The 144179-nt window shown below is 43.3% G+C and overlaps 2 protein-coding genes across 2 annotated transcripts; one reads left to right on the top strand and one right to left on the bottom strand.

The window, feature by feature from the left end:
• Positions 1-36955: 36955 nt before the first annotated feature.
• Positions 36956-37180, bottom strand: LOC113251677 (small nuclear ribonucleoprotein E-like). Its single transcript, XM_026493668.4, has one exon. The coding sequence runs from the start codon at positions 37178-37180 to the stop codon at positions 36956-36958; it is 225 nt and encodes a 74-aa protein (XP_026349453.3).
• An 18554-nt stretch (positions 37181-55734) lies between these two features.
• WDR11 (WD repeat domain 11) lies at positions 55735-118476 on the top strand. The gene is made up of 29 exons (XM_057308609.1): positions 55735-55901; positions 56886-56997; positions 61686-61839; positions 62785-62958; positions 64985-65171; positions 67357-67522; positions 68180-68294; positions 69155-69350; positions 69850-69953; positions 74517-74693; positions 77741-77825; positions 83262-83368; positions 85292-85367; positions 89856-89964; positions 91782-91906; positions 92594-92741; positions 96603-96709; positions 97353-97467; positions 97775-97946; positions 105635-105743; positions 106841-106903; positions 108126-108191; positions 108982-109159; positions 109979-110074; positions 110616-110781; positions 111293-111390; positions 111848-111993; positions 112913-112993; positions 114436-118476. Exons 1-29 carry the CDS (start codon positions 55816-55818, stop codon positions 114590-114592), a joined length of 3675 nt encoding a protein of 1224 aa, XP_057164592.1. The 5' UTR covers positions 55735-55815; the 3' UTR covers positions 114593-118476.
• The last annotated feature ends 25703 nt before the right edge of the window (positions 118477-144179 follow it).

Here is a 144179-nt window from a genome sequence, read left to right as displayed (position 1 = left end):
CAAAAATCAACTCCTTGGGGCTCCTGGGTGGCACAGTCGTTTGGGTGTCCGACTCTTGGTTTCAGCTTTTGTTGTGATCTCTGGGTTGTGGGATGGAGCCCTGCATCAGGCTCCACACTCAGCACAGAGTCTGCTTGAGATTCTCTCTCCCTCTCAGTCTGCCCCTCACTTTCATGGTCTCTCTCTCTCTCTCTCTAAAATAAATAAATTAATTAAAAAAAAAAACCCAACTCCTCTGGAACTTTTTATTATGTTGGGTGGGGGGTGGGGAATAACCCTTACTGGTTAAAGCACAGCTAGCCTGCTTGCAGATCCTCTACTCCCTGCAGTCAGAAGCATCCTGCACGGGTGCCCTCCCATCCCCCCACTCTTGCTCTGAGACTTCCTGCTTCTCACCCTTGTCCTGGTGTGATCTCTGGCACACACAAGTATACTGCCAAGAAAAAAATGGTAACAAGTTGACCTTTTCTCAATTTCCCCAAATGCCATGCTCCTACATGACCTGCCAAGGTACAGGAGGGTCCAGAATCAAATCCTGTTAGGAGCCCACTAAGGAGATGGGCAGAGGAGGGGTATCCTGACCAAGTCAGTGAGGCTTGGGGGCACAGCAGGAAGGAATGGCAGGCACAGACAGGCTGGTGACGCTGTAAAGCTGCTTGGGAAGCTATGCCCGGCTCCTTGGAGGATCTGTAGGGCACCACAGCTGCCCCCTGAACCTCAGCAGGAACCAGGCCAAGAGCTGTGAGCTGCAGCCCCTTTACTACAGAGATGGCCTCTACGTTGTCCGATTGTCTGAACCCTGAGGGATAATCAGCAACAGCTATTCACGGTGGCTGTCGAGAGATGGTGGGAGTGGCTGTGGGGACCAACAAGGCAGCAGGGAGAAAGAAGGAGGTCTGCAGCCTTTTCTTCAATGGATGATGCTCTCCAGGGCCCCACGGAGGCACCGGAGCAGTCTCCATGGAGGACCAACCTAGAAGGTCCTGCCGAGTTGCCAGCTGAGGGGGCCCTGTGGCTCAAATGTCCCCAGCTCTCTATGCTCCTCTCTTGTGATTCTTCCTGACATCTGTGCAATAGGGAAGGAATTTGTTTCCCTGTTTTATTCAGTCCTCACTGTGGAAAGAAGACCGCTTTCTCTCACTGGGAGACGAAGACAGAGTGAAGGCCCCAAATCTGGAGCTTACTCATCTGCAAAAGACCAAGATTCAACCTAGGCTTCAGATGGCAGACAGCAGAGAAAAGATATTTACCCCCCCCGCCCCCCTTTGATCAGCAGGTGGCCACCGGTCAGGTGAATCACCGACTGGCCACTTTTGTCAAGACGTGAGACTCTTCAGAGCGTGACTATCAGAGCAGGATGCTTAATTTGCGCACATCGGCGTGTTTTCTGAAGGGCTCGGAACAGCTGGCAAGCATTTAATAAATTACAACATCTCCAGTTCTTTGAGCTTCAGTGTATCTACACAGCACAAAATGAAGTGGAAATTTGGCGAAAGAGGTCAAGCTGATCACAAATCAGTTGATTTCAATAACTCGTCTACCTGTGTCGCTAATATCAAACCACAGCAAAGTTTCCATGGCGCTGTGCTCCGGTGAGTATCACAGGACTGATGATGACAGTATCCACATTACTGAATGTGCCAGACACTAATAATTGGTGTCATTTATCCACACCCTCTACGGTAGCTACCTACGGTCTGTGTGGGTTTGGACTAGTGTCTTAATCCCTTCAAGGTGGTAAGTGACAAAGCCGGGACTCAAACCTGATCTGACTCCAAGGCCTGGGTTTGAGACCACGAGGTCCTGTTACCAGTGAACCACCGTTGGGAACCCCCCCTTCCCCTACCCATCCCTGTACAGTCCTCCTGACAAGTGACCTTTTATGAAGGTGGCTGATTGATAGACTCCCCATTATTTCCCAGGCATCTTGTGGGGGCAACCACAGACCCATTAAAATTCAGCAAGTTCACGGATGCTGGAGCTCCTGGAAGACCACTGGCGATGATGCAATATCACAGCATCTTCCGAGTGTGGCTCGGCCCCAAGGCCAAGCACCCGCATTCTGCTCACGCCATTCTCCCGCTTTTCCCATGCCAATCAGACTGGAATTATGTTTGCCCAATAAAATGGGCCATTCCTAATTAAATACCCCAACAACATTTTACTGTGTGTGTGTGTGTGTGTGTGTGTGTGTGTGTATTCAGTGACGTTATAGCATGAAATGAGTTACAGAATATAAATTAGAAGAAAGGGCATATCACCATTCTTATGAACACAGCAATTATTTATGGCCATCCCGTTCCTGGGGAGATTTATGCTTTAAGGTCTAATCTATAGCTTATAATTCAATAAAGCCATGTATATTAAGTCTATATCACACAGCTTTTTTTTTTTTTTCCTGACACCAATCCTCATGGCTGGCCATAAATTACAGCAAAATCGAATTCTGGTTAATAGAACACTTCAAATCCAAGTCCAGAAAAAATAATTAAATGCAAGAGTAAAATAATCAATGATGAATACTTTTCATAAGTAAAATGAGGGGTGCCTGGGTGGCTCAGTTGGTTAAGAGTCCAACTCTTTTTTTTTTTTTTGAAGATTTTATTTATTTATTCGACAGAGAGAGAGACAGCCAGCAAGAGAGGGAACACAAGCAGGGGGAGTGGGAGAGGAAGAAGCAGGCTCATAGCGGAGGAGCCTGATGTGGGGCTCGATCCCATAACGCCGGGATCACGCCCTGAGCCGAAGGCAGACGCTTAACCACTGTGCCACCCAGGCGCCCCAAGAGTCCAACTCTTGATTTCAGCTCAGGTCATGCTCTCAGGGTCATGGGATCGAGCCCCACGTCAGGCTCTGTGCTCAGCGCAGAGTCTGCTCGATACTCTCTCTTTCTCCTTCTCCCTCTGCACCTGCACCCCCACTCTCTCTCTCAAAATGCAATACAATACAATACAATGCAATACAATACAATAAAACAAAACAAAATAAAATATTTAAGAAAAATAAAAATAAGCAAAAGGAAATACCCAGAGACCTAATGTGTACCAACTTGGTCTTTGTTAGTGCTGACTTTTCAAGCCAGGAGAAGAATATGAGAGGATCTCCAAAACAACCCTGGGCTCAAACTTAACTTTTCAGGGTTCATAGAGGAGCTGTGTGTGGGGGGGTGTACGCGCTCCTGGCTACTAGTGGGGAGAAAATTTTAAGACAAATGTAATTGGCTTTCATGTACCGCCTCAAAGAACAGAGCCATGTCAATTACACGTTTTGAAGATCCAAGTACTTACCACAAGAGGAGAAAAAAACTTCTAAAAGAGGCCGCAAGAACAAACCTTGGTAACCAGCGATTTGACTAGGAATTTCTATCCCTTCTGTATTTGAACAGCCAGATGCCGATAATGTATTATACAATTTCCTCGGTTGTCGCAATACAGAAGTAGAGAAAGTCTGTTAAAAACATACGTGCAGGGGCACCTGGGTGGCACAGCGGTTGGGCATCTGCCTTCGGCTCAGGGCGTGATCCCAGAGTGATGGGATCGAGCCCCACATCAGGCTCTTCTGCTATGAGCCTGCTTCTTCCTCTCCCACTCCCCCTGCTTGTGTTCCCTCTCTCGCTGGCTGTCTCTATCTCTGTCGAATAAATAAGTAAAATCTTAAAAAAAAAAATACGTGCATACCCTCACATATTTTTTTTAAAAAGTACTTTATTTTGCCTTTCCTTTTGTTTGAATATCAACATGATTTCATTTTGTTTAATTTCAGATAAAAGATATGAAAACGTCACTTACTAAGTGAGGGAATGATCTGCTCTAAATCACTGGTAATTATAAAGACCACACATATCTCATAAGTCAAGACTGACTATAAATTTTGTTTTTAGCCCATCCATTAGTGAGAAATATTGGCCGCATATATTAGCGGCTGTGTTCAACACATGATTTGTATTTAAAAATTTGTTTCCACTTTTCAGAAGCACTTTGGAAGCGATGGTTCTGTTTATGCTGAAGACTGTTGACGGCTTGAGCCTCCCATGGATGCTTTAGACGGCCTCACCGGGGCCCAAGGAGCCATATGTTGTGAGCGCTGAAAGGACTCCAGGCTTTTCCCTATACGGACAATAAAAACCACTGGAACCTCCTTCTGCTCTGTATTAGCAGAAGTAGAGCGGAAAACAGAACTCAACTGCTATGTGCTGATTATATCCTCCCAAAACTCTGTGTTGAAACTCTAAGACTCAGCACCTCATCCCGTGACTGTTTTGAAGACAGGGTCTTTAAAGAGGTAATTCACTTAAAACGAGGCTGGTAGGCTGGGCCCCCATTCAATCCGACTGGTGTTTTTACACGAAGAAGAGATTAGGACACAGATGGGCATGCATGGGAAGGAGCATGTGAAAACACAGGGAGAAGGTGGCCATCTGAAAGCCAAGAACGGCCCCGGGAGAAACCAAACCTGCCAGCACCTCGATCTTGGACTTCCAGCTTTCAGAACTGCGGGAAAATAAATATCTGCGATTTAAGTCACCCAAACTGTGAAACTGTGGCCCCCTTAGCACACCAAGACATCGGTCGATTATCCTTTGGGTGCACATAGATTTAGAGGTAAGCTGATGATTCTCAAAACATGGTAGGCCTTGAAGGTCAATGTCAGCTGTGCTCCCATCCCAGTATTGGAGAGGCATCCTTGGTGAGTAGTGTTTTCACTTTCCTTAGAACTTTCCTGAATATTTTGAGGGATGATATGTGATCCCAGTAGTTATAGCCACTGATCAGGCCTTTGATTAATAACGAAAGCGAGAATCATCACCAGCATTATTGGGAGCATATGATGCCCCAGGCTCGTGCTGCGCAGTCTCTGTGCCGTATGTGAACACCACCATCACAATTGTTAGGCACATCTTATTATTATCCCGGTCTTGCAGATCAGGATTCTTTCATGACTGTGGTTATATAACCAGGAAGCCAGGCTTGGACCCAGGTCCCTCATCTCAGTGGCTTGTACTTTTAACCTCTAAGCCACTGATAAGGTTAGTGCCTTAAATTGCAAGAGTATGAAAATGAAATGACACCCCAATTTTTGTTCCAAATGAATGACTGAGATGATGGAGAAGTCCATTCTCTTCTGAGCAAGTCCTGCTCTCTCCTCTCCACTCCACCTCCCCCAGGAAGCCTTCCGGGCCCACCCCATTGCTAAGGGCTCAGTTGTGCTTCTTTACTCCTGCATTGCTTATTGAGGAAACAGTTCATTTGGCATTTGGTATCAACTGTCTGACATTATTGATTATATTCTCATGAGCATTTGTCGTATTTTACCAACTTCTATTAAGACACGAGTGTTAGACGATAGTACTCCATGGCTTTCCCTTCTTCATGCAAGACAGCATGGGCCAACAAGCCAGGTTATCTGAAAATGACCGCAAGAGCTCACCTGGGGTTACTTAAACAAGGAGCCAGCTGGACCAAGGGCTCCTTGTTTCGCCAGTGGTGTGAAAGGGGATGGGCAGTTTGCAAAGGGCTGGCATTTAAACCCAGACTGCCTGAGGCAAAACCAGTGGGTTTGCCCCTCACTGGCAAGGCGGTCGTCATCCTTGCTCTGTGCAGAGGAACCCACCCTGGGCAGTTGGGCACTTGTCAGTTGGGCAAACCAATTTTCTCACAGGCCAGTGGGATTGGCTGCCTAGAATTCTGCATTGAGAAACTTAGAGGTCCAGTCAGGGATCCACGGAAAAGAGTATCCTGAATCAACCGAAAGCACTTTCTGAGAATAAAAATGCTTAGATCCTCACCCCAGACTGAATCAGAAAATCTAGGGTGATGAGATTGGAACCACTATGTTTTAAAAGCTTCCCAAATGAGTCTATCATACGGACAATAGACAGGTGGCAAAACAGGAGAGAACCACTGCCTCCTCCCGTCCCTCCCCAAGCGGTAACCCTGGGGCGTGAATTGGCTGGCTCCGTGAAGCTGGCTACACGGCGTGTTGCCAGTAGTGTTGTCTCCACCGCCCTTCTTTGTACAGCCCCCTAGTACTCTGCTAGAAGTGTAAGCGGGCTCAGTAAATACTGCTGGTTGATGGATGTGTCAGCAGAGGGAAGAGCTCTGTCCTGAGGGGGCCAATGGAGGACCCTGGGGAGTAGAGTAATCGACAAGTCCTGATCTTCAAACTCAGCTCCAGGAAAACCAGGGTGGTTCTCCCACCACTAGGGGAACAGGTGAGGTTTCTGTAGCACCTGTACCGCCTACCTGGAGCATGAGTTCAGAGTCGGCGGCCTTGAACTTCTCCCTGCAGCCAGCGCTGAAAGGGGGCTGTCCACTCTGCTGAGTGATAGCTTAGCGTGACCTTGAGCATCCACCCAAGGGGAAGATGAGCCACCCCTCGCAGTGGCCGAGTTAGACATGTCAGCACTGCTGCGGTAGGTTACAAGCCCAGGGGAAACCCTGGCACTAGGTCTTAAATACTCAATTTAACTTGCACGTATGACCTGCAAAGACACTGCCTGATTACAGGTGTGTTTCCAATACGGCCATGACGTTTGGTTTTGTTGTTTTGGGGATGAGCTTTTATGGAGGTTGCCCAAACTTTTGACTTCCTACGTGGGAGCACTTGCAGACATGATCAGGTGTTTCCTACCATGGGCAAGAATTTCAAACCAGAATTTGACCAGCTATAAAAGACATTTCTGGGACAATAGGGGGAATTTGAACATAGACAGACTATCAGATGACATTCCTTTTGTTAGGTGTAATCATGGCGATGTATAGGAAAATGCCCTAGAAAAGTACTGAAAAATTTGGGGGTAATATACCATATTTTTTTTAAAGATTTTATTTATTTATTCGACAGAGAGAGAGACAGCCAGCGAGAGAGGGAACACAAGCAGGGGGAGTGGGAGAGGAAGAAGCAGGCTCATAGCGGAAGAGCCTGATGTGGGGCTCGATCCCATAACGCCAGGATCATGCCCTGAGCCGAAGGCAGACGCTTAACCGCTGTGCCACCCAGGCGCCCTGGGGTAATATACCATATTGTCTGTAACTTACTTTATAACAAATCATCAAAAAAATATAAAGGCAAAAATATTCAAAACCCTAGCAATTGGGGCATTGTATGGAGAAGAGGGTCTCCCCATACCAATGTGGTGAAATATGATGATGAAAGTTTGTAATGATAATCATGGATCATAAAGAAATGGCTCAAGCTTGGCCTATAATTTACTATTAGAGAATAGGAAAGTGTGTGGTTTTAATTTTCCAAATCTTTCCTCCAAAAAGTGGTTTAAGCATGAAAGTTTTTACAATTTTTTAAAGCCCAAAGATCTATAAAGCCTGGTCTACTGCACAGAGTACGTCTCGGGGAGCACAGGCTTGGGAGCTGTTGGGGAGCTGGGACCCCAGTGCCATCGTTCACTAGCTGTGACCTTCAGCAGGTCAGAAAACTGCATGGAGACTCAGGCTTCCCCTCTGTGAAATGGGGTTGATAATGTCTTCCTCATAATGCTGTGAAGCAGGGCATCTCCAGTGCTATGGGCAGGGAGGGAGCTTGCCTGGGACACATGAGACAACCAAGAAATGGCGTAGCCTATGGTGGAAGAGGAGGAAGGACATTTGATTTTCTCCCCACAATGTATAGTAAATAAGAAGAGTCCCCCAGAGATACTTGAGTACCAAGTTTAGTACTAACCTTCCATGCTCTCGGATAGATGCATCGACACTTTGGATTGATAGCTGGGGAAGCCCAAAGCTGCCCTGGGATCTATGTGTCATAGGAAATGGCTCTGTGACATTCACCTTATAAAAACGATTTCTAAAGGAAAACCAATACGAGCAGGTTTCCATTTTTAGTTAGCCGAAACTGTATTTATATACAAAGGAAATTAAACCTAATGTAAGTTGGGGTTCATGGTTCTCCTATTTCTAATCCTCAGCCTCATAAAAAGGACTCGGCTTATCAAACGGATACCATAGGCCGAGCATCACTAGATAGCATTGATATTACCTTCGGCACAACCTGATGAAGTCGGTATTATTACTGAATTATCCCCCGCTGAGCGCAAGTGATGGGCGTCAGAGGTGACAAGAGCCACCTCAGGCCTGGAGGTGGCTGCAGGAAAGGCCGCACAGCCTTGCCGAGAAGCAGTGCCAGCTTGCCGGAACCCAGCGTGGTCCCCCTCCCGGTCCCGCTGCCTACAAGCCATAGAAGGGGACAAGGATTTAAGTGCCCGTGGGGCCAGCGTCTTCCCAGGAACGTGAGGGTGATGATAGGAACAAGCCCGTTGGATCTGAGGCGTAAATGAGCTAATACGTGACTATGTGCAAAGTATGTAGGACAGCCTCTGGCACATGGCCGATGTTCATGACACGTTGGCTTGTTCAAGAGGGTTAACCTGGCCAACTGACCCTTTACGCTGTCTCACCATGCATACGTTAGCTGCTGGCCCTTCTCACTGCTCACCAGATGTTACTAGCAAGAGGGGGCTGGGGGCGCCTGGGTGGCTCAGTCGGCTGAGCGTCCGGCTCTTGGTTTCAGCTCAGACCATGATCTCAGGGTCATGAGATCGAGCCCTGCATCAGACTCCACGTTCAGTGTGGAGTCAGCTTGAGATTCTCTCCCATTCCCTGTGCCCTTCCCCCTGCTCTCTCTCAAGTAAAATAAATAAAATCTTTAAAAAAAAAGTGAGAGGGCTGCAGATGGGCTTCAGGCCCCAAAGACCATCTCTCAGTCCCACCAACCCTCTGCGTGGCCTTGTCACAGGCTTCTCCCTGCGCACCAGGGCGGTCAAGACCCGCCATGTCCCTGTGGTTGCTGCTTCCAAGTGCTGTCTATGCATTGACCATAAAGCTGTAAAATCCATGAAACTCATCAAGGCAGGATCTCAAAAACCTGCTTTGGGGATTAATAGTGTTCTGTGACCCAGAGAGCCGACTTTATCACGCATGAAGAGGGAATTTCTGTGGCTGAGAATATGTTGAAAGACAGAATTCAGCTACAAACCCCTGAGGATAAACCAGGTTTGAAATATTACATTGCAGGAGCATAAAGAAACATCCATCCCCTCCCACATACATTGCAGCCGTACCAGGATGGAGGGACTCTGGTTGGCTTAGGGTTGGTGTGATTTTAAAAATCATTTTGTATCTGTGCACTGCACAAGGATTTCAGGCTGGGTTTGGATACAGGTATGAGGGTGGTTGTGCATCGCAATGTCACAAAACACAGAGGAAATATTCAAAGAAACAAAAAGAGAATGATTCCTAAAGTAAAAAGGGGAGTTTCTTCTAACCATAGCCATAAGTTCATTCATTCGTTCGTTCATTCATTCATTCATTCATTCATCCACATGCTCATCTGCTCATTCAGCAAATGTTTACAGACTTCTACATGGTTCCAGGCTCCAGGTATGAGGATGGATGTAAGCAAAGCTGAGTCCCTGCACTTGGACAAGGAAGTGATGGTACAGGTCAGTGATTGTGCTTGACCTTGGGTGGGTGCACCCCCATGACCTTGCTTTCAGCCCCGGGTGGATGGAATTGGGGCTTAACACCATCTTACCCACAGAGCTGGTAGTTTTATGCCCCTTGGAGCTGGCGAGGCCATTTGAGATCTTCCTGAGAGTGGAGACTGTCACCCCGCTTACACCCCAACTCCTGGTGCTCTGCAGTGCTCCTCCTTTCTGAAAAATGCTCGGGGAAATTGCAAGACAGGCCACACCTAGCAATTCACTTTGTTTCTCATTCGTATTCTCTTTCTCCTCCTTCTCTCCCTCTAAAGAATGAATACCCCATAGGCACATATAATTAAAGAAAGAAAATTAAATCTAATGTATCCTCAGCCCATCATGCTCATGTTTATTTACTCTGTGTTCATTGCTTGCTATTAATACTCTTATTGATTATAGCTTATACCATGAAGAGGGCAGAAATATTAGTTGCTGTTGATAAGGAAAAATAAGTACCCTTTTATGTAGCTTGCAGGGCAATCAAGTGACAAGCTTTCGTTGTGTACCTGCTACGTGCCCTGACTCGGTACTATCAAGGACACAGATCAAAGATAGATAGGCATGTGCTCCTGTCCTGTTAGCGGAGGGCCTGGCCAGCAGCCCCAGGCCAGGAACAAACTAGCACGCAACCTGAACAACACTTCCCCCACCCTGAGCTCACCTCATTCACCCTTTCTGTCCTGAATCAGACCCTTTGACCCATCTCACCCTCCACTGTCTTTTTTTTTTTTTTTTGAGATTTTTTAAGATTTTATTTATTTGAGAGAGAGAAAGAGAGCAGGGGGAGGGATGGGGGGGAGGAGAGGAGGACGGAGAGGGAGAGGGAGAAGAAGAGGGAGAGGGGGAGGGAGAAGAGGGGGAGGGAGAGAATCTCAAAGAGACTCCCCACCCAGCACAGAGCTGATGTGAGGCTCGATCCCACAACCCCGAGATCATGACCTGAGCTGAAACATAGATACTCAGCTGACTGAGCCACCCAGGTGCCCCGACCCTCCACCTTCTGACCAGTGCCGGATCCAAAGCAGAGCATCGCAACACAGCTATGTCTATGTGGCTGCTTTGTTTGGGGGGCTGTTTTCTGACATGGTTGCATTAGTGATCCTGTCACAGTGTAAAATTAGTATTAGGCACTCTATTTCCCGGTCCTCATCCCCCTTCATCAGGGGGAACATTTTATTCTTTTTTTCCTCCTCTGTTGTCTAAACTGTTTTAGAAATATGTTCTTAGTGGTGTTTTCTCAAAATCTATTCGAATGGAGTTAATCTCTATGGATATGTTCCCTGCTTTGGAAACGTCACTGTAAAGTAGGTTAATGCTATTAAATGTAATTCACGTGTACTGCTGGGTACTGAGGGAACGACTGGAAATGTATTTGAGGCTTCCCTCCACCACTTGGAGAGGAGGGTAAGGGCTCCTGTTGGCGAGACCAAGGGACAAGAGGCGTGCTGAGACGGGACAAAGGCAGACGCCAGCTGCTTCCGTCTGGCTGGAGGCGTAGATCAGATTGGCTTCTACAGTAATGTCCCCTTATCTGTGGTTTCACTCCCCCGGGCTCCACCACGGTCTGGAAGCAGGTGATCCTCCTTCTGAGAAACCATCAAAAGGTCAGTAGTGGCCTCACGCTACGTCACTCACCTCCCTTCACCTCGTCCCGTAGGCGTTGTCTCATCTCACATAATCTCAAGAAGGTGAGTTCAGTACAATAAGATATTTTGATTTTTAATAACTTTTATTATAGTATGTTGTTATAGCTGTTCTATTTTATTATTAGTTATTGTTAATATTTTACTGTGTAATTTACAAAGTAAGCTCTATCCTAGGTGTGCATGTATGGGGAAAATGTTGTATATATAGGGTTCGGTACTGTCTGTGGGTTCAGGAATCCACTGGGGGGGGGTCTTAGAACATATCCCGCATGGGTTAGGGGGACTACTGTATTTTAGGCATTCCGAACTTGTAGAAATGGCAGACTGCTGGCACTTACGGAGGTGTGGCCTTGACCAAGTCCCTTACCTTCTCAAAGACTTTGTTAAACTCTCATCTATAAAACGGGCTTAACAAAACCTACCGAATTAAGGAGACCTCAGCAGAGAATGAGCACCACGATTTTTTGACCCTTAACGAGAAGAGCCTGAAAAGACATTGGGTTGAACTTGGCTCAGTCTCGCCTCACCTGGGTTAACAAGTGTCTCACCTGGTATCATTTGAAGCTACATGTCTTAAAAATAGAGCATGCGTAGTATAGGAATATTATATGGATCTCTTGGGGAGGCCAGAGGATTGGTCCATATGCCTGAAGGTGGGGTTGGGGTTCCCTCTGTCAGTCATGTTAAAAAGAGGTCGGTCTAGGAAATGAAGACTCAGGAGAAGGGCATTAGAGACAGCTGAAAGAGGGAAGTGAAAATCAACTTTTCATCTCCATCCATCCAGGGAACATCTGGGAGCTTCCTGGTGGTCAGGGGCCTTGGAATGCCCTTGTCCTAGTGTTGGGGTGGGGGTGAAGAGGTGTCAGGGGGCTGGAGAAAGAAGATATCCTGGAGTGACTCTCCCTGGAGGGGTTGCTGTCTGCTTCCATTAGTCTTTTCTGCTGATTTCCCTTATTCTCTAGGCCCCCCTTCAGGGACTGGGTCCTGGAAGTTCTCCGAGGCTCTGGTGGCCCCTTAGATGACTTGATCTGCAGGTGGTGGCCTTGCACCCACTTTCCTCTGATGTTGGGGGTGGGGCCTCCTGGACACGGGCAGTGACCAATCACATCCATCCCTCAGGAGCCGGAATGTCAAGGGAGCAGCATTTGGTCCTTCTCCAGGCTGTCCATCCTGTCATCTCCCCCGGGGCACCCCCTCACCCACTCAGTCTTCAGTGGCGCAGGAGGTCAGCAGCCCAGGGGCTGACTGGGGAATGGCATTAGTTTCCACTTCTGCAGGCAGTCACAGGCTCACCCCTTTAGGGTGCTTCCACTCGGGGGAGCAGAGAGAAGCCAAGTGAGAGCCCCTTTCTCCTTTTCACAGAGAAGTGAGGAGGAGGGAGCTAGTCTGCCTCCCACAGCCTATCTCCTCTGGGAAGCCTTGGAGGGAAGGGGCACTCTGCTGAACAGCCACCTCCAGCAAACCCCACAGGGAGACACACTGCCCACAGCTGGCTCCTTTTGCTTGTTTGTTGTTAATTTCTTTTTTACTGAGATAAAATTCACATTCCATAAAATTCATGATTTTAAAGTACCATTTGGTGGTTTTAGTACATTCACAGGGGTGTGCAACCATTCCCGCTATCTCTTCTAAGACATTTTCATCACCCCAAAAGGAAGACTGGTGCTCATCAGCTGTCGTTGCCCATCCCCCTCTTTAACACCTAGCAAACACTAATCTGCCTTTTGTCTCTGAGTTTGCCTAGTCTGGAGATTTCATATACATCGAATCATACAATTTGTAGCCTTTTGTGATGGCTTCTTTCACCTACTGCGATGTTTTCAAAGTTCATGCATGTCGTCATATCAGTATTCTGTTCCTTTTCAGAGTTGAACAATAGTCCCCTGTATCGATAAACTACATTTTACCTGCCCATTCAATCAGTGGGAGGCCATTTGGGTTGTTTGGCTGGTGTTTGAACTCAGATTGTGGGTCACTTTGGGCCCCTTATTTGGGAAGATCGGCCAAACACCTCTGATACTCATACCACCAACCTATAGGACTTCGGCAAAATATTTGAAGATTGAATAAGAACTAAGTCTTTCACAATTATCATATGGTTTCACTCATTTATGGAACATAAGAAGTAGGAAGATCGGTAGGAGAAGAAAGGGAAGAAGAAAGGGGGGGTAAACAGAAGAGGGAACGAACCATGAGAGACTATGGACTCTGGGAAACAAACTGAGGGTTTCAGAGGGGAGGAGGATAGGGGACTGGGATAGGCCGATGATGGGTATTAAGGAGGGCACACACTGCATGGTGCACTGGGTGTTATATGCAAGTAATGAATCATGGAACTTCACATCAAAAACTAGGGATGTACTGTATGGTGACTAACATAATAAAAAATTATTATAAAAAATTAAATTAGAATAAATATGTTATAATTCTAAAGCAAAGTTGCAGGATACAAGATTGATATAAAGATTATTCTAATTTCTCTATATCTGAAAGATGCAGAATATAAAATTTGAAGTCATACCGTTCAAAGTAGCATGAAAAACTCTAAAAACCTAGGAATAAATCTGAAAACAATATGCAAGACTTTCATAAAGATATTCCAATGAATTGGTATGGACTTACATAGACAACGGATTGAAAGACTTGATAAGAAGATATAATTTGGGAATAATTGGTCTGTAGAATTAATAAAATCCCAATCTTCAAAAAAAAAAAAAAAGAACTAAGTCTTTCAAAAACACTTCCAGGCTTTGAATTCACCCCAATGTTCACTGTGGAAAAACAAGTCTAAATCTTAAGCACAAAGTAGAAGTTCAGGGGCACCTGGGTGGCGCAGTCGTTAGGCGTCTGCCTTCGGCTCAGGGCGTGATCCCCGTGTCATGGGATCGAGCCCCACATCAGGCTCCTCCTCTGCTAGGAGCCTGCTTCTTCCTCTCCCACTCCCCCTGCTTGTGTTCCCTCTCTTGCTGGCTGTCTCTATCTCTGTCAAATAAATAAATAAAATCTTTAAAAAAAAAAAACCAAAGTAGAAGTTCAGATAATAGTAAACACAGAGTATAATCATCTTTATAATAATGACTGTTATTTGGATTTCCACATTTTTCTGACTCTGTACAGGAAAATATTAATTCAGTCTAGCTATCTGAAAATAAGGTTGGACACATTGGTGATGGAAAAGAGGGTAGGTATATAAGGCCATTTAACTGCTAAAGATTGTTTAATTTGAAGGCGCCTATTGTTTACAGTGAAATACTTGCTTTGCTCTTCATTCGCTGTCTTTTCTCGCGGTTCTCACGAGAAGTGCTTCAGTGAGTATCACCAAACAGCTCTTAGCAGATCCTCCGAGATGCGGCAGGATGGTGATGTTTGTTCAGAGTTAGAAGCAAACGGTTATAATCTCATTTCATTCAAATGGTGTTATTATTGCAAGATGTAACACCAGCCACCCAAACTGTCTCTGACAGTCTCATATTTCTCCTGTTTAAGGAACAGCTGTCAACAGGATCTGGGGGAGCTGAGCAACTGACAAATTATGGGGAAATTATATTTTTAATCAATCACTTGCCTGAAGTTGTGAAAGCCAATATCTGGGTTATCGTTACCTGGCCATAATACCATTCAGAAACTCCTCCCTCATCACAAGACATCTAGTAATATTCATGGTTTTTCTTCTTAGGCTACGATCAAAAAAAAAAAAAAAAGGTCTAAGAAAGATGCACTTTAAATCTAAAGACCTGGATAAGCTGAAAGAAAAAGGATGGAAAAATATATAAAAAGCAAAGCTGGAGCCTAAGGAAGCTGAAGTGGCTTTATAGTAGCAGTTAAAATTAAATTTCAAGGAAGAACCATAGAGCAGCGATAAAGAGGAACATTTTATGGTGATAAAGGGTCAATTCATCAGGATATATAAAAATACAAGATGTATTTGGTCTTCAAAATTAACACAAAATATTCAGAGAAATTTGAAATCCGCTAAGAAAAAAAATAACAGTGTTAAAGAGAGAGAGAGATACGGTTGGAGATTTCAACACCCCCACTAAGTAACTGACAGAAAAAGTAGGACCAAAAAAATCAACGAGGTTACGGAAGATCTGAGTAACACAATTCACAAACTTAATTGGAGTTTACTGAACAAGGTGGGGGACACATTCCCTTTTTGAGAACACATGGAACACTGACTAAGAGAAACCATATGCTAGGCCATAAAGCATGTCTCAATCAATTTCAAACTATTGAAATCTTGAAAGGTGTATTTCTGAATCACAGCAATGTTAAATGTGATATTAATAACACTAAGATATATGGAAAGCCTCCAGATGCTTGGGGATGAAACAGCACACTTCTGAATGCACAGGTCAAAGATGAACTGTCAGCAATAAGAAAACAGGTGCACTGAAAAATAATAATAAAAACACAGCGCATCAAAAATTCAAAGACTCCACTAAAGCACTCACTTAAGAGAAATGTATAGCTTTACTTGTCAGATCACTGATTTGAAATCTTTCTTCTTTTTGAAGATGAGTTTCCACATGACGAAACTCGAAAGGTGTGGGAGAAAGCCAAAAATAGAAAGGGAAAAATAAATAAATAGAAGATAAATAATAGAATTAACAAAGACAAGAGCCGATTCTTTGAAGGAATTGGTAACATTGATCATCCCTTAGCAAGACTGAATTTATTAGTTGAGGGTTAATCAGAAACTCTAAGCCGGGGAGGAGCGTAGAATATAGGGTACGGGAATTTGACTTGATGTGACTAGGGCAGCCGTTAAAGTCTACGTGGAGCAATTGCTTCAGTATCTGAAGCCTACAGGGCTTTCCGTGGGGAATGAAAAGGGGACACAAAGTACGAGGAAGTAGGGCAAACAAGGAGGACCCGCTGGGGTGCAGGACTGCAACCAGAGCCTGCATTTGCCTTTCACCTCTGCTAAGCATCCAGCTTCAATGTCTTGAGTGACCAGCTGGTGCACTTACCATGGAGCTGCACAGGCACCTGGACCAGGATTCTGAGAAGCTGAAGGAGAGCCAGCAGGAGCTGGAAGACCTGCAGGTAGGCTGCTGCCCCTCCCCCCCATAAAGTGAGCCCATAAACAGATGATAAGGTGGGGTGCCTGGGTGGCTCAGGCAGTGAAGTGTCTGACTCTTGGTTCTGGCTCAGGTCACGATATCAGGGTCCTGGGATCAAGCCCCATGTCCAGCTCTGAGCTCGGTCAGGAGTCTGCCTGAGAATTCTCTCTCCCTCTGCCACTCTTCCTGTTCATGTAAGCACTAAATAAATAAAATCTAAAAAAAAAAAAAAGAAAATGACATCGAATTATACATCCTTCTCATTTCCTCACCCAGTTGAATATTTCAGTGCATTAAAGCAAAAGCTTACACACTCGGTCAATCAGAGCATCAGGATTTACTTTGCAGAAGAATTCTTCAGGCAGCAGAACATGGATCATGGAAGATCATTATCTCATTGACAAGCCCAAGGGCAAGAACAATGAAAGTTAAAAATCATTAGCCACTGCACATTAAAGATGGGTGAGAAATGGGAATAACACTTCTGAAATGAAAATTAATATGCCCATAATATGTTCAAGCAGAATTGCACACAACCTTAAGACCCATTTACTACCCAAAGTGGGCATCTTTGTACACGCTCCAGCTGCTTTGCTTCCCTCTAATACAGGTTCTTTGCCTTTTATAGTCAGGATTATACGACATGACATTCTTTTCTATGCAGAGTTTTTCTGAGAGTAGCGATCACAAGAAAGGAGCTCGCAGTTCGGTTTCTGCTTTCTCTGCCTGTACAGAGAGCACAGAGTCTGCAGAGAAGGGCCTTCCCAGAAGTATAGCAGAGCCCCACTGAAACATTGTCACACAACCTAGCACTTGCTGGAAGGCATAACGAGAAGGACAAAGACTTGATCAAGGTCTTACCACTCAAAACTCCCATCTGCCTCTATCTCTGCTGCCAGTGAGGAAGGGCATCAGATTAATTCACACTGGGATCTGGGGGTACCTTCCCGGAGTTTGCATCTTTAAAAAAAAAAAAAAACAACCTAGAGAAATCAGCTGCAGTAGGAATGAGTAATGGAGAGATTTCAGCCTCTAAGGGAGCTGGGTTGGGAGAGATTTGGGGACTATGGGGAGAATTTTCAGTCTCTGCTCAAATCCTTACCCTCCCCTCCAGATTTTCTTCACTGTTTAGTGAGCCTGTTGACTACCAACTAGCCCATTGGCAGGTAGGTTCATCTTTGCCCTGACTAGAAGCTTGATATCATTACCTCCCCGGCTGGCAGTTTGTTCTTCCATCATTTCCAACAAAGCCATTGTGTCTGATCCCACATACACCTGGGATGCTAGTTACCTGCCCGATCGTGTCCCCTGTCACTTTTCATGTCTTTCAGCAGAATGTAGGGCGTGGCATTGTTCAAACAGACAGTGCTAAAAACATCTCCAGAGGGAAGAACTTCTCTGCAGCCACAGAGTCCTAAAGTCATCATCCAGAGAAGATACTTTGTGATGGATCAGAAGGCATCCGAGAGCACCCTGAAGGGAGGAAGAGTTGAGGGAGACAGGTGGTTGCGCACACACTACCAAGAATGCCCCGAGAGGGATCGGATGAGCCTTCTCTTCCTCCTAGACTTCATTACAACTTTAAATCCTGCCAGCTTGATTGTATAATGCAACTTTCTTCAATTAAATCTGCATTTTTTGGGAGTCTTGCTTCATGTCATCTCAGTAATTGCTTTCAGGATCTACTCGTGCCAGTTGCTGCCACTACACTGTGTAAAAAAAAAAAAAAAAAAGCTGTGCTACTAGAAAAGAATGAAAAACACAAATGTATCCTCTCTCATATTGCTTTCTTGTTTCTGGGGGGGATGGATGCCAGAAGGGAGGAGGAAAGAATTCGCAAAATCCAGCGATGCCAAGTTGGAATTACATTTCAGCAGTGCACTGGAGAGCGTGATCAAGCCAGGCTGCTTCTGGGGCCCTGCGTTTGTTCCTTTGCAGCCAGTGTATGTGGCTCAACATGCATGTGCCAGACTCCATTTCAGACACTTCAAATTCCAAGCAGGATCATCTGAGCATCCACAAGAGCGGCCCCCAGCTTCCCAAAGATGGCAGAACCCTTGTTCACACTCGAACTCTACTTCCGGTGGCTCTTTCCCAGTTAAAATCATGGCAGTGTCAAGTGGACAATTCTCTCTGGCTGTTCTTTCAATCAATGCTGGTAGCTACTGTATTACCATTTCCTCCACAACCTTCTATTTTGAAAACAATGGTAAGTCAGGGAAAAGCATCAGGAACAAAATAAAGTAAAACTGTTCTCTTATTAGATATCATTAAGAGACTCTTTGAGTTAAGAACAGGGACTCTGTTATATTCAGGTGGCTCTAAACACCTAGTTGGCAGGGAAGTGTCTCTAATCTCTTCTCATCTACTGGTGCTAGAAGGGCTTGCAAGGGTGCTGTGTGCAAATGAGTGCCAAGAAGGCTATTAAAACAAGAAAGGGATATGAAAGGATTATGTCCACTGGTGGTCCACCTGGATTCCAGGAGTCATAGAAGTTCAACAGGATGCCTCCAGGCATCTAGAAAGAGCTGTACAGGGTGGTTCAGGGGATGGACAGACTTCAGAGCTCCTGTTCTTCACCCCACCTTACACCATGAGGGCTTCCCCCTCCCCCGCCTTACAGATCAGTGCCCCCCCCGGGAAGTTCTATGTATAGAAAGGGCTCTATCACTGTGAAAGTCATTGAATACCACTAGCCTACGTCCCACTCCAGCATGCTAGAGAGCCTTACTGATGAAGCATTGTCTTTGGAATGAAAATGGTTTGAAGTAGCAAATATTTTGATGAATGACTAAGTCAGAGCTGGGCTGTGTTAATTTGTCCTAGCATCTGGCACCCCTTCTCAGTCCTGCAGCGTTGTACAGAGGGAAAGCACTCCAGCAAGAGGAGAAGGGCATTCTGTCCTCGCCTGTGGTTTCTCGCTCTCTCCCACCTAGCGCCCTGTGCCGGGGAAGCTGAACCGGCATAACATAGCCCTGAGATAGTTTGAGACACTCAACTCCACCCTCCATGCAGGTCTGCATAATGTAAGCGGAGCTTAGCTTACTTAAAAATAGACATGCCCATGGTCGGGTAACACGCGGCTTTTATTGCTGCCATAAACCAGGATTCAGCGAAGGGAGCCCCTGACCATTATTCTTCTTGTTCACTCTTTTTCTTAATCCATGAAACAGTAAAGGATGGTTTCAGGGAAAAGTTAATAAGAATACGCATCTTATGGGTATTGTGAAATGTTTGTTTTATTGTAATGGATAAAGCCATTTAGAAGCAGGCTCTAAATAGCCGCAATTCCTGGGTACTATCAGGATGGAGTCACGCATAGAATCTACAAATGAGGCAACCCAGCTTTCCAGCAGAAACATGGGGACTCTACGGAAGTTAGAAACAAAGCTGCCAGGGACTGAATGTTGAGCATTGGTCGGGGTTTCTGTAAATGGCGCTCTTGGATGCTCAAAATAACTTACATGCAAAGCATTCGCATTTTACAGATAGGATGAGGCTCGGCGGAGTTAAAAGTTCAAGCCACGGAGCTTGAGCTTTCAAATCCAGATCTGCCTGACCTGTTCTCTTCCTGTTTCCCACACTTCAACCCTGTTTGGGTACTTCCAGGGATAGGGAGGGTGCTGTTTCCCCGGCCACACAGCTGAGTGCAGGACAGAGTGGACAAGTAACAAGCATTTTGTGTTGAACTCTTTTGTCCTCCCTTTCCTGTTTATGTCGAGCCTTACCTCCTTTCTACCTATCATAAATGATTGTTTCCTTCCAAATGATGTAAATGAAGATTGGTAGAACGATCGCATGTGCAGAGTAATCAGGTGAATGTGTATCAAACACATGTATTCTATAACCGAAGATGTTGACCTTGGTTTGTTTTCTTTGTTCCTAGTTCCAAGACCTCTAGAAGGAATCTTACTAGGAGAAAACACGTTCTGTAGTTAAGATGGATGAAACTCTTGTCTGTATTGACTTTGGTAAGATAGCCAGTTAAGAACACCTTTAATTACCTGGTCCCAGGGGTTATGTTTGAATTAACTAGATTTTGGTTTCTCTCTCTTCTGGGATACATTCTCAATTGATTTCTACTGATGACTTGTACAAGAATCAATAGATAAATATGCTTCTAAGTAAGTAATAATTTTTCCTTGGTTTAGAGGATTCAATAATTTAAGAGAATAAAATATTTTTGCTGCTTCTATCATTGACAACATTGGTTCTCTACTAAGAATGACTTTGCCCTGGGAGTATTTGACCATGCCTGGAGACATCTTTGGTTGTCACAACTGGGGAGATGGGGTGCTGTTGGCACCTCGTAGGTAGAGGCCAGGGGTGTTGCAAAACATCCTCCACTGCTCAAAACAGGCCCTCCACTGAGAAGGATCTGCCTCCGTGTGTCAGTACTACCATGGTTGAGAAACCGCAATCTACAACAATACCAAAAGAATACAAATACCAGGGGCTATAGATTTCACAATACAGATAATCATTTATAGTAATAACATCGGTGCCCTCCATAATATTAAGAATCAATTGGAATGAAGTGTAATGGGCCATAATTGAAAGACCACAACTTCAAGAGAGTTATCAGTATCTAATAGAAGCATCCTTCACCCTCCTTTCTATAGAAATTGTTGAACAACGACTAATCATACCATGTTTCTGGCATGCAACATAGCTTAATTCTCAGATTTCCTTCTTTTTTTAAAATTTATTTGAGAGAGAGAGAGATCAGGAGCAGAGGGGAGGGGCAGAGGGAGAAGCAGACTCCCCGCTGAGCAGGGAGCCCCATGTGGGACTCGATCTCAGGACCCTAGGATCATGATCTGAGCTGAGGGCAGATGCTTAACCGACTGAGCCACCCAGGCACCCAATTCTCAGATTTCTTGAAGACAAATGGACAAATAAATTCAGGATAACATGGACCATGCAGTGTTGGCTTTCACGTAACAATGATGGCAGGAGTGTCAACTAAAATCTGAGGACACACAAAGAAACCACTACTACAATTGAGTTTGGGGCTGGTCATTTAAACCTCACGCTTTGATGTCTTCAACCTTAAAATGAAAATAAAGGGGGTCACCCAGGTGGCTCAGTCGGTTAAGCATCTGCCTTCAGCTCAAGTCATGATCCTGGGGTCCTGGGATCAAGCCCCATGTCTGGTTCCCTGCTCAGTGGGGAGTCTGCTTCTCCCTCTCCCTCGTTGTTCTCTCTCTCATTCTCTCTTAAATAAATAAATAAAATCTTAAAAAAAATAAAATAAAGGAAAAATATCTGACACATTAAGGTGATTATATCAAATAAAATATGCCAGCCCCCTGTTAAGTATAAAATGCTAACCTCACGCGAGTTCTTATAGGGAGATCCATTGTTGTAAGTAAAAACAGACACTTCAAACAGCCATAAGAAATTGCCCAATAATATTTAAATTCTTAATAGCAAGCCCTAAAATTGTTGTGCTCCAGTTGATTCAATCCATGATTTAGTCATTCTTTTCTAATCAAACACAATTACGTGAATTACATGCTCTTAATAATATCCTGAAATTAGATTACGACATTGCACCTGGAGCTTTCTCGATTACCAACGGAATAGCATCTCTTTAGGAAGCAGAAATGGTTGAGTGAGTTCTGAAATGAGACTAGAAAGAATGAAAATAGATGAGGAGAAGAAACATGTATGAAGCAATCTTTCAATTAACTAAAACCAGAGAGAAGAAAAGAGACATATAGATAAAAATCTGGGGTAGAGAACACTCTCCCCTTGTGGTTTTCTGACATTAGACAACTTCAAAAAGACAGCAACATGACTTTACTAAACAGAAGCCTCTATTGAATAATTAGAGTAGATGCAGGAAGACAAACAATTTTTTTTTTTTTTAGAGCGGGATCGGAGGGGGCGGAGCGAGAGGCGGAGAGCCTAGACTTCCGATCCAAATGGCTCATTCACAACTAGATACCTGGTTCTGTGTCAGCCCAGGGGTTGCCCCTCAACCAGCAATTTCTGCCTTTTCAGGCTTTCCAGCAGGCCGAGTACCTGAGCCCTTCTGATCTCTCCATCCACCCTGGGTCTCCCTCCTCCTGCTTTGCTGGTTTGCGGAAGGGCCCTGAGCCCAATGCCCTGGACTCTCCATCCACCTGGGAGGGTTCTAGGCGCATGTAAATTCCCCACTAGATCAACAAAGTTCACACCAACACTTGTGTAGTCACTGCAGCACTCGTGATTCTAAAATTCTTTCATTAGCTTTTTTACTTTGGTAAAATAGATACACAATTTACCATTTTAACGATTTTTAGACGTACAGCGGCAGAAAGCGCATTCACACAACCATCACCACCATTCATCGGCCGAACATTGTCATCATCCAAACTGAAACCCTGTGCCCGTTAAATAATTCCCCGTTCTCCGCTCCTCCCAGCCCCTCGTAACCTCTGCTCTACTTCCTGTCTCTATGAATTTCACCCTTCTGTGTAACTCCTATGGGTGGAAACATACAACACTTTTTAAGGTGACTTATTACACTTAGCATAATGTATTCAAAACACATCCCTGTTGTCACATGTATGAGAATTCCATCCCTTCCTAAGACTGACTAATATTCTATTGTACGTGTGAACCACACTTTGTTTACCCATTCATCTGTTGACAGACGTTTGGATTGTTTTCACTTTTCGGCTATTGTAAACACGGCTGCTATGCACACGGATGTGCACCTACTCAATTCTCTGCTTTCAATTCTTATGAGTATATACCTAGAAGTGCAATTGATGGATCGGATGGTAATCCTGTATTTAATTTTTGAAGTACCACCATATTGTTTTCTTCAGCAGCTGTATCCTTTCTCATTCGCATTAGCAAAGCACAAGGGTTCTAACTTCTCTACATCCTAGTCAACACTTATTTTCTGGGTTTTGGTTGTTTTTTTTTTTTTTTTAATGTCATCCTCATGGGTATGCAGCGGTATCTCACTGTGATTTTGCTTTGCATTTGAAATGCACCCACTTTGGTACCATGTAGATCCATGGTACAGAGTGCCTATTTCTCCACATTTTCATCAACACTTGGTATAAGCAGGCTTATTAATTGTCCTAAACTGATGTGTGGGATGGTAGCTCATTGCTGTTTCATTTCAAAATTTGCATAGTTATGTGAGAGGTTGAGAATATTGTAATCTATGTATAGGTTTCCTCCGCTGGAAATTATTCATATTATTTTCCCCATCTTTCTATTAGGTTTATCTTTTTAAGTAGGAATTCTATGTATAGTCTCGTTACTGATGTCTCGTCAATTACATGCACTGTGAAAGCTGTTCTTTTCATGTTCTTTCTTGCCTCTTGGTATGAGAATTTATATTTTTAATTAGACAACTATCAAACTTGTTATTTATGGCCTACAGTTTTTCTACCATTAAAAAGAATCTGTCCCTACTCTACTGCCATAATGATATTTGCCTATGCTTTTTTTTTTTTGAGAAGTTTTATAGTTTTTTTTGACATTTGTGGCTTTTACACAACGGAAATTATTTTTTAATATGGTCAGAGATAATGCTATCTTTTTCTGAAATGAAGACATCTCATTATCCTGGAATCACTAGTTGTTTGGTCCATTCTTTTCCATACTGATTTTAAAGCCACTTCTGTCACGTACCAAGCTCGCACACGTATGTGGTCCTGGTTTCAGGCTTCCTGAGGTGTTCCACTGGCCTTCGTATAGATCCCCAGGCCGACGCACCCCTGTTTTATTTACCAAGCCTGTATGGTAGACCTTGTTATCTAGCAAGACAAGTTTTGTTCCCTATTCCAAGTTTCTTCCTTCCCATACATTTGGCCACCTTCTTCAAATTTGTCTTAGCATTTCTTCACCTTTGTCAGATTGTATGAAAAACTTCCCGAAGACTTTCATTACACCATCATTAAAATGGTAAAGTGATATGTCTTCTTTATGATATCAAATCTTCCTGCCTATGAACTAGTATTTCGATCTCATATATCTTACAGTAAAGTTTTTTGTTCAAAGTTTTTTTCTGCGAATGTCTGTTACGAATATACAATTTCAGGTTTTTTAAAATTACACTTTCTACTTAATAGTCCCTGGATATAAGTATGCTATGGATTTTTCATATCGATCTTCTGTCCAGCAACAATATAGAACGGTCTTATTTGTTCTAGTAGCTTTTCTGTAGATTGGCTTAGAATTTTATGTCAACAGAAATTTTGTCTGCAAATAATGGTAATTTTGCTTCTGCCTTTGTAATTCTTATGCATTTTATTTCTTTTTCTTATCTTACTGCACGGACCTAAAATCTTTTATGTGATGTTGAATAGAAGAAGTGATTGAGCAATGCAGGTGCTATTCCCGACTTCAAAGGAAATATGTGTAAGGTCCCACTCTTTCGGTATATTTATGCCTATATTAGGAAGACTCTCTATCAAGTAAAAATATTTTCTCCTATTCCTAGAGTTCTACTTTTTTTAAATAAAAGAATGTCGAACTTTTAATTTTTTCTTTCTTTTTTTAAAAAGATTTTATTTATTTATTTGAGAGAGAAAGAGAGCATGAGTGGCAGATAGGGGGAGGGGCAGAGGGAGAGAGAGAAGCAGACTCCCCACCAAACAGGGAGCCTGATGTGGGGCTTGATCCCAGGACCCTGGGATCAGGACCTGAGCTGAAGGCAGATGCCTGACCGACTGAGCCACCCAGGTGCCCCTTTTCTTTCTTTTTTATTTGACATTTGAGAAGCAGTGCAGTAGCCTACTTGGAGAACGGACCCTGGAGTCAGTTCCTGGAACATAATGAATGTTGGAGGACACATTGTTTTGAGGGGCACATTTGTTCTCAAACTTGTTGGTGTCAGCACCCTCTTACTCTCTTAAAAAAAAATTAAAGACCGCAAAGAGCTTTTGTTTTTGTGGGTTGTGTATCTATCAATATTTATCATGTTAGAAATGAAAACTGAGAAATGTAAAAAGTAGTTATCAACTCATTTTAAAACAATAAGCCCAATCCATGTTAAGATAAGTAATGTAATTTTTTAACAAAAAATAACATAGTCTCCAAAACAAAACCAAGGAGTGTGTGTATCTACTATACTTATTCAACTTATCCCAGAGTATTTTCAAATATTATTCGATTACTCACCTGTTCTGTAGAAACATACATACAGCACCTCCCAGCCTCTAAGGTTGAGTTCAGAGACGACTTTGCTTCTGGTTCTCTAATCACACTCTACAAGGCACTAAATGCCCCAGTTTTTCCATCGATAAAATAGGTTTGTTGGTTACCACAGACCAATCCTGGTGTTTTAATTAAAACCAGGGAGATTGTCTTTTAGGACTGAGCTATTTGTAATGTGGACAGTGACATAAATTTCTGGGTAATGGAGGAAAAATCTATTTTGGGCAAAGAATTTGGAATCCCTAAAAATCATACTCTTTACCTAATAGTTGCTTAAGAATAGTGTTATCAATAGACCGTAAACAAGAAAATATGCTTCTTTAATCAATTGTGCCTCACCTAAATTATTATTTATCTCTGGTCTTATGAAAGGAGAATGTTTATTTAACAAGAGCAGTTGCTATCATTTGTCAAAATCACATTTTTTTTCTGAAATTATTTCTCTGCTCACATTTTTTACATACCCATGGTAGCAGCGTTTATGAAATGAGTTTAGTTTTATTTCTCTGTTAGCTGGATCAGTGATCAGAAAGCTTGCTTTGAGGGGATTACTTCAAGATCATGTCAAATAACACAGGGAGCCTGTGGGAGGCATTTGCACGAGCTTCTTGAAAACTACCTTGTAACCAGAAGCAGCCGCTGATCCAACGGCGGCTGGGAGAGCCTTCTCTACCCACTCCAATGAGTTGTCTCCTGGAAGTTCAGTTCTCCTTGTTTTCACTGAGATCTGTCCTGTACCTCAGCCACACTGCAAAATAGATGTGTTCCAAGCATGATTTAAATATAACCTTCTAAACATACTATGGTCATTATCTTCAATTTAGGAGAGAACTGAAGTTGTTCTCACTCTTCTGAAGTGGTAGCAACCTGAAAACATGGCAGCCATTAGAACCACCAGATGCCAAGCTTCCTGGGCATGATGGCTCACTCTCAACAGGTGAGGATTTCCTACCCATAGAGAAGGGGGCCCTGAGGTGTAAGTGCTCCCACAGGCCCTCTTCTCTGCACCCAGCATCTGGGACAGCTGCTCTACCTTAGCCTGCCCTCAGACTCTTCCTTTCCAAGAGAGACTCCTCCCACCTTACTCCAGCTTCATCTCCTCCTTCCTCTGCCCACACCAGTCCAAGCACATCCCTCCGGGCACTTCTCTTTTCCATTTCCATCAACACTTGGTGACTATCTGCTTTGTGTCAAGAGATAAGCACCGTTCATCCAGTGAACCTAGGAGTACCCAGATTGATCCACCACCAGCCAACCTTTCCTTTAAGATTCCTGATAAATATATACAGCCGACAATACAAGCATTGGACACTCGTTGTTACTATTTCAGCATTGTCAGCATGGTCATTTCAGCATGATCACTAGGGTGACAACTGTTCTGGTTGGCTTTGGACTGAAGAAGTTTCTGGCACATGGAACTTTCAGCTTTAAAACCAGGGCAGTCTAGGTAAACTGAAGCAAATTGGTCATTGTGATGGATTCAGTTGCGTCCTCCCAAAATGCTGAAGCCCTAACTCCCAGTACCCCAGAAGGTGACTTCATTTGGAAATAGGGCCATTGGAGTTGTAATTAGTTCATTAGTAACTAGATGACATCATCCTGGAGTATGTTGAACCCCTAATCCAATATGACCGGTGTCCTTATGAAAAGGGGAAGTTTGGAGACAGGAATGCACACATGGAAAGCATCATGTGAAAAGAAGGCAGAGATCGGGGTGATGCAGCAGAAGCCAAGAAGATAAGATCACCAGCAACCCACCAGAGGCTAGGAGAGAGTCCTGGAAGATTCTCCCTCCTAGCCCTCAGAAGGAACCAACCCTGCCAACACATTGCTTTTTGACAAAAATCTGGGCTCACTGAGCAATCGTGCTGGATGGTTGCAGACAAGGGAAGGGATGGATGAAATTTAAGCATTTGGGGGATGGTGAAGCCACAGGGAGGGAAAAAATTCACTTAGAGCTTCCCTGGGCTCTAAGAGGAGCTGGGGGCTTTTGAGGATTGCATGGGTAAGAGGAACGCAAGTCCTGTTCCCAGGCTACAGACTGGGACTGGGGCTGTGGGTGGGGCTTTGGCAGAACTTCCCATAGGAACAAGTCAGGAATGAACTTCCCCACGCCAGCAAAGATCTCCATGCAAAACCTGACAAGGAAGCTACCAATGTCAAGGGCATCCCAGTGCACTCTTTGAATAAGGAATATGAGCCACAGGCCAGCAGAGCGTTTGATGAATGATCTGGACACTGCCATATCTTCAAGGCCTGGGTACAACTCAGAGGAGGGGAAGGAGGGCTCCTATTCCATAACCAAGACAGAATTTCCTGCCAATCTGGTTGGTGGGAGCTCGGAGTTGATTGAAGTTGATTTAGAAAAATGAAAACACTGTGACATTTCATATGTGCACGGATGCAGGGTAATATTCATACGCACTGCACATTCATTGTGCTGGTGATAGAACGTGCTTTCAATTTCTGCAAGCTGCAGCCTGACTGGCGGGTATCCCAAGGCCCATTTCTTTTCTCAGCTTCCTTGCCTCAGCTGCCCAGCAGGGCCTGTGGAAAGAGACACTTCTCCCCACCAACCCCAAACAGAAGTCAGTGTAGAGGACTCCTGCAGTGCTACAGCTGTGCTCTGAGTTCCAAGGAGAGAGGAGCCTGGGGGAGCGGGGAGAGGAGGTGGTCGCTGTAGGGGAGGGGAGGAGACCAAGGAGCCTGGAGCATGGAAGACAAGAGGAAGAAAACTGACTTGCAAGCCAGCCCTCCAGAGTCCTCCTGGGCCTCTCTAGCACTCCAGGAGGCCACCTCAACTCCCCGGCTTGCGTTTCCGCCCCAGCTATTTCTGGCCTCCCCTCACAGACCAGGGTGCCCATCAGACTGGATTACAGCCCACTGCTCACTGCACTGTCACATTTGCCATCTGCAGACAGAAGGGAGTGTATTTCAACTGCGGAGAGGGAGAACTCGGGGTCTGTGGCAAGGAAGAATGGAAAGCGGTGAAGGAGAAAACTCCATTACCAACTCTCCAAGGAGCCAGGATCATCCATCTTCCTCTTCTGGTTGTCAGAAAGTCACTCTACCTACAGCTTCAGCCATCTTTCTGAAGGAAAAAGAAACACTGCACGCTTATTCCCCTTTTTTAATTGTAGAATTAAAGGGATGAGTGACAAAGCTCCACACCCACCTCAATACCTCATTTTTTTTACTTTATCAGTGTCACGTCTTCCAGACTGGGGGGGGGAGGGAGAGCCCACCTCTTTTTTATTTTTTAATTAGTTATTTTTGTTTTCGGGGAGAGCCCACTTGTTTTCATAAGGCCTCACCCCTAGTCGTAGCCTCTTTACCTTTCATGGGTACGTTCTATCTGCCAGCCCATCTTTCTGTGATTAGTCTAAACACAGCCAGACACCTCAGACTCTCTACTACCAAATTACCCCCTGTTGTCTTCCTAAAACCCATGAGCTTTAGCCAGGGATTTGATTTTGAGTTCGAAAGAGAAGGGAAGAAAAACCATCTGAAGAACGAAACTAGTGACGGTGTCCTATTGTCTCGCTTGCTGTTTGTGTTCATTTCCCCAGAGACTGGGCACGGTGCAGGGGAGCCCCACTCTCACGCAGGGCGCTCGGCACACTGGTGAGTCATGGGCACACTGCGAGATAGACTACAGGCAGCTACAGCTACTAATTAAAGCCTCCAGGTAAATCTCTTTTCTAATAAAAAAGAGAGGATCCAAGGTTATCCTTATTTTTTTTTAAGATTTTATTTATTTATTTGGCAGAGAGAGAGTACAAGCAGGGAGAGTGGCAGGCAGAGGGAGAGGGAGAAGCAGGCTCTCCACTGAGCAGGGAGCCCGACGCGGGGCTCAATCCCAGGACCCTTGAGCCGAAGGCAGACGCTTAACAGACTAAGCCACCCAGGCGCCCCAAAGGTTATCCTTATAATGGAATGACTTTCACTCACATTCTGATACAGTCTCTTGAGAGCAAGAAAAGGGGGAGAAGTGCAGATAGCACACCCAGAATTCTTGGACCGCCTTGGCTCTTCCTCAGCTCAGGACATACCTTTATTGATACCCTGTTAATAATTATGGTGGTTAGATAAGGTCATAGCAAAAACGTTTTTAAGGTTTTTTTCTCGAAGTCTAGCTATACCCATGGGGGTATTTATTTATTTATCTGTAAAGATTCTGTTTATTTATTTGAAAGAGAGAGTATGTGAGCTGGAAGGAGAGGGAGAAAAACCTGAAGCAGACCCTGTGCTGAGCTAAGAGCCTGATGTAAGACTTGGTTCCAGGACAGTGAGATCATGACCTGAGCTAAAACCAAGAGTTGGCCACCCAACCAAGCCAGGCAGGCACCCCCACCACCCCACTGGGTTGTATTTAGAATGTGACACCATCTGACTCCTGTCTTATGACAGACACAGTCACTGGGCTCAAATGACCTAGAAACATGGACTCCAGATCTCCCAACTTGCTTTGTTCCTCAGAGGCACCAGCCTTTCCACATCTCACTATACACCTCTTAAAAATGACCGTAACACATGACCTCGCTCATGGGGTGCTTGCCAAGGTAAAATGAACTACAGGAGATCCTCAACTTTCCAAAGTTTCGATGACCTCTCAGAAATAGCAAGAAAACTGGCTGTAGAGGAAAGGTTTTTCAGCTCTGCCTGATACCAGCAGATGGAGTTAGGTGTCACAAGTGTGGAGGACAGAGGGACCCAAGAACAGCCTTTGGGAATCTAATGTGTCCATAAGCTCTTGAAGGAAAAATGCACCTTGAAGTTCGAAGGATTTGAAGTCATTGCCAAGATTTATATGGCAGCCTTTCATCTTTACCTCTACGCTGGCCTCTGCCATGAGCACATGTTTGCCAGCGAACTCGACAACAGAGGGGTCGTTCATCCAGGTTTATGCTTGTTGTCATGGAGTAATTGTCTCCTCTTGCAGTCAGTGTCTGGTTTGTAGCATAAAATATCTGATCACCCTACCCAGTGGGACCCTGGGGAAGTCATTCGTTTCAGACTCAGCGTCCAGTGGCTGGTACTAAGACAGTACTTTGCATCCTTGGCAAATAACACACTGCATTGGGAGGGAGAAAATGGTGTGATTTTTCTATTTTGACTTGGAATCCAGGGGTAGCTTTGTAACACAGGGATTCTCAGCCTCAGCACTACTGATATCAGGGCTGGATAATTCTTGGTTGTGGGGCTGTTCTGTGTGTTGTAAGATGTTCAGCAGCATCTCCAGCCTTTACCCGATAGATGCTGGTAGCCCCTCTTCCTCTTCCCCACCCCCATTTTTGACAACCAAAAATATCTCCAGACATTGTCAAATGTCCTTTGAGAGGTAGGACTGCCCCTCTTTGGGAAGTGCCAACGTAGTACTTCTTACAGTAAAATTTAGTGTAAAATCTGAGTAGAGTCAGCTTGGGACAGTCGTGGCCCCTGAAATAGCACCTGAATCAGGAGATGAGAAACACTTACCTTCAGGGTCTGGCAGAATATACCGGGGTCATAAGCTCCAGATTTAGAGCCAGACAGATTTGAAGGTGGCTTTGTCACATCCTAACTATGTAGCCTTGTAAGTTACTCAACTGCGTGAGCCTGTTTTCTCATCTGTACATGGATAAAAAATATCTCTATCTCCCAAGGCAGTTAGGAAGATGAAAAGAGACATGATATATAAAGCATTTAATGCATTTGAGGCATGCAATAAACACCAGCAATCGTGTAACAATGATGATGTTACTGTGATTAGGTCTAGGGCAGTCATGTGATGCTTGAATAGGCCGCTATGGTTGGAAAGTACTGAGGGCGAGTCAAGTTTCTTAGGAATGGACCCTTTAAAAGAAAAATAAATATACATTGCCTGTAAATATTTGGAGCTGTCCTGTAGTTCTATTGGAAGCCTGCTTCCTTGGGACCCAACATGATAATCAAGTGGGTACATGCTTATCATATTAAAAGATTGTTGAGACCCATGGCATATGGGGTTTTCAAAATATCATATAGCCTGACCTCTGTGGCATAACCCCATCTGTCCCAAAATCTAACCTAAGCCCCCAACGGGGGACGTAATCACTGCATAGCTCACGAGCCCAAGACTAAAATGTGGCAGCCCTTGGTCAGACATGATGGCCCAAGCTCCAGTTGATGGCCCCTTTGTGTCAAAGTCTTCTCCAGACTGTGACTTGCCATGAGCCAGTCCAGGTCCTGAGATATTCCCCACAACTCAGTCTGGGCTTTGCCTCTACCCCCCACTGCGCTTCTAAGTCTTTACTTAACTCTCTCTGAATGCCAGCGTCCTCACCTGTAAGACAGAAACAAAAATAATACGTACTTCTCAGGCAACTACAAATATTAAAGGAGCTAATTAGAGTGCTGAGCATTGTGCCTGGACACAGGAAAGGCCCGACGCATATTTACGTCCGACCACCTCTCAGATGCTCATAGAATATTGGATGAAGCAATGCTTAGCAGGATACCCGCCAGGTCCCAATAAGCTCATATGTCCCCTTCCACCCCTTCCCTCTTCTGCCAGAATTGGGTCCTTCTTCCTCCAATGACCTCAGTGAGGAGTTTGCTGGGGTCCCAGGGTGCCTGGACTGAGTTTTCTAGGCGTCTCCCCATGAGTGCAGGCGAGTCAGCCCCTGCACTGTTTTCTTGCAGCAAACACAAAAGGGGTGGCAGAAGGAGACCCACCACGGCCCCAGCCTGGATGTATTCTGACACCAAGAAGTCAGTTTGTGAGGGAGGTCTTAGTATTGGGACCCTCTCTTCACTGATGGGAGATCCCACCTCACTTGAATATGCAGCAGGATGAAAAATGTATTAACAGCAGGGCCAACAGTAAGAACCGCAGTACTGGCACCCAGGGCCTGTGATTCTTTTAGGGACCCATAAACAAGTTTTAATTTCTCTTAAAATCAGAATTTTAAAAAATAAATATAACCCAGCTGGAATTATATATTTTTTTATACCAACACAGTCATAAGTATAACTTTTAAAACTTTTTATGGAGGAAGCAGACCGTGAAGGCAAAGCGCATTGGGCCCACCAAAATCATCACGTGGCCCTGCTCTACGGTTAAATGTTGCATTGGTCCTTGGAAGGGAATGGCGTCTGTTAGGAGACAACAGGAATATACTGCTCAGGGAAGGACATGGGACCCTGAGGTCAGGTGTCTGAGCAACAAAATGGTCAGTCAGCTTTTCTTCAAGAAGGTGAATTACTCTTCGGGCTCTGTGGGGAGAGGCAGGGGATGCTGGGAACAGAGGGAGCAGGGGAGAGACAGGGAAAGGAGTGGAGTGTCCCTAGGGAGGGAAATCAGTGGGTGGCGTGGGGCTGCCTGAGTGAAGGGACAACCTGAGGAGTCTCTGAGGTGGGTGTGAGAGCAGGAACGCTTTCTGTTCACTGTGGCCTTGTGTGTAGGGTTACAATATTCCTTCCCTTCTCTCCCCTCACCCAGCTTCTCAGTAAATTTTGTGCAAATGGAGTTTAAGTGGAAACAAAGTCAAATAGGAGCCAAGTTCTGCGTTGACACAGGTGGTTTGGAATCAGCATGGCTGGAAGCAGGAGCCTTGTAATAGGGCCAGCAGTTTGGGGATCCTGAGCCCATGTGTGATTTCCCTTTTTGTGAGAAAGGCTTTGAATTTGGGGATTCCATGACAATCTTATCGAGACCACAGAGGGCAGCAATGTCCCAGTCACCAACAGAGTCACATGGCACAGCCACCCCATCACCCCACATCTGTTGATGTCACTTTCATAGTTGACTCTCTGATTCCTGATTTGTTTATCTGTAACGGAGTCCCCCCTTCCCCACGTGTGAGTGGTGTCCTCCATGGATGTCTTCAGTGATCTTCCTGGAAACCACACTCTCCCAGAGCAGGGATGGAAACAGGGAGATGAAGACCTGAAGCACGAATGAGCGTGATTCTGTTTTAAAGCTGGGGCAACTGGAGCCTGGATGCCGGCCACAAAGGGCAGGTGGGAGCAGGGATGTGGAGTCTGCTAATGAGTTTCTTTGGGGATGACGAAAATTTTCGTATTGGTGGTGATGGTTGTACAACCTTTGCAAAGATTTTTAAAAACAAAACCCTGGATTTAAAAAAAACACAAACACAAACAAAAAACACTGGGACAAGTCCAGTGCAGACCTTGGGAGCGGCTGGACGTAGGGCCGCAGGGACCATCAGGCCCATCTCCCTCCACCTGCGGCTTGGCTTTGCTGGGGGTGGCTCCTGCCTCCAGCCCACCTTCTCCACTTGGTGGCTCCTCCAGCTCCACACCTACAGCCTCCCAGCTGTGAGGAGCTCGAAGGGAAGTTCTCTTTTCTTAATACTGCACAGAAATTTTCAACTTGACTGTCCGTGGTCCTCCCCGAACCAGACATCGCGGCCAGGGGTCTGGGATACACTGATGGGCCTAGACCTGAATCACTCAGGGGGATGGGGGCAGAGGGAGTTGGCAAACCTCAAGCAAACAGCAGGCTTGAGGGTGGGGGATGGGTGGGGTGGGGGTCCCTGAGGAGAAATGGAGTGTCGTTACCAGAAGCAGGAATGGGTATTAACTGGGCAAAAGCAACAGAGGTTGAGTAACTAACTTGGTGACCTTAAGGAAGTCCCTGTGCCTTAGTTTCCTTGTCCGTAAAATGGGAATAGTGGGAATACCTGCTTTCCCAGGTGGTCGTGAGGACTAAATGAGTGAGATGATAGAAACCAGTGAGACAGAACATGGCGGCGAGCGCAGTGTCGTGCGTAACTACCGCTACTATTATGTGCCACATCATCTCTTCTTAGACTTCTGTAATTAGTCTCGGTTATTTACTTCCTCAATACACTGAGAATTCTCTAGTTATCAGCACATTTTGCATAAGCTTTAGCAACACTCAGTCAGCTCTTGTTTTTCTGCCTAAGATAACTATAAAGCTGTTTGCAAATTTCTGCAGAAAATTGAGTAATAACAGTAACAGCTCCCAGTAATTGCAATGCGATTAGGAGGATAGAGCTCTAATCTTGGCCAGCCTTTCTCCTAAACCTCAATTCCAGACATTTTTAGTTTTAAAGCATCCCTACAATCAGAATCCAGAAGCACACGGAAGAGAACGTTCTAGATCAGGAATCTAAGTGCCTTGACAAGGAGACTGTGCCGTCTGGCCATTCCTGCAGTTCCCTGGAGAGTCACACAATCTCTATTAGAAAAGTGGCCACTTGTGATCCTCATTGATACCAGAGCCTCTTTTCCCCCTGGGTGCTCGCGCAAGAGAGAAAAGGCAGGACTTCGGGTCTGTAATGTCACATCATATTAGTGCTTATTTCTGGAGACAAACGGCTCCATTAAACACCAGGAAAGCCTTCTGATACCTGGACAGCCAGCTGAAAACATAGAAATTGAATTCTACACTCATAGCACAAATCCGTCTTTATAATACAGTCCCCAAAAGTACTTCAAATGACTTTGTAGGACGAGTTTCTGAGAGACGATTAGAAGATATGATTGCTTTGGAGGAGGGGAAAATAGGGAGGATGATTTCATTAGCTTTGTCAGCTTTGGCGTGAGGTGATGTTAAAAGGAATTAGCAACCCGGGGACTATTAAGGGAATAAATAAATATTTTAATATAATTTGGAAGACATTGCAATAAGGCCCAGCCTGGATAGTCCACCACTATTGTTATGACGTGCTTGTGGTTGGAAGTCAAACATCTAAAAATTAAAAAAAAATAGTCTTGGTTATTATTAAAAGAGCAAAAATACATGTAACTTTCCAAATTATGATTTGTGTAGGTGCTTCTCGCCTCAAGGCCCACCCAGCAATGTGGTGGGCTCGGGTAGAGACTTCTCAGGCTGATTCCGGGGCTGGGGCAGAAGGTGTCTTCCATATACCTGGGCAAGGAAAGAGGAACCCGAGTGTCTATCCTCTGGCCGGGTGCACTGTCTTTCCTGGTGGGGCAGGTAGGAAGGACAGGGGGCCATAACTGCTAATTTGTAAATATCATCCAGAGAGAAAGTAGGAATCTATCCCAGGGATGGCAGAAGGGAGTATGTTTTCAGCACATCAGAGCTGGGCAGCTTCTCAGTCAGTTACCTCCATTCCCACACCTCACACACAGGGTCCCCGGAGAGGGTCTCTAACCTGGTGTCTGCCAGCAAGCCCCATCCCTTACTCATTAGGAGGTCCTAGGCTAGTTGCCTTAGTTTACTGATCCTCAGCTTCCTTACCTGTAAAATGGGGATGTGTAGGCATAGTGTACCCTGAGGATTCACTGACATGACCCATAGGAAGCACTGAGCATGCTGCTTGGCCCCTGAGAATTGTCCCCAGCCCTCTCCTCCTTTCCAGCATAGACGAAGGAGGGAATTCTCAATTTCTCTTTAAACAGCGCTAACTACCATATGCCACAAAGTCCTGTTTGCTGTGGGTTTATGAGAAGCTGAGAAGTGTGATTCTTTTGAAGAGAACCACACTCAGTTTTTCTTTCCTCTACTTTTCTCTGTGACGTTGAGAAGACTCCTGATCGGTCTGACCCCTGGTTACCTGGACTAAATTGTCCAGGTAACCAGGGACTTGCTGCTCTGTTGTTTGCTGACTCTGCTGTTTGCTGACTCTGATTTTCTGAGGTGGCTGAGGCCCTGTAGAGTGGTGACCCTTTCAGGGATTTTTGACCGAATGCCTTCTTTTTCCAGAAATGTGTCCCCATCTACACAGCTGTACGGGATTTTTTGTTATTACACAGCCTGGCTTCCCTGGGCCTGAGGTGACTCTTACAGGCACCTGACCCAAGTGGGTGAATCAGTGTTCTTCCCCATGAGTTGTTCTGGAACTGGGGAAGGGCAATAAGAAGCAATGAAATATAGCTCGAAATCTGCTGATGGCCAGCTTGCCGGTCATTTGGCAGAAAACAGCTGCAATGAGAGAGAAAAGAGCCAACACAGAGAGAGAAGCAGGGAGAAAAGACACTAGGAGAGTCCAGTCTAGTCAGTCCTTGACTTTCTAATACCAATAGCCTAGATGTCCACCGCATCGCTCTCCTCCCTGCAGTTTGGATATTTCCTTCCTTGGATTCTTTCAGTTAGAGAATTCTCTTTTTGTCACTTGCAACCCAAAATCCCGACTTGGAGCACCTTTTTATTTGACCTAAACACTCCTCATGTTTATTTGGGATGGCACAGTCGTCTTTATTTTATTTTGTTTTATTATGGTAAGAACATTTAACACGAGATCTATTTTCTTAAAAAATCTCTACAGCATTGTTAACGGTAAGCACAGCGTTGTACGGTAGATCTTTTGAACTAATTCATCTTGTACAACCAAAGTGTATGCCCATTGATTGGCAACTCCCCATTTCCTCCTACTCCCAGTCCCTGGCAATCACCATTTTAGTCTTTGATTCTATGAGTTTGACTATTTTTTTAAAAATAAAAACAATCCCACAGCATTATCATCCGGCAATAACATTAAAATAGTCAAAACAATACAAACAAAAGTTTTAGAACTACTTTCTCAGCAAAGGACATCTAGAAAAACAAACTGCATGCCCTTCTCAAGAATTTCTCACTTTGTTGATTATTTCTAATTGGAGACACTTTAGAGGAAGGTAATATTATCTCCTTTTAGCATGATCCGACCCAGTTGTTTTCTTGACTTTGTTTTAGAAAGAATCTCTTCAGCATCATTCAATATGAGGCTCACAGACTCATCACAACCAGTGATACAGCCCTGCGTCCGCCTGTTCACTTGCTCATAAAGCCAAACCCGAATCTGAGATCTGTTTTGCAAGTAGCTGAGGGTGAGGCTGATGGGTTGAACCATCACCTTCCGCACTCTTTGGCCCTGGCCACGGGTCACGGTTGTGGAAGCTGACAAAGACCGCCTATGAGTTCGACTATTTTAGATGCCTCATGTAAGTGGAATCGTGCTCTATTCGTCCTTCTGTGAATTCCGTAAAGTTGCAGGATACAAGCACGACATAGAAAAATCAGTTCTGTTTCTGAACAATAACAAGGAGCCACCTGAAAAGGAGATTAGGAAAACATTTCCATTTAAAATAGCACCAAAAAGAATATAACACTCAGGAATAAATTTAGCTGAGGAGATGAAAGATGTGTACATTGCGAACTACAAAACATTGCTGAAAGAAATTAAAGACACAAACAAATGGAACAACATCTGTTCACGGGCTAGAAGAAGAATATTGTTAAAATGTCCATACCACTCAAAGTGATACACCAATTCAGCACAATCTCTATTAAAATCCCCATGGCATTTTTTTCAGAAATAGAAAGAAATTCTGAAATGCATATGGAACCACAAAAGACCCTGAATAGCCAAATCTATCTTGAGAAAGAGGAACAAAGCTGGAGGTACCACACTTCCTGATTTCAAAGTGTATTAGAAATCTACAGTAAATTAAAGAGTACGATATTGACATAAAGACAGACATATATACCAGTGGCACAGAATAGAGAGCCCAGATATAAATCCATGCATATATGATCAACAGATCTCTGCCAACGGTGCTAAGAACACACAATGGGGAAAGGAGTCTTTTTAATAAATGGTGTTGGGAAAACTGGATATTCTCTTGCAAAGAATGAAATTGGACACTTGTCTTACACCATATATAAAAATCAGTTCGAAATTGATTAAAGACTTAAACATAAGGCCTGAAATTATAAACTTCCTAGAAGAAAACAGGGTAAAATCTTTGTGACATTGGTCTTGGCAATGAGTTCATGGATATGACACCAAAATCGTAGGCAACAAAAGCAAAAATAGTCTCACTTGGGACCACATCAGACTGAAAACCTGCACAGCAAATGAAGCAACCAACAGAGTGAAAAGGTCATCTATGGGGTGGGAGGAAATATTTGTAAGCCATATATGTAAGAGGCTAATTCCCAAAATATATGAGGAACTCCTACAACTCAATAACAGGAAAGCTAATAACCCAATATTTAAACTGGGCTGACAGCTTGAATAGACCTTCCTCCAAACGGGACTTACGAACGGCCAACAAGCACATGAAAAGATGCTCAGCGTCACTAATCATCAGGGAAATGCAAATCAGAACCACAACGAGCTATCATTCTCGCACCTGTTAGGATGGCTGTTATCCAAACACAAAAGACAGCGAATGTTGGTGAGGATGTGGAGAAATTGGAACCCTTGTACACTGTTGGTGGGATGTCATGGTATTCAGTATTTTATTAAACCTACCGTTACATTACCCTTGGAATTCAGCTTCTGTTGCAATGTGTTGTTACCCCAGGGGAAAACCGGGAGTCCCTCAGGGATACATAATCCTAATATCTCTGGGCACAAAGACATCCTCTCTGTGAGGGTCTGAAAAGAAAAATCAGAGAGCAAGTCACCACCAGCCCAGCAGGTGGAGAGATCGAACTGTCTGGAATTCCTCAGACTGTGCCTCTTTCAGTTACTGTCGGTAAGAGTGGAATTCATTACAGAGGAGACCTCACTTTCTGAGAAGAGAGTATGAATTTCTCCTTTAGCCAGTTTGAAAACATTTAGGCAGAGTTAAAGTCAACAATGACTCTGGGCCCTGGAGACCCGCGTTCTAGCATGGCCGGGCAGGGTTACCCTGGGTTCTCCAGCTCTTAGATGAAGTTGAGTGTTTTGTGAAGCATCAAAGACCCAACACTTCTCAAAAAATGCCAGGAAGAATCTTGTTTCCCAGGCAACAGCTTTTCTATTGCTGTCCTTCAGCTGGATCCCCACAAATAATCGTGAATATAAATGAAAGTGCTTCTCAAGGTAAGTGACGGGTGCCCTGCTCTGCCTGTTGTGACAGCAGTGGAGAAAGAAAAAAACAGAAGAAGAAACAGAGTGAGGTCTTAAAAAAATCAATGGTGCAGCTCAAAGCTAAGTGTCCAGAGTATGGCTGAGTGGCTGTAACAAGGGTAAAATAGGGTCTGCCAAACTCAGAAGCACATACTACAGAAACATACACTGCCTTCACGGGAGCCTGGTGCTTCCTGATGGCACGCGGGGTGCCCTCTGCATTCGATGCCATCTAGCAGGGAGTGTGGACTGCTCATTCGCTCTTTTCAAAGCATACCTTCAGACGCTGCTCGTACCAGTAGTTTATGCTATGGTTTCACTTTTGAAGTGTGTATTCTTTCCAATGTCAAAACATGTCAACTTCAGTGCTTTAGGTAGCAGTAACAGAAAATCAGCTCAAACTGGATTAAACTAGAAATCCATTGTTTACATAAGAGGAAGTCCAAAGACAGGGTACGCTTTGGGTGAGGTGATGTAACGGGGATCACGATGTAATTGAGACCCAGGCTGTCTCTGTGATTCTGCTCTGTGGTTCAATGTCAACTACATCCTAAAGCTGGTTTTCCTTTTCATCAGCAGGTGGCTTCTGGCAGCAGCCAGGCTGTGTGCTCTCCCTTGTTCATAGCCAACAGCACAAACGGAGAGCTGCTTCTGGAAGCCTTTCAGAAGAGCAGGGAAGAATGTTATTGAAAGTTTCTGGCAAAAAATTTAGCATACTTCATTAACCAGAAGCATATCACATGCCCATTCCAAATTACCTCCTGGTAAAAAGGAAGCGACTTCACTTGGACCGATCAGGCACTTGCCTAGAGCCATGGGTGGTAAAGTCAGCTTCTCCTGAGTTATGTAGATTATTTGGGAAGGGGTAGGTAGCTGAATCAAATCTGAGCACTATTAGAAAAGATACAGGACAAATACATGGCTAGGCAGTCATGTGTTTAGCTACTGTTAACCAGCTGAAAGTTTGAATAACGCACTTTCCTTTCTAGGTTGCAGTTTCAATACAAATACCATTTCTTATTCAATTCTTCAAGGCCTACCCCTGTATCTGTTGTGGATGGAATGTTTGCGTCCTGCCAAAATTCACATGTTGAATTCCTAAGCGCCGGTGTGGTGGTGTTAGGAGGTAGGACCTTCGGGAAGTGTTTAGGTCATGGAGGTAGGGCCCTGATGAATGGAATAGTACCCATGGAAGACACAAGGGGAAGCTTGTCCTGTCTCTCTCTAATTATTTCTAAAGATATTTTTATACAGGTATCAGAAAGCATGGAGAATAATACAATATTCAGATACCAGCATCTAGAACTTTCTAAATATTAGTTCAAATCTTTTCCTTTAATCAAAAAAATATATGATGATGGATAACACAGAGGCTTCCTTTCCCATTCCTTCTTCCCAGACCAAGGACTACTATGAATTTGATGAGTATAATTCCAGTCCATTGTTTAGGATTCATGTATATAGTTTTTTTAAAAATCACCTTTTGAAGACCACTGAAGTTCGTCTTGTTTCCTCAGCCAGTCTCCACGGTCTTTGAGCAGTGGGAAAACCACACTTAGTGAAAGCTTACAACGTGCCAGACACTATCCTACACCCTTTACATACACTATCCCCTCTAATCCTCATAATGGCCCTATTATTTGGGCACTACCATGATTCCAGTTTTACAGATGAGGAAACAGAGGCGCAGACAGGCCCAAGGTCAAGCAGCTGGTCAGTGACTAAGGAAGCCTATGCTCACGCTCACTGTGTGGACTGCCCCCCCCCCCTTGTACTTCCTGCCTGTTCACACAGCTATAACGAAATGCCAGAGACCAGGTGGCTTATAAACAACAAAATGTATTCCTCCAATTCTATAGGTGGGACTCTGAGGTCAGGGCGCCATCTTGGTGAGGTGAGGGCCTTCTGAGTTGTAGATGTCTTGCTATGTGTTCAACATGGCAGAAGGGGTGACTAGCTCTCTGAGGTCTTTTTTATAAGGGCACCATCCCACTGAGGAAGGCTCCACCTTCATGACCAAACCACCTTCCAAAGGACCCACCTACTAATACCATCACATTGGATGTTAGGTTTTCAACATATGAATGAGGGATACGTGCACACACACAAACAGACCATAGCACTGCCCCTCACCCTGAGCCCTTCTACCAATAGCCTGTCATGCTAACCTCAGGCCGTGGTATTATCCCTGCTTATCCTCTGGGCCCAGAGGTCTTGACACACCAGCTTGACTCTTTTATCTCCAGAAGGAATGAACTAAAAAAGAAAATCTGAAGAGGATGCTGGTTACTCAATAGCATTCTTTGTGGAATCTTCCTCATTAACAAGGACCACACAGAGGGAATCCCAAGCTAGGCTTTGAGGGGGAGGGGTACTGGGAACAACGCAGGTCCTCCTGTCTCCTGGAGCCGAACCAGGCTGTCTGTAGCTGTGTGCTTGTATCTATGTGTCAAAAGCATAAGGCAGAATAGATCAATTTTAGGTACATCCCATGAGAGTAACATAAATTAACATGTCATTTTAATAATATTGAAATGATATTATATTATAATTAATATGTACAATACATATGGCTATAGTAATTATAACAGCTAACACTTTTATAGAGCTTACCATGGGCCAGATGTTCTAAGCATGTATTAACTCATTTGGTCTTCACAGCAATCTTACGAGGAAGCTGACCCCCATTTTACAGATGAGAAAATTGAAGCACAGAGCAATTAAAAAATATATGTTTATATTGGGGCATCTGGATGGCTCAGGTGGTTAAGCATCCAACTCTTGGTTTTGGCTCAGATTATGATCTCAGGGTTGTGAGATCGGGTCCCGTGTTGGGCTCTGCATTCAGCATGGAGCCTGCTTGTCTCTCTCCCTCCTCCTCTGCCCCTCCCCCTGTTTGCTCACTTGTGCGCTCCCTCTCTCTCTCTCTCAAATAAATAAATAAATAAATAAATAAATAAATAAATAAATAAAATCTTAAAAAAAAAGAAATACATTTTTATAAAGGTACTCATAATGAATTCAACAAATCATGGGTGCCCACTGAAGACTGAAGATACAAATATGTATATGGCAGGTTTCTGTTCTCAAGGAGCTTACAATGTCATGCATTCATTCATTCATTCATTCATCATTCCACAAAATGTATTGAGCACCTATATACTGTGCCTATCACTGATCTAGTCTTTGAAGGAAATAAGAGATAGATTCCCTTACAACTGAATAATAAAAGATGAACATGTAATGTGGTGTCAGCAGTGATAAGAACTATGGAGGGAAAGTGGCGGGTAAGGGAGAGGAATGTGAAGTGTTCATCTTCTGGGTGCTGGGTGCTGGGTGCTAGGGGCTGGGAGGCCCTTCAGGGGAGGAGAATTTCATAGCAAGTGTGTCTTTTATGTTGTCAAAGTCTGTGGATAAGAGCACACCAGGAACTCAAAATAGGTTCCCCCATCTGCATCAAGGGGAACATTCTCCAGAGGAACAGTGGGGAGTCTTGGTAGGAAGGAGTTGCAAAGGATCTTGCAGGATATGTTTGTGCTGGATCGTTCTAAGGAGGGCTCAAGGAAGCAGGGTCTAGTTCTGGATTGGGGTTGTCAAGAAGTAGGGCAGTTCACAGATCCGGTGTCTCAGCAAGCTCTGTTCAGGATGCTGAGGAATGAAGGCAGGGGAGGGGTGGATGGCACTGATAAAAAGCAGTAATCACCTGGAAGGGGTCCCTAGTCACTTCTGCTGCCCAGGACGGCCTCACATAGAAGCATTGTCTGCGTGGCTTTTCCCTGCCCATGGAAAACCCTGTTTATGTTCTGATGATCAGAGGGCTCATTTTCACTTTCTTAAGGCTCACTGTGCACCAGGCACTATCAGAAACACAGCCAGGGGCGCCTGGGGGGCACAGCGGTTAAGCGTCTGCCTTCGGCTCAGGGCATGATCCCGGCGTTCTGGGATCGAGCCCCACTTCAGGCTCCTCCACTATGAGCCTGCTTTTTCCTCTCCCACTCCCCCTGCTTGTGTTCCCTCTCTCACTGGCTGTCTCTATCTCTGTCAAATAAATAAATAAAGTCTAAAAAAAAATTATTAAAAAAAAAAGAAACACATCCAATCCCTACAACAACACTGTTTAAATAGATACTTTTCTCATATTACAAATTAATCACGTGAGGTTCAAAAAGGTGATGAGATTTGGTAGAGCAGAGTGGTTAAGCCTGGTCTGCCAGGCTTCAAAACCCACATTCTTAACCACTCCACCATAATCCTGCCAACAGCAAAGTATAAAGCAAATTGCGTTAAACCTTATACATTTCATATTCTCTCTCCCTCTCCCCTTCCCCACCCCTTTCCACTCCTTCTCCTACCTAACAGTGGAAGTGTTCGGATATGTCATATGCCCATGCCTTGTTGGTCAGCATTATAAGGGGCCAGAGTGGTTTACTAGGCATAGTCTTTACCTAAAAGATACTGGGAAGTTATCTCTGAGGGACAGAGAGTTGATGTAAATGCAGGTAGAGAGGGGGTTCGATTGTGTCGAATCTTCTGAAAGCTGACCTGGATTTTGAGGGCTGTGCTTACTGTGTACTGTAAATGAGCATGAAGGAGTCAGCAGTCTCCCCAAACCAGACTGGTGGAACAATTCTATCTTGGATTCATCATGCTTGGAAGACTTGAACCAAGAGCAAACTTGGCCGATACCCTCCACCTCACCTCTGTTGAGTATCTCATATTCCAAGTTGTTCTGGGTTATGTGAAGATTGGTAAAGAAATAATTGAATGATAAATATTTGAACAGCTTTGTGTGTGTGCTGCTTGCAGGTTTGGTTGAGGTGTAAGGGTAAAGATCATAGGCATCTCTTTGGTAAGGAAGGCTCTCTTCCAGAAAGAACTAGGGATCATGCTTATAAAACCCTAGCACTGGGGCACCTGGGTGGCTCAGTTGGTTAACTGTCGCCTCAGGTCATGATCTCAAGGTCCTGGGATCGAGCCCCACATTAGGTTCCCTGCTCAGCAGGGAATCTGCTTCTCCCTCTCCTCCTCCCCACCCTGCTCATATTTTTTCTCTCAAACAAATAAATAAAAATCTAAAACAAAAAACCCTCTAGCATAGGGCCCCACCCGTGACTACAATTCAATAAAAACTCTGCGTGCTTCCTCTTCTTCCTAAGCCCCAGGCTCTGCAATTTGCTTTTGTGTTTTGTTATAAGGAACCTCTGAACCTGGGGACAGCCCAGCTCTCATCCTTCTGGGAAGAAACTGTCCTTTCTTAGAGTCCAGCTACTTCTTAAACATCTGTGTCCAGCCCTGGCAGGGGTCTGAGATGTCGGGCAACCTACGGGCCTAGAGCTGAGGTCACTGTTGGGTGTCCAGCACAATTCAACTCCTCCCTCTGCCTCATCCTGCTTCTGCTCGCCCCTTGACACCGCTGTTGATCTCTGGTACACCTGTGGCAGGCCAAACTCCGTCTCAGCATCTGCTTTAGGAAAACCCAACCTGCAACAAACATCAACAGAGGTTTCCTGGAGAAATGTGTCTTTAGGTAAATGCAGGAGGACTGATAGAATTAGGCAGACAAATGAGGGAAGGAGGCCACAGCATGTGATGGTTAATACAAGTTCAATTCTGGCATCACCTGGGGCTCCTCTTGTTCTGAGTCGAAGGCTGCCTTGCTAGCATATGGGAGAAAATGTAGTTCCTTCACTCAGTTAATGAATATTGAGATGGTGTCATAAGACGATTGGGGAGAGATCTATGGGTAGACCTCTATGACTGGACCCAGAATATGAGAGTATTTGTGCCTCAGGAGAGTTATCAAGTTACCCTCTGGGATAGAGGCTCTCGGTGGTAGGAGAGGATAGTGGGGAAAAGGCCTTAAGGACGTCAGCTGACTTCCTTCCTCAGCCAGCCCAGAGCCTGCTCATGAAGCAGAGGCTCTGATGGGCTCAACAATGTGAACTTCCTCTCTCTGGAGGAGATCCTTACACTGCTATTGCTGCCTGCATAATCTGAGAGCAGCAGCAACCAACCCTTAAAACTCAATAGCGTAAAATAAGCTGGCGTAGAATAACGACAGCAGACCCATTCCATCATGGAAGAGCAGAGCTTCTCCCTCACCGGAATAGGCCTCCTTCTGAATCTGGATTTGCTCTTCCTGCCCACCAAGCTTCTGCTGGAACCAACCTCCACGACTTACTGGATGTATCATGGTAGCCCACACAACATCACTCCTGTTCAGGGAACTTCCTTCTTAATGAGAGAAGTGTCCTTGTTAGATATCAGTCTTAGGAGCCATTGTCTCATCTACAACCCAGGGTTCTGCTAGTTTGGAGAAATGGGAGCTGAGCATAATGTCAGTTTGAACCATATGAAAATGATCATATTCATTTTTTGATCAAGAAGAATGGCGGTTTCATATGATTCAGTCCAGAAACTGGCAGGATTTGGATGGACCCTTCTTCTCAGCGTGCACTGTTGCATTTTGAGCTGTAAGAGGGAGTGGACCTGCTTGCCAGGAGCCATTATTTATAAGTGTAAGTAGAGGAAGAAGTGCGCACAGGCACCCAGAGGAACAGGCCGTGGTAGATACGTGCTGTTTTTCACTGTCTAGCAATAGACCCTTTTTTAAAATAAAAAATATGACAGCATAAATATACTGTCATTAAGGCTTGAAACTGGAGATTCTAGAAAGACTTCCCAGAGAAGATACCAGATCTGATTTTTAAGGGAGGAGGAAAAGCTAGTCAATAAAGACCACAGGGTGTCCAAGACAGAAGAAACAGCATAAGCAAAGTCCCGGCAGTGGGAGAAAAGAGGTATTATCCTGGTTGACAGTGAGGTCCACGAAGCCTGCCTCACTGCTGTGTCCCCAGCAGTCACGGATGAGTGGATGGCCTCCAGCTGGACCCACAGCACCAGCCCTAACAGGTGCTCTGTGAACATGTGTGACATTGAATGAGAATGGACGAGGTAGGGCGGGAGGAGAAGGGCAGTAGTCAGGGGAGGGTACCGTTGCCCAGGGGGACAGATTTGATCCAGGAAGGCATTGAGAATGCAATTTGCAGAGCATAAAGGAAATTTTTACGGTACCTGAAACATTGTTTTAGAAGAATAGGTACTGTTCAGGGATGGAGAATTTCCCCAGTTTAAAAATTGATGTTGTGTTATTATCACTTCCTCGAATCGTTAAAGTACATATGAAAGCACCTACTATCTCCTGTTGTAGATTAATGAGCTCTAATGCAAATTCTGTAATACCAATATAACGCCGACATGAACATATTACCATGTAAAGACTGTTCTTATGGGCTAAATAAAGCAGAGAAGCAGTGGATTCCTCAATCATGACACCATAAACGTCTTCCATAATGGCCGCTCTATTCACCCTTTGTGTTTGGGCTCTCGGCAGTAACTCACATCCCCCACTTCCAGGGCCCCCAGAGAGCGCTCAGCCAGGAAAGGCAAGACTTAAAATGAGAATATTTTAATATTGCTGCCATTTGCCAGATGGCAAGTTATGGTAGGAACTAAAACATTTTATATATATATTTTCATATTTGTGATTTTATACATATACATATATATGTAACACATATATAATCAGAAGCACAAATTTCCATTTACTATACTGCTTCTCAATAAATAGCAGTATTTGGCTCATCAGGTTTTATAGAATGCCCCTTTCCACAATTATGTAAGAATCTTAGTGGCTCTCCCTTTTCAAATATCTTAAGTGAAATGTAAACCTGATCCGACAGAGAATTAACTTTTATAACCACTACATTCTGCCATGAGAAGATTAATGACCATTTTCCTTCTCCACTTTCTGTTGAAACCCTTCATGCAAATGAGACAGATGTGAGGAACTTGACATATAGCAAAGTCAGGTCTGACTTCGCCAGTTAATTTGGCTGGAAACCCCTGGGCATTAACTTCACCCTCATGAGAGCATCTTTCAGAGGTAGGAGCCAACTTGTCATTAATCAGCTTGTTTGGAAGCCACCCAGCTAGGTGTGTCTTGAGGCAGATGCGTGGGTCTGGTGGCAGTCTGGCCACCTGAACCAGCCTCCCAGGTGTGGGGCTAAATGACTCACAGGTGAGGTGAAGCTATGAGGCCCAGGATCCCTGCAGGCTCCATGGAGACAGTGGCCTAAGATCCTGGGATACAGCTCCTGCTACACCAATGCCCCCATGGGAACTGGAGCAGGCCAGTGAGGGGAGCAGGGTGAAAGGGGAGGAGCAATGGCACCTCCTACGCCTGCTACCTGGACCATCACCTGAGGACTTCAAAAATGGCTCTTTTTCATTAGCTTCTGTGACTGACACCTGGCCTGGAGTCAGATACGCTCAGAACACTGCGTTGTCAAACGGCAGTGGGGCAGTCAAGCAATGACTGGTTTTTTCCATTAAAAAACATTAAATTCCTGTATTTCAACATTTTTCACAAATAAAGGGCTGATTAAATTAGGAAAATACAAATAAATGACAGTGTCTCGTTACTAAGTGGAATCTATTTACAAATGATTACATCTGATTATTGAGTGGGAAAGAGGAGAGTAAAAATAGTGCTTATGGTATGACCTCAATTTTACAAAAAATAAAACATGTATGCATTTTGAAAGGAAGACAGAGTCACTTAATAGAAGCCAATCTGACCAGTGATCATATGATTGATTTTTTTTTATTTAGGCTTTTCCAAAACTCCCATATTTTCTACATTAAGCACTTATTTATTTTGGGATTTAGAAATGTTTAGTAAAACAAAGATAGTTATACTCGCTCCTATGAATTATTTTAGGGAAATAACCTAATAGAATGAAAACCAACTATAGGCATAAAGATGTTTACTGCGGCTTTATCTTCGTTTTTAAAAAATTGGAAACAAATATCAGGCAATAGCGGAATAGCTAAATAAGCCCACGCTACCAAATATTGTGGAGTCATTCAAATGATAATTATGGTGACTAATAAATATTATAAATATAATTTGGACAGAATGTTCAAAGAAAAAGAGGGACAAGATGTAGGTATATTAGGCAGCTATGTAAAATACATCTTCATTTGAACAACTGGGAGAAAACATGTAAATATGATAATAGATACATTAGCAAGTGAAGATTACAGATACATTTCTAAAGATTCTATTGTTCTTCCTATTTCAAAAGAGTGAAACAAGATAGCTCTGAATAAGCACTTTCAGTCTAGGTCAGGGTGGTAGGAGCCCCCTTTGGTTTTTGCCGTCATCTGAGCCACCTGATTCAGTCCGTCCAAACCCAAGTCTCATTGCAGGGCAGATCTGAATTACAAGTCAGTCAGTCATCTACTGTGAGCAGAAACGCAAGTGTAACACCCAGAGATTCAAAGTTAACAGAGACAAACCAGCATTTATTTTTAATTGCAACAATTAGTGGATCCTGTGAAAGACCAGACAGCATGATAGAGTCCGCAAACCTGTTAGAGCGGCTGACAGTCTATTCCCACCAAAGTCCAAGCTCGGTAAGAGCAAGAAATCAATGGAATCATTTTTTCCCCCCAGAAATCATGATCGTGTACCAGAAACAATCTTGTTAGGTTAATCTAATTTATGAAATGCTATTCTGTGAACACATTGTTAAAGCACTGTTTACTTGGGCTAATAAAATTCTGATGAAGAAATCAAATAAGAAAGTCCTCTAGTTTAGTCTTCCTTTAACAACAGCCAATAACTGGATAAACATGCACGGACAGAATCTAAGTGGCCCCAGGAATGAGAGATGCTGGCAGGTCAATTTCATAGACCGGCTGGAAAGAGATCAAGGGCCAGGGTGAGCTACTAAGAGGCAAAGGGCGACCTGGGTCCTCATCCTTAGTAACCAGAACAGCCATTACATTGGAGAATCTTACATGTGGTATTTTTATCCCCTAAAATCACCCAAAGTCACAGAGCTCGTGTCTGCCTAACTGCAAAGCCTTCCCCATTTCAAGCAACACCCAACTGCCCCTCCTGTGCCACGGGTGTAAGCGAACCACGTCCCTCACACGACCTACTTGGCAGAAATGCATTTCACCATGACTGCTTTTCTCCAAGAACATCCTTTGTCTAATAAACCTCTATTACCATGTCACAAGGTACAGCAACTAATCCATCGTACTGTCATAAGTACTTGCGGCATGTAGACATGAAAGGCCATCAGTAATGACAGTAGCCAAATGATAAATCAGGCTGGTGATCATTCACAAGAAATAAGGGGTGGGCAGAAGGTGTTCAAGGAAAAATCCGAGGAAAGACGAACAGATGCCAAGTCGAGGCTGTCAGCCCAGTACTCCCTCCCATGTGGCCAGTCACCCACTCCCCTTCTGACTTTGCCCAGTAACTGGGTGGGTTTCCTTTAAAATGTTTTGACTGTGCTTAAGTGTGCACTCCCAGCCCCCTTCTCATCCCAAGCTCTCATCCCCTAGGAGAGTTTCACAACTACTCCTATATCTTGGGGGGAGCAGCTCTGTATCCTGGACAAAGCCCCGGCTTTGGGGTGAGAAAACGTGGTGGAGTTTCACCTATACCACCGGCTAGAAATGAGATCTCGGGTAAGTCACTTAACCTGTCTGAGGTTAAGTTCCTTCATCGAGAACATGGAGTTGGTGATACCCACCACTAACGAAACAGGTTTGCTTTGGAATTCAAGAGCTTCTGTTTAAATAATAGAGGACCGATCAGTTTAAAAGACAAATGTATTAAGGAAGGAAATGTCTTGCCACGTATTGATGCCACAGTTGGTGGGGAGCTGAGCAACCAACATCCAGAGAAGTTTTGAGTGAGGACACAGCCTGAGAAGGGAGGCTCAAAGGACCCAGGCCTGGAAGAGACATGATGAGGTAACATCATCCTGAAAGACACTCAGGCTACAGCCCCCCTCCTTTAAAAGCCAATCCCTGCGGCCACCCGAGGTGAGCCCCAGGCAGCATCTGCTATAGTGGTAGGATGTGGTTCTCAGGACAGCCGTCCCTGCTCATGGCTCCTCGCAGAGCATGGGTCGGGGCTTGCCTGACAGCTCTAACAGCCCATGTCTTTGGCTATGGGAGGACAGCCTCACCTTTTAGAAAGTGCTGATTTGGCCCCTCCAGGCCCACTTCAGCATGCTCTGTCCAGAACTGTGATTTCCGAACACTGCCTGTTATGTTCACTGTTGGTGACCCCTTAAGCCTTCGTTTTAAAGCTGGCCACTGTGGTTTTGGTATCCTGATGACTGATAGCAAATTCGATTCCACTTTAACCCAAGTCCATATTACTACTTCTCTTGCAGGCTGCCCCTTAAAGAGGAAGATCTTTCTTCACTTTCAAGGTCTTATAGCTTAGACAGGCCAGTGCTGTCCATGAAAACAGGATGTCTAGATTTATTCCCCAGCTCTGTCCGTAAATGAAAAGGTGCTTAGGAATCTAAGTGCTATGTTACGCTTTTTAAAATATATTGTCTAATGTAAAGCTCTTAATCATCCAAGGATAATTGCTCCCCTCCCTTTAAATAATAGAAGAAAAAAAGGAGGTTTATGGAGGTCAAGTAATCTGTCTGTCCAAGTTTACAACAAATGACCTTCTTTTACTGATGATAACCATCCATGACTCCCCCAGGAGAGGAGGGCCAGGAGAAGAAAATCCAGAGCAAGGATTAAAAAGCATAGCTAACATGGAAAGTCCTTATCTCACTGCCTAACACATGATTAAATCCTCAACAAGTGAGACTTGGTATTAACAATAGAAGGGCATTAAAAAGACCTGTAAAGGATTGCATACAGTGCATGGTTTCCACGGACTCGTGCACACAGAAGAGCTAGACCACATTTGGACAAGTGTGAAGGTCAGAAATTGAGCAGGACTACCAACGGTGTGCCTGAAGTTGTGCACTATCCTGCCATTTCAAGTGAAATAAATTAAAACAAAAACACAAATTAAAGCTGCATAAATAGTAAAATATAAAAATAAAATGAAGGAAATAATAAACAATCCACAGATTTTCTCTTCGATCAATTTCATTATTCCTGGGGGGGGGTACCCTGTTCTTATACACAATGTTTTTGCAGCAGAATTATGTTCCCTTCCTTTTCCACAATTAGGCCAGAAGCAGGTCACCCCTATCTTTCTTAGTTTTGGAAATAAGATCTTGACTGCAGTCCTTAAACTTATTGGCAATATTTGCTCAGCCAAGTGGATCAAAGTCTATGTTGTCACCTCCAGAATGACAGAAAGTTTTTCAAGTCTAATTAGAGACTATGTATCTAGAGTATATAAAGAACTTTTATAACTCAGTAGTAAAAGGACAACCAAACTTGAAAATGAGCAAAGAATCTGAATAGACATTTCTCCAAAGAAGATATATAAACGGCCAATGAGCACATAAAAAGATACTCAACATCATTAGCCATCAGGGAAATACAAATCAAAACCACTTCACCCACACTACAATGACTATAATTAAAAAAAAAAAGACAGCGATGAGTACTGCTGGGATGTGGAGAAATGGGAATTTTTATACTGCTGATGAGAATGTTTCCTCTTTGGAAAACAGTCATGCAGTTCCTCAAAAGTTAAGCATAGAGTTACCATATGAGTCAGCAATTCCATTCCTCAGTATATACCCAAAAGAAATGAAAAAGACATGTTCACACCCACAAAAAGTGTACAGGAATGTTCATAGCAGCATTGTTTGTAACAGCTGGAAAGTAGAAACAACACAAATGTTCATCGATGGGTGAATGGATAAATAAAAGGTGGTATAAAAACTATGAAATGTTACTCAGTAAAAAAAAGGAATAAAGTACTGATGCACGCTTCGATACAAACAAATCTTGAAAACATGAAGCTAAGAGGAAGAAGCCAGGTATAAAGGGCCACATGGGATATGATTCCATTGATATGAAATGTCTAGAAGAGACATGTTTATGGAAATAGGAGATCAGCAGTTGTCTAGGGATGGGGAAGGGGCCAGGGATGGTTGGGGGGGATGGTTGGGGGGAAATGGGGAGTGACTATTAATGGGGACAAGGTTTCCTTACGAAGCGATGAAAACATCGAAAACTGATGGAGGTAATGGTTGCAAAACTGTGAACATGACCAAGTTGTGCATGTTTGGTAGATGAACAGTAGGGTTTATGAATCCTATCTCTATAAATCTGTGTTGTTGTTGCTTAATCCCATGCTTCCAGGCAGCTGGAATTCACTGGGCTGTGGAGTGGGTTGTGGCATGGAGGGCAGCATGGTGTGGCCAGTAGTTAACAGCATGAGTTTTGGAATCAGACTCACCCGAGTTCCAATGCTGGCTCTGCCTTCTGTTGGCTGTATACCTTCAGACAACTTTGTGAGTCTTAATTTTTGTCATCTATGGGACACTTGTGGTCATGGCCTTGTGAATTTGAGTAGATTAAGTGAGATGATGATACAGGTGAAGCGTAGATCATAGTACCTGACACTTCATGAGTGCTCAGCAGCAAGGTACTGACTTCAGCATCTTCGTCTTCAACATCCCCATCCATGTTCAAATCTATTTACCAGTGCTCTTTCTGATGTGACCTTGGAAAGTTTATGAAGTAAGTGATTTGTTCAGTTACCTATTATTTCCATCTTCATCCCTGAGTGGAACAGCAATCAGAAATATCACCACTGGGGCACCGGTGGCTCAGTCGGTTAAGCGTTTGCCTTCAGCTCAGGTCATGATCCCAGGGTCCTGGAATCGAGCCCCATGTTGGGCTCCCCACTCAGTGGGGAGTCTGCTTATCCTTCTCCCTCTGCCTCCCCACACCCCCACTCATGCTCTCTCTCTCTCTCAAATAAATAAAATCTTTTTTTTTTTAAAAAAATATCACCATTATACACTCGACCCTTGAACAATGAGGGGCTTGGAGTGCTGACCCTCCACGCAGTTGAAAGTCTGCGTATAAATTTTGGAACCCCAAAAACTTCACTACTACTAGCCCACTGTTGACTGAAAGCGTTACCAATAACATAAACAGTCGATTGACACATATTTTGTATATTATATGTGTTACGTACTGTAGTCTTACAATAAAGTAAGCTAGAGAAAAGAAAACATTATTAAGAAAAACACAAGGAAGAGAAAATGCATTTACAGTTGTGTATTTACTGAAAAACATCCGCATATAAGTGGAGTCCAAACTCATGTTCTTCAAGGATCATCTGTACTCTTATCTTCAACTTTAAAAGACAGAGAAAAAAAAACAATGTTGTTCTAGTTTAGGGATGCAAGTGATATAGCAGTGGACGGATGCTCTGGGCCCCCATTACCACTCTTTGGAGTTGATGGCTTCTAGTGTGTGCGTGAGGTGAAACGGTAGTTTTTCAGGCATGGAAGAGGAGCATAGGTTCTGTCCTATTAAAGAAATCAATAGTCCAGCATGTCCAATACTCTGTCTCCACACTGGCCAAGACAGATGCTTCAGAGAAGGCCATAAAAATCCATTAACATATTTAATTCACACTCTCGTACCATGGGAGACATATTCTTGTCCCAGTCCCAGCTGGTCATCCATCCTTGCCCTGAATAGCCAACATTCATGTCCTCAAGGTAGCTTACAGATTTAAACTAATTAATCCCTTTTCCTCCAAGAGGGTTACTTGCTGCTCTTCTCCATCTGTGAGTGCCATCACTGACTCCTCATTGTCACCTCAAGCCCTGATTGACCTTATGCTTATGGTCATTTAAAACTCCTGCTCCATTAGTCATTTATTGAGGACCAACTGCATGCCAGGAAGAGTGGTTGGCATTGGGGACAAAGAAAGATTTGGATTTGGTTCCTTTCTGAAAGGAGTTCTAAGTTTAGTATTTTTTCTCCTATATTACAGTTGCCTAAAAATTTGTTAGTCTCCCCTGCTAGACAGACATATATGCAGTTAAAAATCATGTGGGATATGAATATTGAAATAACAGTACAGCACAGAAGAGTGATTTCTCAGAAGTCACTATACAATATTTCCACTTACATCACATTGGCCAGAATTAAGTATTGTGGCTTGATCTAGTTGTAAGAGAAGCTGGGATATGTATTCATTTCATGGAATGACAATGTGCTCAGATACAAATTGTGCTTCTGTTCCTATAAAAGAAGGGGAAAATGAATTTGGGGGCCAATTAGCAATCTCTGTCACAGGAAGCATCAAAGATTTTTAATAAGGGAGTGATAAATTTAGACCTGTGGTTATTGGCATCTCTGGTTTCCCCAAAAGCATCAGTAGGGAAGGATGTGGGGCAAGCAGGGAAAGGGAAGCAGCAACAGTTGCCAGAGAACAACTAAGAGACAAAAATGCGTTCATTGGCTTTAACAATTAAGATGGTATTGGAGGTGATCTTTGAGAAAACTGGTTTCTCAGAGTGAGCAGGTGGACACAAAAACCTGAAATGACAAAATTACCAATTATTTTGTCCCTGTTGTTGAACACATTGGAGAAGAAACAGACATCTGCCAAAATTATTGCTGGAGAGAAGTCATGCCAAGTGTTATAGTAAAGGGTATTGTGAAAAGAGTGAAAACGAAGTAAGGATTGTTAAGACAGTCACTCTAAACAGAGTGGAGAGGACGCAGAAGTAGTAGGACCTCTGCCCCTCTCCTGTTTCAATCCTCGGAACACCAGGAACTTCTGAATTTTGTCAATTCCAACCCCACCACCTCCTGGAATACATCCTTCTGTTTTGAACCGAAATAAAGATAATGTAACACCTGTTCGCTAACTAGCTAAACATATATCAGATGGTCACTGTAAATTCTGCCAGCACCCATCTTAATTCTTTCCAAACAAGTATGTAACCTTGCGGTTTTTGCCTTTTTAAGACTGAGCTTCTGCTCCCTGGCAATTCAGAGCATATTTTTGATTTCAGAGGACTCTGTGCCCCATGGATTATAATCCCTAAACCCCCAAATAAATGCTTTAGTTGCTTTACACACTCTTATTGATCAACAGTATAGATGATTGTGCTGAGCACAGAGGAGGGAGAGGTAGAGTCTGATTTGAAGGAGAGCAACAGAGGAGAAACTGCAAAATGACAGCTGCCCTGACAAGCAGGCAAACTGACAGCTGGCCTCAGGAGTGATGTATTTTTTCAAGTATTTTCAAGACCATATGTGGAGTGATCTCCATATTTAGCAATTGTTAATATCAGAGCCATTCATCTCATTCATTCTATCCATTTCATCCAGGCATATTTCTGTATTTGTTCTATAAACTTCTCGAGAGCGGAGGCCGTGTTTCTTCTTCGCTACACGCCTGATGCCTACGACAGTGCCTGGCATTTGGTCGTTGTCCTGAGCTAACAGATCAAAGTCAGGAAGGCTAATTGGGACTTTCAGCTCTTGCTTTTCATGATTTCCGGCAGGGTACAGAGGTCTACGCAGTCCCATCTTGAAGAAAACAGACCCAATGGAAAGCAGCCCCGCCGCTCCCAAAGCACAGCCCCGCCCTCCTCGGACTGGCCGCCACCTGGGCGGCGGGACCCTGAGGCAGGCAGAACGTCGGGGGCCGGAACCTGAAGAAGGAGGAATCCAAGGTGGTGGAAACTTCCGTCCGACGGAACCAAACGGCGGCGCTCACGGAGCCACCCGGACTCTGTTGGGAACGGAAGCGCAGTGGCGGCCGCTTCCTGGTTGCCGGTGGGCGCTGAGGGCCGGGTCGAGCCGAGGCGATGTTGCCCTTCACTGTGAACTTCAAGGTGTCGGCGCGCACCCTCACCGGGGCCCTCAATGCTCACAACAAGGCGGCGGTGGACTGGTGAGGGCGCCGGGCTTCGAGGCCGTCCGGCTCGGCCATGAGTGTGTAGGGGAAGGGGAACAAGAGATTTCACCCCCTGGTTCATTTGGCCTCGCTAAGCCTGGGTGCTGCCCTCGCGCTAGAGGTTTTCTTTAAATGCTGGGTTTTGTTGTTACTATGAAAAGAGTAAATGCCCCATATGTGAACCTTCCCTGTGCAAACGTAGTGGCCCTGTTTCTTCCAAACGTGTTTCTCTTTGCTCTTTTCCCAAACCTTCCTTCCCATCCCATTCGCCTGTCTTTACCTCTCCTCCCAACTCCAGGCTTCTATGCCTCCACCGTCAGTTCCCCTGCCCGTCTCTTCCCCGGTTTGTCTTTTTCTTCTCTTGCTTTCATATCCCTGTTTCTTCCTTTTAGTCATTCCACAACTTGCCAGACCCAATGCTAGGCGCCCGTGCATTCACCTGTCATCTCACCTTGACCTTTTCACTGTAAACTAACACTGCAACTCTGAAGATTGATGCTTAGATATAAAGCGAAATTCTGTAGCTGGGGCTGCTGGGAATGTTGGCAGGAGGGATGAAACCTCCTGTCCAGTGTTTGTCTTTTTTTCTGGTTGGGAGGACCAGGACTAGTCACAGATGCTTAGGGAACATGATCTCAGGCACTTTTTTGTGAGTGCTCAGGATTCGAAGTTGAGTAAGACAAGGTACATGCCCTTAAAGACAAATAGACGACAGGGGTTGCTTTGTACATATTCAGGCCTGTATATGCATGTCTCTTAGAACCTTTTTTATCCACGTGAAAAATGAATGTCAACATTTTTAGGTTAGCTAGACGTTTTATTTAAATGGGATAAGGTAAAAACACTGGCCTTTATGCTTCAATAATAATTTTGTTAATGGTAGTACATACTAGATTTGTGATTTATTTTAGCATGCCTCTTGGCAAGAGAGAAGTTAAGTCTTTGTTTTGTACTTAAATTTTAATATCACTGTTTTGTTAGGGGCTGGCAAGGTTTAATTGCTTATGGATGTCACTCACTTGTGGTAGTGATCGATTCCAATACTGCCCAAACTCTTCAAGTTTTAGAAAAACATAAAGCTGATGTGGTCAAGGTAAGTCAAATCCCACTTTCACCCTATAATATATTGCCTATTCTGAAGTTTTAAATATCACTAGATTCTCATTAAGTCGTATGTGTAAATGTTGAATAGCTTTTAAACATAATAATTCATTTGGGGTAGCCTCGCATTTCCATATATATGCTTTAATGGCAATCCAGGATGAGCTATTAAATACTAGCTCTTAGATGATTTTAAAGATGATGAATAACACCAGTTCTTCCATTTACCAGAACACTCATTCATTCATTAGTTTTGAGCACTTAGCATATGCTAAAGATGTGAGATGAAAGCCCTCAAGCAATTCATTGTCTAATGAGGAACAATGAAAACACACAATTACAGTATGATAAGTGAATGCTTAGGGACAAAGGAAGCTACTTAACACCTAGTTGTAGGGATCGGGGAGGGTCACAGAAGTATTTCCAGTTTAGGGACTGGTAAACAGTAGTTAACCAAGTGAAGAATAGGGGAAGGAGCACCACAGGTAAAAAGAAGACTATACATAATGGTAAGTAGTGGGGTATAGAGATGGCTAAATGGTGATATATGGCTAAAGGGTGATGGACGAGGAGGCAGCCAGAGAAATTCATCTGTCCTGAAAGTGTTAGAAGGTTCTGAAGAAATTTTTAAGTAGGCAGTTGATAAGGCTGTATTTGTATTCTAGAAAAACTTACTCTCGCAGCAGTGGAGGATTTCTTGGAGAAAGGCAAGATGAGGCAGTGAGATCATTTAGGAGACTTTTAGAGAAATTTTGGCAGGAAGCTCTAAGGGCCTAAAATAAAACTGAGGCAGGAAAGAGTCGTATTCAGGAGCTGCTGAAGAAGTAAACTTGATAGGCTTTATAGTAATCAGTTTAAGGAGAGTCAGGGACTAGAATGATTCCAAGTTCTGTTTGAATAACTGAATGACAGTGTTGCTATGACAAGGGGAGTAAGTGTGAAATCAGTGAGTTTAAGCTTTCAACATGCAAAGTCTGAGGAGCCCGGTACAATTGCATTATAGTGATCTGAAATCTTAGGATTAGAGATTGAGATTTGGGGGTTTTGGTTTGTATTTGATAACAGCTTTATTGAGATATTCATTTGCCAGTTTATAGTGTACAACTCCATGGTTTTTAATATATTCATAGAATTGTGTAGCCAGCAGTGCAATTTCATCACTCTGAGAAGAAACTCTCTACCTATTAGTAGCTGCCCTCCCATCCCCTCATTCCCTTCATCCTTAGGTATCCAGTAAAATACTTTCTGTCTCTGTAGATTTGTCTATTCTAAACATTTCATATAAATGAAATCAAACAATATGTGGCCTTTTGTGCCTAGCTTCTTTCCTCTTCTTTTACTCAAGGTTCATCCGTGTTTTAGCATGTGTCAGTACTCTGTTCCTTTTTATTGCTGAATAATATTCCACTCTATGAATATACCACATTCATGCATTGATGGACATTTGGGTATTTCCCACTTTTTAGGCATTATGAATAATGTTGCTAATGTACATTTATGTAAAGTTTTTGTGCAAACGTGTGTTTTCATTTCTCTTGGGTATATACTGAGGAGTGGAACTGATGACTCATATGGTAATTCCGTGTTTAACTTTTTGAGAAACTTCCAGACTATTTCCAAAGAGGCTATACCATTTTACATTCTTATTATTAGCTGTATATGAGGATTCCAGTTTCTCCACATCCTCACCAACATTTGTTATTATCTGTCCTTTTGATTTTAGCCATCTTATTGGATGTGAAGAGGTTCTCATTGTGGTTTTTGTTTGCATTTCCCTGGTGGCTAATGATGTTGGGCATCTTTTCATGTGTTAATTGGCCATTTGTATATCTTCTTTGAAAGTGTCTATTCAGTCCTTGGCCCATTTTAAAATTGTCTTTTAATTATTGAGTTATTAGAATTATGTATTCTATATAGAAGTCTGTTATGAGATATATGGTTGGTAAATATTTTCTCTCATTTGTAAGTTGTCTTACACTTTCTTGATGGTGTCTAATGAAACACTAAAGTTTATAATTTTGATGTCCAGTTTATCTATTTTTCTTATGTTTCTTCCATTGTTAAGATTTACACCTTTGTTTTCTTCTAAGAATTTTAAAGTTATAGCTCTTATATTTAGGTGCTTGATAGACTTTGAGTTAATTTTTATATATAATGTGAAGTAGGGAAAAATGCAGCTGATTTTTGTATATTGACCTGTATCCTGTGGTCTTGCTAAACTCATTAGACCTAGTAACTTTGAGGGGATATTTTACATAGACAATCATGTTATTCACAGATAATGACAGTTTCATTTTTTCATTGATAATCTGTGTCTTCTTTTTTTTTTTTTTTTCTTGTCATAGTGCATTGGCTGGGACCGCCACTATAATGAATAGGAGTAGTGAGACGATACTCTTGTCTTGTTCCTGAGCCTGGGAGGACTGCATTCAGTCTTCCACCATTAAGTCTGGTGTTAGGTTTTATTTTGGAAAAATGTGTTCTCCCTCCCACCTATTTCCCTGAACTTCTTGGCATTTCTGGAATTCTCATTTCTTTGTGTGGATCCAAGTTTCAGTCTGGTATTATATTCCCTTTGCCTGAAGAATTTCCTTAAAGTTCTTGAGGTGTGTATCTAATGTAGGTTGATTCTCTTGGTTTTTATTTGTCCGTGAAGATATTTCATCCATTTTTTTCTCTTGTAATACTTGAAAGATATTCCACTATCTTCCAGCTTGCATAATTTCTAGGAGAAATTCTTGTGTTTATTTCTCTACATGCACTGTATGTTTTCTTATGTAACTGCCTTCAAGATTTTCTCTTTATCCTTGGTTTTCAGCAGTTTGATTATGATATATCTTGGTGATTAAAGAAATACACACACACACTCTGCTTGGGGTTTACATAAATTGAATTCAAGCACTTACATAGATACATGCAATCAATTCTTATCCATGATAGTTTTATTCTGTAAAGTTGCTGCAAACACTGAAATTAGTGAATACTGAAATGTTGATTGCTTAGTTGATTGAATTGTTGATTACAGGGGAAATACAGGTTAGGTTTCTGTGAGCCTCTTGTCACAACATTTTCATCAACTGATCAATATATAACCTTGTTTTATATGTGTGTTTTGTTGATTGATTGACATTGAACTCACAGCCAACAGCACTAAAACTCATGCCTGAGCAGAGCTTATCTCACATGTTTTTTCCACAAGGCACATCACAACTTCTTGTGCTTGGGGCCTCTAGGCAGCACTGCAACACTGTGCTTGGGGACCATCTTGAATTTGAACAGTGAAATCATCAATAAAAAGCACAAAAATGCAAAAAAGAAGTGGTGCTGAATAAACCATGAAAAAGACACTCATTTGCATTATGAGAGCTGAAATAAGAGCATTTTGTTTCACCTGGGGATACACATGTATGTTGGGTGACTCAAAATTTTCACCACTCTGCATGTGTCTGAATGACTGTGAAAGCACTGCGAGTATTCATTTTTTAAATAAAATCACAAATTTCAGTGAGTGGGCAAACACATCTGCAAATAATGCAGATTGACTGTATATACACACACTGAATATAAATACACACATAAACATATATTCAAACATGTACATATATGCATATACCTACACTCTTACATATACATTTTATGTAAAAAAGTTCTGGCCTGAGGAAAAGATGTATTACAACTGAATCTTAAGGCTTATCAACACTGAAGTTCAGAAAACTTTTTGTTTCCATTTTTTTTGTGAATACTTTAGGAATACTGTAGGAAAGGCCCACTTCCCTGCCTTGGCATTAGGTAGACGTGTGTGTTTATGATATGTACACACACGTCTCTGTAGACATATGTTTATATATGTCTATATTTGAAGATTCTGTGGTGTTTGAGTTCATTTATTAAGCACATACTTGTTGAGCACTAGCTTTGATGCTGTGTTAAGGTCTGGGAATAGAAATGTGAATAAGGCCTGCATGATCCCACCCAGTGGAGCTTATAGTTCACGGGTTGGTGATGGGTCAGAACGGGGTAAATAAAGCGATTACAAATTGTTGTTTATTAAATGCTTTGAAGCAGGCAAACTGGATGCTGAGCTAGAACGAAGGGGAGGTTGTAGCCATGGAAGGCCATGGCTTAGGGTGAGATGAAGACATGTGTTTTATTTATGACTCTGTCAGTATTTAATGCTCAGGATTAACCTGATTTGTGCGAGAATCTTGTGGTGTTTATTGTAAAAACTCCATTCTTACGATGTTGCTAGAGGTATGAAGCATATTTTTTTAAGAAAAAAATTAACGTCTTTTTTCCAGTTTTATGGAAAGGACAGCTGGAGGGGTTTTTGTTTGCTTTTGTTTTTTTTCTATTTTTTCCTCTGAAAGGCTTTGGTAGTTCTAAGTTGTCTCCTTTTGATTAGGAGAGTAGAGTACAGAAAACCATTCTACTTAGTAATTTAGGATTTTAGATGTTTTGTCACGATTAGATTTTATGATTGTATTGCAACTTTAAAAAAATATCACAAATAATAAAAGTCTGACTTTCGAGATGGAAAATAGTTTCCTGTTTATTCTTTCTAAATATTTTTGTAACATAAGTGTAGAATGTAGTTTGGGTTCTGGTTGATGTTTTATGAAAATTGTGTTTAGTTTCATCCAGTACAAGTATTTACTTGATTTGATTTCTTCTTGATACTAGGTTAAATGGGCCAGGGAAAATTATCACCATAACATTGGCTCACCATATTCCTTGCGCTTAGCTTCTGCTGATGTCAATGGAAAGATCATCGTTTGGGATGTAGCAGCGGGAGTAGCTCAGTGTGAGATCCAAGAGCATGCCAAACCTATTCAGGGTGAGGAAAGTCTGTGCTCTGCTAAGTGTTTATATCAATACACTTATTCTTAGAGTGGTTTTTTCCCTTTTAATTTCATCACTTCCCAGTTAATTCTTGATTGTGTTTAGCGTGTTTTATTGATCTGAATCTAGCTTTCTTGTCTTTATCAGTATGTTTCTGTGCATATTTCCTCAAATCTCTGCTGATTCGTGCTTTAGTAAATTGCATTAATTTTAGCATTGGCCTCAATCAAGCATGATGAGAAAAATTAAGCTGCTATAAAAGTCTTATAATCTAAGCTACAGTAAAGTAAACTTGGCTGAATTGCTATTTTGAATTAGCTCTCAGTGCTTATTTCCATTAATGGAGATGATCCAGATTTTATTTTCATTTTCATATAGATCATTTGTTTAAGTTACTGACTTAAAACCAATACAGCATTCTTTAAACTTAAGGCTTTGACTGAGTGGCTGTCTTGATTGAGTGAATTTTTTAAATGACTATTTAAAAAATATTTTTTGAGTACTTTGTACTAGGTACTGAACGAGATATTTATTCTCTTTATTATCGGGTAAAAAACATTAAACTCTGCAAAGTCCCGTTAAGTAATCCCACAAAGATGTTAGGAGAGTCTGACATTGATCATGGCTAGGACAGTCTTTGACGCAAAGTTCTAAGTAACGATTTGTGAAAATTATCTTGTATTTTCTTTGAAGTAATTTATTAGAAAATGTTGATCTTGAGATTCTAATGTCCAGACAGCTCATTTTAATATAAAACTGCACTTTTCCTGTGCAGTCCTGACCTGTATACACATATATGCTATGTAATATAGGGAGAGGGGAAGTTAGGATTTTAAGGATTATGGGGGAAAAAAAAAACAACAATACCCTGAATGTCAAGGATACATTAACCAAGTGTTTGAAGTGATTTCTGAATTTTGCCTTTATCTGGTCTTTACAGATGTTCAGTGGTTGTGGAATCAAGATGCTTCCCGAGATTTACTACTTGCTATCCATCCACCAAATTATATTGTGCTCTGGAACGCAGATACTGGCACCAAACTGTGGAAGAAGAGCTATGCAGATAACATTCTTTCTTTTTCTTTTGACCCTTTTGATCCCTCACATTTAACTTGTGAGTAATAGTTTCTTGTGGAAAATGAGTTCTTTATAATATAGTTAGTGCTCTCTATATAATATACACACCACCCACATCACATCTAATATGTTAAAACAGCTGAGCGAAGTGGAGAAGTCCATGTATCTGCAGCATCTACTACAGATACTAAATCATAATTCCGTATCATTTGCAAGTATTTTGATGGCTAGAAATTTAAATCAGGAAGCTGTACCTTCACTGTGTTGTATTTGTAAATAGAATTCGATTAGCTGGGGAGAGAGAGTTGCTGTGCTATTCTAATTCGGGCTTAATTAAATTTGTTTTTCTAAGAACATTTAAGGAACCTGAGTCAAAGGTTTCATTTAGTATGTGGCCAAATTCAGTTCATCCTTTTTAGGAAATCGTTTAAATTCATGCATGTGTCTCGAGTCCCATGGCACAGAATAAGCCCCAGGGAATTTTTTCTTGCAGAGGTTGTTTTTGTCATGTGCTTTTGGTGTTTTCACTGAGCTGCTGATCTAAAAAATTTGATTTGTTTTTAGACACATATTTTTGTGACCAAATGATTTAGGAAATACTCTTCATTCAATTATGCAGTGGGTATTTCTTGAGCTATTACTATATGCCAGGTATAATGGGAATGAAGGGGAATGGGGGGGATGGGAATGGGCAGGTTGTTGTATTAGATAAAGTGGTCAGAGTAGGCTTCCTTTTGATATTTGATCAAAAACTGGAAAGAGGTGAGGGAATTAGCTGCAGGAAAGAATGTTTCCCCTGAATTTGAATGATTCAGAATTCTAACTTTTATCTACCAGCATTTGTTATTACTGAGTGTATATTTGTGTGCTGAAGAAGAAAGAGAAGCGTGTATACGCAGAAAACTAAAATGGGAAACATGGCCGTGCAGTTATAATAGTGTGTGGTGAGGCGTTGCTTGTCTATACACGTATACAGTCTGTGTATACGAACATGTGCATACGTGCACTCCTCAGTGTGCTATGAAATGCGGTGCTGAGGGAACACAGAGGAAGGCTGCTTTAGCTGATCCACTGACTGAGGGAGGGCATCACAAAAGAAGAGGAATGAATGAGGCCTTGGAAGGTGAGTTCTGTCATCTGAAAAGGAGAGAAGGCCTCAGGCTAACTTACTGCATCTCTGTAATTTGGTTGATGAAAGCACAATATATTTCAAAGCATCAGTTCCCCTAACATCTCTGATTTACTTGTATTGAATGTGCTGGGGCTGTCATAACTCTTGAATACTTCTTTGCTCCCTGTGCTTAAAGCAGCCTCACTAACTGCAGGGAGCCAGGAGAGATGAGGTTTCTCTGTTGAGATACCCTTGTATTAGCCCCAGTTTTGAGGGAGATTCTTTTTCAGTCATAAAAAGGCAAAATTTGTATTGCTAACTGTGGTGCTGCCTTCTCGAATGCTTCTGTTTCCTGTACACGTAGTAAGCCATCATTGGCACTCTATTTTTACTCTAGATATAAAGAGAAAAAGAACACTGTTTTATACTTTCTGAGGTTCAATCTGATGCTCCAAAAGAAAAAGGAAATATATTTAGACTGAGTAGCTCATGATAATCATAAAAAATTAGTATCACATCAAATATTTGAACTTAGCTAAGTGTAATATGCAAAGCCTCATATATGGCAATTTTTTTTCTTCTGTGAATTTTATATTCTGAAAAGTCTTTGGATTTTGAAGTTATGGGATATAATGAGGAAAGGTTTTTAATGAAAGTCTGCTCTGAATTTATTTGGAAGAACAAACATTTGTTCTTCCTGCCAGTAACCTACTGATATCTTTTTAATATAAAACATTAATTTAGAATGCTGAGCTTGGAGGCCTCTGATGAATTGTAATGGACCACCTGTTTCACTTCAACTTGGAGAACATTCCAGTTTTGTTATGACTACATTACACTGCCAGTTCTATATTATTAAAATTATCATTACCTTGCTTTCAAAATTGTATTGGAATAAAACTGTGCTAAACTTGATTAAACTTTAATCAGAGTTTTGCTTCTCTCAATATAGTACTCACCAGCGAGGGTATTGTATTCATCTCAGACTTTTCTCCATCCAAGCCTCCCTCGGGCCCTGGCAAAAAAGTTTACATATCCAGCCCACACTCTAGCCCAGCTCATAACAAGCTGGCTGCTGCCACAGGGGCTAAGAAGGCTCTTAATAAAGTAAAGATCTTAATCACTCAAGAGAAACCTAGGTAAGTTACAAGTATAAAACTAACCACGTTCATCTATTTATTTATCATCCATTCATGGGATGTCATTTTTGAAGATGTACTAATACTGATTTTCTTCTTTACCTCACTCTTTCTCATTTCTAGTTTTGAATTCATATGAAGGAGGAGAATGTTCTGTCTCTTCCCCAAAGAGGAGATTCCACATTTCACATGGCTCCTTTGTTTCCACTCATTGTGCTAACCTCCCCCCACCCCCCACTGATTTTTACAGATCACAGTTTTTGACTTCTGATTTTTAAATCTAAAAATATAAGATGAAGATTCCACAGCTGGCAGTTGAATACATTAAAAAGTTGGGGACAAAAGCTGGGTTTTCATTTTAAGGACATTTTCCTGACTTAAGTGCTGTGCACTCTCATTAGCTAGTAAAATATGGGTGCTTTTCTTATGTGTGTAAAGATGTTTCTCATACTGGTTAAGGGCCAGGATTCTAGGGGAAATTATAGCCATGTGACTCAGAAAATTCCTTAATCTTGCTCAAATTTCACTCTCCCAATCTCTAAAACAAAGTTTTGTAGGATTTTATATGGTTGTTGTAGGGATTAATATACAGTAGCTTAAGTACTTAAGGTAGTGGCTGATATTTAGTAAGCATTTATTTGGTAAATGCTACCTATTGCTTATTTCAGAAATTGCAACTGAATAAAATTTTATTTTAAGTAACTAATTTTATGCATTGGAAATAGATTTCAATTTTTTTTTTCCCTAGAGAGCTATGATTGTTCTTATATTTTTATTGCTGTGGCAGTTTTTGGCATTTGTTTTAAAAAAGACTCTTATTTTTAATATGCTAAGATTATTCTGTCTGGATTTTGTGGGTAATTACCTGAAAAATATATGGTAAAATACATATTGCTCTACAAATATATTCTGAATTTATATATAAATATCATTTTTATGTATTAAACCATAGGTGGTTACGTTCACTAATTTATCCCCTACCCTGTACCGAAATGATTTGATTGCTCCTTACATATTTTAAGAGAATTTTCTATTTATTTTTCATTGATTCTGTGTTATAGATAAATCTTTTAAAGCCTGAACTGTTTTATATTACAATTTGTATGCATTATATCTTCTCATGTGAGTCATACGTTCATTTCGAGTTTGGGGAAATGAATTATTAATTCCTTCAAATAGAACTGCTCCGGGTGCTTTTACGTACATTATTACATGTGATCCTGCTGCAGTTCCGGGCAATAATACTGCACCTATTTTATAAGTGAGGAAATTGAGCTCCACATTGTTTTAAATATGTTCCTCAAGCTTACCCAACTAGGAAATGGCAGAGCCAAGATTTTAATGCAATCCATGTCCCTCTTTTTAGTCTTCTAATCTAACTTTATTTTATTTTATTTTATTTTTCGTACAAAAAGGTGGTTTTATTAAAGCATGGGCATAGGACCCGTGGGCAGAAAAGAGCTGCCTAACTTTATTTTAAATTTAAAACTTTGTAATCATTATGTAAAAAGAAAGTAGTATATAATTATATGTTTATTCCTATTGAAATATGTTTAATATAAGAAGGCTGTGATTGAATATTTGCAAGTCACAAATTGCTAAAATAATTCTTGAGACTCTTGAACTGTCTACAATCTTTATAAAATTTTATTTACACAGAAGAGAATGCTGTGATAAGTGAATAAAATACCCAACTTTGTTTCAAAAAAGATTTTAAGACAGCTTAAAAGTGAACGAAGGCAGAGGGTAGGAAGTGACTTGCCCAAGGCCATGCAGTTAATTCGTTGACTCCTGGTCCACGGGCCCTAATTCCCCAGATTGTTTTATTTTGATGCTGAGTCTTGATTTCAGCAATCTGTTTGGTACTTCTAATTGCAAAATAAAAATAAAACTACTAGTTTTGTCACTTACCATCTTATAGGATTACTACTTAAATTTGTCAAAAATTTAGAAATGTATCTCTATCCAACCTATGCAGTACTGCTGTCTTAATTTGGGTTTTGGCACATAGTAGAGATCTTAGTTTTAGATGCTAGTCCCTGTTGGTCATTTCAGGAAACAGTTGTACCTTCTCATTGACAGTTGTGGAGAAAGGACAAAATTCAGTCCTTTATTAGCTTTTTCTGATATGAATAAAGTCTTTGACTCATTTCTTGATGCCTAAAGTATGTTTACTTTTTTTCAGTGCTGAATTTATAACTCTCAATGATTGCCTTCAGTTGGCATATCTGCCTTCCAAAAGAAACCACATGTTGTTACTCTATCCTCGAGAGATTTTAATTCTTGACCTTGAGGTGAATCAGACAGTGGGTGTGATTGCAATAGAACGAACAGGAGTTCCATTTCTGCAGGTATCTATGATTTAAAAATTACATCCTTCCAAGTTGATTACGAATGTTCTAGAGAGAAAAAACATAATCTTGCAGGAGTTCTTAGTTCCACTTTCTCTTTTATATTTATTTAAAAACTAACAATGTTACTGTATATTCCTGTTTTTCTGCATTTTTTGTTGGTTTGATTTACCCTAGAAATTCTTCTGACCTAGAGATATTTATTGAACTATTTAAGTTACCTGGATAAAGACAATTTTTTTATGATTATAAACGGACGGTTTTTGTTTTTTAGAGATTTATTTATTAGAGAGGGAGCATGCGCATACACATGTGCAGGAGTGCAAGCAAGCGGGGGCAGGGGTGGGGGCGTGCAGAGGGAGAGAGAATCCTGAAACAGATTCCCTGCAGAGCCTGATGGCAGGGCTCAGTCCCAGGACCCTGAGATCGTGACCTCAGCGGAAATCAAGAGTTGACTGCTCAACCAGCTGAGCCCCCCAGATACCCCATAAATGGAGTTTTTGAATAATTCATTTACTTTTAAAACTTGGGGATTATGTATATATTTTTGTTTTTGTTTTTTCTGCCCATATTCTCTAAATATGAGTTTATGAGCTTCCCAGCATATACTTTTTAATCTATTGTGTTTTTTAAAATGAATATATTATCTATTTAAAGGTAATACCCTGCTTTCAACGTGACGGCTTATTTTGCCTACACGAAAATGGTTGTATAACTTTACGTGTTCGAAGATCTTATAATAGTATTTTTACCACTTCAAATGAGGAACCAGGTGAGTTTCTATCTCAGAATAACGTTAATATATTTTTCTTCAGAATTTCATAAACCTTCATGTGGCAAATACCAGACAAAGCATAGAGTTAATGGTAATCCTGGCCTTGGGAAAGTAGAATATGATTGTAAAATGGGGCATAAAAAAGCACAACAAGCCCAAGGTTAATTTCTTGGTGTTATAATAGTGCTCCTCCTATCTGCAGCAAAGAAAGTAATATTTTGTAATTCCTTAATTGTATCCATGAACCAAGCAGATATTATCTTTGTGAATTTTTCTTCAGCACAAGTAGAACCTTGTAAAATACCTTTATTATTACACCCCTGACTTCTCTGCTTTAGGAACTTCCACTGTAAAATGACATAGGTTAGTAAGTCTCCAGGGTATTCAGTTGTCAGTTTCAGTCTCATCCTGGAGAATAAAAGCACTGTTTTGTAAACTGTTGTACTACCTAAAAGCAAAGCGACTTTCACATCTTTTGTAGAGTACCATTATTTTCAGGCTCACTGTAGGCCACTATAAATTATGATGACCTCTAGTGTACTGTACAGTATTTAGTCATATTACTGTTGATCCTTTTTCAAAGTTATTTTCTTTGTTTTAAAAATATTAAAAAACCAAACTATATTGATTTTTTTATTTTGGAAACTAAACTTGGTGTAGACAGCCGTTAAATGAATTATATTTATATTCTGAAGAAATTAATAATACTTGTAAAAGGAGAAGGCATTTTTGACAAACTTTGTGCTAGTGAAGGAATGATGTTCTTTTTAGCTGAGATTTTATTTAAATTAAAGCAAATAGTAGTGATATTACTGTGTTGCTTTTGGATATTTAAAAGAAAACATTACTATGTTAAGATCCAGATCCCGTCCAGGAGCTTACCTATGATTTACGAAGCCAGTGCGATGCAATCAGGGTGACAAAAACTGTCCGTCCCTTCAGTATGGTGTGTTGTCCTGTCAATGAGAATGCAGCTGCCCTCATTGTGAGTGATGGCAGGGTCATGATATGGGAACTGAAGTCCGCCGTTTGTAACCGAAATTCACGGAGCAGGTAAGTGAATCAGTAGGATTGTTTTCTGGTTGGCTTTGTTTCCTCTTTTTAAAAAATTAGTAGAATCAGGAACACCTGGGTGGCCCAGTCGGTGAGGCGTCTGCCTTCAGCTCGGGTCATGATCTCAGGGTCCGGGGATCAAGCCCCATGTCAGGCACCCTGCTCAGCGGGGAGCCTGCTTCTCCCTCTCCCTCTGCTCCTCTCCCCAGCGTGTGCGCGCTCTCTCTCTCTCTCAAATAAATAAATAAATCTTTAAAAACATATTACCAGAATTATATGAAAATAGCAGGGACTTTAAAAAAATTTTTTTTAAGTGAGAATGTAGACTTTAGATTATTAGGGAATTACGTAAACCTGCTAGATATATTTCACTATGGATAAGATTAATAAATACTATAAAAATGAATAGAATGCCATGTCTGAAATTCGTAATTTGGGTTACTAAAATGTGACATAGGTTTTAAATATGTAAAAACATGTAATTATTATGTCTTTGCAGTAGTTCTGGTGTGTCACCTTTATATTCACCCGTGTCTTTCTGTGGAATTCCTGTAGGAGTGCTACAGAGTAAACTCCCAGACCTCTCCTTAGATAACATGATTGGTAAGCGATTTTTTTCCTCTAACGTTTATGTTAGGGATTCTTCTTGAAGGGCAAAGTTAATAGAGTCACTGATGTGCAATTATTATAAAGTCAAAGTTAATACTTGAGAAAACTAAAATGTGGGATCAGTTTTTCCTTAATAAATCAGAGGGTATAAAATATTTAAGCATAAAAGCATAGATTGGCATTACAGTTACTGGAATTAGAAAATGTTCATTCATGAGAGACTCTTTAATTAAATGAAGGAGATGACATTAGGCATTTGAATACTAGATCTGTCCTGTGTTGAGCTGTCCCCTGCTCCTCAGGGCCTTTATGCGGTCTGGTCCCTTGGCTCGGTCTGGTCCCTTGGCTCGGAACTGAATCCATACTTCCTCTCCCTCCCTTTCTGCTACTCCTAATTTAAAATTCAACTCAAGTGTCCCTTTCTTCAGTCTCCCTGGCTCGACTTAAATGTTCTTCATTTGCAGTCCCTAATAGTTATCAGTTGATTGTAATTGTGATTTTATGTCCTCCAATAAATTATAAACTCCATAAGTGTGGGACAGTGTTCAATTCCACTTTGTATCCCCAGGACTCAGCAAAGAGCCTTGTACATTCACGATGTGCCGTAAACATTTATTGAAGGAATAAAGTAACTGAGCAGTATTCGAAAAAGTTATTTTAACATCTTAATGTACATTTTAAAACTTTTATTTTGGGGATTCTTTCAACAAATATTTATTTACAGATAAAATATTGCTTTAGAGTTGTTTAATTGTTATAGGGTCAGTATATATTAAAGGAAGAATGAGGATTTGTGATTTCAAATATTGTACAACTGGAAGTTGTAAATTTGCCAAGCAATTTTGATGTCTTAGTTCTTTTTTTTTAATTTTAATGTTTTTTTATTATATTATGTTAGTCACCATACAGTACATCCCTGGTTTCTTATGTAAAGTTCGATGATTCATTAGTTGCGTATAACACCCAGTGCACCATGCAATACGTGCCTTCCTTACTACCCATCACCAGTCTATCCCATTCCCCCACACCCTCCCCTCTGAAGCGCTCAGTTTGTTTCTCAGAGTCCATAGTCTCTCATGCTTCATTCCCCCTTCTGATTACCTCCCCCCTTTCTTTATCACTTTCTTCCCTTACCGATCTTCCTAGTTCTTATGTTCCATAGATGAGAGAAATCATATGATAATTGTCTTTCTCTGCTTGACTTATTTCACTTAGCATTATCTCTTCCAGTGCCGTCCAATGTTGAGAACTCATTCTTTCTGATAGCTGAGTAATATTCCATTGTATATATGGACCACAACTTCTTAATCCAGTCATCTGTTGAACGGCATCTTGGTTCCTTCCACGATTTAGCTATTGTGGACAGTGCTGCTATGAACATTGGGGTGCATATGGCCCTTCTCTTCACTACGTCTGTATCTTTGGGGTAAATACCCAGTAGTGCAATGGCTGGGTCATAGGGTAGCTCAATTTTTAACTTTTTAAGGGACCTCCACACTGTTTTCCAGAGTGGCTGTACCAGCTTGCATTCCCACCAAGAATGTAGGAGGGATCCCCTTTCTCCACATCCTCTCCAGCAATTGTTGTTTCTTGCCTTGTCTATTTTGGCCATTCTAACTGGCATAAGGTGGTATCTCAGTGTGGTTTTGATTTAAATTTCCCTGATGGCTAATGAACATTTTTTCATGTGTCTGTTAGCCGTTTGTATGTCATCATTGGAAAAGTGTCTGTTCATATCTTCTGCCCATTTTATGATTTGTTTATTTGTTTCTCGTGTATTGAGTTTGAGAAGTTCTTTGTAGATCTTGGATACCAGTCTTTTATATGTAGCATCATTTACAAATATATTCTCCCATTCCGTGGGCTGCCTCTTAGTTTTTTTGACTGTTTCCTTGACTGTGCAGAAGCTTTTTATCTTGATGAAGTCCCACAAGTTCATTTTATCTTTTGTTTCTCTTGCCTTTGGAGATGTGTCATGAAAAAGGTTGCTTTGGCCAATGTCATAGAGGTTGCTGCCTATGTTCTCCTCTAGGATTTTGATGGATTCCTGTCTCACATCGAGGTCTTTCATCCATTTGGAGTTTATCTTTGTGTATGGTGTGAGAGAGTGGTCAAGTTTCATTCTTTTGCATGTAGCTGTCCAATTTTCCCAGCACCATTTATTGAAGAGACTTTTTTCCACTGGATGTTTTTTCCTGCTTTATCAAAGATTAGTTGCCCAAAGAGCCGAGGGTCCATTTCTGGGTTCTCTATTCTGTTCCATTGGTCTATGTGTCTGTTTTTGTGCCAGTATCATGCTGTCTTTGTGATCACAGCTTTGATGTCTTAGTTCTTTTAAAATTGTGACTGTGACTGATTAGGATTTTCTTTGTCATTATTTGTTCTTTCATAATGTAGTTGAAAATCAGTATTATTTAGTAGGATTTTTTGTTTAAATGCTAGATAGATGATAATACTAGGAAGAGCATTACCTTATTAATCTTAATCAGAAATGACATTTATTGGGTGCTTAGTACTGTGTTAAGTACTGTGCTAAATGCCCTATGTATTACCTTAATAACCCTGCAAAGTAGGTAATATTATTTCTGTTTTATAAAAGTGGGAACTGAGACCCAGAGAGATTTAAAAAAAACTTGCCCCATACCACACAGCCAATAAATGGAAGAGCCAAAATGTGAGCCCCGTCACCCCAATCTCGAGCCTCCTTGACCATGGCCTCTAGTCCTGGCTGCTCCATCGTGATCTTAGGCAATACCTGACCTCTCTAGGGCCTTGGTTTTCTCATGACTCTTGCCAGTTGTAAAATCCTATTCAGTAACACCAACTTGTATATTTAAGTTCTTTTTCTTCACCTTCCAGACATAAATCCATATGAGGAAGTTTAGATACATACTTGTTTTGCAAAATTCATTTTATCACTAACACAGTTTTCTGAGTTAATTGACCTTGTCTCCACTTAATATAAAATATTAAAGTGAAAATAATTATAAACACTCATGCACAGAGCTAATCAGTAATATGGAAGCCCGTAGGAGGTTGAAATTTCATGCTATTTAGGTGTCTAAGTGATATAAATTACATTTTTTTAAAAGACAAAAGGTTACAGATTGTATACAGTTCCTGACAATGTAGTTGATTTGAAAGCATTAAATAAATAAAGCTTTGTTACTTGAAAACATTTTAATTAAAATTTTTAATTAAACTTTTAATTTGATATTCACTGTATCCTTAGTGATAATTGAAAGCAATTCAGTTAAATATAGAGGCCTGATTTTTATTCATTGGGTAAAGCCTGCTGCATTTTAAGGCCTAATCTGCCCTACCTTGTGAATTTCCTCTTATGGAAGAAATTTGAAGAAAAATAAGGCCATTCCCACGAGTCAGCTCCAAGCTGTGGAGTGTTTGTAAACATGGTACCTCTCTGTTGTACTCCACGTTCCTTTAGACTCCATCTTTTGTTAACAAAGGTTGATACCAATCATATGGCTGATCCTAAGAGGTCATTTTATTTGGATTAAATTGATGGCCATTTTTTCTGCAATCTTATGAATTTTAAAATAACATTGTTACTAAATCAACTTTATAGCCTCAGAAGGTTACAGTATTCAGAGTCCCATCACCCACTTATAGTAATGATACACATTTTTCCCTTTCATGGGTGTGTGTTGTATGTACATACACACACACTCCTGTGTCCTTTATTATATGTTTTTGACAACTACATCCCAGTATTCAAGAGTGGTTTATAGTTAGAAAATTTGTATACCCTTTTTAGTGAATGGTCTGGATTTTGTTGTACTCTTCATATTCGCATTTTGTTGGAGTAGTTTTACTGAGTCCTTGTAGTTTGAAACTTCATAACCTAAGTACAAATGCCGTATCTGAAAATAATGCCCATTTAAGATTTAACTATGAACGGTAACAGTTTACATATTCTTTCTATTATGTACTTGTATATTCTTATTTGTATATAGTTTATGTAATTTATGTTATATATGATGTATTGTTTTATATATTTATATATGAAAAATTATAAACCTTAGATATTATAATTACGTTGACACATTGAGAATTCTGATTAGAAATTTAAATGAGTTCTTTGAACCTACAGTTGGTGATCGCCAGTTTTATGTGTACTTAAGAAAGTGCATCAGATTGAAAAGCAACCCTTTAGAAAGGCAGGAGTCAGGTTGGAATGTGCTGCAGTATCCCGTTCCACAGAAGCTGCTCTCTGACCTGGGTCCCCTGACTTGCCTTGTTTGGTGCCTGATACCAGGAACTTTGGCTGAAACAGTGCTTCTTAGATGACAGAAGTCCCTGAATTCTGGACCGCAGTCCTCCGGAGTAACCTGTCCTTTGAGATAGCAGACAGTGCAGTTTCCATCCCAGAGCCACATACGGAGCCGTTGTTCAGCTGCAGCCCCTGGACTGCCACCTGATACCTTGTAGGTCTGAAGAACATTTCTTCTGGACCTGAGGAGTGTTTCCACTGGAAAGTTTCTTTAAATTTCAGCGTACATTGTAATTAATATATTTGTACTTTTGCTCACCAATCAGGACAGAGTGCCATCGCTGGGGAGGAGCATCCTAAAGGCCCCATTCTGCAGGAAGTGCACCTCCGCTTCCTGCTGACAGGACTGCTTTCAGGGCTGCCCTCCCCGCAGTTTGCCATCCGCATGTGCCCGCCACTGACCACCAAAAACATCAAGGTGTATCAGCCACTGCTTGCTGTTGGTGAGTATCGGACCTGTTCTTTTCTTAATCCTTCATGCCTGTTTTACGTTTTATAAAACATTTAAGTTTGGTAGTTATTAGAACATCTTTTCTTTGGGGATAAGGAGGAAGAGGCCCAGTGAAATCACACATATACTCATCTTCAAATACTTTAAATATTTTTCTTCTTTTTGTTTTTCTATCCTTTTAATCCACTCATCTTTTTATTAATTTATTTTTAATCACAGTGTTAACCCATCCTCCTGACACTGGGTGATAGAGACACGATACAGCGGGTACCTTTCTGAAATGTGAGGAGAGTAATCCCTGTGTGATGCTAAATCCAGATTCCTTACCTTTTTTCGGACCACCCAAGGCACATTCTGCGCATGTCATTTTGTATTGGGTTTTTATTATCTAATGATATAGTCGTAGTTAGTAGTTTAATAATAGCAATGTTCTTCATTTGCTAAGAATTGTTTATTAAACGTTGTTTAAAATGGCTATAGTCTCTATATACTAAGATTTGCCTTTTGAGTTGAAATTGCATAGTTTTATATTGTAGATAGAAAATTGGTCTGGGTTTCAACTTGCTGTCACAGTAATTTCATAGTAATGTGAGTAATCTAATCTCCTTCATAGAAAAAAACAAATTTTAATTTGCTATTACATATATAAGGTTAAAATGCATTTCTCGAAAGTAGTATATTTGTTTGAAATTGTCAACATTTTTTCTTAAGATCATTGGCTCCTGGCTTTCACTGTAGGTCTATAACATGATTTGTAATTTTTTTTTTTTCTAAAATGAAAACCTGACCCACATTTATTTTGTTGCTAGTAGGTCTCAGTTAGCTAACAACCTATTCATGAGTACTAAAGGCCAACCTGAGTAATCATATTTGGCAGTATTTTGATTTTCCCAGTTTTTCAATCACTGTCTTCTGAAAGTGGTTTGCGTTTTAATGTTTGGTAGTCTGTGTGTACATGTGTCCATATTTATATAAATGCAGATAAATATTTAGTTTTTGCTTTAGGAACTATTGACTTATATTAAACCTCTTATAGAGATTTTAATTGGAATTTGTCAATGTACATTATATGTACATGTATATACAGTGTCAGTATACCTAAATTGTCAATTAGGATTTTGTCGATTTCTTGGAGAAAATTATTTCTTGCGGCAGCTAGATAATTGGAGCTAAGTCAGGGTCTGAAATTTCTATCGTAGAATAAGCTGTATTTTACCATATGTTGTGATGATTAAGTGTTTTATTGAATTTAGTATAATCACAAAGTAAAAGGAAAAAATATAAAATAAGTGCCTAAACTTTTGAAGTCAGTAGGGAAAAGAGGCAGAGTTCCACTGTGGACTTCTCCCTATGGTGCCCCTAGAGTATTAGATCATAGGTTCAGCATCATTGAAACTTACAGAATGTAGGGGCACCTGGGTGGCTCAGTCAGTTAAGCATCTGACTCTTGATTTTGGCTTAGGTCATGATCTCACTGTCATGGGAATCGAGCCCTGTGTAGGGCTCTGCACTGGGCGTAAAGCCTGCTTAAGATTCTCTCTCCTTTTGGGGCGCCTGGGTGGCACAGCGGTTAAGCGTCTGCCTTCGGCTCAGAGCGTGATCCCAGCGTTGTGGGATCGAGCCCCACATCAGGCTCCTCCAATGGGAGCCTGCTTCTTCCTCTCCCACTCCCCCTGCTTGTGTTCCCTCTCTCGCTGGCTGTCTCTATCTCTATCGAATAAATAAATAAAATCTTTTAAAAAAAAAAAAAGATTCTCTCTCCTTTTCCCTCTGCTCCTGCCCCCCGCAGTTGCCCAAGTGTGCGAGCGTGCATGCATGCTCTCTCTCCAAAAAAAAAACAAAAACCAAAAAAACCCCCAAAAACTTGCAGAATGTTAAAATCATTTTATTATTATGAGGATTTGTTAATTGAAAAGTTTTTAGTAATTCTTTAGATACTGTCTCAGTCCTAGAAGGTATTATCATGGAATAGATAATAAATGTAAAACAAGTATAATATTGTATTTTTCTAGAATAGTTTTGTAAAATATTTAATGAAGCTTTATTCAGCAAGTAACCTAAAATAGGAACTTGCCTACGTTTTTATTTCTATTATTATTTTATCATTTCTACATTCTATTTCTATTCTATTACATTCTGTTATACATTTTATTACTCTGCATGAATCCATTCATTTTTTTAAAGTCATGTGCAGTGAGAAAGTGATTGTCCAACCAGTTATACTGTTCACTTCCTTGCTTAACTTATAAAAACATTTTAAAGACTGAAACATTACTTTTTCAAGTATGGCCATATTTCTTTAAATTATAGACACACACATTACCTGAGGCCATGAAAAGCTTTAGGCATAATAATACTACAACCAAATTACAGCAATAATAGAAATAGTAATAATCTCGTGCCAGGTACTATTCTAAGTGTTTAAAATATGTCTTCTCATTTACTTTCCAGCAAGTAGGTTTTCTGTTATTCCCATGTTAAAGGAATTAAAAAACACAGATTTAGTGTGGGCAAGTAATTTGTACAAGTGTAAGACAGAGCCAGAGCTTGAACTTGGGCTAATTTAACTGCAAAATCCACAGTTAACCGCCATACTTGACCATCTCTATGATTTATGTAATATAAAAGACAAAACAAAAAAATCTTTGTAAAGAAAAATAGAAAAGATCTGGATAATGAGTTCTGTTAGGTTGCCTTTTTGAGGACTGGTTATAGTGAACATTCCAAATCTCAAAAAGATGAGTTCCCATGTGTAAAATAGCAAAGTGCTTCTTCAAATTTTATGTGTATTGAGTTAGATTTTGAAATCTTTCTGTGAAAATCTATCCCTGGGTTTAGGTAAGATCTCAGAGCACATGAGGTTAGGCCCATTTTTGAGAAGAGAGAAGACAGAGAAATTCACTCTTTCTTAATACATAGCTTGAGTCCCTTTTATAAAAGATAAATGTTACAAAATGATTAAAATCTTGAGAAAAGACTTTTTGGAAAGATCTGGAGATCCAGCTAGATTAATACACTTCTCTTACATCATGTCGTTAGGTACAAGTAACGGTTCTGTCCTGGTGTACCATCTCACCAGTGGGCTGCTGCATAAGGAGTTAAGCGTCCACTCTTGTGAAGTCAAGTGAGTATGCATTGTGACATTGAGATCACAAACAGAAAGCATACTGGAAAAAAGTTCCGGGAGAATTTTCTACAGTGAATACTCTGCAGTGGTGATTATTTGCCTGAAAGTTTTGAATAATAAATATTCGTGTTTAAGTAATGGTTATGTTAATCAAGGCTGAACACTAATTGTTTGCTTTGTAAAAGGATATTATGCAGTGGAAAATTTTTTCTAACTTTTATTGCTGCATCTGATTTCTCATAAGGTCTAGGGTATTTTCCCAGTGGCTATCACTGTGTTCCCTTGTTTGGATTTATATAGTTTGTTTTTCATTTCTATAAAGACCCATCAGTAGGACTATTCCTGAAAAATTTGAATGAAGGAGTGTTAATTATTAACTAATCTCATTTGGTTTTTTTTGTTTAAATGCCATGAGAAAAGGACCAAACTGTACAGCATTTCTTCTTTCATTTTGAGACATTATGTGTTTTATGAGTGTGGTTCATTCAGAGTTATCAGAGGGAGGAAGGTTGCTTTGTTTTGAAGTGCATACGTGTCTGCTTCATAGCTTTATTTTGTTGCTGGCATGGCTGCTCTCCTTTTTTCACCCTGGCAATGATGGATTGTGAACTTACACGTGTATAATATACATTTATTGCATTTTCCGTATTTTTTGATGATCTCTTAACAAACATATAAGAAAGGCCATTTTCTGTCCTCCGTACATTATGTAATTACAGGTCTCATGCATATGTTAAAATTCGTAGTTAATCCTTGGTGAATACATTATTCTGAGTAATTGTGTTTTCTGAATGGGAAAAGATTAACCCTTCAGGTATCACAACTTCTGATTGTGATGGAAGTGCCAGAAAAGTTTACGTTGCCTTATTCTTTCAAGTACCTTGTTTATGGTGCAGCCCAGGTGACTGTTGGTTGTCACCTCATGCTGCACCCTCTAGTACCTCCCTGAATACCTTTACCTTGCGTCCTAATGTCTTCAGAATCACTGGGCCGTTAGGTGCAGTGACACAGGTCTGTGTTTGGACCATGTCAGACTGTGTTTATCTTCTTTCTCTTGTTCCAGGAGACCCTCTGTCACTGTTGCAGCCTGCCCTCTCCCTTTCTTTCCTGTCTACATTTCTTCTCTTGTCGTTTCCTTTCATGCTTGGCTTGGTGTACAGTGTTTCCTTTTGTGGCTAACACCCACCAATCAAACTCTCCATTTAATCAGTACTTGTTCTGGGGACGTGTTAAGTATTAATACTTTGCATGACCATTTCTTTGACTCCCCACCACAACTTTATGTTGTAGGCACTATTTTTTTTTCCCAATTTATAGTTGAAACTCGGTATTGTAATCTGTGAAATGTAATCTGGGCCTTTCAGGCTTCAGAACTGACCTTTATACTTACAGTACATGGGCTGCATCTCCACCTAAAAACATGCACATAGGGCACATTTTGGCAATAAGATGAAAATGTTGACTGAGCCAGGATTCATGCTAGAAATTTATACCTGCTTCTGGAAAATCAAGTACATTTTCATTTTTTTCGGAACACTGAAATCTTTAATAAAGACTCAATAGCCAGTTTATCAGCAAACTATTAGTTTTAAATAAGATTTGTTTTCCTGGATCATTCAGATGGTAGATGTCACTAAATACATGACTTACGCATGCTGTGATAATATTTGTCATTGAGTAGTACTTGAAAGGCTAGTGCTGGATATGCTACTCAGGCTGATGTTGTGAATGATCACACAAATGTGCTCCATTTTTTTAATATGAATTTTCCCTCTTAATTGCCATTTTGAAGATAATTCACATTTTATATTCAGAGACGACGCCCAGGAGGATGCTAAAATCCTGCCGTCTTTGTGTTTCAATTAATGTGATTATATTACAATTAAAAGCCATTATGAAAATTTCACAGATGTGTTATAAAAATTGCTGAACTTACTAGCAATAAACCCGACACATTCTAGATATTCATATGCAAATTTAAGGTCAACTTTTAAAAGTTGCTTTTACCTTGTACTAAATTTGTTTTTAAAAATCACTTACATACTTGAATCTTATCATTCACATAGGCAAGGACTGCCTAACTGCAGATAGTTTTTGTCTGTGGGTTGTTTTTAAAATCATGATGTTTTAGCCAGCTATACATTACAAATACATATTGGGCATCTTCTGTATTCCTGTAAACAAAACCTTTGATGCTTATAATCCAGTGGAAGATACCGAGGAGAAATAAATGGTACATGGAGGTTTTCTTAGATTATTAGATTTTTTTAGATTATTAGTTTGTGTCTTTGTCCAGTAGGCTAAATTTACAATAATATAACCCAATACTATTTTCAATGTCAAAACTTATACAACAGCAGTTTATATGGGTATCAGAACATTGACTAACTCAGTATTTCTTTGAGTAAATTGAGTGATTTGTGCAAAGTATAATAATAATCTCCGTTTTGTCTATAAATTTGCAGAGGTTAGTTTCATGGAATTGTAGAGCTTCAATGCCTTCCAGGGGTGGGTGCTCCCGCAGCCCCGCAGGGTGAAGTAGCCTCTGTGGCAGCCCCAGGAGAAGTCAGCAGGCCCAGCCTGGGAACCTGTAGGAGTTAGAACCACAAATACCTGCTGACAGATTCTAAGGTTATAGTTGTTCACTAGTTAAGAATCCAACCAGAACAATCCTAGATCGAGTCAGAAAATGAGCTGCTGTGCTTAGGAGTTTTTGATAGAGCTCAGTGTGTAGTTAAACACAGACAATAGCTTTCTAATCCTGAGAGCAGTGGGTGCTTGCTGTGTTTGACAGGAGTTTTCATTCTTTTCTCTGGAGAGAGAATCCCATCCTTATCTGATCTTCTTTGAAGTCCAACTTGACTTTTATTTTCTTCGGGTTGATCAGTCGGACTCAGATGTGAAAGCTGCTGCTGGAATTTGCTCCAAGGCAGCGTGCTCATAGTGCCGCATTACAGACAAGCAGCCACTGAAGTCTGCTCTGTCCTCCACGTTGGGATGTCTTTGTCTTACAAACAGCGGGGAAAGCAGGCTGAATATGGATGGCGCTAATAATCATGAGGAGGAGTGCTAGGCTTTCGCAGACATCATTCATTGCATCCAGCAGAACTTCCTGAGTGCCTGTCACGTGCCTGGAGAGACATGCTGTGGTACCTCCCTTCAAAGAGAGTACAGTCCAGTGCACTACTTCCTCATGTTGTTCAGGCAACACCTGGACCTACTTGCCCTAGGGGTCTCCGTGGGCCCCTGAGCCCAGATTCAATGTGACTCTTACGAGCTCCTCTTGAACTCTGTACCACTTCTTTTGTAATAGGGAGTCCAGAGCGCACTTGAGTGATGTCTTTTTTCTGCTAGATCATAAGCTCCAGAAGGATAGCAGTGAGCTCATTCACAGTGGTACTCCTAGTGCTGAGCACAGTCGTGGGTATACACTGGCTACTTCACAGATACATTTTTAAAAATAATGAAGAATGGGATTCTTAGTGTCCAGAGATGGTGGCATTACTGTATAGAGCGTAGGTGTTCAGATTGCCAGCAGCAAGCCTTGCAGAGTGTGTCTTAGGTTTCTATGGGTGAACAGATCTGACTGACGCTACCAGACTTACGTAGAGACCACAATAAGTTCAAAATGATTTCTCACTTTTTTTGTTTGCTTGAAGTAGAAGACATAGTGAATATTGTTACATGTTAGGGGAAGGAAAGAGAAAGAAGAGACAAAGGGACTTTTCAGTGAATAATTCATCAAATTTATATTGTGTTCTCTGTAGGTGTGGTTTGAGTTTAGTAAATGAGGAGGCCTCATGACAAAAATAAGGTTCGAGTTAGATCTCGAAATTAGAGTAATAATGGTGATGGTAGTTGCTAATACATGCAGTGCTTACCTACTATGTGCCAGGCTTTCTTCATGTACACAGTGTTGTTATTCCTGCAGTGATAATAGATAAGGAGACTGATGTAGAGAGAACGCAGAGCTCAAAGTGCTGGAGCCGGGATTTAAACTCAAATAGTATTTGAAGAGGGAAGGAGAGAGGTCATTCCAGGCACGGAAATTCTTAAGAGTACTCCGTTTTCAGCAGCCTAATCTGAGTGTTTCAGTACAACTTTACACTTAAAGAGTTATAATCCTTGATAACTACAGCAATTCCCTGTTCTAACAAATATAATTTTCAGCTCCTTTGGAATTATCTTTGCCCCTGAGAAAAGACAAGTAGTTAGATACACAGGGGTAAGCGAGGAAAGTTACTGCGACTATAATAGCAGACAAGGTTCAGAGGATTGAGAGGTCAGTCTGGTTAGGTAGGATGAGGCAAGTGACTGGATGGCCTTCAAAGTCACGTAAGAGTTTGGATCGGATGCAGGAAGCCAGCATATCTTCTTGGGCAAATGAGGGACATGTTCAGGCAGTATTTCATGCTAAATCTGGCAATAGCTTTCAAATTGAAGTAGATGTGGATAAACTAGATCAGGGGTTAGCAAACATTTTCTGTAAAGGACCAAACAGTAAATATTTTAGGCTTTTCAGGCCATAAAATTTCTGTCACAACTACTCAACTCTGCCGTTATTATATCGTGAAAGCAGCCATAGATGATACGTTGTTAAAAATAGTTGTCCTATAAACTCAGATGAGCAGTTGCACTTAGAGCAAAGGTTTGGACGTCCTTCCCACCAGCCTCTATTACGTTGTAAGCAATGCAGGGCAATAGTACAGTGTTTCTCCTTCTTCTCTTGACTCTGATGGTCTGCTTATCCTGTGTCTCCTTCCCTGCCTCACCCCCTTCCTCCTCCTCTGCAAGCCATGGTGGGAACACTCTAGTTAGCGTCAGTGGGAGAAACTGTAGACTCTCTTGCTCTCAGTCCTCACAAAGGAGACTCCCAGGCATCTGGTTGATAGGTTGCTTGCTGTCTTGTCATCATTTCTTTGAGATTTACTTTTGTGCTTTTCTCTAATTAATACACCATTTGGAACTGTCAGCCACTTCCAAATCTAATAAGCCAGTTTGAATTGTTTACTTTAGGAATTTTTTGCCTCCTAACCAAATGGGAAATTTGACAAATTCCTCAGTGTACCCAACTTTAAGCAGTCTGGCTCAGAATATTTTAATACCACTCTTTCTTAAGCAGTGGAATTCTTGAACACTGCTGTGATGTGTGACTCTCTCCTGTGCCAGATTTTGATAGTCATTTTAATGCTGCTATGAATCCTGGTAACTAAACTATCTCACCTGCCGTTACATTTGGAGATGAAGTTTTAATTAGAAATAATTTCATATATATATTGGAAACATACCGTAACTTAGTCTCAAATGAAAGGTCACATTAATATTCTTAATTAACTTGTATAATAGAATTTAGGTCTTAGAAAAAACTTATTTTTCAAGTAAGTTGTTCAAACAAAAAAGGGTATTTGACTAAACTTTAATTTCTCACTTTAGGGGTATCGAATGGACAAGTTTAACTGGTTTTCTTTCCTTTGCTACTTCAACACCAAACAATATGGGATTAGTGAGAAATGAACTTCAGCTGGTTGATCTTCCAACAGGTTTGTGTATTTAGACTATTAAAAGATTGAAAATGGTTTGTCATATTGATCAAAGATGTTGCTATTTATAAAACATATTCCAGAAAACTTTCTTTCAACTTGGAAGGTTTTTTTTATACCTATTTGTATATTCATTTTGTTGTTGTTTTTCTGTAATAATTGCCCTGGAAAGGCTCCTCGTTGTTGTTTGTATGCAAATTGTGTTAACACCAGTGCATGGTAAATGGAGTACCATTAGCTTGAACAGACAGATTCATAAGTACATATAAATGGTATCAGTTCTACTTTAAGCACATTATTATAGATAACCAAAAGTACGGTTTTAAAATAAATCTTTGTAGTAGGCTTTATTAGATTCTCTTCTAAAACATTTGGCCTTTGTTAGGAAAGCCTTTATAAATTTGTAAGTAAGGATTGTCTTTAAGAGCTCAAATTTAAAATTTTTGATAGTCTGTGACTGAATAGGGAAATTTGAGAGCTTAAAGACTTTACAAGAGGGAAGCATTCCAGTAAAGTAACTTATTCAGAATTGTTTAAAAACCTACAACTCAATGAGTTTCAAAATGAAGAATTTGAAGATAGAATAAGGTGAGAGTTTCAAATTATTTTATGACACATGCATGATTTCCAGTAGAATTCTTAACAAAACTGTAGTGAGTTTCTTTAAATGGTATAGCAATAGGAATATATGTAGACAGTTTGGATCCTAAGATACATGTGTGTGTGCACGTGTGTGTAGTAAATCGAGTATTTTCTCAGTATGTATTTCCAAGATATGGTTGTTCTTACTTATCTGAGTATGTTACTAAACCTCAAGGAATTAGCCCCACGGGAATCAGTCCAGTGTTGTTCTGGTCTCATTGGAGGTGACCTGCTCGGTAACCCCTGCCCCTAGATTGGGATCTCTCTGATTACATGGTAGCCCAGGGGTGAATTGCTGTTTTCTAGTAGCATTCACTTTAAAAAAAAAAAAAAAAAAAGCCTATTCATTTTTTTTCCAATCGGCTCAAGACTGTTAGATAACTTAAAATCTTTCTTTTACAGATTTATTTTTGAGCAACAAATTTGTAAGTCATAGTTCCTAACTTGCTTAAGTGGGATATTTGAGTTCAAAGATTATAGACTTTTCTAGCCTGTCTTCTAAGGAGGGTCAGGAAAGGATGTAGGTGTTTGGCAAATAAGAACAGGGGCCCCATTTGACAGCACTGAGGAGCAGGGAGGCATGCAGGCACTCAATTGTCTCTGAATTGAACGTGCTCTCTTTTGTTTAATGTAAATAAAAACGCTGGAAATGTTATTAAAATGTATTTGTTCAGACATGAAGTAGAATTTGCATTTTTTAATTAACGGAAAACCATTTAGCTTCTTTGGCAGTTAACTAATTCTTATCATTCCCCAGTTTCAGTGTTTAGAGACCTTTCGATAGGAACAGGTCAAAAGTATTTCAGTTGCTCAGTTTGTACTGGGACAGGAAATCTTGAATACCTGTTTAAAGAGTGTTTTCCCCCACTGGTTAGTATTCGTGAGCATGGAAGTGTTTATATCACTTTAAATATACCAGTAGTTTTATAGTAGACAGTTCCTTTACCATAGATGCGTTGAAACTTTGGAAGTTGATATTTTTGAATTTCTAAAATATAACTATTTGAAAGAAGCCACCGAAAGTATTCAAGGAAGTCTGTAACAAAGGAAAATATCATTTTATAAGAGATATTTGAGTACAAGTAATATGTTACTGGTCTTCAACATGTAATAATTTTGAGACTATGTTTTGAATTTAGATTACTTGAAGCAGGTTAGGAGCAAGTAGAAGAATGAATGGGAGAGTAGAAGCAGCACTGATCCCATTGGTGTGTATAACTTCTTGTGTCTTAACATGTTTCATCTGATATTTCACATTTCCTTTAATATTTGCAATTAAAGGTAGGAGCATTGCTTTTCGCGGTGAACGAGGCAATGATGAGTCACCCATCGAAATGATTAAAGTATCTCATTTGAAGTAAGTGTGAACCAAAAAAAAAAAAAATCTGTGGTGTTATCACAAGGGAATCTTAAGGATTTTTTTTTTAAATCTTTAAGAAAGTAAGAATATGCTAGAATGCATATAGAACTTCTTAGTGATAGTAAATGGTGCTTTGCAGCCATTTCCAAGAAAATATTTTGATCACAAAATTAAACTGCTATTGCTTTTACTTTCTACTTCTTCAAAAGATGAGATAACTTTTGTATGAATCTTACTATTTCATTAGATTGGTAAAACCAGTAATCCTGTTTTGTTCTACGACAGCTATATTGATGTAAATGCTTGTCACCCACGAAGAAAATGTTATTTGTTACCTAATGAAATTCTCATGCATTTCTAACTCAATATGGGTTTGTGGAGTCAAAGAATATGATTTAGACCTATTTTAATTTCAGTAAGTTTTGAGTTTTTCATTCCAAGGGAAAATACGTGTAAAGCAAGATTATTAAACATAGAGACTGAATGAAAACCAATCAGAAGAAAAAGAAAGGAGGAGTAAGCGCTCTAAAATAGTTTTCAAAATTGCTTTAGCTTTTCTAGGATCTTTGCATTTCCATATAAATTTTAGAATCAGCTTATCAGTTTTACCAAAAAAACTTCCTGGGATTTTGATTGGGTTGCACTGAATCCGTAGACCAACCTGGGAAAGAACTGACATCGTAACCAGTTTTGTGATTCGTGAACAGGATGTATCGCTCCTCTCCCTTGGGGCTTTAATGCCTCTCAGTAATACTTCTTCGTTGTCAGTGTCGAGGTGTTACACATCATTTGCTAATAATTTTTTGTTTTTTCTTCTTCAATGCTATTACACATGTATTTTTTTCTTTTTTAAATTTCAGTTACCAATTATTCATTACTGGTATACTGAAATACTTAATTTTTTGGTATTGACCTTGTGACCATGCTAACTTAATTATTATTTCTGGTAGCATTTTTGTTGATTCGTTAGTGTTTTTTTATAGACATACCATGTTGTTTGCCAGTAAAGACTCTTCTACATCTCTGTTTTCTGGAAAAGAGGACTTTTTTTTTCCTCTTGCTTTGCTGTACTGAGTAGGACCTCCAGTACAATGTTGAATAGAAATGATGAGAACTGACATCTTTGTTCTGTTTCTGGATCCTACAGCAAGAGTGTTCAGTCTTTGAACTTGAAATAGGTTAGCTGCAGATTTTTTGTAGGTGACCTTTATTGCGTTGAGGAAGTTTTCCTAGTTCACTGAAACTTTGTATCTTTGAATAGGTGATGGATTTTGTCAGATGCTTTTTCTGCATTTAGGGACATCCTCATAATGATGGGTTTTTGTTTTAAGTTGGCTAATGGGGTGAATTATGAATTACATAGACTGATTCTTTGTATGTTAAACCAACTTTACATCCCTGGTATAAATTCTTCTTGGTGATAATATGTTACTGGATTTGATTTGCTGATATTTTATTACATCTATGCTCATGAAGCATTTTGATCTGGTTTGCATATGACACCCTTGTCTGGTTTGGAGTCAGGGTAATGTTGACCTTGTAAAATGAGTTGTGATATAGTCCCTCCTTTTCTTTTTTTCTGGATAAGTTTGTGTAGAATTGGTATTATACCTTACTGAAATAGGAATAATTCACCAGGGAACCCACCTGGGCCTAGAACTTCCTTTGTGGAAAAGTTTTTAAATACATATTCAGTTCTTTCATAGACGTAGAACTATTCAGGGTTGGTTGGTTTATTTTATCACTGAGTTTTGGTAGTTAATGTCTTTTAAGTAATCTGTCTATTTCATTGAAATTGTTGAATTTATTGATTAAAAACTTGTTCGTGGTATTCTCTTAATCTTTTAATATCAGTCTTTTCAAAGAAACTCTTTTAGTTGCTCTCATTTTTCTCTGTGGCTTTCTATTTTCTGTTTCATCAAATCCCATAGGTATCTTTTTTTTTTTCTTGCTTCAGGTTTAATATGTTTTTCTTTTTCTAGTTTCTTAAGATAGAACTTTAGATGATCGAATTAAGGCTTTTCTTTAAAATTTAATGTAAACATTTAATGTCACGTAAGCACTACTCTTCCTGTACCCTACATGTTTTTTTGATATGGTGAGTTTTCATTTTGTTTCACTTTATAATATTTTTCAATTTCCATGGGATGTTTATAGATACATTGTTTAATTTCAAAATATTTAGGGGTTTTCTAGATCCCTTTCTGTTAATTTATGGTTTCCATTGGAGTCAGAGAGCATATTTTATATAATTTTCATCCTTTTAAATTTAATGTGATTGTTATATGGCCCAGACTGTGGTCTGTCTTTGTGACTGTTCATATGTACTGGAAAAGATTGTGTATTCTGCTATTATTGATTAGAATATTCCATAAATGTCAGTTCAGATTGGTTGGTAGTTATTCAGGTCTCATTTTCATACTGATTTTCTGCCTGCTTTTCTGTCTATTCCTGAGAGATGAGTGTTGAAATGAACTTTATTCTGGATTTATGTATCTTTTGAAGAGCTCATGTTCTTGCTTTGGGTATTTTAAAGCTCTTTTATTAGATATATACATATTTAGTATTGTTATGTCCTTTTGACTGACTTCTTTATCATTGTGAAATAGCCTCTTTATGTTTGGTACTATTCTTTATTCAGAAGTAAGTCGGATTTGTCTGATTTGTAAAGCCACTCCAGCTTTCTTTTGGGTAGTGTTTGTATAGTATATCTTTTTCTTACCTTTTACTTGTGTCTTATCTATGTCTTTACATTTAAAGTTGATATCTGGTGTAACATAACGTAATAAAAATAAATAAAGTTGATATCTTCTAGAAAGCATATAGTTGGGGCTTGTTTTTCTGTTTGGTAATGTATGTTGCAAATTGCAATGTTTTTAAGTTATTCATATTGAGTGTAATTATCAATGCAGCTTATATTTAAATCTACCATCTTGCTTGTTATTTTCTTTTTAATTTAAAATGCATTAATAAGGATAGTTTTTAATTTATTAGACTTAATTTCTAATATGCAAAATGTCAGTTGTTATGAACCACATAAACAAAAGTTCTTTGGGGGAGATTCTCAATAATTTTTAAAAATGTAAGAGTCCTGAGATTACAGGGTTTGCGAATTGCTCAGTTAAACTGTTTGGACTCCAGTCTCTTCTGTTACCAGCCAGTCTTGACTCTACACAAACCTGCTAAATTACTAGCTGTAGAACAACTGATCACTTTATCCCCCCTCAACTTTAAAACCTTCAGTGATCCACCATTCTCTGCAGAATAAATCTCTATATAACCTAGCATGGCGTATTCAGGTGTTTTAGGTCTTTTATAATGTGATCCAAAATTCACACTTTGATATTCTCTCTCGCGAGGAATGCTCTTGCATGCTCTACATTTCAGGTAGCATGTTCCCCAACTCTGTGTCCTTTCTTGTCTTGGCCATTTGTCACATTTGTAACTCTGCCTAGAATGCCATTGCCCAGTTGTCAAAATAAATCTCCTCTTTCATAGTGAATCTTTGTAGCATTCACCGGATTCTGTCTTACATTAGTTATTTACATATAAGCCATTAGATGCCTTTATGTTACATATAATAAAAATTGTGGGGTGCCTGGATAGCTCAGTCTAAGCGTCTGCCTTCGGCCCAGGGCGTGATCCCAGGGTCCTGGTATCGAGCCCTGCATTGCACTCCCTGCTCCGCTGGGAGCCTGCTGCTTCCTCTCCCACCCCCCCTGCTTGTGTTCCCTCTCTCGCTGGCTGTCTCTATCTCTTTGTCAAATAAATAAATAAAATCTTTAAAAGAAAAATGTAACATATTGCCTTTGTATAATCCTTAATGTGTGTAAAATTCTTTTATGTGTGCTATCCCCTCCCCCCTTTTTTAATTCTTAGGGCGTTTGGTGAAGGAGTAAGACAGATGTTATTAACGACATTATAAAGATAGGTAGAATAAAACTCAAAAAGATTACATGGTTTATCTGAGGCCACATAATTATCAAGTGGCAGACTTTGTCCTGAGCAAGAGAACCTGAGTCATTTGGTACACTGAGTGTAGGGATCTTCCTGCTCGGTCACATTTCCTCAGTGTCAGCATGATAGAAACTTTGTGAAAACCTTTACTTTTTCATTTAATTTTTATCATAACCTGCATACCAATCCATTGGGATAGGTAGTGGTATTCTCATGTCATGTATGAGAAAATGAAGCCGCGGGAGGGTTACCATAAATTGATAAATTGGTAAAATGTGAACTTCTGCCTTTTTTCATTCTTTCTTCTGACCTGGGCTTCTTGCTTAATTATGGCTATGTGGCTCTCAAAGGTCATCTTAGGGCGTTACCTTCTCAATGACTATTAATCATGAGAACTAAATGTTAAGTTATATGGTCTGTGTTTAGAATACATCTTGTGACTTTTCTGATTTACTCAACTTTTTATTTGTATTACTTATGGCGAAAGTTGGCCAAAGGGGGCTTATTTAATAATTTTGTTTATTTCAGGCAGTATTTGGCAGTTGTATTCAAAGATAAACCCCTGGAGTTATGGGATGTTAGGACTTGTACCATTCTTAGAGAAATGTCCAAAAACTTCCCTGCGATAACTGCTTTGGTAAGTCCCAACTGAAGAACTAGTTTATCGAGGCATGTTCTGTGTGTGATGAATATTTTTCTTTAGCTTGAAGTGAAATCATTACTGTCATGTATTTCCTTGCTAAGAATGTTTGTTGAGAGATGAGCTAAGTACATGGAGATAACTCTTATTTTCTTGGACGCGTTAAGCAAATACTGCATTAGTGCAATTCCAATTAAGATTTTACTTCAGTATTTTGAGGAACATGATAAACATATTCACGTTTAAACATGATAAACGTAAAAAGGTTTGTGAAAGAATAAAGGTCATAGTAGCCACCTCAACTTTAAAAAAAGAGGAGGACAGTAGTGGGAACATGGTCTCACTTTATGGAGAAAAATACTGGATCTCTACCTAATGCCATATTCAGAAGTGGGCTCCATGGGATTAAAGACTGAAATGTAAAAATGTAAAGCTATAAAATTAATATAGTCAAAAATAGAAGAATATTTTTCTGTTCTGGGGCAGGAAAGGACATCAGAAGCTCAAACCAAAAGGCAAAAAAAAGAAAAAAAAATGCATTTAATTAGTCAAGATTGATGCTTTTTATTCAATGAAGGACCCCAATGTCAAAGTTAAATAGAGAAGACAAGTTGGAAAAAGAAATTTGCCAATGTCTGAAACCAGCAAAGACTAACTAATTCCTGTAGGGAGTTAGGGTTATGGGAGCTCCTGCACATAAACAGTGAAAAGACAGGAACCCCAGTGGAAAGAGAGCCAAAGTACATGAGCAGTTCACGAATAGTGGAGAAACCTAAAAGGCCAACAAGCATGTGAAGAAGTAGTCAAAATCAGCAGTTTTTAGAGATGGGCAAAATCAAATAACCATGGTGTAACTTTTAGAGTAACAAAAACTGGGAAGCCAGATGGCATCAGCTGTGGGTGTAGTGTAGGCTGCGGGAATCCTTCTGCACCGCGGGCAGGAATGCAGACCGGTGAGGCATCTGCAGAGCAGACTGACAGTGCTTGGGCAAACAGACATCCCCTGGGTGCCAGCTCTTCGGCCCCTGTCACAAAAGAGCTTCTGTGAGGATATTGACTGCGGCGTTGTTTATCAGAGAGTTCGGAGGCAATCAGGGTGTTCTCTGCTGGGAGAACAGACAGACGGAGGGTTGGTGGATGCACTGGTGGAGTATTCGGTAGCATGCAGAAACAACAGAGACGGGACTGACACTGTGCTGAATGAAAAGAGAAACAGGGTGGGGTATGACGAAGTCCTATTAATGTAAGTTACAAATACATGCATGTAAAATAACTACTGTGAAGAATTGATGCCTATGAGAGGATGTTAGATTGAATGCATTAGAATAGGTGGAATATAAAAGAATAAATAAACCACATGAGAGATTTCGAGGTGGATCTGTGGAGGACAGTGAGCCACGGTTGGAGGGACATGGTCATTTTACCCCATGCACCTGTGGGGGTGGGGATGCTAGAGGTAGGGAAGAGAAGATACCATAATTGCATTTATTATTTTCATTTTGTAAAAAAAGAAGGCATCAAAAAGTTAGACCTTTTGGAAGTTTGCTATTAAACTCTTCTACCTTAAGCTCTCATTAAAGATTAGACGTAGAAGGAGGTGGAGGGTAGAGTATTAAAATCTGCCTTAAGCGCTAATTAAAATGCATTCGTTCAGCCTTTCTATAAGTAGATAAAACCTAAGAACAAATTGCGAATTCATGTGCAGTAATAATAAGGGATACCGAGCAGTGGCGAGAATGCCCAGCTGTTCTGGAAAGATTGTTTTGACAGAAGTAAACTGAGCACTTGTAGGTGTGCCTGTCTTTGCTTCTCAGGAGTGGTCCCCATCTCACAACTTGAAGAGCCTGAGAAAGAAACAGTTGGCCACCCGAGAGGCCATGGCCCGCCAGACCGTGGTCTCAGACACAGAGCTGAGCATCGTGGAGTCCTCCGTGATCAGGTGCAGTGTGCCGTTTCCTGCCTATCTCATTTGTGATACCGGTGTCATGGTGGGGAACTTGACAAGTGTCATCCAAAGGCATCTGTAGTACCTTGTTATATTTCAGTGCATACTGGAAGACTGAAGAGTTAATTTTATTATTTCATTGCTTAGTGCAGTCAGTAACACACACAGTAATATCCACATGGCAGCCTCCATTAGTGAGCGTGATCATTCTCACTACCCTTCTGTTCCCTAAGCTTCAGCTTCTGGAATTCAAATGAATGTAGCGGGAACATCCAGATAGATCATATTTTCATTTATATACACCAAAGAAAATGTATAGAGAATGCTAGATTTTTATGGACTGTCCCCGTCTCCATCCCCACCAGTTTTACAAATAAAAAGGCCTCAGAGAGAATGATGGGTCAAGGTAAGGCCTCTCTTTCTGCAGCAGAAACAGTGAGTGAGTTTCTTGGATGAAGTCTAGATGACTACGTTCCTCTCTATGGGGTAAATGACCTATTGGGAGTAATATGTGTTTTCTTATTATCAGCTGGGCAAAGATTAGTGTCAGTGCTTTTTTTCCCCCCTTTGGTAAATAGTTTTGGACTTCCTATTAATGCATCTGTATTTTGGGCAAGTTAATTAATGTGTGTGTCACTAGGGAAAAGAAATGTCTTTATCTTATTCCTCTTTATTCCAAAGCTTGTTGCAGGAGGCAGAAAGTAAATCTGAACTCAGTCAGAACATCTCTGCCCGGGAGCATTTTGTGTTTACCGATAATGATGGCCAAGTTTATCATCTCACGGTGGAAGGAAACTCAGTGAAAGACAGTGCTCGGATTCCACCAGATGTGAGTCTAACTCATGATTACATCTTCATGAAGAGTTCTTATCAAAGGTTTTGTTGATTCCATATCCAGTGAACCCATAGTTAAGTTGTGAAGCTATTTCAGGAAAGTCTAATGTAAATAATAAACTTGACTGTTTCAGGAGATATTATCATTGATTAAACTTGTTCCATGCTGCTAGAGAATAACATTGTAACTACTTAGATTAAATACCTACCAGGTGCTACTTATTTTTTTTATCCCCTTAATAATCCATGAGGAATTCTTTCCATTTTAACTATGACAGAATCAAGGGAGAGTAAGTAACTTTCCCAGTGTGTCCCAGTGTAGTGACATGGAGTTTTACACTGAGGTCTGTCTGTCTGTCTGTCTGATTGCAGTATCTCTTCTCTTTCCACTTCAGGCATTACCTTGGAGGATTTGACTTACAGTCTAGCATCATTTTGGGGTAATAGTAATCAGGTTGTAAGTGCAATAGCATTATTAATAGTTACTAATTTACATATATCCTTCTCGGACCTTGTGCAATCCTCTGACTGAGGTTCTGTAGTTCGCAATTTGTGTCCGCATGCGTCTCATAGGTTGTTTTTAATGGATAGATAAGAAAATGTTTTTGTTGACTAATACCGTTATAATGGTTAAGTGGAGGCATGAGAAGATTTCATAAAATATATCTTTTTATTTAAAAGGGTTGTCTAAAAACATACTGTTTTAGTTGAATGCCAACCCCTATATTTTATGGGTTGTAGTCAGGATGGTGGCTGGGGCAGGAGGCTCCACTTCCAGGATGGCTCACTCACATGGCCGTAGCAAAGGAGTGCTGGCTGTTGATGAGTGGCCTCAGTTCTTCCTCACGGGGACATCTCCATAGGGCTGAGTGTCCTTACCACATGGCAGCTGGCTTCCTCCGGAGTGAGCGTTCCAAGAGCACACAGAAAGCTGCAGTGTCTTTTAGGACCTAGTTTGAGAAATCACACCCCGTCATTTCCTCAGTGTGCTGTTGGTTCACGGGTCAGTCCTGTTCATTTGGGAGGTGACTGCCAAGGGACGTGAATACCACAAGGCAGGATTGGGACAGGGGTGGGGGAGTTGCTAGAGGCTGCTGCCACATCTTCCTTATAAAGAACATGAAAAGAGTTGAGACCATCCAAACCACCTTCTCTACTAAAAATGGAAACTAACATGTGGAAGTTTCATTTTTACTATTTTTTTTTACTATTATATGGAACAAGTCATACCTGAGACTTACTAGTGTCTGTTTTGAACTTTCTCAAATTGTCACTAGTTTGAAAGGGTGGAAGTAGTAATGCAAATATGAAAGGTTGATATTTGGTCATAATAGGAAAAGGAACTTACTTTAAGTGTATAGAAAGGAAAACTGCTAAGGAGAGCAGACCTAAGACTTGCAGTGTTAATGTAGCTGTCCTTTGGAAAATCAGTTTGCTGTCTTAGGAATATAGAGAGTTCCTCCTCCAGAACCGCAGGAAAGGCCCCATCTGATCTCTTCTGTGCCACTCACAGGCAGCTCCGGCTGTGTCTGATTGCTTCACACTTGCGATTAGGATGTAGAAGCAATGCAGTAATTTTTTGCGATGCCAGTTCCTCCTTACCCCAGAAAAAGTTTAAAGCTTTTGGACATTAGACCCCAGTTCTCCTTTTTATAAGAGTTTCTTGCAGGTTGGTAATTGTGCCTCACAGCTTTTAAGATTCTGTCTCTTTTTGTGGAGGTCCAAAGTCAGGGTATAGCAATTCTCTATCTGCTACCGGATCCTTTCACACCGCAGCTAGAAGCAGCTTTCTCAGGCAATGAGCAGCCCAGTGCAGATCCGGCCTCCAGTGAAATTAGTACACATTTTAGAGCAGGTTGGTTTTAGGGAGAGGTATTTGAGCAGCTACTGTATAATATGCGAGAAATTGGTTTTGGTTCGTTATTTTTATTTTCTGTAATTTAAATATTTCTAGAGACTGTCATATAGAGTTTAGGCAGAGGTTTTGTTTGCTCATTTTAATCCAGTATTTATCTTACCCTCCTCCCAAATGTAAAGTATTAAACATTTGCTTTGAGTTGAAATTTTCCCTCTGGATTTTGGCCCCAGAACTATATAGACTATACAAAAATGGTAAAAAGAAGAGGAAAACCTGGCATATTTTAAATTTTGGAGCATCTGTAGTTGACTGCCTTTATTCAGAAAACTGGAACAGTGGGAGAGAATGACCAGCTCTGCTTTGCTGTCAGCCGTCTGATCCTTTGAACATCGTATTTTACATACAGGAACATAACAGTGTCAACTAGTAATACTCTGTTGAGTTTTAATCTTACATTGGTTCTGTCGGGGTTACTTGGAGCACGAAGCAACTTTATGCCACATCGTCTGAGAGCTCCTTGGTATCTGCATGTGGCTTATATCCCATCAGCAAACTCTTAGGGAGAAAGGTCTGGACTGTTTAATTATATAGTTGTATTAATATGTTACTTGTAATTCTAAGCTGATTTCTAAGCTTATTTAAGCTTTAATATTTTGATTTTTGAGGTTAGAAAGTAAGATTATAAAATGTGAACGTTTTCAAGACTAAAACAATAAACTTGAAGGCAAATTCTTAATTAAACATTCTGTTAATATGGCCCAGAAGATGGAAGTAAGATCTTGAAGTGTGGCTTCATATTATATAGAATTCTATTTAACATAACTTTCTAAGTTTTTTATTATTGAATTCCTTAGAATACTCATTTTTAATTCAGTTTTTGTCCTTTATATCTTGACTACCACTAGGATTTATGCAGTATTTGATGCATAGGCCAATCTATTAATAGTCAATTTGGCCAGCCTGCAGCTTTCCCACTATGAACTAAGCATGTGAATTTTTATTTTTATTTTATAAATGCAAAAAACAAGATTTCTTTTAATAAGTAGAGAAGTAATCGAGCAATAATATTATTTAATAGTGAGCGTTTATTGACTACTGTGTAGTAGGCTTGTTTTAAGCCCTTTCCTGTATAAATTTATTAATGCTAATAGGAACTGCTCAGGTTTCATGAGTTTATTAATTAACCTTCTTTATTGATGATAAGTCCAAGATGCAGAAAGATTAGGTAAATGTGCCTCAAGCCCCACAACAAATATACATGATAAAGCCCAGATTCGAGCCCCAGCAGCTGACTCTAGAGCCCAGGCTCTTAAGGTCTTTGTCACACTACCTCTGTGCATTTGTTAGAGAGCTGCAAGCTCCTATCTCCTCCCACCCCTCCCCTCCCCTTGGCATTATTGCAGTAGTGTTTCATTCTTATACTTAAGTTTCCATATGTCTTTGTAAAGCTTTCTGTGAATTCAGATTGTGCAGATGCCTTTAATCTACAGTTTCTCTTCACCGTCATTATTCCAGAAGGTATCAGTGGAGCTCTGGATCCTCTTTGCGGTAGAAAAACTGCTGCACAATTAATTATGAAACAGCTCTGAGTTTCCTCTGGAACAGATTGATTTATCCTTTTGCAGTGAGTGAGAAGTTGGAGACAAGGGCCCTTTGGAAAGGGTTTTCTTTCCTTCTCTTTATTACTTTTAATTTGCTGTCTTTAAGGTGTTTCTTCCTCAAAAAGTACCTCTTCTCTATAAATTTAGTTCAGGTAACTTAATGTCCATCAAACTGAAATCTCCTGTTTCTTTATAGTTGAAATTAATAAGCTAGGTAGCTCTTTTAGTGTTCCAAGTCTGTTAGTGTTTGATGGCATTCATACTGAAGCAAAACCATTTATAATTAAGTTTTATTAAAATATCTTTATTATTTTATCACATTAAGTAAAAACATTTCTCTGCTATGATGGCTTATAAGTAGTGAAAACTGTGTGTATTTGTTGCTTTTGTTTTCTAGGGAAGTATGGGTAGTATTACCTGCATCGCTTGGAAAGGTGACACATTAGTTCTTGGAGATATGGATGGGAATTTAAATTTTTGGGATTTGAAAGGCAGAGTATCCAGGTATGATTCAAGAATGCAGTATTATTTGGGGCACCTGGGTGGCTCGGTTGGTTAAGCATCTGACTCTTGGTTTCAGCTCAGGTCATGATCTCAGGGTCCTGAAATCTAGCCCCTTGTTGGGCTCTGCGCTCAGCGGGGTGTCTGCTTCTCTCCCTCTCCCTCTGCCCCTCCCCCTACTCATGCTCACTCTCCCTCTCACTCTATAAACAAAATAAATAAAATCTAAAAAAGAAAAAAAAGAATGCAATATTATTTGTTTAAAAAAAAAGTAAATTCTTGATATGGTTCCATTAAAGGCTTATGACCTGCTAAGTAGGATCATTAAGCATGACCAAGTATAGCTTGGACCCTTGGGTTTCTTGTCGCTGAACCTGGGAGGAGGAGCCTTGAGCCAAGCTCTGGGTCAATCATAGGAGACACTCAGTCATAGGAGACACTTACCTGCAGGTGGCCCGTGCAGAAGTGTATTATTCCATCTTCATTAAAGGGTAGACCCTTTCTGTCAGTTGGAACCCCTCTCCCACAAAGTAAAGTCACCAGACGTTATCAAAAGCAGGCCTAGAAAGAGTCGTTGGACAGTTTCCAGTGACGAGATATTACCCTACTTCATATTGGTGTTTTGTTTTTGTTTGCTTGTCCTCAGAGGAATACCTACACACCGAAGCTGGGTGAGGAAGATTCGTTTTGCTCCTGGTAAAGGAAACCAAAAATTAATAGCGATGTACAGTGACGGTGCTGAAGTGTGGGACACTAAAGAGGTAGGCCCGCTCCGTGAGCGTGAGGGGCCCTCAAACCAAGCTGCTGGTCACAGGGGCTGTAATGTGTTTCTTCCTTCTGATTTAGAAATGAAGCCTATATGATGGGTTTGTCGAGGTTCTTAAAATGATTTTCTTGCTTTTAATGGTATCACTGTCTTTGGGGTCTTTAAAATGCAGTCTGCATGAGGAAAAGAAATTGCCAAAGACTGTTCAGTTTTAACTTGCACTGGGTCTTTGCCACTGGCACTGTCTGTGATAAACATCTTCCTTTTCTTTCTGAAAATGACCACCAAATTCACTCTTGAAGGTTCAGATGGTGAGCAGTTTAAGAAGTGGAAGAAACGTGACCTTTCGGGTATTGGATGTGGACTGGTGTACGTCAGATAAAGTGATCTTGGCGTCAGATGATGGGTGCATCAGAGTCCTGGAGATGTCTATGAAGTCCACTTGTTTTAGGATGGATGAGCAAGAGTTAACCGGTATGAAACGCCAGTGAAGGGCTCTCCGACACCTTTATTTGGCACAGGCGGCTCTCTTCTGTTTCATTTCCGTCTTACTTTCTAACAGTCTGAGTTTAAGGAAATAGATTAACTTCAAGCTTGAGTGTTTTCACCGCTAAGATGCTGGACTCCGTAACTGCAGATGTGAGTCATTCTCCGACTCCGGGTTGGCAAGTGCCCCTTTTTTGACCCTTTGAGGAGTGCTTTGTCAAAAGATCAGAGATGTTTACATAAAAATGATTCACTTAGAATTTAGAACTCAGGGGCGCCTGGGTGGCTCAGTTGGTTAATAAGCATCTGCCTTCAGCTCAGGTCACGATCCCAGGGTTCTGGATTGAGCCCCATGTTGGGCTCCCTGCTCAGCAGGGAGTCTGCTTCTCCGCCTCCCCTCAGTCCCCCCACCCTTGCAGTTCATGCACACTCTTTCAAATAAATAAAATCTTTAACCAAAAAAAATAAAAGAATTTAGGAGAACTCATCAGAAAACACGAATGTAGTGGTAAGGCTTTTTAATAATGAGCTTTATATCTTTTGCAAGCATATATCACTGGGGGTGCCTGGCTGGCTCAGAAGAGCATGAGACTCTTCATCTCAGGGTTGTGTGTTGGAGCCCCACGTTGGTCGTAGAGATTATTTAAATTAAAAAAAGAAAGAAAAGGGCAAGCATATACCATTGAAAAGTCACTTTGGAAAGTGTTCTGAGTGTCATGAATTTCAAGCCTATCTTAAGACTTGTTAAATGGCCAGTCAAAATAAAATTAGATGATTGCACTATCATACCTTTTTTGTAAGGTTGGGTTGAGATTGTTTTTTACCAGAACAAAGAACATTTCGGTAACTATAACCTCCTATGTGACCTAAAAAAAAAAAAAAAAAAAAAAAGAATGGGATTGTGAATGCACCCATCAGTCAGTTGGAAAGTCCGTTTTGTCTGATGGAATGCAGTGTTCATCCTCGCAAGGTACTTTTGGGTGGACACAGACATTCTGATCCTAATGGGAGCGAAGCAGGAAACTTCCTGCATTAAGTATGCTCCAGGCATCCCTTTGGTGTGCACTCTAGGTTGCTGAAAAATTTCAGAAGAGACTTGTGTAGTCGCTTACTGTGTTTCAGCATAGAGCTGTCTGCTCTGGGAACCATCCGTGCCGCTGTAGGCTCAGTATTTGACACCTTTAGAGGCAGTAATGTTTTGAAAACGTGTGCTTTGATGTTGTGTTCATGCTCGAGGCACTCCCAAGTTGCTGCTGATGCTGCCTGGGCTCCCTTGAAATTGTGTTGGGTGTGCTTTTGTTTTTGTCGCTGCCCCAGCCCTGCTAGTGGCTTCAGCCCCCCCTTCCCCCTGCATGATGCTGACCGCCATCTGCCAAAGCTGGAAGCTGTGCGGTGCTTTCTGTGTCTGTGCCTGAGATGCTCGCCCGCTCTGCGGAAGTGGCAGCATCTCCTCCTTCCTTCTGAAACAAACTTAAAGTTATTAAGGAAATGGAGGGAACTTCAAGGGTGGTTTTCCTTTTAGTTTAGCTACGGGTTCTAGGTTAAAGAGGTGAGCGAATGTAATCAAAATGTTTGAAAAGCTTTTCTATCCCCTTTAATTTAGAATTTGAATCTACTAAAGCCAGGGTAGCTTTTTCTTAAATTAAGTTGACTACAGAATTGGAGCCCATCATTAACACCATACTTGAACATCTGACCTGCAGACCGATTTTAGATTACATTTTCTTTTAAAGTTTTCTCCCCCCACCCAAAAACATCATTCCTATCCAGTTTGTAATGCTGCAGCCTCAGCCAGAAAGGGAGAATTTTTGAAATAGCAACAGGAAAGGTCAATATTGACCTTTAAACTCAGAACAACATTCGATACATGTTAAAGAGTAAAAACTGGTGGTGTGTGTAACTATGGAGTTAGCAAAAAGGTGTCTATGTGTTTATCTCCAGTTACATGCTGACTTAGTCTCAGAAAAATATGTCTGATATGTTTTTATTCTGGGGAATTAGAAATAGAGTTTGGACTTATTGATATGGGATAAAAACCATTTTAGGTCATATGCAGGATATATTTAATAAATTTTCTTTAATTCTCCTTAATAACAAGTAGAGAATATTCTAAAATACCGGTACAAGTCTGCCAGTTTTCTTAGAACAGCTTAGATGGCCCACTTCCTCCCCCTCCGCACCTGTGTTTACATTTGTCACAGCCCTCCCCACCTCAGTAAAGGAGAAGGTCAGACAGGTGTAGAAGATGAAGACCCCTGTTTTTGAGATGGAGAACCCTTCTTGTCTGCTGCCTTATTTATCAGAGTCATGAAACAGCATTAAAAAAATCATAATACTTTTTTTAGCGGCCTCTAGAAGGAGTCCAAGAGGATGAGACTTGTTTAATAGCATTCCAGTTTGGTGAGGTTTCCACACGCTTTACATAGTATCCGCGGGGTGTTAGAGACTGTCCAGTCCAACTTCCTCACTGCTGCTCAGGCCAGTACCGAACAACACGCTTTTCCTAAGGGAGCACGCACAGAAAGAAGCTTTCTGCAATCAGATTTATGCACAGACCTTACGTCTTCGTCTGCCTCTGCTTTCCGCTCATTCCCAGTGGTTTTCATCTGGGCTATTTGGAAATGTGTCAGGATGTGCAGGTGCGTCTGGGGTTACTAAACAGCATGCAGTGCAGGCGACAGCCTGGACAATGAGGAATGGTCTTGCCCAAAATGTCAGTCGTGTCCCTTGTCTCCCTTCTCCCCCCCGCCCCATTCATCACAGTGACGAAATCACGCAGGCAGGGTCCTCTCCCTCCCAGACTGCCTGCTCTCCATGCCATGTGCCACCTGCAGGTGGGGAAGGAGCAGTTTTGCTACTGTGCTTCTTGGCTCTTCAGTTCCTCATTTTCTGCACTGCTGTCACATAGGCAGCCAACAGTCTGGGTGTGTTTCTGTTTAACACCTCCGGTAGCTGTAGCCCAGACTCAGCAGAATGTGTGGGAGAGAAGTAGCAGTGATGCCAACTACCTTTTCATTCTAATTGTAATTTCCGGAAGTGAGTGAGCTCTTGTAGGTGAGTTTCTCCAGCTGGGAGACGATCACCTATTACTTTTTCATGGCTGAGCTTTGCCTTTGAGAAGAAAGATCTAAATTCATTTGAAGGTAGGAGGGAATAGAGTTCACTTCCAGTTTATTCATGCTCATTGGGATGCGATCAGCAGTGCTTTGTTTTGGAGAAATAACACATTTGTTTTTAAAAATTAGACTTTTCCCTCAGTGTATTCTGGCTTGGTCATTGTTGTCTTGCTCACGTTACATGAAAACTCTGGAGTGCTGCTTTCTAAGAACATTCTCTTGTGTCTTTTCACTGTCCATTGATTAAGAAACTACACATAGCATGGAAACTTTCTCTGTTTCCAAGCTTAATTTGTACTATTAAGCTTTTGTCCCCTAACATTGACTTATTTCCAAACATTCTGTAACCTAATGCTAGCAGCCACTACTGTCTGAAAATGACAGGGCCCAGCTTGAGAGCTGGAGAGTTCCGTGGTTGTCATCTAGTAAGGATGAGTAGAGAGAGCATGCTAAGTAAACCCACCTTTATCCTTTCTAGTGCTGGTTTTAATGGTTCTCTAGGTATGTAAGTGAGTCTCATTCTTACCAGGTACATTCTTCCCTTTATAATCTGGATGTAAAAGATAAATTTGATTAGAAAATTCAAAAAAAAACCTTTCATAGCAGCAGAAACTATAAGCAAAGCAAAATATAAATGATAACCTGGGAGGAGGTATTTGCAAGTCTTTAATAGACTGTCCACAGAGAAGAAGAAAATATATACAAGTGGCCCTTAATTATATGAAAAGATGCTCAACTTTATTCATAATAAGAAAAATACAAATTAAAACTACACTAATAAAGTGCTTCTCAACTATCAGATTAACAAAAATTCAAGAGTTTGAAAACATGCTCTTGCAAGTCTGAGGAAACAAGTTTTCTCATGCAGTGCTCATGGAGTAGTTCCTATGGGGAGGGATTTGGCAGTACTTAACAAAGCTGCCTGTATATTTACCTTTATAATCAGCAATTCCACTACTAAGAATTTATCTTAACTTGGCCATCCTTATATGTGACCATAGCAGAATTGGGGAAAGAATAAATTTGGAAACATCTGCACAATGGAATAGTCTGCAGCACTAAAGTAGAATGAGGACTATCTGTGAACTGATGTGCAGTGATAGGGTAGGTACACGTGAAAAATGCAAGTGTAAAAGTGTATAGACTACATGTGTGTTCGCGTATTTTATAAAACAAAACAAAAACCCAGAATAATCCAAGAACTAAAAAAAATGATTATTGATAGAAGGTAGACAGAAAGATTGAAAGAATGGGGATGGGGTGAAACCTCAATGACTATACTAATATAGTTTCAGCTTTTGAGTCATTTAAATGTTGTACATATTCAAAAAATACAGACTTGAACAACATGGGGTTAGAGCCTTTGCCCCTTACACACTTGAAAATCCGAGTATAACTTCACAACCAGAAACTTTCCTAATGGCCTACTTCCTACCGTTGCTGGAAGCCTTACCGATGACATAAATAAGTCAACACATAGTTTGTATATTATATGCATTACATGCTGTATTCTTATAAAGTAAGGTAAAGAAAAGAAAGTTATTAAAATCATAAGAGATTTGTATAAAATCATAATAATGTCAAATTGTAAGAGAAAATACATTTATAGTACAGTGCTGTATTTACTGAAAAAAAATCATCTATAAGTGGATCTGCACAGTTCAAACCCATGTTGTTCAAAGGTCAACTGTATAATGAAAACAAGAAGGATGAAAGAAAAAGCAAACCCTGAAATTAAACAAAGAGACCATTGAACCTAACCGTATAACAAATTGGTAAGAATAGTTCACATAACGGAAATGCAGAGCTCTCCCTGTGCCCCTTAGTGGTTCATATCCTGAGGACAAAGAGCTGTGAGGACTTCAGGTTGAGTAGTTGGCACTAGTCATTCTGAAACAGTTTTGTGCATATTATTGGCTGGAACAAACTAGTAAATGAATTGCAATTTAGGGGAACCGGGTTCCTACTGAGGGAAGAGGAAGATACAGATGTGGAGTGGGGGGTGAGGAGGAAGAACCCTCCCGGGGTGGATCTGAATTGGGAGATACCAGTATAAATTCATGACTTTAAATGTTATTTCCGTATTTCCTGGCTCTGTGTACTGATTTCAGGCATAGAAGCAATGACATTTCAATGGCAGTGAGCAGCACTCTTAGCACCCAGATTTGGTTTGTAAATTCTGTTTCTTGACTAAAAAGAACCAGGGCTCCTTGGACAGTTTATTCCAGGACAGAGGCAAGAAAGCTGCAAGATGAGTCTGGAACATTTTGTGGTGCCAGGAACTAAGGAAGGAATCGAAAAACCAGTGAGGCCTCGTCACAAACATACAGGAACTAGCAGTTAGAGGCTTCCACTGCCAAATTGGAGGCAGTCTGAGCATTGCAAAGAATAACAGTTGTATTGATAACAGTGTTGGACTTTTTTTTTTTAAATCCATTATTCCATAGTAGTATTCACAGAGAAAGAGGAAGGGGCCTGGGCAGGAAGGGAAAGCTCATATTTACAGAAGAATGCCAGTTGATAAATGTAGACAGAGTGATAGAAAATCATCAATTCCAATTCCTAATGGAATAATTAGGATCAAGCCAGGATCATTCGTGAGTGTCAGATCACTGGGTGGAAGGGTGTTAGGGAATAGGAAATTCGGTCTCACGGTATCTCACCATAATTCTAAAGAGGAAAAAGGTGCCCTGACTACAAGAGAGCCCAGGAGTTCACCTTAACTAGATGATCAGATTTAGTGTTACCGGGAGGCCCACTAACATGCTTGCTCTGGTCGGATGCAGTGGGAAGTACGCAACATCTCCTGTGGCGTGGTGTTGCCCAGAATGTTTAGCCTGAGTCTGATGCTCCATAGAGATCATTTCCTAGGACATTGAACAGACCAGGACTTTTCAAAAATGAAAACATTGTGTAAGACCAAACACAAAAAGGGGAGAGGACTGTTCAAGATTAAGGGAGACTCAGGAGACATGAGAAGCCAGTGCAGGCAGAATATAGCTCTCAGGATAGGGAGTAAAGGAGGACCTCTGAATATGGACCTCTGAATATGGACTGCATTGATTTTAATGAATCAATATTAAAACTCTTGGGTGCAAAAAAAAATAGTATTAGAAATATTTCTGACCATTTTCTGACTCTGAAATTGAAAAGTCCACATAAGATATTTTATCTATGATTTAATACTTATCTAACTACATGGAAGGATGTTTTCTAAAGCCGTACCGTCTAACAGAAATGTAATGTGAGCCATATATGTTTACATTTTCTGGTATGAACTATAAAAAAGTAAATAGATGAAATTAATCTTAATAAAAATTTTATTTAACCCAGTATATCCAGGGTTTTATCATTTCAACATATAGTCAGTATTAAAAATTACTAATGAGATATTTCACAGTTTTGAATGCTTGGTTTTCAAAATCCAGGGTGTATTTAACATTAGAACACGGATCATGGGGCACCTGGGTGGCTCAGTCATTAGGCAGGCTGCCTTTGGCTCAGGTCCTGATCCCAGGGTCCTGGAATCGAGCCCCACATTGGGCTCCCTGCTTAGCAGGGAGCCTGCTTCTCCCTCACCCTCTGCCTGCTTCTCCCCCTCCTTGCTCTCTCTCTCTCTCTCTGTGTCAAATAAATCTTTAAAAAAAAAAAGAACATGGATCAATTTAGGGGACACATTTTCAGCAGAAATATTTAAGCCGTGTTTAGATTTTATAAAATTGATAACTGAAAAAGTAGTTATGTATTCCTGAGTAGACTTAAAAGTTATCCAATGACTGAATCAAGTATTAATTTTTAAATTTAAGTTAGTTAAAATTAATTAAGTTTAATTAGGTAAAATTAATTAGTCCTAAAGAACTCTGATCAGGTCGAGTGTCTGACGGGGTGGGGCTATGTAAGGTGGCAACAGCACAGCTGCCTGGGCACTGGGACCTTTGGGTCTTCTGCTTCCTTGCATTAGAACATGTTGAAAAAGAAGCAAATCTTGTTTACTATGTCCTGCGTAAGCCCACTGCTGCATGTAGGGGAGGCTGGAGCCCACAGTCTAGGGAGATAAGAGCTGCCCTTGTGAGTGAGACCTGAGGATGCCTCTGATGGGAGGTGACCTGATCCCTCTAGTGACAAGCTCAGGTTGATGGGCTGTGTTAGTTGAATAGTCTCCGAAAAGCAAAGATAACAAATGGTATAAACAAATGGTATAAGATGATGCAGGTAAATATTTTTAGTATTTTAAAATAATAAGCTTTATTAATATCTGTTGAGTCATTGCATTGAACCTTTTATTAACGTAGGATCAGTGTTTTTATACCATACAGGACACTTAAATTTTAAAGGGGAAGAAAGAGCTATTAATCAGTTTGAAGAGAATCTCTCCACTCTTAGCCTGTTTGTCTTTAAGCAGTGATGACACTGAATATACTCTCTCAGTTGTCACCAGATTAATGCTTTGTTCCTGTTGACTTCCCTGTAAACTGCTATAGCTGACGCTTCACAGTAAAACTATAAAATTCTATTTTATTAAAAGAAAGAACTTACTTAATTTTTTTTATTTTTATCTAGAGCCTGTGTGGTGCCCCTATCTCCTTGTTCCAAGGGCCTCCCTTGCCTTGAAAGCTTTCTTATTACACCAGCCGTGGAACGGACAGTATTCTTTGGACATTTCTCAGGTGTAAGTTTTTGCCATTTTTATTTTCCTTCCTTAATTTGGTTGGGGTTGAAGGGCACCCATGTAACCAGCAGGCGCCTGTACTCTAGGATTTAAAAGGATTGGAACCGTAGGAACAGGCTGAGGCAGAGACAGCAGACGCGCTGAAAGAATCCTTCATCTGTCTGTCTGGGCGTCGGGAGCAGGCGGGCGTGGGGAGCTGGGGTGCGTGAGCTGCTCTTGGCGTCTGTAGTGTGAACACAGGTATGGCACAATGAGTGTGAAGAGGGCCACTTAGGCCCAGAGGAATTCGAGGCCAGGCTTCAAATTCCTTTTAAAAGCAGTAAGAGTGGCGCCTGGGTGGCTTAGTCAGTTAAGGGACCAGCTCTTGATTTCAGCTCAGATCATGATCTCAGGGTCCTGGGATGGAGCCCCGCATCGGGCTCTACGGAGTCCGCTTGTCCCTCTTCCTCTGCTCCTCCTTCAGTGCTCGCTTGCTCTCTCTTTCTCTCTCTTAAATAAATAAAATCTGTTTTAAAAAAGTGGCAGTAATGAGTTTACTGCAGAGATATTTTCTGTTTTATGAATCTCACTGCCTGCCTCATTACAAAAATATATTCGCAGTAACTATTATTAGTGGTTATTAGTTAAACCCACAAGTGTTACTGAACTTCCGCCATGTGGAGTGCACAGAAAGGCATGGGTTAGGGGAATACAAAAAATAATGTGATGAGGTATCTGCTTTCCAAGAAGTATCTACTGGGAGAAATGAATGTCCATTTTGCAGAGCAGAAAGGACAAACCCCTTTAGTCATTGCTAGGTTTCTTATTAACATGAATCTAAGCATGATCGTTTGGAGAACCCACTGATAAGTTTTCTGGTTTCTCGAAAGCCAGAGAGACGTTCTTTACTCATTTCATTGTTTTAACTAAATAAGATAAAAGCAGACATGAAAGGTGGTTGTGGGTTCTTGAGTAGCTGCCGTTTAGTCTGTAACCAGCTTTTTAACCCAGGGACTGCAAAGACATTATTTCTATATTGACACAACTTTTTTCTGGTGAAGAAATGCATGGTTGTTAGTGAAGAGAGAATGAGCTTATTCAAAATCTTTTCTGTACAGTGATTATCCAGAAAATGAAGAAATAAAGAATCTCCTTCAAGAGCAGCTGAATTCATTGTCGAAGTAAGCACCCCAGCTATGTTTTAGTAGAGGATACGACTATGAGAAAGAAAATAGAATCATTTAGGCTTTTGAAGTTAAAGTAAGTTGTGTTTTAGAAAATGTGAGTAGCCCAAGGAGAGACCATTCTATTCACAGAGGCTCGTTTCCTTTGAGAATCTTTGCATTGTAGAAAACGTAGTTATTTAATAGTTACGGTGACAGCATCTGCCTTCACCACGTTCCTCAGTGTTAGATGGCTGTGGTCCCGCGTCAGGGCAGGAGCGAAAGCTGCGGTGCGAGCATCCCTGTGGCTCAGCCTGCCTCTACCACAGACGCCCCCACGAAGCCTCAAGGTAGAGGCCGTGCACAGCGCGGTTCTTCTGGGCAGCTGCCTTTTCTAAAATAAGTTCTCCGTGTCAGGTGCTGTGTGTGCACAATTCTAAGAAATTAATGTGTTTCCTAGAGCCAAGAGCATTTAAAAGTACATATTGGGAATAATATTGCAAAGGAAACAGAAAAATAGGGGTCCACGAGTTCTTGGTAAAACAGAATACATTTTTGCAATCGTAGAATCTGTCACATGTAATCACAATATTTAATAAATTTACCATGTTTTATTGATGCCAGATTCAAAATAATTATTGTTTTCTGTATCCAAAAGTTAACATTTGTGTTTAAGTGGATAAGATTTAAAGAGCATCTTTCCTCCCCTGATTTATGAATATTCTGTATGTGGCTATTTCAGGAATATCAATTTATAAAAACATGCCTTTCTTCCTTAAATATTTTATTTTTTGGAATAGTTTCTGAATCTGTCTCTTCTCAAGTGTATACTGTTTCTGATGAGTAGCAAAATTATTTTACCAACAGTGACATTCTTGTTCCTGTAGTTAGGCAGCTATTCATGTTTTCATAACCATGAGTTGAACTGTTGCAAGAATGGAAGCCAGAGTCAGAGCCTCACCCCCCTGTGGTGGCTGACCGGTACCAGTTCTCTAGGCCTAGACACACTGTAAGCCTTTTGAAAGCGTTTGTCATTTCAGGGTCACAGCAAAGTGACTTCCTTTGTCAGTTCTAAACATACTAACTAGTTCAAAAAGAACACAACATATCAAGAATAGCAAAACTTTAAGTAGATTAACAATTTTGAGTGGATTTCCCCTTTCAAGAGTATATTGGTTTATCTCCTTTCTTGTTTGATTAAAAATTTTTGCCTTGCCTTTGTCTGGATTCCTGTTTGCAGTGACATCAAGAAACTCTTGCTTGATCCAGAATTCACTCTCCTGCAGCGATGTCTGCTTGTGTCAAGGTAACACTCAGTGTTCTATGTAAGAGACAGAATTTCAGATGAACTCAGTTCTCTTCTTAAGGGTTTTTAGTTAAAACCAAAGAAATTCTTTTAGATTTTAGAACAACATACCAGTTCACCCTTTAGATTTGCTTTACAGTTATTTTGAAAGTAGAAATACAAATAGGGGAAAAAATTACATTTTTAATGTGAGATCCAGGCCTTCTCTACTGAAAAGGCTGCCTCCTACAGACAACTTTTTAAAATTTGTGTTTTAAAATATCATCTACAAAGGGTATGTCTTTAATTATACCAATAAGTTATATTTAGAAGCAATAATCTGTACTTCCTCACCAAATGGTAGAGTTGTCACTTACAAAAAAAGACATTTCCATACATTCCCCAGAGAATAAATTGGAGTTGTTTCCAGACCTTATTTAGCCAGTTTTCCTGGAGGAACTTCTTCCTTAATGTGAAGCTGTGGTCCAGATTGAAAGGTGTGTGTGCTGATGACAAGGCGGGTGAATCATTGCCCAGGCCTTGGGACCATCGTGTTGAGGTCAACACAGCACAGAGGGGGTCTGGGTGTGAAGGGGCTGTGCCCTCAGGCGCCTGGGTTGTCTGAGACCTAGTAACAGGGCTGGAGAACGGGCTGCTTCCTCTGTCACCCTGCCAGGCATAGGCCAGTGTCCCAGATGGTCTTTCATACGACAGCGCTGTGCTCCTGGTCCTTGAGGCTTCTGTGGGGAGCCCCTGTCCACGCCACATCTGCTGTGTGCGCTCAGTGGAACTTTGGTGTCACCCTTCCCAGGCTTTACGGCGATGAGTCAGAGCTGCACTTCTGGACCGTTGCTGCCCACTACCTGCACAGCTTGTCCCAAGAAAAGCCAGCGGGCACCCCAGGCTCTAAAGAAACCGTGCCTCGGGGCAAAGTGAACAACCCGCTGGATATATGTTATGATATACTCTGTGAAAATGCCTATTTTCAGGTATTATTTTTCATGTATTAAACTCTTTAAAGCTCCCATCTTGATGACATGTCTTTGTAAGTATCTTAACTTTAGAAAACTTTCCAGCTAGGGGCACCTGGGTGGCTCAGTCGGTTAAGCATCTGCCTTTGGCTCAGGTCATGATCCCATAGTCCTGGGATTGAGCCCCACGTCAGGCTCTCTGCTCATTGGGGAGCCTGCTTCTCCTTCTCCCTCTGCCTGCTGCTCCCCCTGCTTGCGCTCTCTCTCTGTCAAATGAATAAATTTAAAAAAAACAAAAAAACCTTTAGTTAGAAAACTTTCCAGCTAAGTGAAGGTCCACATAATAGAAATGAGTCGGTTGGCACGTCTGCATAAAAAAGGCCTAACTCAGGACTTGAAAAGCTCATAAATGCTTATCAAGTTTTTTAATACACATTAGAATTTTACTATTAAGTCTGTATTTTTTTCTTTGTCTTAAAATTGTTAACTTAGAAGATTCATTTTTATTCTCTCATTTTATTTTCTATAAATAACAAATAATTCTCTCACTTGATTTGAATTTATTCTGTGTATAAAAAGGTACTTTTAGAGTGTTTTCACCTCAGTACTCTAAGGGCCGGCTTCTGTAAACGGGCAAACTCGCACACAAATGAGAATCGTTTCACCATTTTTCTAATCAAATTCTTATTACATTGTTGGATTTCAATGAAGTTGATTATTTAATAACCTCAGAAGTCAAAATAATATTTATAAAAGGATTTTATTAAATATAGTAAAATTTAACTCAAGTCTTAGAATCCAGACTCAATTTTCTCTTTTTTTTTTTTTCTACTCTAGAAATTTCAGCTGGAAAGGGTTAATCTCCAGGAAGTAAAACGGTCAACTTACGATCATACCAGGAAATGTACAGACCAGCTACTTCTCTTGGGTCAAGTACGTCAGTTTTTAACAACTCTTCGTGTTTCGTGGAGTTGCCGGTGGATTAGGATTTTCAGAGCCTCGTGTAGATCACACACACGCACATGTGCACACACACACGCACACGTGCACACGCACACAGGTGGATTGGTAGATCATAGTGCTTCCCTGAAAGTGTACATGTAAATGTAGGCTTTATTTCAAAATAACACTAACAAACCTTGTGAGAAAGCAAAAATCCGTGGTTGACTAGCTTGGAATTCTGGCTACATAAGATCAGATGAGAGCTGACTGGTTTGGTTTGGTGTCTCTGGATTGACTGATGCAGAGCTAGAGGAAGCAGTTTTCTGGAGCGTCTGTGTAAACCAGACTCTGGTTTTACTTGTGTTCCAAAGACGCAGGAGCACACTGTTCACTTTCTGTATGTGTAAACAAAGCATTGACAAGCAAGTTCTGAATTCTCTAAGCTATAACTTCAGTGTTTCAGATTATGAGTGCAGTAAGATTTGTTGGAAGAAAACGGCCTCATAATTAGAAGAACTCTTTCTCTCATTAGACAGACAGAGCTGTGCAGTTGCTATTGGAAACAAGTGCAGATAACCAGCATTATTATTGTGACTCCCTGAAAGCCTGTTTGGTCACCACTGTCACCTCCTCAGGCCCCTCCCAGAGCACCATTAAGCTGGTCGCAACTAACATGATCGCCAACGGCAAGCTGGCAGGTAAGGCGCGCCTTGGGCTGTCCTTGCCGGTCCTCTGGAAAATCAGGCCCGTTCCCAGCAAGGCTTTTGATTATTTAGATAGTTCTTTTCTTTTCTCTATATGCCGGAGAGAAATAGGAGTATTGTGGCTAGCTACTTGCATGGTGACCGCATCATTTAATCATCTGAAGCAGAACCCACGTCATGTGTGAAAGGGGCAGTCGTCCCAGTCACCAAGACAGCAGGCGCGAGTGGGACGAAGCTGGGCCGGGCAGGCTGACGCAGTGAGAGCGCCGCGAGCCCGCACGTTCCCGGTTTGCCGTCGGGACTGGAGCGGTGCTGCTGCCCTCCTGACTTGAGGGGCAACATTGTAAAACTCTCTTGTGTTTTGTGTGACAATTTCAGTCACGAGTGTCTGCGGTGCGTATAAAAGGCACAAAAGCAGATGCAGTCACACAGTGGTTTTCCTTCGTGGTGATTTGGCAGAGAGGGGCCATGGTGTCACCTGCGGGGCTGTCGTTTTGTCTTCCAGAGGGGGTGCAGCTGCTCTGCCTGATAGACAAAGCCGCAGACGCCTGCCGCTACCTGCAGACATACGGCGAGTGGAATCGGGCGGCGTGGCTCGCAAAAGTAGGTGGTTACGTGAGGTGCCTTGAGCGTTTGAGGTAGAGAGTTCAGTCTTGAACTGCGGACTCATGATTTAGAAGCAGTTTTTTGGCTGCACAGCTGCTATGCAAATATTTTCTTGCACGTCTAAGGCTCTGGTTCTTGATGAGTGTAAATTACTTTTCTTCTTATGGAGCAATGGATTGCTTTGGTAGCAATTAAAGGAAAGCAGCTGGCCCCTTGCCCTGCTGGGGTGCTGGGGTGTGAGCCCAGACTCCAGCCCCGAGGTGTTGCCAGGTCCGTAGCTCTGCAGGCTTGGGTTGTCACCACTGCTCTTCATGGTAAGCTGCAAGGTCAGGCGTGCGCTAGCAAAGCCAAGCCTAGCATTGGTTTCACAGGAACAAATCCCATGTTGATTATGTCATAGTTTTCCTTGTATAGTGCAGGATGTCTTTGTTTTTAACGTGGGCGTCTTTCTCAGGTCCGTTTAAGTTCTGAAGAGTGCGCCGATGTTTTAAAGCGGTGGGTTGACCACCTTTGCTCTCCACAAGTCAACCAGAAGTCAAAGGCCCTCCTGGTCCTCCTCTCTCTGGGCTGCTTTTTCAGTGTGGCTGAGACACTTCACAGGTACACCCAGAGCGCTTCGTGCTCTCTGGAGACTCTGCTGAATGAATGGAACACTCACTGTGTGGAGTGAAAGGAGAAGCTTACCTTTTAGGTTTATAAAAAAAAAAAAAAAATTCTACGGGGAAAGGAACAGTCCATAGTCCATGTTTAGTCATCTTCATTTGGTCTAGGAGCTTTATTTTCCTACCAGTATACTCACAAACCTAACAAGTAGCTATTTAAAAAGAACATAAAAGAAGTCTTCAGAGAATTCAGCTTTGACTAGAACAACTAAGATGAAGGCCAGAGAGCAGTAGGAAGGATGACAGAGAGCGTTGCCAGTGTGAGATGTCCCCTTCGAAAATAACACTATCACTTAGGAGAAATTTTATTTATTTAAAAACTAAGGTTGAGGCAAATATGGCAAAAGACTCCTTGTTAAATCTGGACAGTGGGTACATGGATACTTGTCCTATCTCTGTAGATTTGTGTGTATTTCAACTGTGTCACACTTTTTGTAAATATTAATTAGAAAGAGCCTGGGGCTGGGGTGCCGGGGCAGCTCAGTCGGATTAAGCATCCAACTTGTGATTTCTGCTCAGGCCATGGTCTCAGTGTGGTGAGATCGAGCCCCACATCAGGATGGAGTCTGCTTGTCCCTTCTCCTCTGTTTCTCCCCCTGCTCGCTCACTCTCTTTCAAACAAATAAATAAAATCTTAAAAAAAAAAAAAAAAAAGAAGGAGCCTGGGGTTAGGGACATGAGTATTGTCCCTTGCTTTCCTCTATGAGCCGGGGCTTGGAAAAGTCTAGTGTAACTTACTGGCACTCAGGTTTCCAGGGAGAATGGGTACAAGTCTTTATACGGAAATAACCCCTCGGGTGGGTCTGCCCCGCGTGCCGTAAATCACAAAGCCCAACTCACTTTGTTCTCTTGAGCAGCATGAGACACTTCGATAGAGCTGCCTTGTTTGTGGAAGCCTGTCTCAAGTACGGCGCCGTCGGAGTCACCGAGGACACAGATATCCTTTGCTGGGATGATTATGCCAAGGAGGAGGCAGACGGCACGAGTGGGTTCCTCTTAGTCATACTGCCTGGGCAAGAGCTGTATTATATCAGGGACCATCCATACTCAGATTGGCCGAAGTCAGAAAAGAGGGAGAAATGAGAGAGGATCAGGAAGAAGATGGGTGCGTCGCTGGCATCGGCTCTAAGATGATGGGGACGCGGAGGGGCTGTGAAGGGACGGGACTCCAAGTTTTGTGAAGGTGTTTGAACTTAAAGGAAATAATTTAGGACAGGTATGTAGGAGCCTGCTACTTTAAAATAGTACTATTTAGGGGCGCCTGGGTGGCACAGCGGTTAAGCGTCTGCCTTCGGCTCAGGGCGTGATCCCGGCATTGTGGGATCGAGCCCCACATCAGGCTTCACTGCTATGAGCCTGCTTCTTCCTCTCCCACTCTCCCTGCTTGTGTTCCCTCTCTCACTGGTTGTCTCTATCTCTGTCGAATAAATAAATAAAATCTTTTAAAAAAATAAATAAATAAATAAATAAAAATAAAATAGTACTATTTAAAAGAATGCACTCCATAGAATAAAATGTATATATTTATCTGGAATATACATTCTGGAATAAATAAAAAAGACATTGTTATCCAGAGTGCAGTCTAATTGGAACCAGACATGGCACCTCAAAGATACACGTCATGCAGGCGGGTCACAGTGGCCCACTGCCAACACCACTTGAGTCACAGGGTTTTCTTTGAAAGGATTGGGCTTGAGGAGACAGCTCCCAGTTGCTCGTGTTTGCTGAGTCCCGCTTGTTCTCATCACATCTTCTCTTGGACTTACTACATTGTGGCCTCATTTCTACATGTCAGATACTTGGTCTTCCGTGTGTGTATATATATGTTTTGTTTGTTACAGAGAATGAAACTGGACTTGAACTTACTCAGTGTCCTATATCCAGGCACTGGTGAAGTTGCCTCTAGTTGGAAGGGGCCATTTGGAATGTGAGAGCACAAGGAAACAGGGCTGTCTGAAACCCAACACCTCCAGGCAGGCTTTGTAATCAGAGCCTCTCACTAAGCTGTATCTGCCCCAAACCACCACCGCTCAGCCTTTCAGATGCCAGAGGGTATGCACTTGAGTCTTTCTTTTTGTAGTCCTTAGTCGTGTTAGGCTTTGAAATAGTCTAGGAGGATGTTAGCTCGGTCTTCTAGAAGGAGATGCTTTACACTCAGCTCTTGGAAAGTATAGTGGGTGACATCGCAGATTGAGACCTCGCCTCCTCCAACCAGGAATCACCCACCCCCAGGAAAGGTGTCCATGCTCGGTGTTGTTCTCGTCCCCTGCTGCCCTCCCGTGGGCCCCCTTGGCCCTCTGAGTAGCCCCACTGCCTTTGGGAGCATGGTGGATGTAATCACATCTCTTTCTGCCCTTCTTTTCCTTAACTGTGGCTTACAGAAACTCATCTCTGCTATATATGCAGATTATGCCCGAAGTTTGAAGAACCTCGGTTTTAAACAGGGAGCAGTTCTTTTTGCTTCAAAAGCTGGAGCAGCTGGCAGAGATTTACTGAATGAGCTGGAATCCCCCAGGCAAGAACAGACCGAAGAGTGACGGGTCAGTACGTGCCGGGAGCCTGGTCTCGCAAGCGGGATGGGGGCTGGTCTGGCAGTGCGTGCGGTCACGGTCCAGACTGCTGAGGACGCCGATGTCCCAGGGTCCCTGTGAGCTGCTCACCGCTTTTCTAAGGCTGCATGTGCACAGCGGCAAGTGAGCGTTTCCGTAAAGAGCAAGTTCCACGTCCTGTGTTTATCTCAGAAAAAACGGCAAATGCTTCAGATTTTGAAAGGGTATACCATTTTATACTTTTGGAGACAGCTTGAAGAGTCCCTGGAAATACTTTTAATTTTTTTAAAACTTCAAGTGACTGAATCGTTTTTCTCATTGACTAAACGGAAAGATATTTGAAAAATCTAATAGAGAAGTTTGTGAGACTTATTCTCAAATACGTGCTGTGCTTGTGTTTATATACAATCATTCAAGAGACAGAGCAGAGATATTTCAACAGTGAAGATGATTTACCAAAGCATTCCTTATTTCTTACCTTGAGAACATAGAACTTGTGATTCTTTGTTTTAGGCAGTTGCTAAATTTTGTAATTTCAGGCTCATAGGGAAATTTTAAGCTATATGTCTTGTCTAGTATGTGGGGTCTTGGGTATTTTGAATTTTAACTCCTCTGATGTATTATAATAACCTCCTCCTTGAACTCGCTGTGCTTTAATTTTCTGTCTTTGTGTTTGTCTGACAACTGAAGTATATGAGATGTGACTATTATAAATTATTGCTGTCTGTAACTTACCAAAATGATCAATAAAAAGGAAATTCCAGCCAGGCGTTTGTGTTCCCCGAGCTGCTGTGCTGGAGGCCAGGGGCTGTGTTGGCTTCTCAGGAGTCATCCCAGCTGCTTACCCTTCAAAATCCAGGGTGCTTGCTGAGTCCAGAGAAATTGGAGTGTAGGAATTCCAGGCGTGCGGCCCAGGATTGGACCAACACCCCCACCCTACGCACATGTGCCTCAGAGTTCCTGAGGGAGCAGGGCTCTCGGAGGTGAGGTGAGGAAGTGGCATTGCTGTCTCCCCTCCTGCATGTCCAGGGCAGCACATCTCCTCACACCCACCAGGAGCTATGATTTTTAGATGGAGTCATAGCCTCTACCCTTAGGTATCAACGATCCCCTCCAATAAGGAGCTGCGGTCCATGGAGAGGATGGGCTTATCGCAGGTATGCCTGTTCCCAGGCTGACACTTTGGCCAGAGTTCTAGAAGAAATCCAGGGTGCATTCATTAGTCCTATAACTGGCTCACTTTACTTGTCCTTTCTGTGCCTGGGCAGGTTACGTTGGAATTCCTAAAGGCCGTGGGCAAACACAGCCCTCTCTATGCTGCTTATGGTTAAATGATTGCCCACATATATTTTGTTTCTTCAACCATAAGCTACCTAAAGGAAAAAAGAGTGCTGGCCTAGTAAGCAGAGAGGAAAAAAGAAATCTTACTCCGGAGTGGGGCATTTTGAAAATTTGATATGCTTTGGATTGGAGGCCAACAACTAAGTAATGAGGCACTGCTGACTGATGGTGGGAACGGAGGTAGGGACCTGCTGAGTGCCTGAGGCCGAGGGCCTGAAGTCTGTCACAGTCCAGCTGGGTGGGATGGCAGTCATTACTCTTCACGACAAGACAGAGACCCGGTCTGTCAAGATACAACTGAAAGTCCCGTCCGAACAGAACCTGGGAGCCCCTCTCCCTGGTGACTTTGTGGGCCGGACGCTGACTGTCAGCTGTGCTCACCTCTGGTCCGCGTTCAGGGACAGAGGCTGACAGCCTGCTCTTAGGCTTGTCTTTTCATGAAGGATCGTTAGGAACCTCGTGTTACTGCTGCATGAGCAAAGGAGCTTCCCAGGGTGAAACCCACAGCCAGAATTGGGACAAGAGTGACAATGACCTCGAGGCTGCAGGGACCTCCCTGTACCCGTGCCCACAGGAGTGCTGTCAGGGCCCTGGTCCTTCCCTTGGCAGCTGGTCCAGCAGATCTAGAAGACCTGGTCTGGGGGCCCCTGGGTGACCCCCTCCTCCTGGCTGATCTCTGCAGGGCCGTTGCCGGTCACTCACTCTTTTTCCTGCTCTGTTGCTCCTGTTTTGCCAATGACAGTGTGCTTTAGGCCTCCCCGCCGTCTTGCTTTAAGTATTTTTATTGCTTTGAAGGTGGTAGCAGGACATGTTGTTTTGAAAGGGTTCTCAGAGCAGCGTGTGTACAAGCCTCCTATCCCGCGCTGCTGTTCCTGCTGAGATTGTCCACGGAACAGACCCTGGTATAAAAACAGCTCCCCTCCAGCTGTCTACTGCCCGGGGACGTCACCTGGCATGAGGTCAGCGTTCGGTTTCAGTGATCACCCACCGCGTCCCATTCTCCTCAGCAGGGGGATGTGCTGGAAGGGGAGCGTTGAGGCGCAAACTGGGAGGTTGTGCCACAGTAAAGCCTCCAGGCCGAGGCGCCGCCGGGAGTGCGTTCTACCAGCCAGCGGGGCTCTTGTTCTGCTTGGAATTGAGGTGACTGATTCCAAACAGCTTGTGAAAGAAAGCACTCTTTCCATTTCAAATGAAAGGGCATTTTGAATTGATGACACTTTAAGGTGTTGCTGTTTTGCAAGAAGGGAAGGGAGGGAAGAAGCTGGGCTCCAGGCATCACGTCTGAGAACTGCTGGAATCCGAGCAGATGGGCAGGCCAGACGGAACCTGGGGAAGCAGATCGTCCTGCTGTCTTTCCTGTCCTTAAAGGGCCCTTCCATGTGTTGGCTTTTCCAACCGTGCAGGACCCGCTGAAAACCCCCAGAAAGCCTCTCTTTTCTCTCACTCAGGATGTCCAGTGATTCTGAAGCTCTCAGATGAGTCTCTTCAGACGGTTTCAAGCATTTTCCCTCAGCTTTTGGCTCTCTTGCCTAGAAAGGCCAAATAAACACCACCACCACCCCTTACTTTTTGGGGGGCCACTGAGAAATAAGACATAGTCAAGGTAGTAGTAACTGTTCTAAATACCAGAGGAGGAGAGACATTCTGGGTTCCACGGGCAATTTGGGTTGGTCTTTAGCTTTCGCTTTTTCCATATTTACTTACTTGAGAGAGAGAGAACACAAGCAGGGGAAGCAGCAGGCAGCCGGAGAGGGAGAAGCAGGCTCCCCCGCTGGGCAGAGTCTGGCCCACTGAGCCACCCAGGCTCCCCTCGCTTCTCGCATATTCATATTTAGCTCGGCCAAGTGGAAGAGGGTTGTTCCAGACTCTGCGACGTACCGCTTCAGAAAGCCTGGGCTGGAACAGGCAGCTGAGAATTTAAGATCAGATACAAAGACATTCCCCAGTCACTGCCTTAAAAATGTAGCTCGGGTCCATTTTCTCTGCATTTATGGTATTTTTAAGCTGAAGTGAAGTGGGCCGATGTGGAGGCAGAGAGAGGAGGGAGAGCTGCCCAGGAGGGGGCCTCTTCGCCGTGACCGCCCCTTGTCCCTCTAGGTTAAGGGTCTGCAAACTAGCCTGGGGAGCTAATCCCACTCGCTGCCTATTTTGTAAATAAAGTTTTACTGAAACACAATCATGCCCATCTGTTCTTTGTCTGTGGCTGTTTTCATTCAACGGACACGAGTAGATGCAGCAGAGACCATATGTCCTGAAAAGCCTAAAATATTTAAATGTCTGGCTCTTTACAGGAAAGTGTACCCGGTCCTACTCAAGGTCCCACATGCTTGCTTGTGATGAAATTCCAGGTGTCCAGCTGCCCTATCGGGCGCAGATCAGTATGAAGCCCTTTGCGATTTTCCGGTGACAGGTGCACTAGAACCAACCTCTTTGCAGAAAGATGTTTCAGCTTCATCCCATCTCGCTCCTTTACAGGCCCAAGTTCCCATGGGGGTGGGTGACCATTGTATTCCTGACAATTCTGAGATAAAAGGCATCAGTAGATGATAGAAAAATTTAAACCCAAGAGCTGTTTCATATCAACATTTTAAAGCAAATCTGTTTTACTCCAGACACCTCCTAACCTGTTCTGCTGTAGTAAGACCCTCATTGTATTCCAGTCTTTCAGCGTCTGAGCATCATGTGTGAGCCCTACTACCACAGGCAGGCTAGAAGCTGCAGAATCTTTCCGTCCTGAGCCAGTGGTGGGCACCGCCGTTGCTGATGTGAATGCGTAGGGTGCGCACGTGTATGACCACCCTGGCAGAGAATCCTGGGTTCGGGGAGCCGCGATGACTGATGCTAGGGCCTCATATGCTCCATGTGGAGGACCCGGGAAGTGGGACAGACCGGAAGTGAGGAATGGACAAGTCTGCAGTACGATCAAATGGAAGAGCTCGGGAGGAAGCTGGCAAACCGCTGAGTTTGCACAGACACGTTACGGAAGGGAGTGAGGAGGAGGCCTGAGAAACAAGATTCTCAGGCTGATTTGTGGGGAATGACCGAGAGTTTTCTTGATAACTACCTGTCCAATGATAATGTGCAGTTCTATAGATTGTTTGCTTCCTAGTGGTCTTCTAGAATGCATGTCAGTCGGGAATTTGAACGGTGGGCCATTGCTTCTCTTCAGTTGCTGGTCTTCACCAAGAGTAGGCCAAGGAAAAGACACTGTGTCCAGTCAAGCAGCTAGGAAGCTGTCCCGAGAGGAGAGTGTTCTAGCAAGACTCCAAGGCAGGTTAATTCAAGTGGGGGTAAGAGTCCGATCTGTATTTGTGCTTTGGGAAATGCCGATGCACATTGCAAAGGGTCTGCGGGAACCATACTCTGGCCAACAGAATAATTGTACTGATCCTTGGGTTTTGCTTTTTGCCTCTGAACCCACTCAGCGGTGCTTGTGAATACCTGCGCCTGAAATGTGGAGGCAAGGGGAGAGTGGAGCGTGGGACAGCATGTCCCTGCCATCGGGCTGCCTGGCCCCACCTGTAAGAAGGTGACAATGTTGCCGACCTCTCGGGGTGGCTGACAGAAGGATGATGGATGCGGGGGCTTGTCAGTCTAAAGGGTGCTCCAGACCCCGGTCATGATCCAGAACGGGCGCGGTCTATCCACTTCTGCACTCGCTGAGGTGGATGGCGTGGTCGCTTTCGCTCACTATCCAGAGCCCAGCTGCCTGGCACTGCAGGCAGGAGCTGGGATTCGGACGCAAAGAAGGAAAGATGGACTCAATGTCTCTAACCTCACCGCTCTGGCATTGTGGAAAACCCTGGAGCAGAAAGCACTTCCATCGGGAGCCCAGTGGGTTGCCGTCTGTGTCTTGAGACATCTCTAGAAACCTGCTCCAGCAGCTTCCAGCAGTTCTGAAAATCTCCCCATTGTAGCACATCTCCTGCCTGGGCCTCAGATTCCCCTTCCTATGTCCCTGTCTTTGTTGCCGCCGCATCCCCGGCCCTGTCGCTCCCTGTGGGAACCACCGCGCTCCCAGCACCCCAGCACTTCTAGAGACAACACCGAGGCACTTCTGGAAAACGAGGTAGGACTGGGGCTGGAGGGGGCACGGGGTGAAGAGCAACCCTGGGCACAGGGGACTAGGGGAAGCTCACCCTGACCGGTGAAGGGCTAGACAGGACCCGGGGGGGTGATCCGAAAGGGACACTCCGCAACAGACCGGGGACAGACGAGGGACGGTGCGTGGCAGGTGCGGTGGGCTCAGAAATGAGGGGGAGCAGGCTGACACCCCAGAAGCTCCCACGAGGTGGTATCAGCGTGGCCCGGCCTGGTGGGCAGAAAGGGCCAGCAGGCATGAGCCCGGGGTGTCCAGGCAGATGAAACAGCACAGGAAAAGGTGTGGGCATGAGAATGGCCCCGGAACCAGCCCCAGCAGTGGGTTGCGTTTTTCAGGAATGCTGGGGCATGTCCCCCAGGCCAAGTGGGTGGAGCGGGGGGACCAGCCGCTTGGACACCTGCGGGGACCCTGCTGGGGCCCAGTCCTGTGTGCTCAGCTCACCGGAGACGGGCAGCGGCCCCCATCAGGTAAGGGGAGCTGCGTGCTTAGCACAGCCTCGCCGGCCAGGGCGGGACAAACAGACGGGCAGGGAGGAAGGGGCAAGAGCTCCTGACCCTGCTGGGCTCCTCAGGGCCACTGGAGTGGGACCTGGCTGACTGCCCTTGAAAAGGAAGTTCAGGTCTGGAGGCGGGAAACTTGGCAGCCTTGCTGGCTCACCGCTTCACTGTCGGCCCTGCCGTCTGTTCTCAAAGCAGCCCGCGGTGGCCCAGACACACGATTCTCTCACAGGCAGCCCTGGCCACACCTCTCCAGTGGCTCCCACAACCCTCGGAGTAAAATCCAAAGTCCTTACCAGGGCCTGTCTCTAAAAGGCTCTGCATGATCTAGCCCCTGGCCACCTCCCTCTGTCCACATCTCTGTCTGACCTGGAACGTGCCAGTCATGACCCGTGTCCCTCCTCAGCACCTCTGCACCTTTGTGGTTGCTGTGCCCTCTGCCCAGAGCAACGTGGCAGCTGGCCCTCCTAGGTGAGAACAGCCTCAGGAAGCTGCTGGAGGCCACTAGGACACTAAACAAAGAAGCAAGTCCCTACTAATGCAGCACGGCCAGAGCTCACTGCTTCGTTCCCAGAGGTGCAAGGCTGGTCCGGGGGTCCATAAAGACCCAGCTTCTATCTGAAGACACAGGGCAGGAGCAGCTCACTTCTGCCCTTGGAGAACCAGTGGCCAGATGGGGGCCCAGGGAAGACCTCCCTTTGTGAGTCTGGGTCTGGTCCGAGCAAATGCCGCTTTGTTCCTTTGATCATGAGACTGACCTCTCGGTCTAGTGCTGGCCTTGACATCAGTGGTTGTGGCAACTTGATTCTAATACCATGCTTGCGTGGAGGGAAATGGAAGAGCCATGTTTGGTTGGTGAGTGGCCAGTGGCTTTTTACAAAGGAGTCATCATGCTTGGAGAGTCTCAGGGCTGCATGGACAGCCCAGTCCCTGAGCTCCCGGACCTTCGGACTGTGATTGAACCCAATGGCTCCCAGCAGGCAGAGAGCCCATGGCCATCCTTCCACACCCGAGCCACGCACAGAGCCCCCTGGTGGGACCGCTGGCTCTTCTACAGAGATGAAGGATGTCTCCCAAAATTCATGCCCCCCTGGAACCTCAGAACATGCCCTTAATTGGAAATAGGGACTTGGTAGACCTTGGTGATTAGATCATCAATCCATGTCTGGTGTCTTTATGAGAAGAGGAGAGGACACACAGAGAAGGTGGCCATGGGAAGAGAATCGACAGATGCAGCCGCCAGCCGACGAACACCAAGGAGGCCTGGAAGCCTCCAGAAGCCAGGGAGCTTCCAGAACTGCGAGACAATACATTTCTGCTGCGTTCAGCCACCAAGTGTATGCCGATCTGTTACCGTGGTCAAGGACACGAATATGCTGCCACTGACCAAATCTGAGGACCCAGAATTCCTCAGGGACTTCCCGTCGCAGGGACCGCACCCCCTCCTCCCAGAGCAGTAGGAATTCTGACTCCACTCTCCTGGCAGAGGGCCTTTAGCTTGCATTTGTTTCTCTCAGAGTCTGCTTTCCAAAAGGAAAAGGAAGGCTTTCAATTGTACCTCTGGACTCAGGAATTTTGTTTTCAACCAGCTTTACCAAGCCAGGCTCTCCACCTTCTGTGTTCAGCCCTTGGTCTCAGCAGCTCTCACCACGCATTGCTGGCATGTCTTTCTGCTGCCCGCTGCTGATCAGAGGGAAATACAGGCACCAACAATTCCTCAGCTCACAGCCCAGGAAAATCCTGCTTGGCAGTCGAAACCATCCAGACCCATGATTGCGGCTTGGGGAAGATTCCAGAGGTGGGACTCTCTGTGGTTTTAGCTTTCCAGCCTTCCGAAGCCAACACTTTTTTTTTTTTTTTTTTGCCAATATATCCCAATCTGTGTTCCTTGGAACCATAATGTCCTGCAAAATATTAATAAACATTTTTAAAAGCATAATCAAATAAGTTTGGGAAAAGCCAAAATAAATACAGTTAAATAAATTCTTTTTATTGCAGACCTTCTCAAGGCCTTTAATATGCCAGATACACGTTGTGCCCCTCCAAGCAAAGGATTCTGGAATTTGGGATTCCTAAACCTATTTGATCACAGTCCTTGCTGTGTTCTGCCTGCCCCTGGCTGACTGTGCTCTTCTGCACTTCAGCAGCATGGACCTCCCTCCCTCCCTTCTCTCCTGCCAAGGCTTTCTCTTCCAAGTGCAAAAAACCACCCTGCCCCTCCAGTCTTCCCCATAAATCGGTGGATGATGCCAATTTCCAGCCCAGAACCCTTCACCAAGACTCTCCCCGCAGACTGTTCACTTTCAAATGACATAAAAGGTCTTCTGTAAACCAGGGCCAGGCCACCTCTCCTAGTCAGCACCTTCCACTTGCACCTGTGACACAATCAACTGGCCTGACATACTGATGGATTTTGACCATGCGACGCCATCATGGTGTTGCTCTTGGCGTCTCCCACGCCTCTCCTGCCTCACCCGCCCTCCACCCCATCTCATGCCTCTGAGCTCACCACAAGACCTACCACTCGACTCCATGATGCCCCGTTCCTCTGTCTGTCTCCTCCACTGGGCTGGAGGCCCCAGGAAGTCAGGGCGGGTCTCACCCAGGCAGCATCTCTAGCATTTTCTACAGGTGTCCATACACATGCTGCTTCATGATGAGCCAGGGTCCGGGACATCCACAGGCCATGTGTTACTAGAGGGCAAGGTTCCTGCCATGACAGGCTGTTGGGTCCATATCCCACCGGTTCTGGGGCCCTTTGCTTCTTGCCTTACGGTCCACTATGCTTGCAAAGAGCCCACCCGCATTGTTTTTCGTGTCCCTTGAGCCTGGAGTGTTTTATGTGTAGCCTTTTGTGTCCCTACATACACGGGACATCCCTTCTAGGCACCATGGACTTGGGTTTTTTGTTTTTCATTTACTCTTGCAGTTGAAGTCTTAGACCACTTACACCCAAAGGCGTGACTTCATGCAATGCAGTGGAAATCTGCAATCTTTACTGTCTGTTTTCAACCTTCCCTGCTCATTTTATATCCTTAGCCCCCACTCCCTGGTCTTTCAGATGAGCATTTTTTTAATATTGCATTTCCCCACTATTATCTTGTTACTTATATATTCTGTTCTATTCATTTCATAGTTATCTGGGGGATTACAACACTCACCCTGACTCATTATTAAAGTCTAACATAAATTAGTACTTTTACCACTTTCCGGACACTGAAAAGGACCTTAGAACATGCTAATTCCATTTATCCCTCTTCTGGCTCAGGAGCTATTGTTATCATGTATTTTAATTCTATGTGTATTTCAAACCTCCTCAAGACATAATTACTGTTTTACATGGTCAATATCCATTTAGACTTGCCCACATCAGGATGGGTCCTTCCTGTCTTACCCAACTGCCATCTGGGACCCTTCTCCCTCTGCCTGGAGAACACCTTCCCGCAGGGTCTTTACTCTGTGTCTACTGGTAATGAATTCTCCCAGTTTCTGTCTGTCTCCACTGTCTATTTTGCTTTCATTTCTTTTGTGGGACATTTCAAGCATACGAAAGTAGAGAAAATAATGTAATGAACATCTAGGTACCCATAACCCAGCTTAAACAATCCTCTCTCGGCTCCATTATTTTAAGGATATTTTCACTGCATAGTCTAGCCTGTTCATCGTTTTCTCTCTCTCCCATCGTCTTCCTATGGCCACTGTTTCTACAGAGAAGCCAGCTGTCAATCTTACTCATCCTCCTTTGAATATGCCTGATAATCTTTGATTGTCGGACATTCTATATAAAAAAACTTCGCCGTAGTTTGAAGCTTTGGATGGGGCTGTCTTCCTCCAGAGATTTTCCTTTTGCCTTTTGCAGGCAGCCAAGGATGATACCCTAGCAGCCCCAGGTTACCTTGATCCAGCTGGGAACTGAGATGATCCCAAATGGGCTTTGATGCTTGGGAGGGCTGCTCTGTTTCTAGCTCTTATTTTTAGAGCGTAGGGAGCCTTTCAGGGCCCCAACTCCACTCTGTCCACTGAAAGGTCCACTTAGGTTCACAACCTCTCCGTCACCTCTTTTAAACACAGAACAAACCATTTTGGACGCTTCTTGAAGAAGGCGCTAAGTCTCCAGCGGCCCTGGCGCCTCCGCTGAGTGGGCCACAGGCCACAGCCGGCTCGGCGGTAAGTTCCAGATAAAGCGCCTTCCTCCCTGTTCAGCAAAGAAGGCATGCCGTGATCTGATCTTCCGCCAGTTCCCACGGTGCTCACCTTCCACTCCTGAGCCAAGGGACAAGCCCAGCCTCTAACACAGCCCTCGGAAATGACCAATAGTGTCGAGGTCTACAGCTTTTTTTTTTCTAGATTTGTGGTTATCATATCGAAAAGATGAAAACATATGGTGTTGCTGGCGTAGGGGTAGAATGAAACGTACACACATTTCTGCTGTTGCACGAAGAGCCCATGAGCAACTTGATTTGTGTTGCTTGATGTTAATTAGATTAAGTTCAGACGCACCAACCATTTTATTGTACAGATAACGGGGACCCACCGGCTCTAGAACAAATCAGAAAGTCAAATGCTGTCAAGGCAGGGCAGGGGGAGGGGGGGTTGGGCAGTCATAAGTGTGAGTGAGACAGGCAGGGTGCAGTGCTCCAGCCCACCCTGCGTGAGGGGTCCGCGGGCCCCAGGCTCACGAAGGAAGAGCGTAGCGGCCACCTAGCGCCAGCTGCCTGTTGGCGCGGGAGACCGAGGCCCTGAGCGTCAGATCTGATGTTTCTAAAGAAGCTGAAAGTCCAAATAACTTCGCAGAATATCCAGATTTTTAAATGTTGGCTTGATTAAAAAAAAAAAAAAATCCCGTCAAGCCAAACAAAATACACCTCCGGGCCGAGGTGGGCTCTCGTGATGACAGTTTGTGACTTTCATGATCATAAAACCAAGAAAGCACCGGCATCACACTGTGTTTTGTAGCTTCACTATGTTCATAAGCAAAGAGCTAGAAGATGCTCGACTCTTGGGGGCACCTTGGTCGTAGTGCACTACCTACGCCCCCCCCCCGCCCCCCTGCACACCTGGGCGTGCGTGCGTCCCAGGTGTTTTGGCCTCATTCCTGTAGGTGCAAATTTAACAATTTGCATGACCGCACAGCCTCGTGCAGTGGGAGGACCGAGGGGTGGGCTCTGAGCATCTGAGCTCCGCACAGGGCCCCAGACTAGTTTAATGTGTAGGCAGGGTTGAGAGTACTTGCTTACCCTCTCCTGTCTTCCTGTCGGAGTGACCGTGGCTGGGAGCTGGTGAGCCCAGGTGGCCACCCCATTCCTCAGACGCCCCGATGGCTTAGAAAGGGCCGTCTTCCCAGCATAGCGGTGCATCCGCCTCTCCACCGACCTGTCTGCCCATTCTCCAGACTCATCACAGGGACGGGGAAGAGCCTGGCTTCAGGAGACTCAGCGGTGTCCTTCCTGTCCCTGGAATGCTGGATCCCGCATTTTGCTCTCTGATCTGCATTTCCCCACTTCGGACATTCTGGTGAAGTTAACGTTGATGAAATGCAAATATCTGCGAGCAGCCGGGAAATGGTAGAGTGCGGTGCATACCCCGACCTTGGCGTTCTGAGTGTCCTCCTGCCCAGAGACCTTTGTGTGTGTCCTATCTCGGCCCTGCCCCCGGCTCCCCAGCAAACGCTCCCACGCTGCTTCAAGCAAGGCTCTTCCCCTGGGGGCGGTTTCCACCCTCCTCACGCCTGCCCTGTTGTCACCAGCACCTTAGGGGGAAGGCCATATCTGGTCCAGGGCACAGGGCTGGCAAGTGGCTTCACTGATGACTGGGACAACCTGTGGGGAGGAGGCTTTGGTTCCTGTAACCGATGTCGACCCCTTGAACGTCCCTCAGAGAGGTCAGTGGGCAGTGAACGCCTAGCCCCCACCTCTCTGCTCCCTTCCCAGGTTCCAGCCAGCTGTAGCTCTCCCAGTGTGACCCCATTTCCCCATCCCTCCTCTGCCAATCTCTGCCCTCCTCCCGCCTGCACCTCTTAGATCCCAATTCTATGTCCTCCTGGCCCTCGGGGCATTGTTATCACTCAGAGTATGTGATCATTTTCACACAAAAGCCCCAGGACACGGCCACTGTCTTCTTAAAGTAACTATACTTTCTTCTTTTTTTAAAGAGATTTTATTTATTTATTTGAGAGAGTGAGCTAGAGAGCGAGAGAGTGAAAGCACAAGTGGGGGGAGGGACGGAGGCAAAGGGAGAAGCAGGCTCCCCACTGCTCATCAGGAGCCCGATGTGGGACTTGATACCGGGATGCTGGGATCATGACCTGAGCCAAAGGCAGATACTTAACCATGACTGAGTCACCCAGGTGCCCCAAAGTGACCGTAGTTTCCATAAGAAAAATCCCTCCAGTCCAGAGTGCACTGGGAATGGTGAGAGGACAACCTGGCAGGAATCAGAATGGAATGACGTTGGGGGCACGTGGCATGGCCAGGTGCTAGAGTGGTGTCCACAGGTGAACAGAGGGCAGAGGAAAGAAGACCGTGCCACGCTCTTCATTTAAAAAGCGAATTACTAACTGGGTGATGGACATGAAGGAGGGCATGTGACGTAATGAGCGCTGGGTTATTATGTAAGACTGATGAATCACAGGCCTGTACCTCTGAAACCAATAATACATTATATGTTAATTAATTGAATTAAAATAAAAATTTTTTAAAAAGCGCATTACTGGTGCACCTGGGGTGGCTCAGTCACTTAAGTGTCAGATTCTTGGTTATTGGCTCAGGTCCTGATCTCGGGGTTATGAGGTCGAGGCCCGTGTTGGGCTCCATGCTGAGTGTGGAGCCTGCTTACAATTCTCTCTCTCCCTCTGCCCCCCCCATATAATATAATGTAATGTAATATTACATATATTGACGTTAAAAAAAGTCAAACCTCTACAACAAACTCTTGTTGGCGGTTATGCCTACATGGTGGGACTATGGGTAGTTTGAAATGTTCACCTTATCGGTATTATCTATATTTTCTAAAATTTTTAACAATAGAAATTGTCCCATAATAAGTAATAGTGTGTTATTTAATTCTGATGACAAAAAGACTCAGCCCACCAATACCCGACCGGTGTGATGTCTTTCCTCTGGGCTCCCCCTGCCGCCCCCTGGGGAAGGTGGAGTCTGCCGTGTCCCAGGCTCTTCCACAGCTTGGGGACCAACTCCCTCGGGGGCTGTGCCATCACAGGGCTTTACAATCCTCCCTCTCGCTAGGCGGCGCCGTCCTGCCCACCAGCCCCTACAGAATGTCCTCGTCATAGTGCTGATTACAGCTGGGACCGATTCATGTCCGCTAATTCATTTTTAGGTGCAATTTCTGGTCTACCATCTGTCTTCCCCACTGGGCTGCATCTGCAAGGGTAGGAATCAAATGCCCCACGGCTAGCTCGGTCTAGAATACACGGTGAGTGCTCAGTAAAGTCGCTGAGTAGAGGGATGTATTCAAGTCAGAACTGTCTCGGAAAGTCCGAAGCCCTGTCCCTGAGGAGCCGGCCATCAGATGCATCTTGTTGAAATGCAGCAATCCTGCTGGACCGCAGGGGCTCTCCGTCACTCACTGGAGCGGCACACCCATCACCCGGATCAGAGAAAACTTCCTAGGCGCTTGTCCCTGAGGAGTCTTGCTCTCCGCAAAAGCTCGCACTGAGCCCACCTGTGTGATGCGGGGACCCTGATGTTCCCAGAGCACTGGCCTTCCCAAATACAAAAGGAAAATAAACTCCTACATTTTTTCACGTCTTATTTTAATTTTGAAGATGCACAATACAGTTAAAATATATATATAACCCATTACCCCCCCGGACTTCTGTTTCCAAAGAGAGAGCAAAGGTTCTCCTCTAGCATGTGCATTGGAATCACCGGAGGGCTTACTAAAATGCTGAGCTGAGCGCTGAGCCCCATCCACAGTTTCTGGTTCAGAAGGTCTTGGCCGGACGCCTGAAAAGCCGCCTTTCTAGCCAGTTCCCAGGTGATGCTGATGCTGCTGGTCCCGGCACCGCCCCGGAAGCATCCGTGGGCCAGAGACTCCGCCGGGCTGATGGGGAGGCAGCAGTCTTGCTCACCCAGCTGTGTGGCCGGGAGGAAATCACTGCCCCTCCTGAGACCCCCTTGCAATGCGGCGCGGGGCCGCCTGGTCAGCATGTCCTGGCCAGCACTGGCCAGCAGAGGGCAGCAGAGATTGAGAAGTGGCGGTATCTGGGCGGCTCGACCCCTCCCCTGAACTCCGCGCGCTGCTGGAGTGTCTTCTGTAGGATGGTCTGGCAGTGCGTCTGGCAGCTCAGCGCTCCAAAAGCCACCAACCAAGGGAACCAAAACAAATATCCGAATCCACGTGTGCTCTTTTCTGACTAGGGGCGGTAAATTGATGCTTGACATGGAAGCTTATTTAGTAGAGTCAGGGGTACTAAACCACTTTTACAGTCCTGCATATGGGGAAACTGAGGCCTGGAGAGGGAGAAAAGGCCCGTGGCCACACATTGCAGCGGGCTCAGGATAACGCACAGGCCTATCACGCCGTCCCATTGTGAGTTTTACATTCGCTCCTAGAAGAGAATCAGGCCAGGTGGCCTTGAGGGCTAGCTTTCTGCCCTGGCTCTCCAGGGGGGTTCCGGAAGTGGCCCGGGAACCATGAGTATGGGAAGGACGTGGGTGGTTTGAGTTGGGCCCCATGAGTTTAAAGCCCCCTCCATGCGCAGCCGGAAAAGGGAGTTCCCTACAAATATTTGCCCCGGGGGCCCCCAAATATTTGATCGGAGACAGCCGATGATCCCGGTCTGGCCCTCCAGGGGGTCTTCAGACAGAGTGCCCCATGCTCCTCTTCCAAGTGTGGATCTGTTGGTGTGGGCCCACTCCCCAGTGACTCTGAGTCACCTGACCCCACTCATCAGGTCTGGGGGTGGCCTTGGGATCTGTGTGTTAGGCTCCCACGAGACTCGGGCTGGTCTCCCCAACCACACCTGGAGAATCAGTAAGTGGAGGTTAAACCTGGAGCAGAGAAGACCAGAGGCCTGGCCAAGACTGGAAATCTCCTGTCTCTGTCCTCAGGATCACCCACCCTCCAGGAGGAGCATCCCTTGATTCTGGTAACTTCCTCTGTCTCTGGGCGTCCTGATGTTTGGAATGCCCAGGACAAGAGCAAAAGTGGAGGCCCCATGCATGTGCCTATTACTAAAAAGTTGTTAATCAAAATAACAAGCTGTTAGATAAGACGTGTTATTTTTCTACCTTGATAAAGGCCCGGTTTGAATTTAGAAATCTCAAGAGTTACCCATCAGAAACTGCAGTGCAGACAGCTGGGCTGCGGCTCGTCCCCTTTGAGGTTCACCCCCAGTGCTCTGTGGGGCCACAAAGGGCCACGTGAACATGTGTGAGAGCTCACGCATATGTACCCGCAGCCCCACACATCCAAGTCCTGTCCATCCCCGCCACCCGCACATCCAGCTACGCTGCTACCCACAGGAGAACGGACCCAGGGAGAGAGGCCCGCACGGCCTGGAGTCAGCTCAAGGCTCCAGGTACCCAAGGTGAACTCTGGAAGGTCAGGATGAGGAGCCCAGTGGGAACATTTCCGTGCTGGGAGGCCTTACCCTGTAGATAGGGCCCAGCTCCAGGAGGTGGAGTAGGTCCTCCCCCTCCCGTTGGGGTCTCAGGCCAAGCCTGCCTCAGGGGTAGCCTTGCTGGCTCCTCCTGCCTTGAAGACCCCGTGCTCAGTGCCCATCACCACAATCCACCACTCAAAGGGCCAGCCTCTCCCCTGCACTCCCCGGGGCCTCTCTGTGTGGGTGTGTCTTCCTCAGACCCTGGGTTCCCAAATGGTACCCTAGTTCCCACAGGTGGGCTTCTCAGTTCTTTCTGAGGGAAGATGGATGTGGGGTCCAGGAGGCTGTGGAGGACTCCTTGGGGCTTTAGGGAGTTTCAGGAGCGGTGCTGATAGGACAGGACAATTGAGTGGCCATCTAGCTCTGCCCCAGCCCTGGGAGGCTTTCAGAGACTACTCCCCTCCCCGCCAAGAGAAGGCCAGCTCCATTTGCCACTTCCAAGGCATCACCTGGGGCTACGAGCCTTGAGTGTGCTCACGTGTGTTGGCCATGCTGAGTCTGGGACACGGGTCTCACCCCAGGCCCCGCCTGGGTGCTGCGGGCAGGGTAGGAGGTGAAGGGCCTGCGTTATGAAAAGCTCCCAGGACAGGCCTGCTGAAGGGACACTGGCTTTGGGCACCCACAGCCATGCAAGGGCTTTCTCGAGTCTCAGTGAACCTGATGGGACAGAGATGGCAGCAATCCAGGACCGGGGAGGCCACGTGGAGAGGGGCCTGCGGGAGGGACTGCAGCTCGGTCCAAAGGCGGGGCTGCGCAGAGCCTCCAGGGGGCAGGCCGGCACCCACCACAGCTCCATCTCTGTCCCCAGGAGAGGGGTGCCCTCCGGGGCAGGGCTGTTGAAACGTAGCTTTCTGGGCCCCCCACCACCCCTTCTGGGTGGGGCTGGGGATCTACATTTCAACAAGTCCCCCAGAAGATTCAGATGTACACTCAATTGTGAGAAGCACAACTTGGAAATATTTTTTATTCATCCAATCAACTGGTATTTACCAAGCGTTCCCTCCCTTGACACCACCAGACTCCTGTCTCCTGAGCCTGAGAAACGGCCAGCTCTCCCCTGGCAGATTCTCTCCTTCCGAGTGTCTCAACTGCAATTTCACCTCGTCAGGGGCGCCCTTTCCAAAATGGCTGCCACCTCCCGGCCCTCTCCACCGCATCCCCTGCTCTAGCTTCTTCTTGGCCTTTACTACAGGCTCCAGCTAACTTGTTTGTGTATTTATTTTACTCATTGATGTATCTGTCTTTCTGGACTATAAGCCCCCCTCCACCACCCCAAGCAAGGGCCTGATGTATCAAGATCACTCCTCTCTCCCCAGTGTTGCTGGCATTTAATAGGCTAGTGAGTATCTGTTGAATGATGAATGAGGCTGCCACGACTCCGCGGATCCCTGTCGCTTCCCATAACGAGACAATGGGACACGGACGCCTGCTGGACAAAGAGGGCATTTGAAATGAGGAAAGGTGTAGGTGGCAGAAGCCTTGCGTCTTGAAGACCCGGTGTGGCGGGCTGCCAGCCCCTCTATGGGGCCGCGCTCTCATGAAAGGCAGAGAGGAAGAGAAACCAAGACCGCTCACACACAGGGCGTCCCCCCTCGCGAGGAAGGATTCAGGGCTCAACACGCTTCCTGGGGTCGGGTCTGTACAGGCAGAAGAAAGAGGCCCCAGTCGGCTCCCAGGCTGGGCCCAAGGCCTGGCGGGAACCTTCCCGTCACAACCTGCTTGTGCGTACTTGCTCTTCGGGCATGCCTTGAATTGTTTTTTGGCTGCCTTGTTAGGAGATTAAGCTTTCTTTTAAAAAGATGAAGAAGAAGAAGAAAAAAAAGAACCTCCAGGAAAGGCTTGACTGGAGCTGACCCCAGAGGAGGCGGGGGCAGTGACTGTTGGGCGCTACATTTGTCTAATTAATCTTCTTGTCAACAAAGTTGTTCTTTGCTGGTGCCAGCCCCTGACCTCACCCCGCAAGCTTGCCGCCCTGTTCGTGCCCAACTACAAGGGCCGCCTCTGACCCGGCCCTAAGCTCACCGACCACCCCTCAAAACGCTGCCTGGGCTGCACCCGAGGTGGAGAACAGAGGTCCCCTACCCACTAGCTTAGGGGGGCCCTGCAGCATCACCAACCTGGAAGGCTCAGGGGGATCTCCGAACCTTAAGGAGCCTGGTTCCCAAATAAAACTCAGAGATCCTGAGCTTCAGGTTAAATTCTGACGGGTTCAATGCTGTGGGGCAGATCGCGCTGGCCATGGCCGGGTCTGCAAGCTGCAAAATCAAGTGCCTTCAGGGCCCAGGCAAGCGTGTAAGCGAGTCTGACCAGGCCTCAGGAATCCGGGGCACTGTGGTCAAAGGGTGGAGACAGGTCCTGCCGGCGGGAATCCAATTTGCAGACTGTGCAGGTCGTGGGTTTACCTGGGCCCCCTGGTGGCCATCGCCCGCCACTGCAAGAGTCTCTTCACATCAGATGTCTTCTCATCCAGGCCTTCAGGGACCCCGATCCCCTACTGATTTCCTGCAAAGCATTCAGCACCACCCACAAGCACCCTGTTTCTTTACTTGTTAACCAAGCTGCTCACCTACCACAAGCTTCTTAACCAAGTCGCCCGTGGGTGAAATCCAGCAACTCCGTGCACTCGGATGAGGAAGCAGTTACATCATTCCGTCAGCTAACCTCTAACAGAAACTTAACATTCTCTTCAATTATGAATATAGGCAATTTGTCACAGGGTATCAGCAGTGCCTGTGACTTTGTCACTAACAGAAATCATAGCTATATGCGTATCACATTGCAGTTGGTGCACTTGACTCGAAATACCATTTGTGCTCATCACGATATGAAATGACAGTAGTTAGCATACTAGTCTGTAGATCTCGCTACATCATATATTAACAAAGAACGTGACATTTCACAATTTAAAAAATACATTGGGGACTGTGTTTTAGTGTAATTGATTGCTTTGTAATTCTGTGCACCTTATTTTATGTGTTCTCCAATGTTTTGAGAAGGAGCCCAGGAGCTTCCCCTGACCGCTAGAGGGCCCGTGACATTCTAAACCATCCCTTTGGTCCACTTTTGTATCATCAGCACGCACCTGGGGTCCCGGCACATGGGAAGTGCTCGTTCCATTTTTGCTGGCTAGATTACTGAATGAATCATAAAAACAATGAATGAATAGTGGTGGGAGCCTTAATATGACCTTGCCTGGGTTCAGAGACCCATGTATCTCCAAAGAAACAGAAGGTTCTTGGGATCCTTTGCCCCCTGTCCTCCTTTCTTTGGGAGAAAGAAATCCATTGCTCCACCTGGAGAGGTGGGGACCCTTGCCTCCCCCATTGAAGACTTCAGGACTGAAAAGTTGTCCCCGCTGAGCAGGACCCCACCGGGCCATTCCCCCTGCTGTTACAGCCACACGGGCCGCCTGTGCCCAGAGCTGGAGATCAGGGGATGTTCCCAAAAGGACGATTTGGTCCTTCCCCAACCGGGCATCACCCAACTAACTCACCTTAATCCTGGAGAAGGTTTGAGCCTGCGGTTCCAGCTGCGCTGCCCGCTCCGGCCACGCGATGGCGCTGTGCTCTCGGCCGCGGAGCATCCGCGTGTCTGGGCCCTCAGCGCGCTCGCGGCAGACTCCAGGCAGGGACTCCACGCCCGGATTCCCGATGCGGTTCCCGCCTCCGAGCGGCCGTGAGACTCCGGGGCTGGGAAGAGGCCTCACCGAAACCTCGCTGAGGTTAATCAGCAGCTGGTCAGTTACCCATCAGTTACTCATCAGTTACCTATCAATTACCATCAGTTCTGTGGGGCTGCAGATCAGCCCCAGGGGCAGAGGCGTGGGAACTCGGGGCTGCGGCCCGGCCTGGCAGGAGGGGCGAGAGGGGCCCGGTTCTCACTGCCCTCGTGCTGAACTTTCAGGAGCTGGGCTTTGAGAGCCTCTAACTCGTGGTGGACGCCCCGGGCCCTCAGAGGGGGTCATCGCATAGAGGCCACAGCCCTGTCGTGGGAGCAGGGTGGACTTGAGATCTAATTCCAGCCCTGCCCTTGCTTCCCTTTCCTCTTTTGCAAAGTGAGGATAACAGGGTCCGGATCAGTTGGCAGGATGAAGGAGCTGATGCTAGAAAAGGCTTACTTGGCCCAGCGCCCCGTGCTTCAAGTACGCTGGGGAACTGAAATCATCATCCCTTTGCGGCCAGGCAGGCCTCGGTGTCATCATCCCAAACAGGTGGAACCTCCTGGGCGGTTGTGGAATTCAGTGAAATGCGTGCAGAGCTCGCACAGTGGCGATGGGACAGTTAACCTTGATGTTGTTCCTGAAAGAGGACTGGGCAAGGTCGGCAGACCCTGAGCCGGTCCACTTCCTCTCTGATAATACAGCCCCCCAGGTCCTAGAGGTTCATGCCAGGGAGACGGGGTGCAGACTGCACCCAGCTTTTCTATTTCTAGAGAGACCTGAGGCAGTGCAGATTGCTGCTCTTAGGAAGGGAACTCGAGAGGGTGGTGGACATTCATTCCCAAGACCTTTATACGCAGGGAGATGGGTTCTTGGAAAACTGGTTTCCAGTCAGAGGCTCAGCACAAACCCAGCTGAGGTGTTTCAGGAAAGTCGTGAGGCGGCCTTGCTCCTGCGGCTGCCCTGGCCCAGTCCTGAGGCCCGTTTCCCCGTGCGGTGTCCCCAGCACACAACTCCTGGCCTGTCCCCGTGCGTGCAGTGGGGCATGCAGGCCTGAGCCCGACCCTCCCTGAGTCAGCCAGGGCCCAGGGTGTTCATAATTAAGAGACACACGTCAAGAATGTAAATTCCTGTGGTTCCCAGCCTAGAAAGGGTTCATTTGGTGCCTCAGGACAATTACAGGCTGAGAGAGTCTGAAAGAGCCAGTGTTACTGTTTAAAGTGTTATCAGTTTAATGAACTGCTTATGAACTGTTAACGCACACAAGCGTAAACACGGCATCTGGGCTTGCATTTTATTTGTAGACTTCAAACCTGGTGCTTAGTGTTTTGAAAATGCCAATTAATGGTGTAAAATCAGAATCTCTCATAGGGAAGAAGGAGATTCTTTTGTGGTGCGTCCCCAAACTATCTCAAAACCTCACACACTCAGATATTCACAACACACACAAGCGATAGGACACAAAGAACAAAAAGATTTTTTTTTTTTTTCAGTTGAAGAAGCCGGAATTTGCAACTCTGTTCTGGGTTGTTGCAACGATTTGGTGTGTTTTTTCTGGAAGAAAGAATGAAGAACTTAAAATCAGAGGTACCATCAACACAAATTTCCCAAACATTGTTCTAGGAAATCTGTCATTTCTACCCACGTCTTCCAGGCCAGAAAACAGTCTACAGTAATATTACTGCGCTCTCATGAGAAGAATTTCCAAGCTACCCCCTGAAGCAATGAAGTTGGATTTGGAGCAAATGGAAACATTTTGAAATTTGCTTATTTTCTTCCAAAATTTGTATTTTTCTTCCTTATTTCCTGTTAAGTCAGTGCCACTCATTAGCAACCGTATTTTTACATTATATACTCAGCAGAATTTTCTCTCCATGACTGTATTCCAAATTAAACTTTTAAGTTTCCAGGAAAAGTGTAACAAATGTTTGAATCGGTCAGAAGTCACACTAATGAGAGAGAGAGAGAGAAACACACATACAACTTTCTTCTTCCTTGGGTAGCTTCCTTTTTATCTGCTTTGCACTTTGGGGGTGCTTTTATTCCTGGGATCTTGAAAAGACTGTTTACAAAGCAAGAAGGCTCCGGAAAATGTGAAGATGTCCGAACTCAGAGCTTTGAAAAGTTCTGACAGATGCTGGCTTCGGGGAAACGAAGGCAAGATTTGGATAGGGCGGCCTACAACCCGTGAGACCGCGTTCGAGCTGGAAGGGAGTCCAGTCTGGAAGCCTCATTCTACAGATAGTGTGGCAGAATTCCAGAGTGTGACAGCAGTGCGCCCAAGATAATTTAGCGATGCAGTTACAAGTACAACCCAGACTCTTTGCGGAGTGTTCTGTAATGAGCAGCTACTAGTCGCAGTTTGGGGTGTCCCTCTGCCAGGACGCAGTGCAGACCCAGCTGAAGGCAAGACGCCGCCTTCTGGCAACAACGGACACGTGACCCGCGATAAGAAGAAGGTGACGGCACCATTTAACTTCCTGCCAAGGTGGCCTCGTGAGGCCCAAGCTCTGTCTTTGCCTGCTCTTGCTTGCTTCTCCATCCCAAAGCCCAAGGCCAGGAAGAGCAGGGAAAATTAGAAGAGCGGTTTCTTGGGGGAAAGTTGTCAATTTGCTCTGATCAATAAGAGCTGTATTTGGATGAGGCCTGAAGCAGGACATTTTGGTAACTTCATCCAGAATATTTTGAGAAGACACTGTCGTAAAAGTGTTATGCTGTTGAGGGAAAAGAAGAAAAACAAAGATATTATAAAATTTCAATAGCCAAAGCAAACCGCCCCCAGATGGATGGGGATAACAGTCTCCAACACAGACCCTGATAGAAATACTATAGATTAAAAAAATTAGTCCATGGTGAAGACCTGTGAGGAAAGGAAGGTTGGTCAACACATGATGTTAGGACCAACCATGTGGAAAAGATAAAAGATAATTCCTAGCTCCCCCATATATCAAAATTAAGTCCACAGGCATTTAACAGTTAGATGCAAAAATAACATAAGCATAGAAGACGTACGTAAACTTCAGATCTTGAGAGAAGGACTTTGTAGATACAAGAGCTTCGACGTAAGTTAAAAAGTAAGAGAGGATTGCGTTTGACCACGGAAACTGGAACTCCATGGAGCTGTCAGTAATGCTGGGAAGATGTGTGTGCTAAACATCACAACGATTTTATTTTGATGTGGAAGGCTGTTGCAAACCCTCACAGAAGTGCTGAGATGTCTGTAAGAAAAGGGACAAAGAGCACGAGTCAACAGCAAAATACACACGATCAGCAAGCGTACACAACGTTTTCATGTACTCATCAAGCCAGTCGTGCAAATTCATGTTGCCCCTTTCGCCGCCGTGGGACCTGCGCTGGTCCGCCCTCCGGCGGGGGCTCACACCGAGAGCAGCTTTCTGCCAAACGGTGAAGTTCATCAAGGGCCTTAACAACGACCCCGTCGCTGCATGACGTTTTCCTGTTGCCGCAAGCGCGCTAGAGTCAGGTAAGAGCACAAAGACCGACTTACAAAGTTTTTCCATCATGGAAAAGCAAAGTTAGCCTATATGGCTAGTAGTTAGAGTTGTTTTCTTCCAAATGATGGAATATTATGCACTCATTTTAAATTATTTATTTATTTATTTATTTGAGAGAGGGAGGCAGGAACAAAGGGAGATGGACAAGCAGACCCCGCACTGAGTGTGGAGCCCAACATCGGGCTCGATCCGCAACACTGAGATCATGACCTGGGATCATGACCTGAGCCGAAACCAAGAGTCAGATGCCCAGCTGACTGCACCATCCTGGCGCCCCTCACCCATTATTATTTTTTAAGATTTAAGGATGTGGGGAGATGACCATGATGTCATTAATGCTAAGGGAAAGACTCTGGGTGTGAAACCCGTATATACTGTATATTCTAAAAGACTGTAAACAAAGCCGGAGTTTTCAGTGGGAAGAGCGGGGGATCGGGTACAATTTTTTATTTTCTCCTTTTACGTGTTTTCTTTTTCCAAAATCCAGTGTATTAATTTAAGATAGAAACCCTGTCGTTGCAAAGAGCACGGACTTCTCTCTCTGACCCCCTCACGCTGAGTCAGGTGTCGGTTGGTGGGGGTGGGTATTTTCCCAGGTGGTGGGGCGCAGGCACGTTCTCTCGCTAGACGGGGCCCCACTCTCACAAAGCAGGCCCAGCCCCCCCACGGCTCCTGGCCCACCAGGTGGTTCCGTGCAGGCCAAATCCCTCAGGGCAGGTTTTCCCAGCCTCATGAGGGAGGTACGGCCTTCAAAACCCCAGAGAGCTGATGGCCTACGCTGCCCACAGCCGTCTGCGTGTCACCCCTCAGGAGGCAAGGGCGCTCTCCACTACGTTCTTCGGTATCACGGGAAGATACTGCCACATTTAGGGGTCCTTTTGGGTGGCTTAGAAGTTTCAGGTCTGGGGGCGCCTGGGTGGCACAGCGGTTAAGCGTCTGCCTTCGGCTCAGGGCGTGATCCCGGCGTGATGGGATCAAGCCCCACATCAGGCTCCTCCGCTGTGAGCCTGCTTCCTCCTCTCCCACTCCCCCTGCTTGTGTTCCCTCTCTCGCTGGCTGTCTCTATCTCTGTCGAATAAATAAATAAAATCTTTAAAAAAAAAAAAAAAAAGAAGTTTCAGGTCTGTTTGTCCACCATGAAGCCAGAAGGGTCTCATTCTCTGTCTTGGCCAGAGGCAAGCACAGAGAAGCGCCACAAATTGCATCCCATAAACGGGAACTTTGCAACCCATTCAGGAGCACCTGTTGGCTGTGCAGAGCTGACCCGTTTCGGGGTCTGCTGCAGCTCTGTGTAGGGGGTGGGCTGGGGCCAGCCTGGCCCCTGTGTGCGTCTCTTTCCAACTCTGTGTTCACCACGTTGGCCGTTGTGGGAGTGTTGACACCACAGAAAGGACGGAGAGCTCCCGTGGTGATTCAGGGCTCTGGTGAGAGTGTTTGACTCACGTGGCAGAACCGGATGACCTTTTGTGACCCCACGCTGAAGTCCGACAGCATCACCTCCCTGCCTGCTGTGGATGGCAGGTGAGTCCGAAACTCACCTAGTTGCAAGGGGCAGGGGGTTAGTCTCCACCTCTTGGTGGGCGAGCGTCAAGTTTCTTGGAGAGTGTAGAGATGAGAAATAGGATGAGGGATACGGCTTTTGGAAAATACGATTTGTCATAGAGTTTTGAAATGTAATTAGGGATTTGCCGTCAGAGGCTATAGCACATGTTTCTAGATATTCCGTGGGCATGGTTACTCTTCCTCTGTTGAGCATGTGTTTGATTTCTGAGAATACACAAAAGGTATTGAATGCCAACTCTAGAAAAGTAGGAGGTAACTCTGATGGTAACAATAGTAGCACAAAAGGGGATGTTACAGCGGTAATGGTGTCAACTTTCAGATGTGCCCTTACCCCGGGCCTGAAGTTGTTTCCAGAAGAGGGTGCCAAGACCCTTCTCAGCTACTCAGCTATCTCAGAAATAAGCGCGCTGGGGCACCTGGGTGATTCGGTTGGTTGTGACTTGATTTTGACTCAAGTCATGATCTCAGGGTCATGAGACTGAGCCCCACATCAGGCTCCACGCTTAAAATTCTCTCTCTCTCTCCATCTCCTTCTGCTCCTCCCCCCGCATTGGCTCCCTCCGCCACTCTCTAAAATAAATAAATAGGGACGCCTGGGTGGCTCAGTCGTTAAGCATCTGCCTTCTCAGGGCCTGATCCTGGCATTCTGGGATCGAGCCTCACATCGGGCTCATCCGCTGGGAGCCTGCTTCTTCCTCTCCCACTCCCCTGCTTGTGTTCCCTCTCCCGCTGGCTATCTCTCTCTCCGTCAAATGAATAAATAAAAATCTTTAAAAAATTAAATTAAATTAAATTAAATCTTAAAAAAAAAGAAATAAGCCTGCAAACTTCTAAGAGGACTACTTTGAAAGGCAAGTTTTTCTGAGCTATTTGTAAATATTACCAAAGTGACATGTTTACTGCAAAACTTGTTTCGTTGCCTTGTAGTGCCCTGCACCGCTCTTTCACAAACATCAAGTATTCATTAGCATTCTACCAGGCACGTGGTAGGGACGAAGTAAATATCTGAGTGGTTGATTTACCATCCAGAGCAGAAACAAGCCAGCCCCTGGTTCAACTAGATCCTAGGTACTAACTGGAGTTGACCAACCATAAAAGAGAGAAGCTGACCGTTCCTCTTCAAACTTCTAAACAAAATCTCATGTGTTCAGACTGCAGGACTCAGGTTATAAATAATAACCTACAGTTCTCTCGATACATATTCTTGAGTTCATCTCTTTTCAAAGTCCAGAGTTCCAAATCTGTGCATGTATTTCCTCTCAACTTTCTGGGAGGACCAGAGTGGGTAGAAGAATTGGGGTGGGTGCCACAGGTGCTGGTCCAGGTTTCCTCGTGGCTGGAAGGCAAAATCCGACCAACTGACTTATTTCTCCTCAGGCCACTAAGTATCCTCTTTTAATTCTCAGACACCACTTGACTAATTGCTCCTCAACCATCAAATATTAAAATCCTAACCCATTCTGTCACTAGGACAGAGATGCTCGTGGAAGTCCTTCTGCATCTGGGCTTTCCCATTAATTGGAGCTTAGAAATGTCCACCTGCACCCACCAAAGACTGAGGAAAGAATTCAGAATATTTTTTAGTTGGACTCATGATTGTAGACATGTTGATGCTTACATGAGATGGTAGAGACACTTCCAGCTCACCCTATACCTATCACGTGTCCTCCTCCAGCCTCCTTGTAGATTGGTGGGGTCGTGTGACTACTTCTGCCCAATGGGTTGTGAGAGGAAGTGACCTATTACTTCTGGGTTGAAGCATAAAACAGGGGGTGGGATATCCAAGTGTTCTCGTCCCTTTCCATGGTAATCATGGAGGTTCTATGTGCCAGAGAGTATAATCCCAAACTACAGGATATATTCGTGGGTTTAGGACCATGATCAGCGTGTGGAGAGTCTAAAAGCCAACGTCTGAGGAGCTGGGAGGACACCCGGCGTTTCCCTCTGAGGTGGATATGTACCATCAGTGTTTGCATACGTGTGTGTGCGTGTGTGTGCGTGTGCACATGTGTGCCCATACACCTGTAAGGTCACAGGAGTTGAGAACATAATAAATAAGGGTCTTGTTGCCCCATTTGGTAGTTGGCAACCCAGTGGCTCTACTCCAGAAGCTAGTATCTAGTAGGAGATTTTTATAAACAGGAAATGAAGGAAGCCAGAAAACCAACTTCAAAAGGAAGAAAGCCAGTCATTTATTGAGCTAGTGGGGAGCAAAGTATAGTTATTAAAAGCACAGGATTGGAATTCTGACTGCCTGGGCGAGAATCTTTGTTTCAGCCCTCATCGGGTATACGGCCTCGGGTTCGTGATATAATCTCTATCTGCCTCGACTGGAAAGTGCTGATGTCCCACTGTTGTCATAAGGATCAAAAGTAATGATCTTAAAGGTCTGTATTATGATTATATTTAACCGTAACAGAAGGCAGTGGCTTAAAACAAAGGAAAGATAGTTGCTTCCTTCAAAAGACCACAGCCAGGCCGTCAGGGCTGGTATGTTGCGCAGTGTCAGGGACCCCGGCTCCTTCTCACCGTTGCTGTAGCTTCTGCAACAAGTGGCTTCCGCTGCATGGCCCCAGATGGTCACTGGAGCTTCGCTCATCAGAGTCTTGCTGCGGCTAGCAGGAAGGAGCGCGAGAGACACAGAGGCACAGGGCTCCTCTGTACATCTCACTGACCCACACTTAGTCCGGTGGCCACACCTGGATGCAAGGGAGGCTTGCAGATGTTGTCTCTATACTGGGAAGCCGCACACCTCACTTAAAACTGTGGCTTCTAGAAAGAAAGGAAAGGGGAAAAGCAGAGGTCGAGGTGCACAGTGCACGGTCTCAAGGGTCTCAAGGGCTTGAAACGGTGCTTGGTGCTTAGCGAGTGGACAGAACATCAGACTCATCCTCCCATCAGAATCCCGCCGAGTCAGAAGCAGCGGGTCATGCCTCGAGCACGTCCTAGACCTCCACTTTCATGCTCAGAACACTTCTGGGCTCAGGTGCCGTATGCAGACTGCGCTGTCTTCGCAGAGTAGTAACAACAGTTCAAGAATGAAAACAAGCGAAAGCAAGCAGGGGAGTAGACTGCATCGTATGTTCCGTGCGAGAGAAAATAGGATGATGAGGGCGTCGGTGCAGCGGGCGGCTGGGGGCCCGGGAAGGCACTAGAGGCCGGGCTCCGGGGAAGGAAGGATCTCAGACAGACGCGTCCACGGGAAATGCAAAGGAGAGCTGCCCTGGTCCTTCCCAAGGACGCACAGGGTGGCGCGTCACCTGGCTCTCTCCCCCCAGCGCATGGAGAGGGCGGAGGGGAGGAGAAGAAATAGGGAGGAGGACGGAGGAGGCTTGTGGAAAGGCTGGGACCTGGTGAGAAGAAGCTGTCGCGGCAGAAGCCCCTCCTGCTTCTCCCGCAGGGCTTTGGCTGCTGGGGCTGCAGGTGAGCGGCTGTCCCCACCTCAGGTTTGCGGGACAAAGTGAGGGGATGGCCTGGGTTGTCCTAACCTTTTCCATCTCTGAGACTCTGGTTACCTTGTTGGGCAAAAGGAGTCCTCTTGGCTCCAGCTCAGAGAGTCCTCTCACAGACGCTTCACCCTGCAAACACTGTCGTATATGTGCCCTTGTGCTTCTAAACCAGCGGTTCTCAAAGTGTGGCCTGGGGACCCCTGGGGTTCCCCAAGAAACTTTCGGAGGATCCACTATGTTTATAAGAGTACTAAGATGTTATTTGTCTTTTTTGCCCTCATGGTGGCGTTTTCCAGAGGCTGTTTCAGGCGTACTGTTGCAGTGGAGTGACCACAGAGGCAATGATGAGAATCTCCCTGTCTTCTATTCACCCAGATTTTAAAGAGATTTGCAAATACATAAAATCATGCCACTCTTCTCAGCTGACATTTTTGTTCTGGAAAATAAAGTTGTTTTTGCATGAAACTGTGATATGTATATTAGTATGTAATGGGGTTATTGTGTTATTTTCAGCGAATTAATAAATGTTGAAGTGTTTCATAGATTTAATTTCAAATACGGCAAATATCAATAGATATGACCCACATTCAGCAAAAGCTCTTTTAGGTCGTCAGTGGTTTTCGAGATGGAAAAGGGGTCTGAGGCCAAGTTGGAAGACCACAATTCTCAACAAAAGAATTTTTGCATTACTAGTGTCTGTGTGAGCACACACGTACACTTAAAAATATGTTGTGACCAAGTATCCTTTCCTACCTCCAGGCCACAAGTTGGCAAACGTTCCTGTAAGGGCCAGGGAGTGAATATTTCAGGCTTGGGGGCGGTCCCTTCTCTGTAGAAACTGCCCCCCTCCATGGTAATAATGCAGCAGAATCCGCCATCGCCGATCTGTAACAAAAGGGTGTGGCCACGTTCCAACAACAGTTTTTATGGACACTGAAATTCGAACTCCGCATAATCTTCACGTGTCACAAAATATTATTCTTCTGCAAATATTTTTCTTCTTCCACATAAATAGATTTATAAATCAGATAACATCCTCGTTTCCTACTTTTTAGTTGGGAAAATACGATTCTCCATGCTACATCGATGCCATTGGTGGCCTTCGATTTAATGAGTGGTAAAAGATCAAGGGTGACAGCTGGAGTTTGCTTTTCTGTGGGGGGGTGCTTGTGCCTCCGAGAAATGCCTGTGAGGACCAGCTAAAGGCAGGACAGGGAAAGATACCAGTTGAAAAAAGAAGAAACAGAAAATCCAAGATCCTGACCTGGGGTCCAAATTGTACAACCACCTCTGACTTTCTTCCATTCATTCAACACTCACTGCATTTATTGAGTGCTCACTACTTACCAGGGGTATCACAAGTGAAAAGGAAAAAATTTGGATTGTCTTTTCTATAGAGACTTTCTGGACCAAGTCTTGAGAATCTGCAAACGTGGAATCCATGAATAGTGAGGATCGACACAGGTCAAGGCGGTGTTGATACCCGAAAAGAGGTCAGGAAGAAAACTGGTGTGCTCCTTCTGGGGGGCAGTTGGGCCCCCCTAATATCTTTGATTCTGAGAGCCCAGCTTCTGGGATTCACCCAGAGAAAATCATCAGGCAAGGGAGTGAAGGGCGTGCAAGGATGTGCGTCGACGTGCAAGGATGCTCACTGGAGAGCTGTTATAACAGGATGCCCTGCAGTTGTGAAAAATAATGAATTAGGTAAATACCTGTTACTACGAAAAGAAGTTCATGAAATGATGTACAGCGAAACTGTAGTCAAACAACACCTACGCCAGGGGCCCATGTTTGTGAGTAGATCTATTCCGTTTACGGTGTG

Source organism: Ursus arctos, unplaced genomic scaffold (genome assembly GCF_023065955.2).
Source record: "Ursus arctos isolate Adak ecotype North America unplaced genomic scaffold, UrsArc2.0 scaffold_7, whole genome shotgun sequence".
Taxonomy (NCBI): Eukaryota; Metazoa; Chordata; class Mammalia; order Carnivora; family Ursidae; genus Ursus; species Ursus arctos.
This window is presented reverse-complemented; position numbering and strand designations above follow the sequence as displayed.

Bases quoted from the DNA above. Each gene is read 5' to 3' on its own strand.
- WDR11 (XM_057308609.1), top strand. From the start codon at position 55,816: ATGTTGCCCTTCACTGTGAACTTCAAGGTGTCGGCGCGCACCCTCACC. The intron at 85,368-89,855 runs GTAAGTGTGAAC...TGTTTATTTCAG, and splicing joins ATTAAAGTATCTCATTTGAA to GCAGTATTTGGCAGTTGTAT. The intron at 109,160-109,978 runs GTATTATTTTTC...TTTCTACTCTAG, and splicing joins GTGAAAATGCCTATTTTCAG to AAATTTCAGCTGGAAAGGGT.
- LOC113251677 (XM_026493668.4), bottom strand. From the start codon at position 37,180: ATGGTTCAACCCATCAGCCTCACCCTCAGCTACTTGCAAAACAGATCT.